At 43.1% G+C, this 144,179-nt stretch overlaps 3 protein-coding genes across 12 annotated transcripts; 2 read left to right on the top strand and 1 right to left on the bottom strand.

The window, feature by feature from the left end:
- The first annotated feature begins 24,075 nt into the window (after window positions 1-24,075).
- On the top strand, window positions 24,076-64,113 carry ZC3H12C (zinc finger CCCH-type containing 12C). 6 transcript variants are annotated; one of them, XM_015852202.3, is made up of 6 exons: window positions 24,076-24,306; window positions 43,264-44,030; window positions 54,177-54,316; window positions 56,716-56,950; window positions 57,573-57,679; window positions 58,867-64,113. In XM_015852202.3, exons 1-6 carry the CDS (start codon window positions 24,196-24,198, stop codon window positions 60,261-60,263), a joined length of 2,757 nt encoding a protein of 918 aa, XP_015707688.2. In that variant the 5' UTR covers window positions 24,076-24,195; the 3' UTR covers window positions 60,264-64,113. The 6 variants fall into 6 exon arrangements, with proteins under 6 accessions (XP_015707688.2, XP_085411901.1, XP_085411886.1 ...); XM_085555775.1 differs by lacking the exon at window positions 24,076-24,306 and adding an exon at window positions 24,609-24,748; XM_085555760.1 differs by lacking the exon at window positions 24,076-24,306 and adding an exon at window positions 24,822-25,185.
- Window positions 64,114-72,243: 8,130 nt separating this feature from the next.
- Window positions 72,244-103,290, bottom strand: RDX (radixin). 4 transcript variants are annotated; one of them, XM_085536419.1, is made up of 15 exons: window positions 103,056-103,290; window positions 102,011-102,126; window positions 96,190-96,254; window positions 90,128-90,211; window positions 86,494-86,589; window positions 84,940-85,214; window positions 83,089-83,172; window positions 82,457-82,603; window positions 80,981-81,077; window positions 80,198-80,361; window positions 79,420-79,550; window positions 77,185-77,345; window positions 76,395-76,487; window positions 75,556-75,798; window positions 72,244-74,618 (listed from the first exon to the last, which is right to left on the bottom strand). In XM_085536419.1, the coding sequence occupies exons 3-15, from the start codon at window positions 96,199-96,201 to the stop codon at window positions 74,454-74,456; spliced, it is 1,752 nt and encodes a 583-aa protein (XP_085392545.1). In that variant the 5' UTR covers window positions 96,202-96,254; window positions 102,011-102,126; window positions 103,056-103,290; the 3' UTR covers window positions 72,244-74,453. The 4 variants fall into 4 exon arrangements, with proteins under 4 accessions (XP_085392545.1, XP_085392546.1, XP_015707684.3 ...); XM_085536420.1 differs by lacking the exon at window positions 102,011-102,126 and adding an exon at window positions 99,407-99,460; XM_015852198.3 differs by lacking the exon at window positions 102,011-102,126.
- Window positions 103,291-117,800: 14,510 nt separating this feature from the next.
- On the top strand, window positions 117,801-139,366 carry FDX1 (ferredoxin 1). Of its 2 annotated transcripts, none has more exons than XM_015852196.3 (4): window positions 117,801-118,049; window positions 127,400-127,524; window positions 131,097-131,226; window positions 137,209-139,366. In XM_015852196.3, exons 1-4 carry the CDS (start codon window positions 117,886-117,888, stop codon window positions 137,321-137,323), a joined length of 534 nt encoding a protein of 177 aa, XP_015707682.2. In that variant the 5' UTR covers window positions 117,801-117,885; the 3' UTR covers window positions 137,324-139,366. The 2 variants fall into 2 exon arrangements, with proteins under 2 accessions (XP_015707682.2, XP_015707683.1); XM_015852197.3 differs by having other exon boundaries at window positions 117,801-118,438.
- Window positions 139,367-144,179: the final 4,813 nt, after the last annotated feature.

Below are 144,179 nucleotides of genomic sequence, written 5' to 3'. Positions count from 1 at the left end.
TATCTATTCACTCTCCTCCTAATTGTAGGTCCCTCCAGCTGGCTGAGAGTGGCCCACAGAATTCTGAATCCACCTGGAAAAAATTAGATCCGTGATGGTCACCGTCTGTTCCTCTGTTATGAGGGCAGATTTATTCAGCAGGACATTCCTAGCACTGTATTATTTAGCAGCTCCAAATGCTGTTTAAATTCATTCACTAGAGCTAAACTGCTTTCACTGATTGAAGCAACATGTTGCAAAACTTCTGTACTAAATTAATGAAATGGTGGATGAAGCCTGGGCTACCTGCAGGAAGCAGGAGCTGGATCAGAGACCTGCATAGCTTCTTCCCAATACAAGCTCTTCTGCGATCCTGTGGTGCTCTGACTTGAGAGCAGTCCAACTTTTGGCTTTCCTACAAAATGCTATTGAGAGAACCAATGTGTTTAAGAGCTGTTTGGGCTGCCCAGTGAGGTTGTGGATGCCCCGTCCTTGGAGGTGTTCAAGGCCAGGTTGGACGGGGCCCTGGGCAACCTGATCTAGTAAAGGTGTATGTTTGGTGGCCCTGCCAGGCAGGGGGGTTGGAACTACATGATCCTTGAGGTCCCTTCCAACCCGGGTAATTCTGTGATTCTGTGATTCTGTGATTCTGTGATTCTGTTTGGATGTGGTGCTCAGAGATACGATTTAGCAGAGGGTTGTTAGAGTTAGGGTACTATGGTTAGGCTGCGGTTGGACTTGATCATCTTTGAGGTCTTTTCCAACCTGAGTAATTCTATGATTCTATGATGCATTTGCTCACTTCACTGATATCTTCAAAGAAATAATACACGGACACTTTACTCTTTTATTCCTGTTTCTTTACAAATATCATCTTTATATTGCTGATTAGGGTCTTGTTTGTTGTTGCTCGCTTATTTTTCATGGGTTTTGTTTGGTTGGTTTTTAAATTGAATGCCACCACTGTGGCCTTACAGTCATATTCTAAAAGCAGGTGTATATGCAGCTCTGGATGCAGAGGAGAGCTGCTGTTCCACCTGTCATTCCCCTGAGGTGCTGCTCTTCCTCTGTGATGCAGTCTAGAAATACATTCCCATCACTGTGTTGCAGTCACACTGCATGCACTTCATTTATATAAAGCAACAAATGTATCTCATTCTTACTGTTTTTGCCATCTCCTTAAAATCTCTTAGTTTGGTAAGGTCATTCTCTCCACTCTTCCTCAAGATCAAGTAGTCTTAATACCACATTTTTCTATCCAGCTCTGGAGTTTTAATTCACAGTGACTTTGTGTTTTGAGTCACACACACAATTTATGTATCTGATTTGACTTCACAACTTCTTTAACACACAGCACCACTGTCAGAGCCGGGCAACCCACCCTTTTTTTTTGTGATATTTTTTTCCTCGATGTTACAGAAAAACAGTCTCAGTGATGACCTTTTCCATTTCTGACATGTCTACTAATCAACTTCCAAATTTAAAAGCAAACATACCTGTTCCCTGATCCCAGCTTTGGAATAGAAGCACATACCCTCTGACACTTTCACTTTTAGTCTACACACACGAACACACTTGGTGTATATAGGGCTTTTTTTCTTCAGACTGATCCTCCCTGTTTGTCTCCTGAGTTCTCACTACAACATCAGTCATCTGAAGATTCAGCTTTTCATGCCTTTCCAGACACTACACCTTTTTGATGTCTCATAGTTAATCTCCCAACCAACCTTTTCAGTTTTGAATGCCACCTTCTGTTTCTAAATGTAGAACCCACATCGCCTCTTCAGGAATTTTCCTGCCATTCCAATGAGTGCAAACTCTGCATCACTTCTTCTCCTCTTTTTCCAACTCACAACCTGAGACTCATTTTCAGTCTTTCTGTTCCACCACGTGCTGCCAGCAGCATTTCAGCAAAGATGGACATGGGGTTATGATGGTTGCCCTCCCACTTCCATCTCACCTCCAGCACTTCTACCGCTCCCCCATACCTGGCTTTGTGATGCTTGGGGGGTGCAGCAGTGGCAGATTTCATGGGTCTCCTGGGAGGCTCTCAGAGCATTCCGGGACAAAGACCCTCCTCCCAGGTGCTCCCCAGAGGCCCATGAGATCTTGCACTGCTGCACTCACAAGCATCACACACCCAGCTACACACATGCTTAACAATCAAAGTATCTTCCATTTTAGCTTGTCTCTTATGATCTAAAGGGAGAAATACCCCTAAGGGGAATACCTTCAAGGAAAATGGGTTCAAGGTCCTCATGGAGTAGGAGGGATCCAGTTACAGAATGATTTCCCCATCTGACAGCTGATGCCTGTCTGTAATTTAACAGGCTTCTCCTTGAGTAGTCTGGGTCTACTGGCCTAGAATTGAGATTTGTCTATTATTTACCTCAAAGTCTTGATGATGAACATATTTCTTTATTCCTAGTCCTTCACTAAAATGCTTTTCTTTTTCTTCCTTTGATCTCACTAGAGAAAGGAGTTTTTACTAAACTGTGTCCCTTTTTCCCCATATACAAGTCTGCTCACCTCTGATAAACCAGGAACCTCCACAGGGATTTAAACTGCAGTACAATGAAAGTCAAACTGCATCACTTACATGCTATCCTACAGAAGACTGCTCATGTCCTGTAACAAAGAGTGGATGACAAAACGTTCATCAGATTTGAGAGACTGTATAGCAGTGCATGATAATGAGCAACGGGAAGCATTCTTCTACGCCCTGTGAATCAGCAGCTTCTTCATACTGGGGTTTAACACTGGAAGGTTATGCTAAATGCACTTCACTTTTAGAGGGAACCTCAGTCCAGAGCAGACAGTGCCTATGGACAGCTAGGTCAAATCCTTTCTATGCTGTCCAATTTGTTAGAGGTTCATAAAGCTTACAGGATGAAACGTATCTCAATGCATACTGTAATGGCACCTTTTTAAAAGATGTTGACTGTATCTGCACAGAGAATAGGCATCTCTCTTAATTGTGTAGCAGCTGTCAGTTTAATGCTTAGAATGGCATTTAATTCAGTGAGTCAATGCATTGATTTCTGCACATTCTTCCAAAGGATTTACTCATTGCTTTGTCTGGCAAACCATTTCTGTGACCTCTTCCTTCACACTGCAATGCAAGTTTTACAACTGACTTGAAACTTTGGGCCCATTTAAATGGCACACTCTGAATAACACAGACAAAAGCCACAAAATCCTCTCTTAATCTCTTAATTTTTGTGTGTCTTTGATTGAGTCCCACTTTTGCATTGTTGGATCTGAATGTGAAGACCTTGGGATAAATATTCATATTTTAGAAAACAGTCACTGATTCTAGTGACCTCAGTGCCCAAGAGCCAACTTGAGAAACTGGATCTGAAAGTGGATGCAGAACCTGATCTGCAGACTGCACAGACTCCTACTTTAAATACCAAATAAATTATTCTTCATTTTTTTGACGGGAAACTAATCCAATAGCTGCTTTTTCTGGCCAGCTGTTTCTGCATTGTCATCTTTGTTCTTTGACAGGCTGCAGGGATAGAGGGCTTTGGAAAAGATCTTCAAAATGTGCCTGGACATACCTGCTGTATTCCTACTTGAGCAGGGGTCGGACCTGATGGACTTCAGAGATCCCTTCCAGCCTCAGTCATTCTATGATGCAGTGATTAAAGAGGACAGTAACCTTCCTAAGTGGAAAATGAAGGTTCTTGGTGCCATCAAAAAGAAGCTGTAGGCTTGTATGCCTGCAAAACAAGCTCCTTTCAAGATTCAAACCTAACTCTAAAATCTCTAAAATCAGAGGCTATGAGTGAAAGTATAATCTATTCCGTGATTCATTCGATTGAAAAATAGATGCTAAAATCTCACATAGAGAAAAGTTAATATCATATGGGGGAAAAAAATGATAAGCTTTTTGCATTTGGCAATATATTTTCACCATTAAGCTGTGTCCAGAACTTTCAAAGTCCAAACTAGCCTGTCCTATAATGGCTTTAAAATCAATTACAATTAAAACTAACCACAGTCACAGCAACTGCATACAGAGTGGCAGTGACTGATAATGATAGGTGAAGTGGTACTTGTCATTCTTGGGTTCTGCTCCAGAAGAAATGGGCAAGATAATAGATGTGAGAACCTCGCTAACCTACGCAGAAATTAGTAACCAGGCCAGCAGCAGCTACTCAGTGTACAGACAGAAAGTGCCATAATTTTAAATGGCCTTTCCAGGTCTCTCTATTCATTAAGAATTTTAAATGTCAGGCTTAGTGCTAAGCTCTCAATTTTACTTACAATAGACCTTCACCTAATATCATAGCACTTGCAGCAATTTTCTAAGGAAAGAGCAAAAGGTAATTCCCAGAGCTGTTGCAAATGTTCTTACAGATTAGGACTTTTTACAGTTTTCATGTCAGCCAACAGCTGTCTGAAAGTTAGACATCCAGCTAAGTTAATAATTACATTCTCACTCCAGTCAATAGGGGAAGTGGATCGCCCTTTGAAATGTCTTTCTCCACCTCTCTCTGGATGCTATTTGCTAAGCTTAACCTCCACTTTTGGAGGACTGACATTAGGTGAAATGAAATCTACCCACCCTGATTTCTGTGTCCCACAGACACGAATTCCATATAGGATCTGGGGGTGGGGGATTGGTGGCGGTAGAGGAGAAAATGTCCAAGGTGACATCATGCCCTTGTGGCATGTATTTCTCAGGCATGCCTGCAATAGGCAAGGGGGTCTGACACTAATCAGTTGACACGCTTAAGTACCTTATTCTTCTACATTCAATTCAGTGCATCAAATTATACATACCATGTTGCAAACATGACTTTTTGGCTGTAGCTGGTACATGTGCAAAAAACAGATGGAATTAACTGCGTAATGGAAATGCTGAGTTTAGAAATATCTTTTTGAAAGAAGCCAAGTTTCAGAGTTAATAATACAGGGGGAAATCAACTCAGTTAGATAGATGAGATATATAATCAGTGAAGTCATGTTGATCAAAACAGTGCTTTAATAACTTCTATTTTTTGAATACTGTCACAAACAAATTAATGGATATCTGTCAGTTTATCATCCTCTATGGTGATATATTAATTCCTGGGAAATGACTGCAATATCTTAACATGATTACGCCATTTTAAATGATTATTCAATGTAAAGTAATGCTCTTCACCAGCACTTCCAGTCACCCTGAGCAGAGTTTTGCCTAAGACTAAAAGTCCTGTCCTGTAAATCTATTGATCTTACTTCTTTAGTCCAAATGTAAGAACGTACTCTGACATCATGACAAGGTTCATTTAGTAAAAGCCTTTGGGTTTCCTAGCTGATGTCCCTATATCAATGTAAAGAGATATGAATAGCTAAGAGTATCTGACCCAGAGTAGCAGGAAATCATGTGGTACAAACATGAGTTTAGAAATGTACCTAAAGGTGTCTACCAGTGACATAGGCAGCCAGGAACTGCTGTGGTTAGTAAAGATACAGGGCTCAGTTCAAGGAGGTGATGAGTTCCATCTGACATGTCTGCTCCCAAGCTACTATAAAGGGTATTGGGCTCATACAGATCTTGTGCTATATGCACCTGCCCACGTGAATGTCTTCAGTAATCAAGGACATCTCAGTTGGCAGACAATGATCTGCGTCCTGAGGACCTACAGTCAGCAGACCCCAGGGAATAATGCAGTTCACCTTCACATGTTTACCTACTGCTTGATTCAGTTTTCCATACACAGGGACTTAGCACCATTTGGAAACCATAGCACACAGCTAAGTCTTGTGCACAGAGAGCCACCTGTCTCTTAGCATGATGAAAAACTGGGGTGCAGAGGAGGAACCCTGAAATAAAAGGAGGGAAGGAACAGCATCTCGAGAGCACATGAAAGGAGTTGTACAAGAGGCTGATGAATTTTAAAGTCATTCATGCTATAACACCACTGCATGTAATGAACTAACTGCAAATAAAAGCTCTCCTTTGTGCCCATGGACTCCCAGGGGCTAAGAAAACCAACACATCTCTTTCCCGTGACTTCAGTGACCTTGAGATTACCTTGGCATCTTTTCTTCTGTTTCCCATCTTCTCTTCTATATTTTCTCTCTGCTGTAAATTTTTAATGCATTAAATATGCTGTGAATTATGAACCAGCTACAAAAATCTGACTCCTTCAGGAGCATGTATTACTTCCTGCCAGATAACTCATCTGTGCAAATCAGTCTGAAAACAGGAGTTTAGCCCTACTAAAATTAAGCTGGGAAAAATCAGGAGAAAACTACCATTTGAAACATAGATCTGCTACTGGTGTCTCCTCTCCTGTAAGTAATACAGTTTTCTATGGGCTTGTTTATGGCATCTTTTTTTACATCTACTGCAGATAGTGCCCTGTTATTCTTTACAGCTGCATAGGAAGCTGGCACAAGAAAAGAGGGCAGTGTACCCAATGTCACCTTTAGTTCCCACCTAGTAGTCAAGAGTACAGCACGTCCTCTTTGACACTGCTAGGAAAAACATCCGTTTGAATGTGGACTTTATTTCCACTTAAGACAGACTGCATTTGGTTTCCTACGCTCTTTGGTGTAATGTTTAAGCAGTTCACTCAATAAAAGCCTGAAAGATTTCTTTGGTTGAAAGTTATAAAACATTACAGCCAATTTACAGTGAAAGCCATGAGCAGAAAGCAAGCTCTTGTACTGATTTCTAAATATACAGCAAGGAGCATCTCTAGTGACCAGGCAAAGAGTGTGCAGACATCAAAACAAAGGGAAGCTGCTGAAAAAACCTGCTGGATTTCCTGTTCCATGCACAGGTAAATATTCAGCAATGTCACTGACTTCAACAGAGGTTGAAGTTGGTTTAACTAATCAGTATGTCAGCCTTACTCATATTACAAGCATGTCCGTTAGAGTCATTTCCTTGTTTTTGAAGGGATGGGATCAGGGGTTTGTATGGCTCCTGAGCCAGAATCCAACTCACAGAGCTCAGGTTTTACACTGAGGATGTTGCATATAGCACAGGTACTGCATACTGGACATCTGGGATACAAGTCTCATCCTCTCAGCAGAGAACTGACCTTTTACTGCCAGGTGGAGAAGTACTGATACATTTATTAAATTACCGTTATTAGAACTGTCAGATAGCAGTAAATGACTAAGATTTTTATCTTTTCTTTACCATCCTCTTCCGTTTCATTTCTGCCACAAAACACACGCCCTTGCAGCAACACAAACCCTGAAACAGAATGAGGAAACACTGCATGGTGTAACAGCAATGAACTATGACTTTGTTCAAGGGACACTACTTGGGGGGCGGGAGGAGCAGGATTTTTTATACTGATTAAAGACCTTCCTTTACTTTCAGTCCTTGGCTTTACCTGTGAGTGGTGGTGGTAGCAAATAGGGCAGTAGATGTTTCTCTGCTGCACCTCACCGTAAACCTAAGTGGGTTCACTGGATGGCTGAGTGAATGGGCTGATGACTTCTTATCCTCAATTTATATTGTCTTGGCTTTGTGAGTGAACAGCAGACATCAAGCAATAAATTGTCATTTTGCATCAGCTCTGAAGAAGCCACTGCTTTACAGATTGGCCCTCGATATGATATGATGCTGTTCATTAAGTTTGGTGGGAAATGACACTACATTTTTCACTGTGCTCAAATGTGATTTATGCACAGCACAAGTACACAGTGAACACTGCAACTGACATTTCTTGCTAATTATGTAGAAAAATCCACTAAGGGCTTCTCAACTAACAACAACACTAAAAAATATAAAATAAATAATAAAAAAGGAAAAGAACGTGAGAAAAATGACATCTCTGTAAAGAAATAGAATATTTTTTTACATCCTTAAAAGAAAGCAGAGCCAGTAAGAGTAAATTGTTCTTTGCCCTTGAGGGCTTTGAAGCAAGAAAGGAGAAGGTTGGGCTGGCAGGGCGCTGAGTCAGTGCACAGAGATGAGGAGTCAAGCCCCACAGCATCACTACTGAGGAGAAGCTGCTGGTATTTCAGGTGACTGAGCAGGACATCGAGCACAATGTGTTCAGCTGCACTGCTTCCTACAGCAGGGCGCGTAGGCCTTTGTGGGGCTGCATTCAGATTACACAACAGATGTCAATACAATCATAGAATCGGGCAGGTTGGAAAAGACCACTAAAAACTTCCAGTCTCCACCATGCCCACTGACCACATCCCTCAGTGCCACATCTCCACATCTCTTGAACACCTCCATGGACAGTGACTCTACCACCTCCCTGGGCAGCCTGTGCCACTGCCTCACTGCTGTTTTGGAGAATAAAAGCAAGGCAGCCTCAGGTAGCAGGGGCAGCCCTGCCCATGGCAGGAAGTTGAAACTGGGTGAGCTTTAAGGTCCCCTCCAACCCAAACCATTCCATGGTTCTCCATGATCATATGGCATGGACAAAGAGTAGAAACAGGGCCAGAAGATAAAATGAAATCAGTGTTTAAAAGAAAACAGCATTGCTAGGTGCTGTGTTGATGCTATCATCAAAAGCTTTATCCGGACATAGAAACAGATGCAATTTTAATAAAGCCTGGTATAGAACCACCCAGCAGAGGGGAAGAACAAATAACCTTCCATTGAAGTAATCCCTGATGAAGCTATGTACATCAAAGGGGGAAAAATCTGGCAGGACAAATTAATCTGTTGTTAAGTGCTGTACTGAGTTCCTGAGAAATAAAAGCAAGAAATAGCACAAGTAACAGGTGCAGAATGTTGCACAGTTTGGGTAATTAATGCCACCCTCTCTGATGAATGCTGGGAGTCCAGTAAAAAGCAAAAAAAACCTAACATTTAAAAACATCACTCATTTGACTTGATTGCCATTCACTAAATAAAATAAGGATCACACGGATTAATATGCAGAAAGTAGTTATTTTTACATGATACAGATTATTTATATGATTATACATACATATATATGTGTGTTATATATATGTATGTAATAAATTTATATATATATATGTAATAAATTTCCCCAGCATTAGCTGGAGCTCTTAATAATACATGAACACATAAGATATCCTTACTCCAGCACCAGCTGGGGTCACTGTAGCTTGCTATAACAGAATTAAAATAAAACCTCCCAAAAGGCTCTTATGCATCCCCCACAATAGAGCAATGAAGCAAGAGGGCCACAGGGCTGAGCAGTGAGAGGCAAACATGGCATGAAACCCCCCGCCCAGATTTGCAGAAAGGGAAAAAAGCTGTATATCAAAGTTGTTCTTTTGCAGTCAAACCAGGCACCTCCAAAGTCAAGTTTTTGCAAATACTCAGTGTAAAACATAATTTCACATGCAGTGGATTGCCAGCAGCACTGAAGTTGTTGAGTTTTTATCAGCTTTCTGGCATGTCATCCCAGAAAGACAGACCCAAGGATCATAACAAAATAGAGGAGACCTTGACCATGGTAGCTCCCAGATTCATTTGTTACCTTCGTAACTATTGTCTGAGAAACACAAGTAATCACATTTTTCATTCTTTATATTACTCAGGAATATGATTTAGTGGAGGATTTTTAGAGTTACGGTACTGGTTAGGCTGCGGTTGGATTTGATGATCTTCAAGGTCTTTTTCAACCTGGGTAGTTCTATAATTCTATGACTCTATGATAAACGTTCGTATCCTGTCTCTGAAGTGATACTGAAATGTTTATACAAAATGTCATTTTAATGAGCTCTGAAATATAGTAATATGTACCAAACTTTGAAGTGTAGTCCAAGAGACCATACAGCACTGTGTGGGGGTTCCCTCAAGGGCTTCTTTGAAACCTTCTTTGAAGGAGAGAAATGGGGACATCAAACTAAGTTTGATCCTAAACCAGCATCTGCTTGAAGAAAGGCAAATTCCAGAGTATCCTAATAAACAAGACAGAACCTTACATATTTAACCATAAGCAGAATGACAACTTCCTCACATCTGCTTTCATGTAATATGTTCTTTTTTAATTTATTTTTATTTGAAATAAAGAAAAACGTAGCAGCAATGCTCACAATACTATAAGTAATTTTAGGGTAGCTGGAAAAGTAGAGACAAAAGTGTATGAGAATTAGTATTGATTCTGAAGAAGAGCAATTCCTCTCAAACTCCTTGGAGCTCTAGTAAATAGTGCAGGTGTCCACAAGTGTTCACGTATGTCAGAAGCATGCAGCAGAACAGCAGGGAAACTCTGAATCACTAGAGCTTGCCCAAATCCATTAGGTTTCACCCCTCCTACAGGGCACCCTGTGCATGGAAACTGCTAGTGGTAATTAAGAGATCTAGTTTTAAAGCATTTAAATACTAAGACACATTAAAGAAAGAAACATTAAACTACTCTTAGATGAAAAGATGGTCAGCCCCAGAGTATGACATCATCTCTAACAAATTGGATCTAATCCATAAAACAAGAACTGATTTAGGGAGAAGTGCCACAGCATCTATGGCAAAGACCTGGTGTTTTCCTAATATAGAAGCTTGCTGCCTGTGTAAAAATAGCAGATTAATCACACTGATTAAGCGTGATGCAAATATACATGTGGTAATGCTAGTGGATGATCTTGAAAATGTATTGACAGAAAACGTGATGCTCAGGGACATAATCACGGTGCTCAGGGGCATGATTTAGTGGTGGGTTGTTAGAGTTAGGGTAGTGTTGTATTAGGCGGTTTGAACTCTCAGGTTGTAACACGATAGGCCTTCCCCTGCTCGGTAATATATATGTGTGAGACTGAAATACGAGCCCTATATAAGGGGCTCATGCGGTTGAATAAACGCCATTTTACAGCTCACCATATTGGTGTAATCAGCGTGTAACTTGGTCAGGGGGCCGTCAGAAGCACATTCTCAATGAGGGACGTAGTTCTTAAGGTTACCTTGCACAAGGCAACAGGGTAGTATGGGTTAGGTTAGAGTATGGTAGTATGTGAGTAGGTTGAGGTTGGAATTGATGATCTTGAAGGTCTTTTCCAACCCAAGCAATTCTGTGAGGCAAGAACAGCAAGTTTCATTTAAGCTTGTTCTGTTCAGATAACAGGACAAAACAACCTTCTGCAAACCACCTCTTGAGCATTGTCCTCCTGCAAGCACATCCTTCAGCATCGCTTTCAGGAGATCACACAAAGAGTTGTGGTCCATGCAGCAATGGACCATGCATAGGGCTGGTCCTGGTACGCATTATGCTAATATTTTGGCAAGATGATTATGAACTGTTAATAAGACCAATAAATCAAGCCCAAACTGCAAGGTTCTCATTTTTGGGGTTTAAATTCATGGCCAGCATGGTCATGACAAAATAGCAAATGGTCTCTTAAGTGAAAGTCTCACAACTACCTGTTGAAAAACAGTAGATACAGAAATAAACAATTCTTTTTTGAGTGAGATCTAGAGAAGACAGTGATGGAAGCCCTGCGATTTCATCCCAGAACTCCTGCAGTTCCCTCTAATAAGATATGAGACTGCCCCAGGAACGCACTGCTCTGTCTCTAACAGGTCATAGCACTGAGGAGCAGTCTAAAGAATTGGTTTTTCCTCAGCAGAGAACTATTCTTTTGCTCAGTATGCCAGCACAGGTCAGTTATTTGCCAACCAAAATGCCATTGGAGTGAGACTACCCACAGATAGAAAGCACCAGAACGTGAACACCAATCTCATGCAGAATCTCTCAACACTAGAACTCTGAAAATGGAACACTTAGCAGAGACATACTGCACCCATGGACATGAGATGAAATAAAGCTGTGTGAAAGTGCTGTGCTCCTCCCATCCGCAAGAACAAGAAACCTGCAGAGCTCCATGGATCTATGACACAGAGCTCACTGCCTCTCCCACCTCTCTCAGGGCAGTAGCTCTGTACTCATCCTCTTTACAAACATAATCATGATAGATTTGTCTCTAGTCAGACAAATCCATCAAAACCCATACATCCAGCAATGGAAACTGTACTCTAAGATAAAGGATTCTGTGCTTACTTGCATACTGTCATAGGCTAAGGTGTTCATAGTATGGCTCTCTGAATCATAGAATCATTAAGGTTGGAAAAGACCACTAGGATCATCTGTCCAACCATCAACCCGTCCCCACCATAACCACTAACCATGTCCCTCAGTGCCACATCTCCACATTTTTTAACCCCTCCAGGGATGGTAACTCCACCACCTCCCTGGGCAGCCTGTGCTGGTGCCATTTTAAAAGAAGCAGAAGAATCCAGAGTCCCAGGTTAAATGTGAGCTATGGTTAATACATATAAGTACATATATATAAGTATATTATAGTACAATATATGGTTAATATAGTATCATACTGGTCATAAAATCAAAGACCAAAGTGGTATGGATTTACCACAGACACTGTTTGCAGACACTCATGCATTCTCTCCCAGTCCTAATATCAATTTGGTCACTTGCATTTCATCGTGTTACAGTCGGCCTCGGACGGCTCTCTCCACTTGAAGTTTGCTCATTTCTTTTCTCACAGAACTGTTCTGAGTTTCTTACAGATTGACACACGAACAATTGGAAGATTCAAAAACAATTATCCCCTGCCTTAAGATGTACAATAGTAACAAGGAATTTTTTAAGAAACTATAATAAACCATTTAAGCTGTTGATAAAAATAGAACTGAAAAGGGTAGTATTTCTGATCACTGAGCTACAATGGAGTATATTTTTAGATCAACTTGCTTTTTAGATACATGTAAAAAATCCCTTCAGTGTTCCTCCTACACTTGTGAACTTGAAAGTTTACTCTGCAATATCAAGAACGAAGGCAGACCTCCTTAAACTAGCAATCAAGATAATTATCTTAAGAGCTCTTTTGGCATCCTACTTTTCAGAGCATCTTTTTTAAAGCATTGTGTCTATCACCAAGAAACAACCAGCACACTCCTGCTGGCGTGATGCTTGCAGATGTTAATGCTCTCCCTGCAGGCACTGTGGCTCAGTGACACCCAGCATCAGACTTGCAGCAGGTGTAGGCTGAAACCAAAACCACACAGTTGCGTGGAGTGTGACGTAAAGGTTTGTTCCTGTTGTGATGTAATGGAAGAGGGCTTTTCCTCTGATTAAGTTCCTAACTTTGTATCCTGAAAGTTAAGTTGGGTTTCCCATAGTGTATATTTAATGCCATACAGTCTCTCTTCCACCACGTGCTTAGTTTCAAGTTCCTTGTTATGAGAGCTACGTGAATTGATGGAAGGAGTCCAAAGAGGAACAAAAAGGGTGAAGTGAGAATACAGAATGTTTAAGGAAATAATTTGTTTTGCCTGTAGAAGATGAGAGGTAGAATGATAGCAAATATTAAACAATGGTAAAGAGTCTGACAAACAGGAAAGGAATAAATTGTTCACCATCCTTGTCCTGCGGGTGACACAAACAGCTTTACACAAAGGTTAGACATTAGGGGCAGTCTGTTCACCTCTGGCAGCAATAATCACCCATCTGTAGACAACTGACACTAGCTCCAGACCTCCAGTTCTTCCGACAGCATTTGTAGATACATACCATTAAGTCCTCTACACTTCAAGAATCAGTCCCATGCTGAATATCTGACAATTTCCCAGCTAAGTGATTCTAACAGTACAGACCAGCGAGTAAGGAGAATTCTGCCTGTAGAGCGTATGGAATGTCTCTCATGAGGTGTCCTCCAGAAGAGGTAGGGCAAAGTACTTTTAGTACTAATTTAGGTGGAGATGATCTTGCTGTGCAGTAAAAAGATCATAGAATCATAGAATCATTAAGTCTGGAAAAGATGACAAAGATTATTTAGTCCAGGAATGCCCAACCTGTGGCCCAAGGGTTGCAAGTGGCTCAGGACAGCCAGCAGAGCAGCCCACCTCCAGCTCCATACATAATGACAGCAGCTCTTCCCCACAGAGCAGCCCAGCCTGGCCCTGGGTACACACAGCAACTGAATATGGGTGTGTGATTGGCACTGCCTGCACTGAAACCAGGGGCTGGGAGGGTGCAGTGCAGTGCTAATTCAAGTTATGGCAAATAATGGTATGTGTCGTGATACACAGGCTAAACGCAGACCTGTGAACAGAGAAAAATATGCTTCCACGCTTTGTTTTGATAAAGGAAATAGGAAACAGGTATCAAGATAGCCAAAAGAATAATCAGTTTAAGTTTTCAAATCCATTCTCAGTCAATAAATAAATGCATTACCTGCAAATTCTCAAATAGAATGCATAGAGTTGCAATCAGATACTCAACTCAAAAATCTGATCATGTCTCCTTACCAGACTTTCATAAGCTCTCTCTTACCATAGCAAAATATCTCTCACTTCACAATCACACCTTGTTCATGTCACAGCTTTTTGGCAGTACACAAATCCATGAATGACAGTTTTCAAGAACAAAGCACAGGATGAGTAAAACTTCATCAAAAATCCCTGATGAACACCTGGAGAACTACTGAGAATTGCAACCACATCCATCAAACCAGACATCGATACATTAGTTCCACTAAAAAGAAGGTCTAATATCCCACTAGTTTTATTTTCCTGTTGCTCCCTTTTATTAATGTTTTAATTAATAAAATAATAATAAAATGTTTTGTTACTTATATACATTAACAATACTATATATTTTATATGTGGTCCAAGACAATTTCTTCCCAACCAGTGTGGTCCAGGCAGGCCAAAAGTTTAGACATCCATGATTTAAGTCCAACCAACAACCCATCCCCACCATGCCCACTAACCACATCCCTCAGTGCCACATCTCCATGTTTCTTGAACATCTCCAGGGAAGATGATGTTCTACCCCTTCCCTGGGCAGCCTGGGCCATTGCTCTCATTTCTCTGGTGCAACTTGAAGCCATTCTCTCTAATCTTATTGTGTTATGTGGGAGAAGAGGCTGACCCCTCCCTCAGTACAACGAGGAAGGAAGGAAGGAAGGAAGGAAGGAAGGAAGGAAGGAAGGAAGGAAGGAAGGAAGGAAGGAAGGAAGGAAGGAAGGAAGGAAGGAAGGAAGGAAGGAAGGAAGGAAGGAAGGAAGGAAGGAAGGAAGGAAGGAAGGAAGGAAGGAAGGAAGGAAGGAAGGAAGGAAGGAAGGAAGGAAGGAAGGAAGGAAGGAAGGAAGGAAGGAAGGAAGGAAGGAAGGAAGGAAGGAAGGAAGGAAGGAAGGAAGGAAGGAAGGAAGGAAGGAAGGAAGGAAGGAAGGAAGGAAGGAAGGAAGGAAGGAAGGAAGGAAGGAAGGAAGGAAGGAAGGAAGGAAGGAAGGAAGGAAGGAAGGAAGGAAGGAAGGAAGGAAGGAAGGAAGGAAGGAAGGAGGGAAGGAAGGAAGGAGGGAAGGAGGGAAGGAGGGAAGGAGGGAAGGAGGGAAGGAGGGAAGGAGGGAAGGAGGGAAGGAGGGAAGGAAGGAAGGAAGGAAGGAAGGAAGGAAGGAAGGAAGGAAGGAAGGAAGGAAGGAAGGAAGGAAGGAAGGAAGGAAGGAAGGAAGGAAGGAAGGAAGGAAGGAAGGAAGGAAGGAAGGAAGGAAGGAAGGAAGGAAGGAAGGAAGGAAGGAAGGAAGGAAGGAAGGAAGGAAGGAAGGAAGGAAGGAAGGAAGGAAGGAAGGAAGGAAGGAAGGAAGGAAGGAAGGAAGGAAGGAAGGAAGGAAGGAAGGAAGGAAGGAAGGAAGGAAGGAAGGAAGGAAGGAAGGAAGGAAGGAAGGAAGGAAGGAAGGAAGGAAGGAAGGAAGGAAGGAAGGAAGGAAGGAAGGAAGGAAGGAAGGAAGGAAGGGAAGGAAGGAGGGAAGGAAGGAGGGAAGGAAGGAGGGAAGGAAGGAGGGAGGGAAGGAAGGAGGGAAGGAAGGAAGGAGGGAAGGAAGGAAGGAGGGAAGGAAGGAAGGAAGGAAGGAAGGAAGGAAGGAAGGAAGGAAGGAAGGAAGGAAGGAAGGAAGGAAGGAAGGAAGGAAGGAAGGAAGGAAGGAAGGAAGGAAGGAAGGAAGGAAGGAAGGAAGGAAGGAAGGAAGGAAGGAAGGAAGGAAGGAAGGAAGGAAGGAAGGAAGGAAGGAAGGAAGGAAGGAAGGAAGGAAGGAAGGAAGGAAGGAAGGAAGGAAGGAAGGAAGGAAGGAAGGAAGGAAGGAAGGAAGGAAGGAAGGAAGGAAGGAAGGAAGGAAGGAAGGAAGGAAGGAAGGAAGGAAGGAAGGAAGGTATAAAAACAGCAACTATTAGGAGAGATGCTATTACAACAGGCATTAACAGTAGGCAAAACCACTAAGAAAATGGTAATGTCAAACACTTAACTGGTTTTGGTTGCACTGAACTGTTCCTGAAAAAATGAATTCTCACTGCAACTGAAAGCCATTTAGTTCATTTGTGGTAGCTGCTCAGTTGTATTCAGTGTTGAGCCATGGTGATGCAGAAATACACATGAAATAATCACTTAGGAAAGAAAGTGCAACACCGACTCTTGGTTTGCATCAGACAATCAGAATTTACCACAGTGAAGAAAACAGAATGGTATCACTTCACCATGCAATAGCACCAACCAGCCCCAGCAATGAGCTATAAAGCTTGCAATAAAAACACTGCCAGGTGAAACCTCAGAACATGGCTAAGAGGAAGCATATTAGCTGCAGGACAGAGTTTGTTAATTATATCAGCTTTCACATTTACTACACGCATTTCTGAAAACATTCCTAGTCTTGTGACTCTTTTCCCTACCTCTCTGAGGTAATGCTTACCCCCAAAGCAAAGCCATGGCTGCAATATGCCCCAAAATACTAAAGTCATAATTAGATGAGCCAGAGGACCAGCTGCTGGAGCTGTGAGATGTGGAGTCTTCAGTACAGGAGAGGTATGGAGCTGCTGGAGCATATCCAGAGGAGGGCCACAAAAATGATCCAAGGAATGTCCCCTATGAGGACAGGCTGAGAAAGCTGGAAAAGGCTCCAGGGAGACCTGAAAGCAGCCTTCAAGTATTTAAAGGTAGGTTGTAAGGATGGGGACAGACACTGTAGCAGGGTCTGTTGCAATAGGACAAGGAGAAATGGTTTCAAACTGAAAAAAAACTAAAGGCAGATTTAGACTAGATATATGGTAAAAGCTTTTTACAGTAAGGGTGTGAGGCACCCGAACAGGATGCCCAGAGAGGTGGTAGATGCCCTGTATGTGGAGACACTGAAGGTCAGGATGGATGGAGCTCTGACCAACGTGATCGAGCTGTAGGTGTACTTGTTCATGGCTGGGGAGTTGGACCGCATGATTCCATGACTCTGTGAATATCTGGTGTAATAAAGACCTTCCTAAAAGGAACCTCTCGCACAAGAACTCCCATCAATACTTTCCTCTGGTTTGCAGTGTCTCAGCTTTCCTACAAGTTTCTATTAGCCCCTGCAACCCTCCTGTTCTTCTGGGCCTCAGAAGCCAACACACACACATCCAGCTGAGCAAAAGCCTCTTTAATATTCCCATCAGCCAGCCTTTTGAAAACACCAGGTTTCTGCTTTCCCATTCTCTGCTGGGAAGAAGATTCCCAGGCTAGTTTCCAGTTATGCCACTGGATTTGCTGACAGTGAGTAATCCTGCTTCCTGTGGAGCTCTGGAATGCCTCTGAGAAGCTCATGGTGCACCCCAGCCCATCTCAGAGGCCCCTGGAAATGGCTCTGGGCTGCAAAATGGAGACTGCTTTGCTCTGTTCGCACAGACACAGCCAAAGAGCTCTCCCCTGGCTATCTCATCCCAGCAATACCATTTTGTGGCCTCAGAGTGCCTGAGGACTTTGGCTTTCATGACTGAGAGGAAGGTGAAAATGGAGCCTGCGTTTGTCTGTGTTCACAGATGTATGTGGCAATCTTTTTTTTAACACCCCCCCTCCCCAAAATGCTGACTCTTCAAAGACAACTTACTGCCTCCTGTTTATCCCTTTGATTACTTCCCAGCCTTGCTGTCTCCCACAGTGCTGTGAGGCTGCAGGAACACAGTCCAGGAGAAGTTAAAGGCATTCAGAGCTCTCTCTGCAAACAAACAACATAGTACAAACAGCCACAGGGATGGAGGTCTCGGCCATGCCCTGCACTCTCCTCTGGCAGGAACCAGCTGAAAGAGTCCTCTGCCAAGCACTGAAACCAAACAAGCCCATAGATGCCAGCAGGGAGCTGACAGCTCATGGCTGCCTTAGGAACTTGCTAGAGGGATTCTTATTCCGTGAATACACGTTCGCCTTTCGAAAGCATTGGTAGATTCAGGGAGTCACTCCTTTTGTTGCTCTGAAACCTGACATCTGACAACTTCATCTGCTGCTCTTTAAATCCTATGTCAAAGACACCAAATAGTTACAAAAGAAAAAGGAAAATAAAATAAAATAAAATAAAATAAAATAATAAAATAAAAAAGGAAAAAGCTAACAATATAGTTATGATATTTTGCTGCTTTATTCTCTGCTTCTTTTTCCACAGAAGTATGAATACAATGATCAGCACAAGCGCAAGCATACGGGCTTGTGCAGGTAAATGGCAATACATGCCATGGGTGCAAAAACACGCTTCTAATCCTTAATGGGCATTGAGTACAGGAAGAAAATCCTCATTCTTTAAAGGATAAAATGTCTATCCAATTAGCAAAGTTATCTTTAAGAGGGAAAAAGGCAAGTTTAAACTCCTGATGTACACTGTCTTTAAAAGCTCTACATGCAATGTATTAAGCACCAGCAATTGCTGCAATAGCCTTTTTATTTCAGGGTGCCCCAAATATATGTGAGTCCACTTCCAGTGATGTGCTGATTTAAGCCTGTAACAGCAACCATTTGTAGAAAGAAGCAATGTCTAATTAGACTAGATAATATGGAGAAGAGAGAAGCAGAAAACCTATCAGGCATGCTGTCTGTTGATTGTATCTAACAAGTAAACAAATGCCCACTGTTCACTGTATAAGGTGTTTATGTTAAATTGAAATGTAAATGTAGGTATTAAACTACATTTTTTAAACATACGTCACTGCAAAAACACAAAAGGTCTTGCCGAGAAAATAAAGAACATAGCACTGTTCACTGAAGCCTCTATGGGTTCCTGGTAGTGAAAACAGAGGAAATTAAGGTAGTTTGCATGAGATGGGTTTTGGGTTACAAATACATTTTACAAATGGAGTAATTTTACCTAGTATTTGTCTAAAGAGCCTAAATATATGTTAATATCATGTGGGGTTTGAATAGACTGAAACAGCCATCTAACTAATTTTTTGTATGTTTGACTCACAGTCAATTATCATCGTTACCTCAGCAACTCGCTGCAGTACAAGTCACCAACCTGGGTCTGTTACAGGCTGCCAGGAAAAGAAATGCTCAAATCTTTGACTATACCTGAGGAAAATGGGACAAAATATTTTTTGCACGGGACATAGGAATGACTTGAGGGGATATTACTTAGAAAAAAGATGTAAAACAGGACCGGGTAAAGGAATGGTAATTGATGAGGATCCTCAGAGTACGTGTAATCACAGAAAGATAGGCCTGGGATGGATCTTGATTGGTCATCTCATCCATCCTCCAATTCCAACGTCAGATCAATAGTACTTATTACTTGTCCAGTACATACTTAAAGACATCCAGTAATGGAGACGAGATTATACTCTCAGCAACATAACGCTGTGCCTCACTAATGTTACTATTAAAAAAGCTTTTCTTCCATGATGAAATTTAAGTCCATTACAGCTTACTTTATCTACCAAGAATAGATCATTCCCTTCTTCTCTCAATAGCTTTTTAAGCGCATGAAGACTCTTAGCGTGTTCCTCTGCCCTCTTTACCCAGCAGCTCCAGCCCCTTTGGTCTCCTCAGCCCTCTGCTCACTGTTACTGCTACCTGCTCTGTCTCCTGTTGGTTCACAGCCTTCTGGGCTTTGGTGCACAAACCCAGCTCTGATACTGATCTCCTACAACACTACACTGAGCGTGGATCTCTTTCTGTATGTATATCTGCCTGGGATCTTTACTATTTTCCTGACAAACACATGCTGCTGATTCACGTTCAGCTTGCGGCTTACAGTCAACTCCACTCTTCTTACTGACAGTCACTTTTTCATCAGTTGCTCCTATCCGTGAGTTTGTCTGATTTTTAACACCTGCCTATTTTGACAGCCTGCTTTTGTCCCCCCAGGCTGTGCCTTGTTTCCTGGATCAGATTTCTGTTTGTCAAGACCTAAGACCCCTCCTCCAGCACGTCTGCATTTCCTCCCAGTACAGAGCAGAACCAGGTTTGGATTGCTGAAGGATCCTACAGGGTGCATCGATTCCACCACAACCCCCAACACCCACACTACAGAAATGATACCCAACCGGTTCAGCCCTGGTTTCACAGCAGCTCTACACAGAGCCTGTTTCCCTGAGCACACTGAGGTACAGCATCAAACAACGTGACATTACATTTTCGCATGACTCAGTTGCTGTGGTAACATAAATTAACAAAATGTACATTGTCGTAGCAGCTTTGTCACAAAGTATGTAGGCTTTTCTACGCAAATCACAGCAGAAGCGGCACAAGGTGCCGAGATGGAAAAGTAACTGGACAAAATGTGATGGCTGAAAAGAGAAAATGTCAGTGGGAGGTTAAAGCGGGAGCTGATGAAACATCTCCACGTGTTAATGACGTCAGTATGGAAACAGGGACTGTAACTGGGTGAGGGGCTGCTTGCAAAAGGTACTCAGAAGATTGAAATAGGCTGCCAGTAGGTAGCAAGCTTAATAATAGGGTCTTAGAGGAAACCTGAAGGTAAAGGCAACAAGCAGCCAGTCATTCTGCTGAAATCCATTATCTTCTGCAGCACACCTGATGCAAACAAGTCAGATCAAAGGAGCGCTGAGCAGGGGCTACCTGAGAGAAGTGGGTTCTGCAGAGGAATGCATGACACACAGCTTTCCCAAGCCAAGGTGCTTCAGTGTCCTGGGCTGCCAAGCAGGGCAGCTTGTGGGAAAACTACAGGAAAAGAAGAGGCATTCTCCATGCAGAAACAACAAGCAGAAAATAACACAAGTGGAAAACATCTGTAGTTAGTAAGAGGAAGGCAGAAAGAGCAGCCAAAACATCCAGCATAACTGAGAAGGTAAAGAAACTTTGAAATGCGCATTTCTTTAATTTAAAGAGGAATAAAACACCAGAAGAGGCAGTCGTGAGGCAAAGTTGCAAGAGCAAGTCTGTTTTACCAGCTTCATAAAGAAGAGTGAAGGGAAATCAGAGTTCATATGTACAGGAGGATGGACGGTTGTAAGAGAAAAAGTACTGTTTACAAACTTATCTGATTCTGTATTATTACATCGTACTGACATAAACACTTACTACATTCCTGAGTGCACTGTCAGTTATAAATTACAATTTTTTCCTCCATTTCCTTACCAGGAAAAGGTTGTGCAACATATGAAAGTCCCAGACAAGCCACTGAAATCCTGAATTTCTGCAGAATCTGAAGAACAGAGATGGGGGAAAGCTGTGAACACGCAACGGTGAACAAAATGGGAGGGCAAAGAGAGGTGCGCGGAGTTCTCGACACAGACAATGTTCGGACCTGACTGTACTATGAGAGAAGACCAGCAGGTCCAGTGGCTCTCCCTTGCAGGTACCGCTGCTGCAGTAAGGGTTTGTGATCACAAGACTGAAAAATCTTTGATTCTGACTCCCACGCTTCTATTTTAATTTGGAAGCAATTTGCTACTAAAGTCAATTGAGAGGAAATAGGGTTTTGCCAATGAGCAACGCAGTGACATCAAGCAGCTCATTTCATTTCATCTCACGTTTGAGCAAACTTAACCCATGCTTATAATCAGTTTTAATCAATTACAAAGGTGCTGTGGGTTACATAACTCGAACCAGGAGATGGGGGCCAAAAGATCCCTTAGACAAACTCACTGTGAACTACAGTTTACAAAGGAAAAAGACTAACGTGAAACTCTCCTGTGACTGTAACTACTGTGGAAATCAATTCCACTCTCTCTCTTATTCTTATAATTGCAAACCATTTTCTGCAGCATTGTGGTGCTTTTAACTGACTCATACACTCCTCAGTTACTGGGAAGGGCTCCCATAATAAGCAGCAAAGTAGCACTGCAAGTGTCTTAATTCTTTACTCCTTTCTCTGGTTTCCTCTTCCAAATTAATACTCTTTGTTACATTTGGACAACACTCCGATATTTCTGAAGTGGCATCCACATGTCTGGGACTAAGGGTACAAACATTCTCATTTTTATTAGCAGTGGTCTCAAAACCTCTCTGCACAGTAACGGAGCAGAGAAAGCTACCACCATGCACTGAACCCTGTGAAATCATGCTTATGCAAACTCAGGATGAGATACACTCAGAAACTGAACAGATCCTATATTAAATAATAGAATCATATAATGGCTTGGGTTGGAAGGGACATTAAAGATCATTTGGTTCCAAGCTCTCTGCCATGAGCTGGATGCCACTCACCAGATCAGGCTGCCCAGGGCCCCATCCGACCTGGCCTTGAACACCTCCAGGAATGGAGCATCCACAGCTTCTCTGGGCAATCTGTCCCAGCACCTCACGGTCCTCTGAGTGAGGAATTTCTTCTTAATATCATTTCCCCTTTTTTTAGTTTAAAGGCATTCCCCTCTGTCCTATCACTATTAGACTGTGTAAAGTTGGTCTCCCCACTGCTTACAGGCTCCCTTCAAGTTCTGGAAGGCCACGATGAGGTCTCCTTAGGGCCTTTTTCAAGCCAAACAAGTTCAACTCCCTCAAACTTTCTTCATAGAAGAGGTGCTCCAGCCTGTGACTATATTTATGGCCCTCCCCTGGACCCACTCAAACAGCCCCACATTCCTCCTGCATTGTGGGGCCCAGACCTGGGCACAGCACTCCAGGTGGGGTCTCCTGAGGGCAGAGTAGAGCAAGGACAATCCTTCCTCCTTCCTGCTGGCCACCCCTCTGTTGATGCAGCCCAGGATGCTGTGGCTGTTCTGGGCTGCAAGTGCACACTGCTGGCTCATGCCCAGCTTTCTGTCCATCAAGACCCCTATGTCCTTCTCTGCAGAGCTGCTCTCAATGAGTCCTCCCAGTCTGTACTTGTATCTGGGATAGCCCTGGTCCATATGCAATACCTTGTATTTGGCCTTGTTTGACATCCAGTTCTCATAGACCAGATCAAGCACGTCCAGGTTCCTCTGGACAACATCACTTCTTCCTGTTCTGTCAACTGCAGCACTCAATGTCATGGAACTTGTTGAGGGTACACTCAATCCCACCATTGATGCTGCTGATAAAAACATTGAAGTGCACCAGTCCCAAAATGGACCCCTGGGGAACACCAGTCATGACCAGTCTCTACTTTGGCACAGAGCCCTTCACCACAACCCTCTGCCTGCATCCATCCAACCAACTCTTTATCCACTTCAGCCTTCAAATCCATATTTCTCCAGTTTAGAGTTAAGGACTGTGGTGCAGGACCATGTCAAAGGCCTTGCACAAGCCCAAGTAGACGACATCATTTGCCCTTCTTTTGTCCATCACAGAAGGCCACCAGATGGGTCAGGCAAATTGAGAGAGATGATCAGACAAAACCACATCATCTCTCTTACAGGTCACGTCATGAGGGCGTACCAAAAGACATACAGGAAAGAGACACGGTCTGTTCCTCTAGAATCCTCTGTGCAAGTGAATTTATCATATTGTATGAGAAAAATCACAGAATCACAGAATGACCCGGGTTGGAAGGGACCTCAAGGATCATGTAGTTCCAACCCCCCTGCCTGGCAGGGCCACCAAACATACACCTTTACTAGATCAGGTTGCCAAGGGCCCCGTCCAACCTGGTCTTGAACACCTCCAAGGATGGGGCATCCACAACCTCCCTGGGCAGCCTGTTCCAGGGCCTAACCACTCTCCTAGTGAAGAACTTGCCCCTAACATAAAACCTAAATCTTCCCTCATACAAATACATCCCAAATACACCTGCAGAATGGTCTTTCAGGCTTGTATTTCTGTACAGGATTTATCACCTGTAAAATTCAGAAATTTAGCCCATTTTCTGCTGGGAACCTGAACAAAAATCTTTACAAACTGCAGTAGCAGAGCATGGGAGGCCAGCAGAGCCGTACACACGCGGATCTCCCGAGTAGCTTTGTGTCACACCCCGGCTACGCTCAGCCGGCAGAGCTCAGGCACAGCCCCGGATTTCATTCATGTCTCCAAGCAGCTCCTGGCGCTCAGCCACGGCCGCACTCACACAGGCGGCTCCGTAGGATGGCGCGAGGGAGATTACTTCATCTCCACAAAAGTAACAGCGAGGTGGGAGGAAACCTCCCATAATTAGAGCATGGGACGGAAATTAAGGTTTCTACTAAGTCTGTGGCTGAGTCGGGTTGCGATCCGTGGCAAGGAGCTCTCCGCTCTCCGTTTCTTCATCTGTAAAGACAAAGACAGTAAGGTACGAGGAGACTTCAACGGCAAACGTTTGTAAGCACAGAGATTCCCTCTGAGGGCGGCAGGGCGGACACCCAGGCCGCAGCCGACCCGTTTGGACGCGGCGCAGCCCCTCCAGCACAAAGCGGAGCCGGGGAGCGCCGCAGCTCTCCACCAGCGTCACCGCAGCCCCGCAGAGGGCGGGCAGCGGGGCGGGCAGCGGGGCAGGCCGCAGCGCGGGCCCAACGGGCACAGCGTGCAGCCCGGAGCCGCCTCGGGTCGCCCCGGCGGCAGGTGCGGCCTCGGCCCGGCCTCCCTGGCGGAGGAGGAGGAGGGGACGAGGAGGATCCGGGCGAGCCGAGCGCCGCGGGCATGAAGCGGGCGGCGGCCGCGCTCTTGGGCGGCGGGCGAGGTGACGGCGACCTTGCCGCCGTTCCTCCCGGCCGCAGCGCCGGAGCGGCCCGCAGGTGGGTGTCGGGGTAGGGTTGGGGTTGGAGGGGGGGCGATGGCGGCGGCGGCCCGCCTCGGTGACGCCCATTGCCGGGGCCGGGCCGCCGCGCGGGTAAACACGGCCCGCGGCGGGGCTGTGCCGGCCCTGCCCGTCGGGACCCCGCCTCCACGAGGTCGCCTGGCGGAGTGTGCCCCGGCGGCGGAGGCCGGTACGAGGAGCTGCCGGCGGTACGAGGCGCCGCCGCCGCTCGGTGCTTGGAGCGGAGGTAGGAGCCGGCCCTGCCCGCCGGGACCGCGCACTGCGGGAACTTTCCTCTTCTCGTCGGTACCGGGAGGCGGCCCGACAGCACAGCGCACCGCCCGGCGCTGCTCTGCCCAGCTCCGCGGCCGTGGCACGAGGCGGCCGAACCGCCGAGTACCGGGAACTTGGGAGGGAATCGGAAAGTTATCTCAGGTACCGCGCCCGTCCTGCCGGGAGCTGCCGCTTACGGGTTGTCATCGTTTTGTGGGGACGGCGGGGTTCTGCTCCGCTGTGTGCGGGGAGACCGCCGAGCTCCGCCCCAGTCCGGTGCTGCGGGCAGGTGGGACTGAGCAGCCCTGGCACGGACACTGCCTGGCGCTGCCCTCTGGGGAGCGAAGCGCTTTGCTTTGACGGGAGGCGTGTTACCGTGTGTTACCGTGTGTTACCGTGTGTTGTGCCGTGCCCCGTCCTCTCGCTCTGTGAGGAGCGGAGCTGTCATTCGTAACTGGGGGATCCTGGAGTTACACGGTTAACTGTGTGCTTCAGAAAGCGCTGGGTGTATGGCTTGGTCTCCTTAGCTGGAGGGAGAGTAAACCATCCATGTATGTGTGGGTTCATGAAGTGGGAGGACGCGACCTCTGCCACCCAGCATGGAGCAGTCCACTGAGTTCACACCATCTAGGACGACCTTAGGTCTGGATGAACACTCTTGGTTTGTCTGGTAATGCTCTGAGGTGAGCTTCCACCCCAGCAAAGTGTCATGCAGCAAACAGACTGAAGTTCTTGCATGCTGTTAAGACAATTTGTTCTCTCAGCCCAGAGTTTGCTGTTGTTTCAGTATGCTTATGTTACTTCCATGGGTAGGTGGCTTTGTATTTTCTCTTTCTCACCTCTCCATCTTTTTTGTTTATTAGAACAGTGATAGGAAACCCAAAACTTATTCTTTTCTAATTGAGGTGGTTGGACCAATCCCAGATATCCCAGCCCTCCACAGACTTTGCTGTGTCCCTGTTTTTTTTCAGTGTGGCTGCTCTGGTCTCACAAAATATCTATAGGGCAGTGCTCACTCAGTGGTCTTATAATAAACATTCCCGTTCTTGATCCTTTAGTTAGTATTTATGAGGTCCTGATAGATAAAGATCCGCAGAAACTATTTTTAGGCATTGTCCAACTCAATAAGCTTCGAAGAAATGCGGTCTTAGGATGTAAATGCAAAGAGAAGTGGAGTTTATTTAAGGTATGCAATTTCAAAACAAACCCTCTACACTCAACCAGACGGAGCATGAAGGATTACCCAGACCTGACTCATCTGTGTAGATTGTGCACTTTAGGCTGAATGTTGAGCTGAGCAGCGATCCGCTGGAGTGATTTCATTGCTCGCTTTGCTGGGTCGTACCAGCTTTTCAACTTGTTATTGGTATTCCAGAGCTGTTTTTCTTGGAGGGAAACTAGGCGAGCAGTGGATGAGACTTGAAAAGATTGAAGACTTAGTTTGATAGTTGATGAAACCGTCTGCTGTTCAGTTTTAAATAGGTAGGTCAAAAGCATTACCGAGTTTTCTCTACTGACATCTCGCATATCCTACATGCAGCTGAAAATATTCTTGAAGTGAACTGGAACAAGACAAGTAAAAGTCACCCTGAGCTGAAATGAGGAACTTGTTCGACCCAGGTGTTTTTTGTTGTGCTCAGAAATAGCTGCAGACAAGCAGCTCCATGTTTAGGAGCAGGGATATGTGCCACTTTAGGGTGACTTCTTACTACTGTCATCATTGAGCAAAAGGCCACTAAAATGGTGAAGGGCCTGGAGCATCTCCCCTATGAGGAGAGACTTAGGGAACTGGGTCTGTTTAGCCTTGAGAAAAGAAGGCTGAGAGGGGACTTGATCCAGGTTTATAAATAACTGAGGTGTGGGAGCCATAGTGGTGAGGCTGGTCTCTTTTCAGTAGTGCGTGGGGACAGGACTAGGGGTAATGGGATGAAAGTACAGCATAGGAAGTTCTGCACGAAGTGACGTGGTGTAGGGAACCTGCTTTGGCAGGGGGCTTGAACTCAATGATCTCTAGAGGTCCCTTCCAACCCCTACAATTCTGTGATTCTGTGTTTTCTGCATCAGATCCCCAGCTTCTGGCTTGAGCAAGTATGAAGAAATAATAATAATTAAAACCAAATCTACCCTTCCGTACTTCCCATCTATGGAGATTTTTTTTCACTGGTTCCACTTTCTTTTTTAATTACAACAGATCCTAATCTGATTATTATTTTTTTTCCAGCCCTTGGATCTCCTCTTGTCCTTTGATTTATTCTTAAAAGCTGAGATAATTGAGAAAGAACAACAATAGTCAGAAGAAGGGTGGGGGGTTACAGTAATTAAAGCGATGGCTGGAAAACAAGTGAGGTTATGATGTTAAACGGAACCTTTTTCCTGTTCTGTAAATATTATTCTGCTGCTTTTGCTGTTCTGTGAAGCAGTGTCCCATGTGCAGTTAGGAAGTAGTGCAAAGGGGCTTTTGTGATTGGGGCTTTTTTTTTCTTCAAGTTATTCAAGATATTTCCTCGTTCACTCATTTCCGTCGTGTTTGTTGCTATGGCAGCTGGCCAGTGTCCTTATTAGCCGTGAGGTGGTTACACTTCTTGTTTGTGGGGTACTGGAAACTACACTGGAGGTACCAGAAGAAGCAGATGTTGCACGCTGACCTTAGCGAGTGGATTCTGCAAGAAGAATGAAACGTCTCTGTCCTTGGACTGAATTGTTATGTAGTTATGCATTATATCGCTTATTATGTGCTGCATAGCTATGTTTAAAATGCCTCCTGTCTTCCAGCACACTAAATATTTACAGTTGGACGTACCACCAGTGCCATATGTTTGGAGTGAGTAACCCATTAATTGAACCAGCCCCATTTTTATGCTCAGAATTGTCACTTATTTCATTTTAGTTACTAAATTGCACGTTAAAAGCAGTGTATGACAACAGCAGAGATAGGATGGTGCAACAAGAAGTGGAGTCATTTTTCATACCTCCTGGTCATTTCCAGTTAGCACACAGATAGAAAATCAATTGTAATCTGCTCATAATTGCCTTCCTGGTAGAATTATGAGGCATTTCTCTCTTGAATTTTTACTTCTTTTTCTCCCCTTCCTTCTGCTTTAATTTTTTTCCCCTCCCTGTTTTTCCTCTATATGTCATGTGGAATAGGAGTTTGAGGGGGGAGGTTTGGGTGGATGTTTTCCAGTGTAAAGCTCTGTGCGGAGCAGCTTGAGGCTCTGTCAAAAAGCATGTTCCATGCCATGGTGTTTATTGATGAGCAGAAGTTGGGGAAGGTTTTCCTAACCTTGGGACTTTGTGCTCAGATGAATTAGGCATTGCTCTCTTTACCTGTTTCCATATTGATTACTTCACGCCAGATCACATTTCTTGTATGAGGCTGAGCTCACGCTACCAGAAATTCAGATTGCATTTTGCTTACTGAAATGCTGGACTCGGCACTTGACACTTTCCCACCCTGCAAGGATGCTGTGCCCCCAAGTTCAGGAACAGCATTTTGATAAACTCCAGCTCCTTTTGTTCTTGAATGCTGCAGAATTCAAGTGTTCTGAAAGAGCAGTTGGGTTTTCAGCCCTTTACTGGTGTAGTCCCATCTGGAAAGGTGTAGATGACCTTTCTGAAGCTTGAGGGAGGAGAACAGCATCTCTCCCTCTGCAGCTGCTTTCTGTGTTCTACCAGGCTCCCCTCGCGCTCTGCCTGGCTGTTGTAAGGCTGTTTTCTCTTGATTTATGACACCAGTGTAGCGCTCTGGGTTTCACATACATCAGCCTCCTCCATGTAGGGGAGATGCCTGTTCAAGTGTACCTGTGTGTGTGTGTACACATAGATGCAGAAAAGAATGCTACACCATTCCCAGGGTCTCCTGACCTTTAAATGTAGAAAGGTCATATGGTGAAACTCAGGAAATATCTTTGTTTGAGCCTGGAGTATTTTGGGGCTAAAACAGAAATTGGAGTCTGAATTCTTTTAGGATAAAACTTTTGCAGGATGATACAAACTCGTGTTCTTATAAAATGTGGTTTCCTTGAGGGTGGGCAGAGAGAAAACAAAAGCTGTGTTCAGGAGGAGAGGTTTTGTTTAAATGGAAGTTGGTATTTTGAGAGGAGTGAGGAAGAGACAGCGCAGCGCTCAGTGGTTGGGAGCGAAGGAGAGTTTAAAGGTCATTAGTAATCCTCCCAGTGGAAGCAATACAGTAATTTCTGTTGGTATGAAAGGAATGTCTTAGGAGGAGGTTGGAAGTTACAGAGTAGTGCCCAGGACTGGGGAAATGGGTGAAGCTGGAGGTGCTGAGCAGGAAGCACATCCCTGTTGCTACTGCAAGTACTTGGCAAGCAGTCCTTGAGTGCTTCAGTAATTGACAAAAACTGTCGTGACAGTTCCTAAAAGACCGTTTGTGTGAGCCATCCTCCCATCCGAGCTATTAAAAGTGATGAGTTAAGTTGAGAAATCAGTGAGTCAGTTCTTGAAGAAAATTGCCATAAAACTTGGAAAAGTTGTGATGAAAATTTCTGTTCTGCTGTGACTTAAAGCTTTTATCCGAAAGCTCATGAAATGTGGCACTTGGGCTGAGACTGGTTGGGGGGGAGGCTCCAATTCTGTTACTAGAAACTACTGTCCTCACTTACTTTTGCTCTGCAAACTGGTGTTAGTAGTGTCATTGGCTGCTATCTGCAACCCCTTGTCACTGGGCTTTCCAGTTGCATTATAATTGGTGCCCAGATTTGGTAGCTCTCTCAAATCCGTCATCTGTAAAGCTGTTGTTTGAAGCGCTCAGTTACCTCATCTTCCCTGCACAAAGTAGTAAATCCTCATCCTTGATGATGAGACACTTCCCCTGTGAAGTGCTGTCAGTGCTTTCTTTCATGGAGCTCTCCACTCTATCAAAGTGGAGGCTCTGAGAGCCTCACAGATTGCAGCAGCAGCATCCCCTAAGGCCTTCCCAGCTTAAAACATTCAACGCATTTGAAAACCTCAGATAATCTCTCCAGTCGGCAGCATTAGTCCCAGTACCTATTGTTCATCGTGCTGAATGCACCTCTGGAAGTGGTTTCTCCTGGCCAGGGAAGGGCTGTGATTGCAGATGCCCAGGGCAGTGCACCTGGGCTCACAAGGCTCCAGCAGCTGCTCTCAGGTTGTTGCTGCTGTCCTTGCTGGCTGCCAGCTGAGCTGTGAGTTGGATTCATTGCTGTTTCCGTGCTGTCACAGTTGGATTACAGTCTGGGCTTCCTGAAGTTGTTGCTGTGCTACAGCCCATACTTAAAGCAGAAGGATGGAAATCAGAGCTTTCTGCTTTAGCTCTAGTTTCCTCCAGACACTTGCTCATCTGTGTGTTGGTAGCTTTCTGTGGTAGCTGTTACACAGAGGATAATAACAGCCAATATCACACATACATTGGCCAAAGCCTTCAGCTGGTTCCAGCAAAAAGGTTGTGTGGCTCACGAATGCATTCAGTGGTGCCTGCTGGCTGGAGTTTGACCTCATCACCAAAGCTCATTCAAAGTTCAGACATTTTCTCTGCACTCTCTGCCTTCTTCCCTGAATCAGAGAATTACCCAGGTTGGAAAAGACCTTGAAGATCATCAAGTCCAACCGCAGCCTAACCAGTACCCTAACTCTAAAAACCCTACACTAAATCATATCCCTGAGCACCACATCCAAACGGCTCTTAAACATAACCAGGGATGGCGATTCAACCACCTCCCTGGGCAGCCTATTCCAGTACCTAACTACCCTTTCTGTAAAGAAGTTCTTCCTAATATCCAACCTAAACTTGCCCTGGTGCAACTTGAGGCCATTTCCCCTTGTCCTGTCACTTGTCACTAGTGATAGACCATTCCTTGTGCTATGGGCAGCACTTGATAACCTCCCCTTGCCTAATGAGTTATGAGAGAAACTGCAGTTCCTCCCAGCAGTTTCGCATGTCCTTGTGTTGTGGGATGACACAGCCAGCATTTTTCCAAGACTCAGAATAACCGTGCTTGAACTTTACTAAAGTTTAGCTCTTAGTTCCACGCGTGGTTTCCCCGTGAGGTTTCGTTCAGTGTTTGGTGGTGGTTCTGCATCTGATTTGTTCCATAAAACCGGCAGCTTTCATGAGAGCAGCGAGCAGTGTAGCTCACGTGGAGCTACACCAAAACCCATTATTCTTTGAATTCCACCAAGACGGGACAGATACATAGAAGTGACTTTGGCTCTTTCTCTGCTGATGAGAACACTTTGCTAAGTTTCAGACAGCAGATTTTTACAAATGATGTATGGAACCTCAGAGAAGGAAACCCTTCACTGTGAGAACAAGCGTCGTCATCTCGGTGCTGATCTTTCTGTTCTCTGTGTACAGAAAGCTATTTGAATTGTTCATCTGCATCTTGGATCCTCGTAAGTGTGCCTGTGGGAGCACTAGGAAGAAGATGTAGCAGGGGGCTGAAAGCAGATGCCTCCAGTGGGCATTGCAAGTAGAGGTTAGTTCATCTGCTGATGCAGAGAGTGCTTTTGTGGAAAGGAAAGCCTCGTTGCCTGGTAAGTGCAAGATGATGTTGCAAAAAGAGGTAATAAGGCCAAATGTACTGCATTAGCAAGCATGAAGTTTGTAGATCATATAGCGATTGTTTGCCTCTTTTTAGCACTTTGGGGCTTGCCTTTGGAGAGCCATGTCCAGTTCTGGTCTCTGAAGGACAGCAGAAGATGTGGCCTTACTGGAAGGAGTGCTGAGAGCAGCTGCCAGGGTGGGTGAGGGCTGAGGTACTTGCCTGCAGAGAGGCTGGGACACCTAAATGTGTTCAGCCATGGTAAGGGAAAGTTGAGGGAGTTCTTATTGCTCTCCTCAGCCACATAGTGAGAGGGTGTGAAGAAGACAGAAATACTCCCTTCAAAGGCATGCACCAAAGGAATAACAGCCAGTAGTTGCAACTCACAGAATGAGAGCTGTGAGGGCCAAAAAGGCTTGCAGTATATTATCCTTAATGAAAGAATCTGTACCAGGTATTCACTCACAGGACAAAAATCTGGTCTGCCTTCCAACTTTAGAAATAAAACCACAACCTGGGTACTAAACGTAGAGGAAATTTTGTCTGCAGGATTCATTTCTAATTTAAAAGTTGCAACGTTCTGAGCTTAGAATGAAGTGCATCTGGGACTCCAAAGACCTACAAAGATTATGTAAAATCACTAGCAGATGGTTTGTCTCTTTTTGATATATTAGATAATTAGAAGAAAGGGGGCAAGCTGTTTTGTTAATATATGAAATACTAGGATTTCAAAGGCACGGTGTGTGTAGCTCAGCTACAAACTTCCTGGTGGGCTCTCCTGATTTCAGGAATACAGCAAACCTCAAGAAAATCCCATGCCCAAGTGACAGGTAGTCTGATAGGCTGCTGTGTAGCTATTTTCTCTTAATTTATTTTTGAACTTGGATTTGCAACTACAGTAACCTACTTACTATACAGGCTGCCTATTGTTGCTGCTTGTCAGTTCTATTAAAAGCTTCCCCAGAAAGTAAGAAAGAATTATCTACTAAGCATGTCTCAGCAAACCATATTTGCCAGCTCTGTCTTTTCTTGCTTCTTAACTTTAAAATCTGGGTGAAGATTTGGACCTTAACGTGCTTTTCTGTCTTTTTTATCCCAATAAATTATAAGGTTGAAAGTCATGCAGAAAATCTGCTGCTGGCAGCTCCCTCGGAGAAGGCTCCAGTCCAAAATGACAACTGCAGCAGTGTGCTACAGGCACAGGAATTGTCTCTCAAACAGGCATAGCCCTGTGAAGCCATTTAGGGCTACACAGAATCCAACCAACACCTTGAACTCCGTCCAGGAACCCTGGAGATTAAGGAGCTCTGTTGCCAGCAGCCTGACCTGGAACACAACCTGTCCGTGTCGCTAGATGGTTTGAGAAGCCTATTTTCCTCTGACACTCCTTTCAAACTCTTAATAATAGCGTGGCACAGATAAAAGATGTGAGGTTGACTAGTGAAGTCTCTTAAATTTGTATTTAAATGAAGAGAATACTTCTTTTTTTCTTTCTTTTTTTTCTTTTTTTTCACTTAACCACGTTAGTTTTGTTAGAGGATTTTCTTCTGACAGAACAAATTTGAATAGAAGTACTTAGCTAGGCATGACGGCGTACACTCTGTACAGTTGTAGGCATTGTCTGGACGCCCAATATTGTCACAAGGAAAGTTAATTAGGCAGTTCAGATTTTCATGTTCAGAAAACACCCAGACAGCGTGACTCATTCTGCAAGTGGGAAGAGATCAAATCCAACATGTATCACCGGAAACTAATTTTTTTTGTCTCTAGAGTGATTTGTATCTCAGTGTCTCTGCTTCAATTCATAAGTAATAATAATTTTGAAGAAGTTAAGAACTTTAACGGCGTGGTTATTGGCAGTGATCCTAAACTAACTGTCCAATGGTTTGTGGCGGAGATGTGCAGTGTTGCCTTGCTGACAATGGTGGAAGGTGCTCAGCTGCCATCTTGGGACATGCAGTGGCTTTGGGCATCTTCTGACCGGCAGCCACCTGGAGAGTTTCCCGATAGAGCTGGAAGGCCCAGATTGAAAGTGGCTTTTCTTGGTTTTCTTTAGCAGGCTGGGTAAAAATGGGAGAGGACCTGCAGTCTGGGATTTGGTAACTACTGGCGGGTGATTTTTCTCTTTCTTTTTTTCTTTTTTAGGGATTTTTAATCTGGGTTGTTTTCTTAATAATTTGAGATAGTTTAGGCTCTTGCACCACCTGAAAAGGCAGACTGAAATATAAGATATTGAGTAATGTGGCAGTTCTAAAGAAAACAAACATAACTATTGGACTTGCACTCAGCACTGCTGGTGGCTGTTGTGTTTTTCCATATGTGCATTTTTTAAAGGAAAAAGAGACATAGTATTTTTTTCTGTCAGGATCTGTATCAGGGAACACTGCAAAAGGAAGTTTCACAGCACTGTGTAGGCCTTATGGTCTTTTATTTCAGCAAGACATGGACATACTGGAGAGAATCCAGCAAAGGGCCACCAAGATGATTTGGGGATTGGAGCATCTCTCCTGTAAGGCTGAGAGCTGGGACTGCTCAGCCTGGCAGAGGGGAGGCTCAGGAGGATCCAATCAATATCTATAAATCCCTGAAGGCAGTGTGCAATGAGAACGGAGCCAGGCTCTGTGCAGTGGTGCCCAGTGCCAGGGTAAAAGGTAGTGGGGGCACACTGGAGCACAGGAGGTTTCCTCTGAACACCAGGAGCACTGCTGTGCTGTGCAGGTGATGGAGCACAGGCTGCACAGAGGCTGTGAGGTCTCCTTTGGGATCTTCCTTAGCTGCCTGGATGTGGCCCTGGGCACCCTGCTCTGGGTGTCCCTTCTGAAGCAGGGCTTGAGCCAGAGAGACCCAGAGGTCCCTTCAAACCTCAGCGATTCTGTGGTGCTGTGGTTCCGTGGAGAGACATTGCTCTGGTTTTGTGCTCAGTCCATACTGATTGTCTGGAAGGCTTATATCTGAACCTGCAGGCCGCCTGGGACCCTTTGAAGGTGAGGGCCTGGTGGGGAATGCCTCTCTGCTTTGTTAAATGTTAAGTATAAATACAGACAGCTGAGTCTTCTTTCTGCAATTGCAACAACTCCTTGCTACTTGCTTCAGTGTATCTGGAAGTTGTTTTATATGTTGTTCTATAGAGAAATTGCACTACATTTTAAAATATGCTTGATACTTGCAATTATTTTTTTTTTAAGGCTAGTCATTTTTTTTTCCCTAGGCAAAGCATTACTCATCTTTATCACAACACCAGTTGTTTTTCTGAATTCCAGGGAGTTTTTTGCTGGTCGTTGGATTCACTCCCCTGCCTGCAGTGGTGGTGGGTTTTTGTTTGGTTTAGAGACCGTGTAGCTGCTGCCGTGAGCACCATTTGCCATTCCTCAAAGCTGAGCAGCCGTCTTTCCAAGTGTTATACTTGAGATAGTTGGTACCGCTCCAGTTGCTAACTGATAAAGAGGAATTTTTGTTTTATTTCCACTTCATGATCTGAAATACAAGTCTTTCCCTTGCAGGAAACAATAGTAAATGTAGGATATTTTGCCATGACACAGCAGCGGGCTTTGTCTCAGTCTATGACCTTTGTCTCTATTTCATACATGCAGTGGTATGTGATTGATTTAAACTTGTGCAGTCTGTTCTTGCAAATGCATCATTTATTACTGGACACTTAGCATAAAGTTCTACAATAAAAGATAATGAAATGCTGTAATAGGACAAGTCTTCTTTCTGGTTTCTGCAACAATACCACTTGAGTTACAGAATGACCATTTTGTATGCTTGCATAAAAACATTTCTTAAAAAACGGCTTTGTTTTCATGCTTGAAATGAGAAGGGTTGGCTGCAAGTAGCAGCTATTTTTGTTCTGATTTTCGTTTATGGTAGCACTTCCCCAATGACTTCAGCCCACACCATCTGAATATCCCAGGTACTGCAGCTCTCTCCTCTGGCCCATGGGACCCCTCAGCCATGTGGTTCAGCACAGTCACTGACTGTCCTGCCATGTCACAGAATCATAGAATTACCCAAGTTGGAAAAGACCTTGAAGATCATCAAGTCCAACCGCAGCCTAACCAGTACCCTAACTCTAAAAACCCTACACTAAATCATATCCCTAAGTACCACATCCAAACGGCTCTTAAACACAACCAGGGATGGTGATTCAACCACCTCCCTGGGGAGCCTATTCCAGTACCTAAGTACCCTTTCTGTAAAGAAGTCCAGCCAGTTCACAGCTTTGTGTTTCCTTACTCTTCAATCAGATGGCATAAGGGACCCAATGAGCACTGTTTGTGACATCTGATCTTTGGGAACCTCAAAAAATAGGTGGTTGGAGCTTCCTGATCTTGAAGGACCAGAAATTGGAAGAGCTGCCAAATGATTTACTTTGGTGACTGGATTTAATTTACTGTTTGTGTTTGAAAGGTGGCAACAGGAGGTTGCACAACTAGTCGAGTTATTGGCTTTGCAGGTTTTAGCCAGGCAGAGCTTTCTTCATTCATTTGCACCACGTACTTCCTAATGATGCTGTTGTAGCCTATCACAGATGTGATGGGAGATCCACATTGTTTCTGACTAACGTTTCTTTGTTGACCACCTCATTCCCAGTTGGAAGGCTTTTCTGTCATTGCAGACATGATTTAATAGGATGATGTGATGTCTTGTAAGCCTTGGGCAGCACAACATGTAGGGATGAGCTGAGAAAATTCTTCAGGTACAGGCGGCTGCTTTAAGTAGCTGACGTCATACAAGAAGTGGAATTAGAAAACATATTCTTAATTCATGCAATTGCAGCCTGCTGGAATATTTAACATAAGGGAGTATAACACAAGTACTTGAGTTCAGTCATAGCCTGAGAGTAAGGATTTATCAGCGGCTGACAGTCAGAGCTGATTCCATGAAGACATGAGGTTGAAGCGTGGGAAGTTGTTTGGTGGTGTGTGTGTGGTTTTGTGCATTGTTGTTTGTTATTATACTTGTTACCGTAGAACACATTAAGGCTTCTTTGCAAGTAAACTAGCAAAGCTCATACCCTTATTTTTAAGGCAGATTCTCACACTGGATCATGAATTTGCCCGAACTGTGTATGTGAAGCCCTGTGTACACCACTTCTGTGCTGTGTAGCTCTCAGCATGTTACATATGGACATAACTGGTACTTTACATACCAGAAATGCTTATTTTGGCTGAAGGTAGCACAAAAAGTGCTTGGCTCTGGGTAGGGAGATCCTGAACTAATGCCTGAGGCCAAATGATGCTGTGTGCAGCTCTTGGGCATAGGTGAGCGGGGCTGGCTTCTTATTTTGCCTACAGGAGTTTTAATATGCTTAACGTTATCCAATACCAGCAACTGAGGTAGTCTAAATACCGCAGCAGGGTCTGATTAGCTTTTTCAGATCACTGCTTTTATTTGCTGTTCGCAAAGAGGCTTAATCCAGTGCTGGAGATCAGGCTTCCCACTGGGCTCGTGGGTAGCTTTCCCTCGGCCTTTGTGCTGCAGTGGCAGAAATCAGCGAGGAGCTGCTCTGCCACCAGCTGAAGGGCTGTGAGGCAGCAGCTCTGCTACTGGCCATGGGCAGTGCAACCCAGGGAGATCAGAGCATGGGCTCCTTCTGGGCAGCGTGTTTGCTGAGTGTGTGATGTGGCCATCAGTGCAGTGGCACAATGATATGGGATTTCAGTCTTTTTAATTGAACTTCAGGCCTTGCTGCTGGTACGTGGCACAGTGTGTGTCTTGTGGGCAAGGCTGGGTTTGGGTTTCAGTGGGGCTTACCTCCATGGAAATAAAACAGAATGTACAAAGCGCTGGCTGAGGCCAAGCTCCTGATTTCCCTGCAAGCATCCCATCCCTGCAAAGCAGCAGGAAGATCTTGACATCCTGAGCAGAGCTATGAAATAACAGGGAAAGAAGCTCTGTTTCAAACAAATATGAGTGGCTCCCAGACAAAGGGTGGTTCTCAGTGCCTTTCTGTCGAGTGTCTTAATGCTTCAATGCCACTGCATCAAAATACTCTTTGTTCCATGTATTAATATTATTTGGGGTTGCTTTAATCAGTTTTGCCTTCCAGCAAAACTGAAATATACCCGCAAGTCCTGCTATAGCTCTGCATAAGTGCACATCTATTACACTTACTGGCCGATGTACAAAAGTGTCAGGAAATTCAGAAGGCAGTTTCTGAATACTTTTCATTGCTTGGTGTGGGCTTCTTTCATAGCTCTTCACACATTGTACCAATATGATTAATTTTGCTAACAAGAAAAGGGGAACACAAATAGCTAGTGATGGATTTGTTTCTCTTCAATACTGTCATACAAAGGAAGTTTCCTGAATAGCCTTTATATTTTTCAGGACTGCTTTTTTATATTATCATTATTATGATAGAACTCACAACTTTTACTACTCAAAAATAATTCCTTTCTTTGTTTCACGAATTAGAAACAATGAGGAGAAGCCGAAGTCTGCCCAAGCCAGGTGTTTCTTGTTGGCAGCCTGCTCCCTAATGACTCTGGCTCTCATACAGCAGCTGCCTGCTAGCCTCCTTTGTATGGCCCATTGTTGCTGCACACCCCTCGTTAATACACATGCTGCCCGGGGCAGCCCCTGTGAATGACATCAACTTGCTTATCTTAGAAACCCCAAACCTGATGCAGGGCGGGGAGGTTGCCTTGCATCTGCCCGGCCAACTAATTGTGAGCTCCGCGGGTTGTGATTGGCTCCCCTTCCTCTCAGTAATAGGTTAAGCAAAGACATTGCGGGTCCATCTGTTCGTCCATTCATTGTTCTGCTCGCTCGCCTCAAGTCTGCAGCTGAAATCGTGTTAAGGAGTTGCTTCTGGAACAGCTACAAGAAACCAATGCCTGTGTGCTTTCCAGCGAACGTAAGTATAGGGGCTTCTCTCAGCAGAAATGGGACATTTCGCCTTTCGGATGTTCCAGCAGGTCAGTGTGCCTTCTGACAACGTGAGCGTGTGCATCAGCAGAGATTGGCATGCTTTGGGCACCTGGAAAAAAGGAGGAGGAGAAAACACCTCAAGACTTACCTTAAAGCGTATTCAGGAGCAGTCTTCTGTACATTCTGTCAGCAGTCTTCTAGCTCAGTACGTTCTGTCAAGGAACTTCTAAAAGCGTTAGAAATTGTAAGTTTCCATGAGTTTGGAAATGGCAGGTAGTATCCATCAGTGGAGCCAATTTTATTCTAGCCCCATGGAGGTAAAGGAAGGTTTTGACTTTGAGTGATGAGTCTTTTTTTCTTTTATTTTCTTCTTTTTCTGCAAGTAAGCTGTTGTTTATTATAATTTTTGAGTGGTAGAAAAGCCTTTTTAAAAAGCAAACCAAATTTCCTTGCAATACCATACAATGGATAAATTTTTCCGTTTGTGAAAATACGTGGAACTCTATTGAGAGACATGTGAAGGTGCTGTGCTGTTATACAGACCATTATGATATTCTCAGGTAGGAACATGTTCCACTGATAGCTTTTGTACTTGGAAAGCTATTCCTAAGTATGTTGGATCAAGCCCAGTTATTTTATAAGGCTTCTAATTAGTTTTGTTTTATGTTTTGAGTTCAAATGTTAGGCTGAAGAACTGTAACTCCATGAGCTGTGTCCCAAGGATCCTGGAAAAAAAAACCAAAAAAACCTAAAAACAAAGACCTTCATATATCTGTTGAGAGGGAAAGAGCGTATATAAAAGGGTTAAAAAGAGGTTTGCATTTCTACCACATGCCCTATTGTGTGAACATATGCATGAGTCTATTGAAAGTTTTCAGAAGATGGGCAGGCCACCAGTTGCTGGTCTCCTGCAGTTCCAGTAGACATCTGTTGCCCCAGAGCATTAACCAATCTGTTCAATGGGACATCCTTCCTTTGTTGGACAGAACGATGCAGACAACAGCACTCGCTGAAATACAATGGTAATTAAATACATAGAAACTACAGCAGTAGGTATTTATTACATATTCATTATTTTATTTGCATTGTTGCTGTAGCGTTACGGTTTGGGTAACAGATACGTTCATTTTTTTTCCCTTTCTGATCAACGCCGCACTTCTTTTTGTGACAAGTAATTACAGCATTTCAACAAACTGCCATTTCAATATTTCCCGTTTTCATTTTAGAAGACTTAGAAAAAAGACTTCCTGTGTGAAAACAAGACGAGCTGTTTCACTGTAGAATGTACCTTCGGGAACTTTTTGGAAGGTCTTTTGGGAATACACAATTTCTATTACTTTGCCACAAGACGCTCTTATTTTCCTCCTTGTTATTTTCCTCCATGAACAAAATTTGCATTAAAATGCTTTTCTTATGTTCAGTCATAAGTGGAAAATATTCAGAATAGGCATTAAAAGATTAAGATGAGTTATTTTCCCGCATTCCTGTGAGAAGCAGAAATGTTTTGTGTGAACTGAATTAATGAGTCGATTGTTGTTGATGGTTATGGAAAATAGCAATCACTTAGAAGTGGGAAAAGAATACGGCTCTGCCATGTGGTAGCGCAGTGCTCATCCCCAGTGCTGATCAATGCCTTTGACTCAGTAATACAGCATTTCAGGCCTTCAGCAGCGAACCCACTGCCAGATGCCATAGTTTCAATCAGGCTCTGGTTCGTTCTTAAAAGTTGTGTTGCTGTAAGTATATCCGCATTGGAAGTTGCTCATTTATTTATTTACATTTAATTAAACAAAGTTTCTTACTCCACTGTGAGCACAACCAAAAGTTGCAGGCTTTCCTTGACAAGAGTTTTTTGGCTGGCTTTGTTTGCTTGTTTGGCTCTCAGCTGAGTCAGAAATCATAGCAGGTATTTTTCTCATCTGTCCTGCACTGTATCAGTAAGCCTGCTTTAAAACCTGCACGAGTAATGAGAGTTTCTTGTCAATAAAGAATGAAAAGAGTTTTTCTTATCTGATGTTCCTCCTTGAATAAACATGACCTTTTTTGTTGTTTTTTTTTTTGGTTTTGTTTTGTTTTTGTGAGCTTGGGTGTCCTGTGTGAAGATACAAAGACGTTTAGTTGGAGTATAAGTTTGCTCAAATAGACTGCCTCTTTGCTAACCACATCAAGGTAAAATTATCAACTCCAGCGTCTAACAGAGCACCTGATTTTTGTGATTCTAATCCACGAGTCTCATACGGGGCATTGCATTGGGAGCTCCCAGGTATGGCATTTCAGGAGATGCTGCTGACCACAAATATCGTGTGAAAGTTCAGATGCTGTAAACGTTTCTCTGAAAAGTGTGCATGCAGAACATAGGCCAAACGCCAGGAACAGTGCACTGCTTATGCAGAATATCTTTAATTTTTTACTGTAGGTCAATCATTTAACTGCCCCTGAGAGAATAAGAAGAGACTTAGAAGAGGTACACACAACAGCCATGGTGGATGTGTTCCAACAAGGCACCAAGCTCAACTCTTGGCCGCTTTTGTATGCAGATGATGTGCAAATCAACTAAAGTATATTTCATATAAAGACTGATCTTTGAATACATTCATATGCCAATGAGGTTTTTAATCACACTGAAGGGTTTTATGATTGCAGTTGCTTTGAGGAACTTAAACTTCAGCAAAGAAGCAACTGAAAAATGACTTAAGTGTTATTTAACTGATTCTTGACAAACAAATGTCCTTGTGACTTGGTGGCTTCAAGATGTGTTTATTCCATGATGTTAATATCCAACCTCATCCTCCCCACTTCCAAAAAAGAAATCCCACTCTCTGCTTTTAGCTCAGTGCTAAAATGCCATTTCACAGTACACGGATTTAGGCAGCGCCCCATTATCTGCGCGCGCTCGGTGCCAGCAGTACATGAGCCAGCTCAACTTTTCAGGCCAGCTTAGGAGTGTTGCCCATTAACAGGACTTCCTCAAGTCCCAGCAGATTGCGGGCTTGGGAACAATGATGTCGGGCCTTCCAGATTGCTTTGGCAGCTGCATTGTTCTCGGAGGGGAAACCAGACGCACTTAAGTCCCGCTCTTTTTCATGGGCTTTTGTTCATACCAAATTATTCTTTTGCCGTGCTAGTATTCATGATGGTATGTTAAAGGAGTGCATCCTAGCAACTAAGGCTTGTTGCTAAGCAGCCTTGCTTCCAAGAGATTTTTCTTGTTAGAGGGTTGGGGTTTTTTTTTTGCCGTCAGTCCTGTAAAGGCTGTAGTGTTGGTTTTTTTAACTGTATCCTTTTATTGGGATATTGTTGTGATTTGCTGCTAGCACTGTGCTACCAAGTGCATTACGCTAGTTAATAAATCACTGTGTGAAAAGGTTCGTTTCCAAAATTCTTGTGTTTAGTGCATGGTGTTGTGGGAAGTCTCTTCAGTTAAGGGGATGTAATATTCCTTGATATGCTGTTTGAGAGAGGGTTATGGCCTTGCTCCCTTCTTATGAGGTCAGGTTAGAATAAAACTTGAAAGTAGAATATTAGCTTTCCTAGAAGTCAGTCTCAACTGGATGATGGGGTTAGACAAAAGATGCTTGTGTCAGATTTTTTTGAGCTAAAACTACTTGGGTAAACTAATTGTGCCTGAACTGCCTGACAAGTTCAAGTGAAAACCTTTGCATCTGTGTATTACTTCAATATTATGCTTTGCATGGTGAAAGTGTGGAATATCTCTTTGTTTTATAGTCTTCCTTTCATGGAAAGTTTGCTATTTTATGGTATTCCTGCAGTGCGATTGGTCTGTGTGGTCCATTTCCATCTGTGAGAAACTATCTTTTACTTTTTTGATTGAAGCATTTAGCAGAAAATTCCCACCTAAAAGAACAAAACAAGGGAGAAAGGTAGAAAATGTCCTTTGGAAATGTACGTTATGGAAGTAATGATTTGATGAAATGGATGCCTAATTTATGTACAGCTGCCATGATGCAAAATTCCCCAAGAAAAACTGCAATTTTTCTTCTTCCATTCTTTTTACATAACTTTTCCCTGTATGTATAGTGGGATCTAGCAGATGGCTTGCACAAGTCAAGTCCAAGTGTTGAAATTAACATTTAATTTTGTTGACTTACTGGCTTGACAGATAGCCTGTTGCAGTGGACGCAAAGACTTTCCTTGGCTTTACTGGCCATGACATCAGTCTATGCCTTATGTGCATTAGTGATGCTCTCTATTGAGAGCAGTTAGTCTTTCTTTGCTTAACTGTTGCTTTATAAGAAAATTCAGAAATTGGTTGAGTGTATTCAATTTAATTGATAGTATCTTTTAGGACCAGTAACGTTTTATTGAATTATGTTTTCTGTTACAATTGTTTATTTTAGCATCCTTTATTTGCTTAATAAGCCAGCTAATCTTGTATTATGCTAATTTCTATTGAACAGAGTCTCTAAGCTGCTTAGTTTGAAAGGTTTTCTGGTAGATGTATTTTATAGCTGCATTTTTCTTTTATTGTTGCAGTATTGTCTATGTTAGAAGAAATACCGCGTCACCTTTAGGTCTTGGTAAGAGTTCTGAGTTACAACAAACAATAAACCCACTTCTGTTCCTTAATGAACCCGTTTCTGGAAATGGCTAAGTAAAAGCATTTCATACATTAAGAAAACAAGTGATGAGCTGTTACTCAGCTTAGCTATGTATGCTCCTTTTGAATAGTTTTTTCCAGAAAAAGAAAAATTCCATGCTCAAAAAACCCACCGAGTTGCGTGTCTTTGCTGTGAGAGATTAAGTGCAGTTCTGAGGAGGCAACAACAAAATACAAAAGAAATAAGATGTGTAACCAGTTGCAACGTTTTTGTTCTCTCTTTAGGAATACGGAGCGCTCTATATTCCGGAATACAAGAAAAACAGCAAAGTGGAGTCAAGTACATGCAGCAGCTTCATGGGCTTGAAGGATCATCTAGGGCGTGACTTAGGCCATCTTCATGTGGCAAGCACTGGCACACAAATAAATGCAATTGTACCTTGGTCAATGGCGGAGAAGCCAACGATGGATAAGGTTAATTCTAGGAAAGAGGATGTAGACAAGGAGGCATCTGAGGAGACTTCAGGAAGCTCCAGCTGTGACTCTGAAGAAAGCACAAATTCCGATAATGATTCAGAGAGACTGAATAATTCTGCATCAGAATCACATTTATTGCCTAAGACTCACCGACAGCTGTGCCGATCTCCTTGTTTAGAGCCTCATATACTAAAAAGAAATGAAATTTTGCAAGACTTTCGGATAGAAGAGGCTCAGACAGTACCCAAGGAAGTCGAAAAGCCCCCTGATGTGGTGAAAGAATATCAAACCAAACTGGAGTTTGCACTTAAGTTGGGTTACTCTGAAGAGCAGGTTCAACTTGTACTAAATAAGCTTGGTACTGATGCTTTAATAAATGATATTTTGGGAGAACTTGTCAAACTTGGGAATAAAACTGAGACCGATCAGTCTGTAACTAATGCTAACACTAGTGTAATGCGTGAAGCGTCTTCCATAGAGTCTCAGAGGTCAGAATCTCCGCTGCAGGAGGATGTGACGGAGGATGGTGACAACCTGAGGCCAATAGTTATTGATGGCAGCAATGTTGCAATGAGGTACGTGACCGCGAAGCTTTTGCTTTTGTATATCAATGGAAACAGAATTACTCTGTCTGGTTCAAGCAGACAGTATGCTTGAACCAGTATATATGTAGTACAATATACTATATAATTGCATAAAACTGTATGCAGGTTCTCGTGCAAGCATCATCCTCAATTAAACAGTATGCCAATCTTGTAATCAGGTTAGAGGTCTGTAAGAGTTCAGTGTCCATCTCCCTGTGTAACCAGCTGTCAAATCGCTCCTTCCCACTGCCAGTCTAATACTTACTTAACTTTTGGTTTACTTAGCAAACCTTTATTAGGCACCATTGCTATGAGAAATTGTTGTATCCAGTTACTTGCAGGAGACCAAAGCAAATGTAAGATTACACAGGTTTATGAAACAGTGACTTAGAAGAAAGTGGCTTAAGGGATACTTTTCCTTGACAGGTTGTTCTGTAAGTGGTTTATCTGTAAAATTTGACTGTTGGTTATCAGATTTGGAGCTAGGTTTTGCTGCTGTTAATAGCTGTGATTGTGTCTTTGGACTTTTCACTTATATAAGTACGGATGACACAGCTATCTACAGCATTCAGCCACTCTGACCCCAGCAATATAGGTGCATAGCAATAAACTTGTCTGGGGAGAGGCAGTAGCTCCATGCTCCTCGGTGATGAAAGAGGAGATAACACCAAAGTGCTCAGAGATGGGGTTTTTTGTCTGTATAAAAGATCCGTTGATGAACTGATTAGTAACAAATTGGGTAACTTGTGAGGACTGTCCAGTTCCTAGCACTACTAGCACCACAGGTTAGAAGGACGTTTTTAGTCTCCTAATGAACTATTAGCATAGTAATAAAAGTTTGTGCAAGACAGTTCTGGGCTGAAGACTTTTTTTGTTATCATTATTTTCTATTCAATTGAGTTACCTTTAAATGAGGCTTCTTTCAAATGAAATTTCAGTACAGCTCTTTAGAGCAACACAGTAGTATTTATATATTTAAGTAAAAGTGACTAGCCCATAAATTACAGGTATTGCTTCTTTCTAAATGGGATATTCCAATTTCTTTTACCTGATGTATCATCCAACTTGAGTTGTAAGGGTCTTACATGCAGAACAAACACTATTTTGATGCTAAAATAGATTTGAATCGCATTTTACAGAAATAAAGAACTCCTGTTCAAACTTAGCTAGTTAGCACAGCTCAGACATGATGGATAGACAGTGATCAACACGAGAAAGCTGTAGGCTGCCACAAGGCCTTCCCTCACTCTTCTCTAGGCTGAACGAACCAGGGCACCTCAGCTGTTCCTCACGTCTTGCCTTCTAGACCTTTCACCATCTTCATAGCCCCCCTTTGGGTGCACTCTAATAGTTCTATGCCCTTATATTGTGGTGTCCAGAATTGCATGCAGCATTTGAGGAGAGGCCAACTAGCTTCTGCTCAGCTGCTTTTCCATAATGTTTATTCAGTTATTAGTGTAAGTAATTAGGTTATGAGTTCTATTCTCAGTTACTTCCTTGACCATATACATAAAACAGGCCAAGTGTGAATTTATGAAATGCACGGTACAGGGCCTTAATATATATGAAGTGATAACTAATTGATTTAATCTATATCCAAAAATCCAGTTGGCAGGTCTTTATTTCTCTGTCAGCAGCTAAAAATTATAGAATGCCTGAGTCAGGAAGGAATCTTTTAGTCCAGTCACCCTGTACAGAGCACTGTCAATTCAAAGCCATGCTCTGTTGGGTTTCAAACGCTGAACTTGCTGAGGCTCCCATTGGCCCATCTGCCTACACTGCCAATGCCCTTTGGAATGGCAATGTATCTATGTGGCATATCAGCCATTCCATCCAGTGTTGTGTCTTTTGTGAACTTGTTTCAGAGTGCATCCTGTCCCATCATCCAGGTCAGTAGTGAAGACATGAAGCACCGCTAGTGGCTGGCCTCCAAGTGGACTTCATGTCAATAATCATAACCCTTTGAGTGCAGCAGTTCAGCCGGGTTTCAGTCGACCTCTGTCTACTTATGCCAGTCATATTTCATTATGTTTATCAGTGAAGATGTTACCAGAGGCAGTGTTAAAAGCTTTATTTGTTAAACCTCAAGATAAATAGCATTCACAGCTCTCCTCATCCACTGAGACAAACATCTCATCATAGAGAGCTGTGAGATTGGTCAAGCAGTATTTGCTCTTCGTAGCTGCATTTTACTATCTCAATCACCTTGTTATACTAAATATGTTTGGAAAAGGCTTTCAGGAAGATTTGTTCCATCACCTTTACAGGGATCAAGGTGAGGCTGACCAGTGTGAAATTGCCTGAATTGTCCTTGTTTCTCCCCTTGATGATAGAAGTGACGTTTGCTCTCTTCCAGACCTCAGGAACATCCATGTTCACTATGACCTTCCAGAGGTTCTCAAGAATGGCCTTGTAATCAACAAGCTCTCTCAGCACTCCTGAGTGCATCCTGTCAGGGCCCAGTAGCTTAGGAATGTTCAGTTGAAGTGTTCCTTAACCTCTGCTGAGGAAAAGTCTTCTTTGTTCCAGACTGTTCCTTTGGTCTTGGGCCTGGGATTCCTGAAGGCAAATCTTACCAATAAAAACTGAGGTAAAGAAAGCATTGAACCTTCAGCTTTTTACACTGTCTTTTGTGACCTGGTACCCTGTCTCTTCTCTCTGGGGCCGTGTGCCATGGGATTCTTCTATACAGTATAAAGTCTGCTCTCCTCAAGTCTAAGGTTGTGATCCTCCTTTTTCCATTGAGCTTTCTTTGCAGAATCCTGAGCTCCACCACTGAGGTCACTGCAGCCAAGGCTGCCCCTGACCTTCACACTCCTGATCACTTCATCCTTATTTATAATTTTGGGGTACAACAGGGTTGTCGTGTTGGATCCTCAGTCACCAGCAGCAGGAAGTTGTCATCAGTGCTCTCTAGAAACTTCCTGGGCTGTTTGTGCATTGCAGTGTTGGCCAGCCAGATAGTAAAAAACAGTTTTGCTCTGTTTTCATTCAGCCAGATGACAAAGATATGTTTGCACTACTTTGTCAAGTGGATTCCATCGTTAGCTAAAGATTAGTCCTTTGTTACAAAGGTGGTTCAATCCTGTGTTAATAAAAGGTGCATCCCTGTTGCTCATGTCAGCTGTGCAACCAGTTGTTTACCTGCATGGTAGCTTCTTCCTTTCAAGAAAATAGGCAGAATTAAAAGAAGTTGAGCTTCAATATGCAAAAGAGCAATGTTTAAAGCAGTGTGGAAGACACAGGAATTCACCCAGAGTTCAGACAGTCTTATTCAAATGTTGATACCTAAATGTCTAGGATACTGTTAGAAGAACCTTACTTCTATGACTTGGCATGGTCTTTTCTTTTTCTTTCCTGTTTGCCTTCCCAAGGTGTTGCCAACTAGCCCACTTTGGAGCTGCTAACAGGAAAAGCAAGACCATAGCTAGTCTTTGAAAAGGGATTTCTGGGAGCTTTCCCATTTGCTTTCACTGGACTGGGTGTACTGAGCTGTTTTCTTACCTCATGTTGTCGTAAGGCAACAACTTGATGCTGCCTTACCATAATAATTGATGCCATTTACTGTAATTATTATTTTTTAAAATAATTGCATATTTTCTTTTAAAGGGATGAGACTGATTTGTGTGCACATGTATCTAAATCTAAAATTGGAACTGAACAGTAGATGAGATAATACCATAGAGCAGCTATAGAGCTCTTGATACGCACTTAGCACAACTGGGGTGAGATTGGACTGAGTGGTAAGGACCTGGGATTGTTTTATACTGTACCTGAGCAGTGACGTACACTGTCATTGTAGAACACTGGATATAATAATAATCCTACTACAGAAGTGTTCTTCTTGCATGTAGTTGATGATACTGTAATGAAAAATGGTGATTTAAAGCACTAGTCCAGAAGGGTGAGAAAAGTATTTGTCCATTGACATAAAAATGCGCTTGGTGCCTTATTTAGTGTGAGGTACTAGACAGGTAATAATACATTTCCATCCATAGTAATTCTATATCCCCATTTGAAATTTAAGCAAACCTAAACTTTCCATTTATATAAGTGAAGAATGCAAAAGGTGATCTTTGCCCATCTAGCAAACACCAGCCACCAGCTCTTCACCCCCATGTCTGTTCTCTGTTCTTTGTGCATCCCAGACCTGTTCTTTGTGCATCCCAGACTGCCTCTTCTGAGTCTCAGTAGTCAAGAATGAAGGGGAGAGGGTCCTGTTCTTCTGTGATACAACAGAGACAAGGCTTGGAGGTTCTATTTTGCCCCTTCTTTACTGATGAGATTCAGAAAGTTCCTTCTGAAAAGAGAAATATGTTGCAACACAGCCCTTTTTCCTTGCTTGTCTTTTTCAAGGTTAAAGTTGGGACTCTGAATATTGCCTGAAATTAGCTGCTCTGATACTTTTCTTTGCTGGAGTCAAAGTTGAGCTTTTGATAAGAAAAGTAAGGAATGGGGAACAGAGTTGTTAGCTACCAAAACAACTGGATATTTTTCTCTACAGTGTTCATGTGCTTCTATTCCATATCTGTTAGCTGCACCTGGCTGTTGTGCTTCACTTTCTTTGCTAACAAGAAGAAGAAGAAATTCAACGCTTTAAGTAGATCTACATAAAACTTTGTGATGAAAACATAGACAAGAAAGTTTGAACCTTGCTGTGCTCACAGTGACAGCAACATGAAGACAGTGTTGAATGGCACTTAATTGGAGGTTGTACTTACTACACTAGAATTTTTCTCCAAAGAATTTCAGAATTACATTGGAAAAATGACTGAAATGTTGATCAAATGCTGTCTGGGTTTGCTAGTGGAAATGCAGAATCTTGTTCTGAATAATCAGATTTGTCTTAAAAATTCGCCCTTAGAATTACAAGCTGATGGAGGAACTGAACTTCTGCTTACCGTTTTGGAATACTTTGACCTGCACTGAAGGTATATCCTTGCTAAAGGACAGTGCAACCTGAGAAATCTGTTGCACTTTTCTTTGGGAGAGGAAGATTCTGACTTAAGGGACTTTCACTTAAGAAAGGAACAGGTTTCCCAGAGAGGTGCTGGATGCCCCATCCCTGGTGACACTCCAGGTCAGGCTGGATGGGGCTCTGAGCAACTGATGGAGCTGTAGATGTCCCTGTTCATTGCAGGGGGGTTGCATTAGGTGACATTTAAGGGTCCCTTGCAAATCAAATGGTTCTGTGGTTGTATCAAAGGCATTTTACAGTTTTCTTACTGCTTTCATGCCCAGCTGGATGGTTTGGGAGCCCAGCAGGGGCAGAAGCGCACATCGGTGTCTGGCAGCTGTGACGGTGGTAGTGTTGCTCAGAGTGACGTGTGAGATGCGCATAAGTGGGTATCAAGCATTAGGCACCTCCATTTAGGAATCTGAGCCTTGTCCATGTGTGTTAATCATGATGCAGGTCATTTGACCATAGTAAAAGTTTTGCTGATATCCAGCCTACTTAGTTTTTCCACAGCTGGAAATGACTCTTTGCGTTGCTAACCAAAAGATGATTCGAGTTGTCTCCTCCATGCCAGATGTAGTTTCCATCTAGCAATTAAACTGCAGACTTATTAAAATAATTGCACTGACAGTTTAGCTATGTTACCCTCTTCTCAGACTGTTGCTGAGCTCAGTAGGCACAAGAACACGGACGGATTCAGGCACCCATCTCACTGGTAGCCTAAAGCAGCATTTTCTCCGTAGTCTGTCTTGTTTCTGAGATTATTTTGAGAAACTGCTCCAAGCAATAGATAAAAATATTTTTCCAGCAAGTAATGATCATGTGGCTGGGAGCTTGGGGCTGGCAGCTCTGAGTGCAACTTCTCTTTGTGTGTTTTGAAGTCTGGCTGCAGTGTGCATGACTCTGGTTCAGTCAGACACCCTTGTTGGGGGCTGGTGGCAGCGCTTCCATACCCCTGAAATGGCATTTTGTGTGGTGTTACAGCCTCCAGAGCTCCTCCAAAGACCTCAAAGCCCTGGGCAGCCTGCTCTAGTATTAGATATGGAGGTCGGTGGCCCTGCCTGCAGTGGGAGGGGGAGTTGGAGCTTCATGATCCTTGAAGTCCCTTCCGACTCAAGCCAATCTGTGAAATAAGGAGCAAGTGCAGAACAGATAGAAGATCCGTGTTGCTGAGAAGTGCTTTTGGGACAAATCACTGTGGGCAGGAAATTGGTGGGACTTTAAAGAGGTATTTTTTGAGAAAAGGTTTGAGATTAGATACAAAACCAGTCTGCCAGCATAATGAGTCACTGAGCCAGGGTGGAAATGCTCATCTCCCTGTTGCAGACTGCTTTTCTGCTGTTACACGATGGAAGAAAATAGTTTGGTAGTCCTCTAAGTTTGCTGGACTGATCTACGTTTTGTTGTTCCTGTTTTTAGTCAATATGCTTTTATCTGCAAAGTATCTGGTGTCCAGCTTTCACTTAGATAAAAGCCTGTGGATGAATTGCAACAGACATTAGTGTTGCCTTCAGCTCTGATGTCAGCAGTGTGTGCGTATCCTGCAGCTTTCAATCTGAGAGCCAAATATTGGTTTGAATATAGCATGAGAACACACCACAAAGTCTTGCAACTGTTCTTAGCAGTCAGTGTTTCAGGAGCCTACTTCACTCTTTTCAGCAATTTAACCACTTGAAAATCGAATGTGGGGGTAAATAAGGAAATGAGGAAGATAAAAATGATTTCATCAGATATCTTACCACTGTTCTACTAACCGCTAGCCTAGAAAATGCTCAACTGGCTTTGTTCAGGAAGCATTCAGGGTTCTACTGCTACTTTATATCCTTTTAAAAGTGAAGCCACATCTGTTGAGAGACCAGATATAACAAAAACATCATTCACGAATGGTATGAAATAGTAATAGATGCTTAAGAAATATTTCTATGTTCCTTTAACACGAAGCAGTGATTTGCATGCAGTCAGCAGGCAGAGCCAAAGCAGAACACACTGATACGCAACCACTGTCAGCCTGACCGCCCCGAGCCTCCATATGCTTGTAATATTTGGGAAGAGACTGCAAAAAAATGCAAGAAGTACGAATATTTCTCCTCTTCTTTACAACTAACCAGAAGGAAGGAAAGCAGAGGAAGAAGCGTGATTTCAGACCTTTCATCATATCATGTACCATAAAGCTGACGAAGCACAACGATCATGAGAAGGAGAGCATTGAATTTGCATCACCACAGAACAGATTTTAACCACCACCTTTTTCAGAGTTTCTCACTAATAATTAAACTGGACTTTGTATCAGTTCCAATATGAGCACGGGCATGTATCAGAAAAATGGCAGGAAAAATGTGAAGATTTACATGAACTTCTAATCTTACGCAGCAGTGCCTAAAAGTTTGTATGCACTGTAATATACTTCTGTAGGGAGAGTTAAAGTATATTCTGGTTTTGAGTGATAGGATTGTCATGTTTTGTGTTAGGCTGAGCTGCCCTTCCCTTGCTGTGCCCTCAGCAGCGTGGCTTGAATTCCAGCCCAATGGGAAGCAACAGGAAAGAATTCTCATCTCTTTCAGGCCAGCATCTCATTCCAGAAATGATTTCTCACATTTATGGGAAGAAACGTACTGTTCATACTGTTACTAAAATGCGCTCTTACAAAACACTTGTTCTCTGTAAGGAGTGAAGGGTGGTTTTATCCACTGGAAACCAGAGAGATTGTTTAGAGTAACAACAGTACAGTGATTTCACTGGAATTTAGAAGCTGGAACAGATCCTTCCCGACTGTTTTAAAATGGATTGCAGTGTGTGTATGGCTGCACATGACCTGCTGATAGTGCGAGCGGTAACTTCTTGTATCAGCTCTGCAGGGGAGGCCATGCAGACAGGGAGGCTGAGGCGTGCAGAGAGGAAACCTCATGTTGTTCATCAGAACTAACTGTCCCTGTGCCAGCTGAAACCCACAGACTTACAGTCTGCAGCAACTGCAGTGTCTTAGTACAGAGTGTACGTTTCCAGGTCCTGTCTCCAGAACTGCTGGAAAAGGACATAATGCAATTGCTTGGCTAAGTCCACGTAGTGGTAATAGCGGTAGTGGTCTTTTGGTTTTGTTTGTCTCTCTCTCTCTTTTGGTCTTTTGTTTGGAGTCTGAGACATCCAGCACAGCCTCTGCTGGGGACAGTGCTTTGTGAGATGTGTTAGCCACAACTCCTCATCTTTCAATTCCTAGACTCATCAGAATGGTAGAATCACAGCATGGCTTGCATTGGATGGTCCTTAACGCTCATCTACTTCCACCCCCCAGCTGTGGGCAGGGCTGCCACCCACCAGATCAGGTTACCCAGGGCCCCATCCAATCTGGCCTTGTGTGCCTCCAAAGGTGCACAGCTCACCCTCTGCAGACATTTAAAATCTAAACAGCTTCTATTTCTTTCTCACTGCTACATTGCTGTCATCCATTGCGTCATTACTCAGGCTCCTTCAAACTGTCAAGGAACATGTGGCAGTGCAGCATCTTAGGGTGGTGGAAGCAGCAGGTACTTCAGGAAAGTTCTGCCAAACCAAAAGAAACAGAAGTTTTTACATCACTTTCTAGGGTTTGTATTTCCCTATAAACTTGCCTACTGGAAGATCTTTTAGGTGACTAGCTCTGTTCGTGTTGTCCCTTTGACAAATCGCTCCTTGGTGGTTGAATTCTCTTACCTTTCAAAAGCCAGATGAGGAGGTGTTCGTACAGGACGTGGCAAGCCAGTGAGGCAAAAGCTAGTGGTTTGCTGTCACTCCATGTGTCCCTTCTGCTATTAGCAGCTTGTTGCCATCCTCTGTATCCCTTCTGCTGTGCAGGGACCTTGGGGAAATTGCTGATGTCCTCCTTTGCATGGGGACAGAACATGGACCTGAGCCATCTCATCCGACTTGTACTTAAAAGCATCCACTGAAGAGATTCCAAATCATTTCTAGGCATGTTGTCCCATTAGTCCATTAAAAAGCCTTTTCTAGCATATTGTTTAACTTTTTTTTGTGCTGGCTTTGCCATCACTGCTCAGTGGGACTGCTGTGAGCTGACTGGGGCCAGGAGCCAAGCACCCGCCTGGCTGTTTGGTGAGCACCCTGGGGACCAGGGAAAAGCAGGAGGAACAAGAACAAGAAAACTCAAAATAAGGGCAGGGAAATTGCTTACCAAGTAGAACTGCAGGCAAAAAGGTCTGGAACCAGCTGTGTGCAGCATGGGGCGGCCCCAGCCTGTCCTCCCAAAGGCACCTCTGCAGCCCCCCCAGGCCCATGGGGGCCCAATATATAGGATAGCCGTCCTGTTTTAATTACATGCAGTGTATTGCAGTTTTGTTCCTCCATAGGCTTGTTTTTCCTAGATTAACTAAATGCACTTTCTTCAGTCTTTCCCCATAGGTCTCATTTGGCTTTCCTTTGGATTTTTTCCAGTTTTCCTGTGTATTTCATATTCTGTGGTGCTTGAAATTGGATGTGGAAGTCAGACGAGGCGTCACCTACCTTTAGAAAATGAAATAATTGCATCTCTCACTTTACTTCAGACAGTTATTGCACAATGGGTGCGCTGCTTTTGTTTTGCTTGTGTCTGATCATATTCTGCTGAACTTGCGCCTCTCCACAGCTTTTTAATACACAATTAATTTCACCTTCCTAAGTGCAGCGCTAAGCAAATCCTTCATTTTCTCTTGTTGTTTTTGGACCGTGTTTCCGGTTCGCCTGAGCTGTGTTATACAGTGCCTGCTGCTGGAATCCTTCTCTGTGTGAGTTTGAGGGGAGCTCTCTGGGCTCCTGCTGGGCTCTGCCATCGTGCCCTCGGGGCTCACTATTTGTTGCCAGCGTTTCCTAAGAAGTTTACTCTTTTTTGTGTCCCCTGTCCATTATGGCTCTTAAATACCAGATTTTTGGTTGGGCTGTGAGGATTTTTAACACTCTGCTTATGTTTTTTGCTTATTCACCAAGTCTGTAAAGAGATGCTAACAGTACTCCACAGATTCACTATTCCTCTCCCATGTCATGCAGTTGATGGCAGTGTTTGGTCAAGGCTCAGACTGACTCCTCCTTGCCTTTAGAAACCCGTGAGCACGTGAATATCGTGACATTGGGTGGGAGATGTGTAACTCACTGTGTTCATGTGCACTCAGAGTAAAGCAAAGTCATATAATAAGGACACTTGATGTGTGTTTCAGCCATGGGAACAAAGAAGTCTTTTCCTGTCGAGGAATCAAATTGGCAGTAGATTGGTTTTTGGAAAGAGGCCACAAAGATGTTACCGTGTTTGTGCCAGCGTGGAGGAAAGAACAGTCGAGACCTGATGCCCTTATCACAGGTAAGCTGTGCTCTGCTTTCACTGGCTTGTGGGATGTTTTGCTCAGTGTGAGTGCTACTGGGCAAGTGGGTGAACCGTTAAAAATGTACGACTGTAATAGAAGGTATCTTTGGTGCACCGACTTCATTGCCATCGTCAGGAAAGAAAAGGACAAAGTAATGTCCTCTCCAAATCTTTCTCTGCTCGCCTTCTGTATTTTCCTTTAATGCCACTCCTGATGTCTTCAGGAACGTAATTGCCATTTTTAAATCTGTTACGCCCGTGTAGCCTTGGCAGCAAAGAGGTTTGAAGGCTGTGATTCACGGAATGATCTTTCTTGTGGTGAGCAGAGTCTGCCAGCCTGCCCTGTCTGCAGTCACCTGCAGTGAGTCACCGCCCTGCGCTGGGAGCAAAGGGAACGATCCCGGCAGAGCGGAACGGTTCCCCTTTGGAACATTACTGTTAACGAGTCAGAAGGCTGCTGATTTATTTATTTCTTTTATTTTGCATGTGTTCAGCCTCCAAACAATTGGATGTAGAGGCAGTTATTTCTTTATTGAGCTTCTTGATTCCCCTATGAAGGCTGAAGGGTTGGCTTCCTGCTGCCGTGAAGTTGAAACAGAGGAGAATCACAGCTTTTATTATTATTGTTGTTGTTGTTATTTTTTAAGCTTTTAAAAATGTCTGCCTTGAAAGGAAGGGAAGCTTATGAGCATAGTAGCGATGACTACTAAAGAATATGGAAGCATGTTATGATTTCCACATGCATTTCTGAAGATCAAAGACCTTTACAGTGCTTCATTTTATTTGCTTGGTTGCTACCAGAACATACCATGCTAAGGCAGAAAGAGGGTTTGGAAAGCTATTATTGTTAGCCCTCATCACAGGCAGTGTGGGGCCTTCCCCTTCAAAGAGAACGTATATGTAGGTAAACATTTGATACAGCCTATTGCAAAGGCAATAAAGAAAATCATAACCTGAGGAAGAAGATGGATTAACCTGTCTCAAGTCTTGGGCTGGTCTTGGTCAAGTCATTACAATATATTAGTGTTTGAGGTATGAGAAGAGCGTTGGATAAGTAATAAGGATTTGGCTGCTTAGAGTTGCAGTGTAACATTTGATGAAGCTGTGGCCAGGACTAGAAACCCAAAAAGGAGTTGTGAGAAAGCGGGAATTCTTAGGGTCAACTATTTTCCTACCAATGGAAAATGAATTTGCTGTGTGTCGTCAGGGAGCTGGTAAATGGGAGGCACATCAAAGAAGAATCATGGCTTGTTCTTTGTGCCTGCTGTGAAGCAGGAGTTCTTCAGCTCCTGAGCAGGATGCGGGGTGCCTGCTTGCTGCCAGCCTGAGGAAGCACATTGTGCTGACTGTCCATTTCCAGACATACATCTGAAACATGTGACCACCTGGAATTGTGTGAAAATCTGAAATGACTGACGTGGGGATGGCTCCACACTGTCCTTATTCGTGAGGAACTTCTTGGAATAAACTACAGCTGCATCTTTCTTATTACTACCTGCCATTTATCTGGACATGACAGATTATTTCTTCTTTCTTAACGGGTTAAAAATCACCATCCTTCAGACTCTCACGTATTATTTGCTGCATGGGGGAAAAGTGACTGCAGAAAGGCTGTACAGTTAGTCTTGTGGCTTTTCTAGTAAGCAGATAATGTTGGCATGAAATATATCGCTTATTTGTCATATTTATGCTGTATTTCTTCCTATTAGAGTCCTTTTTTCTTTTTTCTTTTTCCTGTGGAACATTTTCCCTGTCAGGTTTCTTGCACTGCACAATAGTTATTGGAGATCTAAATCATTGTTAAGGGCTCTGACTCACATCCAGTGTACAAACGTCTACTGCAGTTTTAGGAGTTGCATTGCTTCCTGATTATTTCTCTTTCATAGCATTTTTCTTCCATAACTTATCTGCTGTGAGGAAAGTGGAAGTCAGTAGGAGTGACCTAAGGTGGGGATGCCCCAGTGATTAGCGTAGTGGTGCTACAGCCAGAGTCTTAGTCCTGGTTACCCTCTTTGGTAGTCTGAGCTCATCTTTCAGAGCTCCTCAGGATGTAATTTGATAACAAAATGCCATCTTAAGCCTTCCTAGGAGGTGTTTTAAGTTTGGGTAGAGCCCGAGTGTTTTTAAAGAATGTAGGCTGTCTAATCCCTGTGGGTGCTGTTAGTAGTCATTCATGCTTCCATTTGTTGTGGGTTGTGTTGTGTTTGTATTCCTCTCAGTACTGTCAGTTGGCTGCTGACTCCAAGTATCACACATCAGACCTTCTGCTGGAATATAACCTTTAAAGACATGGTTAGTCCTAAATGCTTGGGGTTGCTTCCTAAAACCTAATGTCTTTGGAGATCAAACAAATACTTTGTCATTTTATTTTAACTTTTGGTTCTTTTTCTTTGTAGATCAAGAAATCTTGCGTAAATTAGAGAAAGAGAAGATTCTTGTATTCACACCGTCCCGCCGAGTGCAGGGGAGAAGGGTGGTGTGCTATGATGACCGATTCATAGTGAAGTTGGCCTTTGAGTCAGATGGCATAATTGTTTCTAACGATAACTACAGGGATCTAGCAAACGAAAAGCCTGAGTGGAAGAAGTTCATAGATGAACGCTTGCTAATGTATTCGTTTGTTAATGACAAGTAAGTCATTTTATCCATACGTGTGCCACTAAAATAACCAAGGAAAGGGCAGTTTGAAGATTTGTATGAATTTGTTATCTTACACCCAAACCATTATGTACATGTAAGAAAACAGAAGGAACTGTTGGTCGTGTAATTGGTATTGTGATTAAAAGTACTTGAACTCTGCTTCTTTGCCAGAGCTGTTGCATAGCAATGTGTTTATATCTTTTCATTGTAAAATGTATGCCTTTTCTAGTTGTATACCAACATGTATGCCATGTTTTATGTGCGCTACAGTGTCGTACTTAAGTTCTCTTGATGTACTGAGCCAGCAGTTTTGAGAACCTGTGGCTCCTAAATCATAAAGTCACAGAACAGCCCAGGTTGTGATGGACCCACTTGCAGTTACTACTAGCGGCTTTTTGTTGTGGGATAGGTAGTGCTGCAGCAGAAAGTCAGTCTTGTGCAGCTGCAGTACAGTGACATCAAAGCCTGCGGCTGTTGTCAAGAAAACAGCTCTCAGAGTATCCAAATGTGAAGATGTTAGCATAGTAGGTTATAGCAACAGGAGGTTCTTGCTTATTGCAGTAGGAGTATGAAAAGGTGTTTGCTTCTGTAATACTTTTTTGTTGCTTTATAGGTTTATGCCTCCTGATGATCCTCTTGGCCGCCACGGCCCAAGTCTGGATAATTTTCTTAGGAAGAAGCCTATTGTGCCAGAACACAAGAAGCAGCCATGTCCATATGGTAATTTGATTTTCTACTCATCAGCTTTCTGTACTGCTGGAACTGGTGACTCAGCGCCTGCTTTGTTTCAATGCTGCCAAAATTAAAACTTTTAGATGGAGGTTTTTACATTATTATCTCAGCCTGAGAATGTTTAAAATGCTGAGGACTGGGGTTACTGCAGACTGAAAGTATTTTTAATGTGCTGGCTAAAGAACATTTCTATCTACCAGTGGAACTGAAGGAGCAACTTCATCAGTCTTCGGTAGAGAGATCTAAAACAACACCTGGGTTCTCTAGGCTCTAGAAAGCTGTTTTGTAATGGACTTTTGGCCAGAAAATGGATTGAGCTTCCTCAAGTTTAGCTGCTGGCCGTCCTCTACCAGCACTCGACCATCTTAAGTGAGCTGAATGTATACTGCTCTTATGGCTCCATGCCTTTCACATTAAGTTTCCCACTTGTATATCTTCTTAGCATGGTATAGCAAGTGTCTGCATACACACTGGTGACATGTTCAACTCAAACTGTCTGGTAGTGTTGGTCTGTGTACTAGAGCAGTTGCTGCAAAGCACTACCACTGCCTCTTTTAGCCACAGTACAAGAAAGGAGATCTTAAATCTCACCCTGCATCACACAAAACCATTCACAAGATCTTTATAGTGTCATAGAACCAGGGAATGGTTGGAAGGGACCATGAAGATCATCTAGTTCCAAGCTCCCGCTGTAGGTGGGGACACCTCCCACTGTGCATTATCCAAAGTCCTGTCTGGCCTGGCCTTGAACACCAGGGATAGAGCATACATAGCTTCGCTGGGCAACCTGCTCCAGCACCTCACTGCTCACGCAGTGAAGAATGTGTTCCTAACATCTAACCAGAATCTACCCTCTTTCAATTTAAAGCTGTTAACCCTTGTTCTGTCACTGCACGTCCTTGTAAAAAGTCCCTCCCCAGACTTCTTGTAGGCCCTTTTAGGTACTAGATGGCTGCTATAAGGTTCCCTGGAGTCTTCTCCAGGCTGAACAGCTCCAACTCTGTCAACACGTCTTCTTCATAGGAGAGGTGCCCTCTGATCAGTCTTTCAAGCTGTGAGTAAAACTTTAAATGATAAGCATTTCCATTTTTTAATTATTAAGACCTTTTGTTTCTTGTTTCTTGTTTGTTTGTTGTTGATGTTTTTGTTAAATCTCATTGTATTTGTCCTGACAGGGAAGAAATGTACCTACGGACACAAATGCAAATACTATCATCCAGAAAGGGGAAATCAGCCTCAGCGATCTGTAGCTGATGAACTTCGTGCCATGTCTAGAAGTACAGCTGCCAAAACTACAAGCGAAGGAGGGCTGGTAAAAAGCAATAGTGTTCCTTGTAGCACTAAGAATGATGGCACTTCTGAGCTTAAGCGTGCCACTCCGAAGAGGCAATCGGATCCTAGTATAAGGACTCAAGTCTATCAAGACTTGGAGGAAAAGCTTCCCACCAAAAACAAATTAGAAACCAGGTCTGTACCTTCGTTAGTTAGTATACCAAGTTCCTCTGCTGCAAAACCCCAAAGTACTGCACCTTTAACCAACGGCCTTCCATCTGGAGTTCATTTTCCACCTCAGGATCAAAGACCACAGGGACAGTATCCTACAGTGATGATGGCAACCAAAAATCACGGAACACCAATGCCTTACGACCAGTATCCAAAATGTGAGTCTCCGGTGGATGTAGGGTACTACTCCATGCTGAATGCGTATTCAAGTCTGACTATATCTGGCCCACGCAGCCCTGAAAGGCGCTTCTCCTTGGACACAGATTACAGGATTAGCTCGGTAGCTTCTGACTGCAGCAGTGAAGGGAGTGTTAGTTGTGGCAGCAGTGATTCCTATGTGGGTTACAGCGATCGCTCTTACATGAGCTCTCCTGACCCACAGCTGGAGGAGAACTTGAAGTGCCAACATATGCACCCGCATGGCCGCCTTAACTCTCAGCCATTCCTACAGAGCTACCACGAGCCTCTAACACGAGTGCAAAGTTATAGTCATGAAGAACCAAAGCATCACCACAAACCTCCAATTCCGTATATGGCTGTGCATCTCCAGCATCCAACCATCGGTGCTCGTTCTAGTTGTCCAAATGACTACTCTGCGTCTCAGAGCTCATCACACTCAAAGACTATGCACATGGGGAGAGCCCTTGTGTCCACAAGGATAGAGAGCATTTCAGACTCGCGTTTGTACGATAATTCTCCGTTGAGACACAGAAAGCCTTTTGCTGGCCAAGATGGGCTTGGAAGCTGGGACAGGCAGGGCTATGGGATGGATGCCTACGGCTACCGTCAGACCTACTCTCTGCCCAGTAACCCCACACAGCCGTGTTACGAGCAGTTTGCCTTCCAAAGCTTACCGGAGCAGCAGGACCAGACGTGGCGCGTACCGTACTGTGGAATCCCTCAAGACCCCCTGAGGCACCAAGACACCAGGGAGAAGGTGTACATCAACCTGTGCAACATCTTCCCCCCCGACCTTGTGAGGATTGTCATGAAAAAGAACCCTCACGTGACAGACGCTCAGCAGCTCGCCGCAGCCATCTTAGTGGAGAAATCTCAGCTAGGTTATTGAGATGATGCATCTTTGTGGTGTCCAGTAGTTTTCAGCTCAGCTCTAACGCTGAGGGAGGTTTGCTACAATAGCATTTGGGATCTCCTTCTCAGCAAGGAGGTTATATAGTAATCCATTTATGTGAAATACTGTAATACGGAGTCTGTATGTATAGCCCCATGCATCGGAGTACCTGATACGTTTTGTGTTCTAGTTTGAAAATTTTTAAAGGCTATTTTCACAGCTGGAGAAAGCTCCAGTTTAAATTAATATATAGAGGTATATATATACAAAGATCTGTGGTCTCTGGTTATAATCTTTGGTGCATCAGGGGTTTATATGCAGCACTTTCTATCCTTGTTACGTGTTGTTGCGATTTTGGGATTTGTTTTTTAACTTGCTGGCTGTTGGTCCTGCACGGTGTTAAAACAACCTGCAGAGGGAGGATTTTGCCACTTCCAGCACACAATTTTCAAGCCAAGTTTTTGAACTTTTTACAACACCGCGTTTGTTTGTTTGTGGGCTTTTTTTGTGTGTGTGCTATGATCTATTTATAGGAAACAAAGATTTACTACAGCACTGACTTTATTTTTTAAACAGATGATTGAGTTACCAGGAACGGTGAGATGGGTAACGGTATATCAGTAATTTATAGCATGGCACTTTTCATTGCTTCCTTTGTTATGTTTGAATAGTTACATGTTCTGGCGATGCAGTTGATTGGTAAAATCAAATGCAATCAGAGGAAAAATACTCCTTATTTTTCTTTTCATTTTTTTCTACTAATTTATGGCTAAGGTGAAAGCCTTATCGCTTGGTTTTCAAAGGTGCTGAGAATCCACAGCCCCCTTTGAGCCCAGCAGAAGCTGCCAACACTCGGTACCTCCAAGAAACAGGCCACCTTGCTTCCATCCCCACGTGCTGTTCCTGGTCAGTAGAGAGGGGCCTGACTTCTAGGGTTCTGTTTAGATGTTTCATGTGTTTTTCTTTGTACTGCTGCATAAGTGTACTGGATGAAATACTCTTTTCATAAAATATTTACCTGTTTTTAAATGAATTTAATTATCTCAATGCAAGTTTTGTATTTAATACACTGTTTGATTTTACTTGTTATTTATCAAGGCTGGCCTGGAAAGAGTTTGTGTGTTGAGGATATGCAACATTGATTAACTGCACTATGGTGACGATATTGTAGCTCAAAAGAATAACTTAAACTTTTTGTCTTTGTGTTGCAGATGGGGAGGGGGGTGGGAGCAGCAGGGGCTGTGTGTGTTCCTGGCCCGCTGCGTTGCGGGGCCGATTCTTGCCACAGGTAGCGTAGTTTTAGCAACAGACCAAGCGAGTCTGCTCTAGTACTAGTAAGGGATATTTCTGGTTTGAACTCACGGGTTTTACTAGCACCTCTGAGCTTTTATATATATATGAGCATATATATATAAAATAGACATAGATTTTGCAGTTGATGTCGGTGGTTCTTACATGACATAGTCAGTTGCCTACAGCTTTAGGTTTCCATCCATTGTAACATTTCTTCAGTGTTAACAAACCACTGGTTTACGCCATTACTGCTGACCATTTTGGTACATTGCCAGAATGTGAAGGCCCTGAAGAACCAGAAAGTACCTTTTACTGTTGATACAAATTGTATCTTTTTAACGGAGAACTATTTTGATTTGTAGATTTAGTAGAAACACAAACGTATGACTGACTATAGGCTTTTGGGCAACATTTTATCTCTTATTGAGGAATTAGAGATTTCAGATGTAGAATAGATTTAGGTGAGTAAAAATAGTTATTTGTTCAGGTGTCTGTCTCAATTTCACATATTTAAAACAAAAAATAAACTAAAGAAACTATTGGCATCTTCTTCTTCCTAAAATCTTCGTAGTGTGAACTCACTAAAATAAAGGTAAAATGCTGCCTGAAAACGATGTCCAAGCACTTTTGAATACAAAGACATTTTCACTACTTGTGCGACACCGTGTGTTGCAGCGAGTAGGATTTGGGTATACCGTAAATGCTTCTAAAGAGCATTGTGCTTATAGACATATCCAATAATCTGAACCGTGTTCAGCAAACTATTTCAGGAAGTAGTGCTCCAGACAGCTCTCACTGCTGATTTGGTGTGGGATCCGCATTCGCCTGCCCACGGGACGGCACAGAGCTGCCTGTCTGGCTGTAGCCTTCCCCTGGCCTTGGTTGGGGGTTGCTGCAGCATCAGGGCTGACGTAGTGCTAGTACTGAGGTTTGGAGCGGTCAGTGGGTCTCATCTGGGTTGTGCACCTAAGATTTGTTTTGAATGGAATTACGCTTCAGTACTACACCATAGTGTAGATGCAGCTGTTTTAATAATGCAGCTATTATACCTGTGTTTTTAATGAGTTTCTGCATTTATTTTTTATGTAGGAATTGGCTTCTGCCAAAAGCTGAATTCCTTGAACACGAACAGGAACGTGTGTTTGTAGTAGAGGCATTTCATCTCCCCTATCCCGTGAGCATCAGAACACCCTGTGCCGTGTGCCCGGGGCTCTCTGGCCTCCAGGCTTCATACCATATTGCTGCAGCCAACAGGAGACACGTGGTAGTGCCCGGATCTCGGTGACCAGTGTCGATGCCTCCACTGAAGTTAATGCAGCACTGAACCCCTGCGAGTGTGTTGGTTGGTAGAAAAATCCCATTGCACGTTCCATGCTTGGTGCCGAAGCACTAAAAACACTTTGAAAGTGTAAGAACAGGAGTTATGTGGTGATTGTTGATGTTGTGCAATGATGTGCTAGTTCCCTTTAGACGCCGTTGTGTTGGGTGAACAGAATGAGTGCTGGACAAACTATAGGGCTCGGTTCTTCTTTGTTGTAGTTGTGAGTGTTGGAGGAAGAGGAGGAGGAGACCCATCTGTATAGGGAGCAGAAGCAGCTGTATGTGAGGAGGGGTGGTACCGGGCAGGCGGTACTTCTGTCAGTGGATTTGCACTGACACAAGTAGCTGAACTTAAATGGTAAGGGGTATCTTGTCAATATTGTCTACACTGCAAGTGTTGCAGTTACGGAGGAGAACAAAGCACCTTCAGTTTATCCCCATCCCACTGCTTTCCTTCTCTTGGCATTGAGAGCCGTTGGGGTGCCTCGCAGAAGCTGTTTGTAAGCAAGCAGGACCTGAGCATGAGAGCTCCCTTGCTCCATGTTTGGGTGCACATCGTTGTCAGGCATCTGCCACTGCTGTTCTCTGTATGAGGGGTGTTGTCAGTATTTAGAGTACTTAAATGCATCCCGTGAGCACCTGACTAAGAGCTTGGGGTGCCTGGGATGTGACAGTATTAATTGCTACAATTTCTTTTTACAAACACCTTTATATGTCTTTTTTTTCAATACCCTACCCCCGCGTGCCAACTACTTTCTAATGCGCTGAGGTAAGACCCCATCTCCATGGGAGCCCTGTTTTCTCTGTTTATCTGAACTGTAACTCAGTCCTCTGCTGCAAAACTGCTGTGAGGAGAGCCAGAAGTGTGCAGTGTGCATGCAACACCCCGAGAAGGAGAGGCAGCCTGGTGACACCCGCGGCCTTTGGACTCTTGTTGAATTGTCCCATCTTCTGCTGGGAAAGTGGTGGCGAATGAGGAGCGCTTCTCCCAAAGTACCAAACCCGCCTGTGTACACAGAGTACCTCACATGGCCCAGACAGCACAGCAGGGTGGTGGGCGTGGGATGGGGCCAGGCTGGTGCTGCTGGGTGCAGCGTGGTACAATGCTTTCCTGCTGTCTGGAGCATTTAGAAAACACCCAACTAACTTTGCATTGCTACTGAAAATTTACAATACTGTGCAATTAAAGAGACCGTTTTTTAATAAAAAGTAATGTCGGAATTATTTATTTTGATTTACAGTGTGACTCTCGCTAATTTATTCCTTGCATTATAAGGCCACAGAGGAGTGTATCTGTTATTGAGTGGAGGAGTTTAAGCTGCTGAAATGAAGAGAACAATGGATTAAAGCTTAAAATGAAATCCCGTGGCCTTGTTTTGTTGGGGTTTTTTGTTTGTTTGTTTGTTTGCTTTTATAAAAGGGCTGAGGTTTTATAAGCATCAGGTCGTGCATTTTATACACTCTGTAACTTATCAGGAGGTACAATTTAAGAGTTTTCTTTGAATTTTAGTACGTATGTATGCGCACACTGTTTAGACTAACCATGTAACCAGTGCTAACATCGTCTGTGTGAGGTGGTGGTTCCAGCTGACCTTGCAGTGGGGAACAGGAGGTGCGTTCAGATTCTACATGTAGATGTTCTGTAACACATTGCCCACAGTCAGGGGTATCCTAAGGCTTCATCAGGAGCTGGTCATCTCATTGCCCAGTGCCATGTGCGGTGTCTCTGTGCACATGGATCGTACTGCTGTGTGTGTGTTACAAGGCAGTGAGATCCACGGGAGCTGTCTATAAAGGCTCTGCTGAATACATTGAGTTGTTGATAGTTATGAGCATGCTGTAAATCATTTTTCAACCTTCCAAGTCTTAAAGGTTTGGCCTAACTTATGCTTGAACTGATTGTTGTTCTGTCTGACCTCGCACCTCTAAAGGGGAAACGACAGCAATAGTTCTCTTCCCCCCTGAGATCTAATAGCTACACGAGGAGCTGGAAGCACACAGAAACCAGATCTATTCATTGGCATCTCAGCACATTCATCCTCACTGTTTCACAGGTGTTACAGTCTACGCCTTCTAAATGCAAACCTCTGTTTTTGTGGGACAAACTTTGTTGCTCTCCATTGAAGTCTGACTTAAAAGGTTAGGTTGGCTGGTTGGTTGCTTTCTATTTATACGAATGACACTCTTAATCATACTGGTATTTAAGAAATGTTGTGCCAGCACATTATGGAACATTGTGCAAGGAAACAGAAATGCAGCTACAGAAGCAATAATTGCATTCAGTAGTTCCTTTTCCCTCATTATCTCTGTGCTTGTATTGAGTAGGTGGGGTTTTCTATCCTCAAGGCAGTTCTGGCAGAGCCAGTAGTTAAGAGTCGTGTCAGGACTAATTGATAAAGCACTTGTCAAATGCTCCTTCGTTCCTTCACTGGTTGTTCTGTGTCATTTCTGTGATGTGACCACTCGCATCTTAAAGCCACCATCTAAACCATTCCAAAAACATGTACCTGGGCTCTGCTTTTAGAGAAAAGAAATAAAGGTTCGTTTTCCTCACCCGTGGGCTGTTTGTCTCATACATAAGAATTCTGAGAGCAGCATCGATGGCAGCAGAGCATACATAAGCTCTGTGTCCTGACCTGCACAGCACAGCGGCTCCCATTGAGTCAACTCACCCAACAGTGCCACAGCTGAGAGGTTGAAACATGTGCAATGGTTACAGAGCGTCAGTTCGTTTACAAGGCAGTAAGTAATATTTAATGGGCTCCTTCCAGTCCTTTTCCTTGGTGAGAGGGCTGTTAGCCTGAAAACCAATATAGCATTGCCCTTAAGCAATGCCCACTGATATTCACTTGATGCAAGCACTCTGCACAGCCACATGCATTGGCTGCACCCTGGATGAGCACATTGTGTGCGTTTGCCTCCTTTCAGGGCAATGGGAGACGCTGGAGTGAAGCTGGAATATCAAGGCCCAGCAGATGGGTCAGGCAGGATGGCAGGTGCTCACTCCCACGGGGATTTGCCTGTTTGCATCCTGCAAAGCAAGCTTGGGAAGCCTACCACAGAGAACACATGGTCAGGCTAAAAACATATCTCATGATGTCTTTAAAAAGAGCCTGTCAGGGATCTCAGCAGCTCTCAATGGCCACAGAGATGTTAAGCTGGAGCTGAAGGGCCACCATGTTGGAGCTGAAAGCCCAAAAGCAGACAAGGCTGCATCCCAGTAGCTCTTCTAATACCACACAGGTTCTCCTGTAAGGCCGTGCCCAAGCACGGGGCAGCAATGGCTGCATCTGCACCCACTGATGGATCACCCCCCACCCCTATGGCAGCCCCTGGCCCACAGCCAGCCCCAGGTGGGAGCCGTTGTCCCAGGGGCTGAGGGCTGTCAGAGCCAGGCGGTGCCGCCATCGGCCCTTCTTCCCCTCCCCTCACATACGGGTGTGCCAAGAGCAGCAGGTGGGTACAAAGGAAATTAAACGCCGCTATTAATTTACATGAACCAGTGAAGCGCGGGCAACAGGAGCAGGAGACAAGGAGATGGTGATCAGCGTTAGCAGCAGGTTTTTACGTCGACCGGGCTCACGTTACAGAGATCCCCCGATTGCGGGGCTGACCCAGGGCTGCTGCTGCCTGCTGGTGACCTGATATGCCCAGGAGGGAGAGCTGCCCTGGGTTGCAGCCAGGCCTGTGCGCGGCCACCCGGCCTTCCTGTGCCACACAAAGGCCATGGGATTCAATTCATATTTCTTCAGTACAAACCAGGTTCTACTTCCTGCTAATTTCAGAATGGCAGTTCAGTTTGTTAGAACAGAATGTCAGAATCGTTCAGGTTGAAAAAGACCACTAAGAACATCCAGTCCAACCCCAACCCACCCCCACCGTGCCCACTGACCACGTCCCTCAGTGCCACATCCACACGTTTCCTGAACCCCCCCAAGGACGGTGACTGCACCACCTCCCTGGGCAGCCTGTGCCGCTGCATCACCACTCTTTGTGAGAAATTTCCCCTCACACCCAACCTGAAGTCAGTCCTGCCCTCTCCAAGGTGAAAATCCTTCTCACTCACCCCTATGGCCAACCTCCCACGGTCGTCACCAGAGGCACTGACAACAAAACCAATAAAACCATTGTGGGCAGCAGGGATGAGCAAAGGCAACGCAGCAGTAAATAAAACCCTCAAGAGCGTTTTGCAGACATATTTGCATGGAAGTGCCTCCTTACCTCTCACGGTTAGAAATGAAGTAAACAAGCTCTCCGAGCAGGCTGCTTCTCCTTCAGGAACAATTTATTCTTTGCAAACCTCGGCTCCACGGCTTATCTGACCGCAGTGTTCATGGGCACTAACTCAGTCACAGGTGGACAGCACCAACAAAAGTCCTCCGAGAAATGGAATCTTTACCATCTGACCGTTAGCAAGACCGACCATCAAATGAATAGTGATTCTTCAGATTAACGTTAAAACCCATTTATTCAGGCTTTTGTGCAGGGTGCACAACTCATTGCAGTTACGTATACACAGTATGCACGTTCTAATAGCGTACAAAAGGCAGATAGCAACAGGTTCTTACACTGGAAACGTATGTACAGACATAGCAAATCGGTAGTTTTACATTAAAAAATACCTGACAGTATACCTGCATCATCGAGGCTATTAGAAATGTTGTAGAAAACCAATAAAACTTGGAAAGTATCTACCTTCATTCCGCTCTACCCAGGCTGGATATAGTCAGGCTTCCCACACAGTGGTCAAAGCCTTCAAGTTCCCCAACACTTGGCAGGGTCACATCGCCGCTCACTCTAACACGTTCCATCACATGTTAAAGATTAATACATCAGAATAAGCTCCTGTTTTACGGGGGAAAACAACTTCAGTAATTCTAAGAGCTCATTTTCTCCCAGGAAAAGACAACAAAGGAAAGATTTGGAGAGAGCATGAGAGAACCAAACATTAACGAGATGTTGGAATAGCGCTTCCTGGTCCGTCCCGAAAAGTCTTTGTGGACCAGGCAGCACCTAAGGTAAAGTGCTGAAAACTGTCCAGATTTAGAGGCGCGACAGCAGGCCTTGGCAGACCCCAGGTCTTCTGCTGATCTCTACCTCGTTCCTATCCTAAGGGCTGCAAGAGATCGTACTTTTGTAACCTGCACAGAAAGACACAGAGAAATCAAGCAGATTTAGCAAAGATAGAAGCAAAAGCAAGAAAAAGAAATATGCAGCAACATCAACAGAGCTACACTTCACTCCCTGTAGCTGCCCTGCATTAGCACATCCCCACATTTGGTGGCTGAATGGATTTTGTTTCAAAGATGTTAGCAGAATGAGGGAGCGACGGCAAAGAAAGGCTGAGGAAAGGCGTTGTTCCTGTAGCCAAGTCCTCGGCAGGAACATGGAGAACCTGACTATACCCAATTTCAGCATGAAAAGAAAGTCCAACTTTGTTCAACAACCACCTGTCAGAGACATTTCTTCGTATGCACCAGTAGAGTTTCAATAGCAAACGTTCCCATTACCGTTACGTACCCTAACACCCACCCGGGGCAGCTCCACAACATTAGTTCACTAACACAGACAGCACATCACAGCTGTGACAACTATAGGATAGAAAGTTAGAACTGCTTCCACAGGCGGCTTAAAAGGCGTGCTGTGCAGAAACACCCAACGCAAAGCACACATCTGCAGAAGGTTCAGTCACAGCCACAACTACTCCAGCAGTGCCACGCAGGTGCTGCTGGCTGTGTGAGCTCTGTGGAAAATGGCTTTGCAGGAGGACGAGAACAAACAGGGAGGTAAACCTCATTTTTACATCAAGGGCAAAACTGAACCGTACTCCCTCTGCACACAGTAATACTTCAAGCTGTGTTTTTAAGAGCTGTTAGCTTTGAAAAGCTTCATTTTTTGCACCTACTCAAGACCAAAATTCATACAAAAACTACAGAACTTGCATACTTGTATACTTCACTATAGTACAGCCATGAGAAGGCCTGATGCCACGTACCCTGTTAGAAACCTTTAGTTTCATCATTATATATGAACATATAAACACTTACAAATACACAAATTACCAAGTTCAGTCAGGTGCAAGTACTATTCCCTACAGCACTACCCCTTGCAAAAACAGCTCCTTCCATTAGTTGATAGCAAAGCAAGGGGCAGCATCTCAGGCAAAGCACAGCTTTGTGCCACCACTGAGGAGGGATGCGGCGATTTCAGCCTTCAGCCGATGCCTGGCTGCCCTGCTGTATGAACACTCACCCATCCTACCCAGGATGGATATCAGGGAGAGGGTCTGCCCCCGAGGACGGTGGGCATAGGATTCATTAGGGCATAGGACAGGCAGCCCAGCAGGGCACGGCCCTGAGCTGCTGGAGCTCAGGGAATGTTTGGACAGCACTTTCAGACACAATTTGATTTTTGGGTGGTGCTGTAAGGAGCAAGGGGTTAGACTTAATAATTCCTAAGGGTCCCTTCCAACTCCGGATATTCCATGATTCTATTACAGCCCTTTCCCTTGCATAGCCCAGCCACACAGATGAGCTATTCATCAGAACTAGATTTCCTCTCCCAGGTGCTGGATAGAAACATAGAATCACAAGGTTGGAAAGGACCTACAAGATCACCCAGTCCAACCATCCTCCCAGTACTGTAGCTACAGCAAACCACTAAACTAGATCTCAGAGCTCTTCATCCAGATGCCTCTTGAACGCTACCAGGGATGGTGACTCCACCACCTCCCTGGGCAGCCATTCCAGTGCCTGACCATTCTCTGAGAGAAAAAGCTCTTTCGTATGTCCAATTTAAACCTTCTCTGGCACAATTTGCAGCCATTTCCTCAGGTCCTGTTTGTTGTCTGGGAGAAGAGGCCAAACCCCTCTTCACCACAATCTCCCTTCAGGAGTGTAATGAGGTCTCCCCTGAGCCTCTTCTCTGGACTAAACAATCCCAGCTCCCTGAGCTGCTCCTCATCAGACTTGTGCTCCAGACCCCTCACCAGTTTCACTGCCCTTCTCTGGGCACATTCCAAGGCCTCAATGTCTTTCTTGTAGTGAGGAGACAAAAACTGAACACAATACTTGAGATGCAGCCTCACCAGGGCTCAGCACAGATCATAGAACAGCCTGAGTTGAAAAGGACCACAATGAGCATCTGGATTCAACCCTTCTGCTATGTGCAGGGCTGCCAACCATCAGACCAGGCTGCCCAGAGCCACATCCAGCCTGGCCTTGAATGACTCCATTGAAGGAGCATTTAAGGACTCTGGGCTACCGTGCTTTGCAAAAAACAATCATGTAAGATCCTAAAGGCAAAAGAAGAAAGAGCTGAGTTTATAATGATGCAGAGAAGTGTAACTGGCACTTGGAAGCACTGCTCACAAGAGATCCAGGAATTTAAAACGTGAATTAAACTGAAGAACTATCAATTATAGGAAGCAAAGGAGAGGTGCAGATTAACAACATATATGTTTCTATTTCAGAACTTCTCTATGTGTGAACAATCCTGCTTTCCCATCCCTAATCCAAATTAATTCATTCCCAGTAATGAAGAAGGCAGGACAGACCAGTCCGTGCTCTCTGGATGCTTTTTACCTACACATTCTAGACTCAGAATCATAGAATTACTCAGGTTGGAAAAGAACTTAAAGATCATCAGGTCCAACCACAACCCAACCATAGTTCTTCCTGCACCAAAGATCCGAGTGCACTCGGCAGAAAAGTTTTCAGCTTCAGTCCTGATGCAAATGAGCCTTGCTCTGGCAATAGGACTGCAATTACCATATTCATAGATTAATTAATTAGTAGTGTTGCTTAGATAAAGTAAACCTAAACTATTTCTACTCATCAAGATAACATGCTTTAAGGAAACTGACAGAAATCAGCCTTCTAGTGGAAGCTCAGTTTAGCAGGAAACTATTGATGTTATGTAAAAAGATGATAAAACTTGTACCAAATTTGGTGAATAAATGGGGGTGATTAGGAAGCATGAAAGCTGAGGCCACAGGGAGCTGCAGAGCTGAGAAAGAGAACTCTGTGTGATCTCATATGTGGTCTCAGAGCCTGTCAATGAGATCACTGCTCTGCACAGTGACAGATAGAGTCAAAAAGGTTATGTCCATTATTCCATTACTATTGACCACATCTTCCTAAAAAATCTTATCCAAATACATTACACTACCAGGCAATTTCTACAGTTAAAGTGAACTTTGTGTCAGACTCTTTTGAAAGGAAGATATTTTATTTTGTGTTGGTATTTCTGCACAGAAAGCACTTACGAATGCCAGCCATCAACCACCTCATCCCACAGCTCTCATCTCTGTTAAGGCCCCCAGTTCTTGAAACAAACTCAGTGGTTAGAGAGAACTGAGGGTATTTCCATATTTTCCACACATAAAGGCAGAAAATCATGCTTTGTATAGAAGCTCGCTTTCAAAAGGGAGAGATGTTATTAATGTGGCCCGTAAATAGTAGCTCTGCTCTACGTTTTCTCTCCCCCTCAAGAGCACACTTGAAGAAACGCTCTCAGAGCACACACCTCCCCTTCCAAGCACATTATCCTTAAGTTACGTCCCCATGCAGAAGCCAACAGATGAGAAACTCAAACCTAAGGATTCAGCAGAAGGGACTCCAAGAAGGAAGCATAAAAATACCAAGCACAATTAAATGCATCAAGCGCTTTAATTTATCATAACAGTTCTACTACATAGAGTAATAAAAAGGGTTACGTGCTTGCGTTTGAGCGTAAGGGCAAATACAAGATGGAATAAAATGTCACCTGAAAGGAGGTCTAATTCAGGTGAGAGCTGCTTAGCAGAGTAATCTGCACTCTTCATAATGAACTGTTTCTGCCTTTCTGTTAGTGCACCAAAGGGATGAGAAAACACAAACCTGACATTGCAAAGAATGCAGGCCCCGTGTATATTTGACAGCACTGTTTACTATAATGTGTAAAGTCATATAAAAAGAAGTTCCTTTGTGTTTAAGACAAGACATTGACCTATAATTACACTTAATTTACCCTGGGGCTAAGCAATGCGTAGGCAGTGACTGAAATTTCTTACATTACTCATATAGATCTTAAATGGCCAAATTACTCTTCAACAGAACCCGTTTGCTCCAATAATTCAGATCTTGTTTTGACTCAACAACCAGCAGCGCTCCCTCCCAGCTGTATGTGCCCATTTCACAGGCAGAACGCCATTCAATAGGGATACAATCCAACAGTCTTATTTTATGTTTCAATTTGACCAACCTGTGAGACAAAAAGCTGATGACCAACACTGCTATGCTGCTCTGGAAAAAGCTTAATACAGTTAGCAAAGCTGCTTGGGGGAGAAAAAGAAGTGCATTAAATAACAACAGTGGACCTCAGAGAAATTTACTGTATCTCTTTATTGTTAACCAACGAATGTTATCCAAAATAGTAGATGTAATTGTAGCTTAATTGTACAACACAAAACAGGATGCTAAAGGAAAAAGCATGTGGAAAATTACTTCACCAAATAGTCATTCAATGTACTCTTAGTATTCCTGCCCCAGTAAGCGCTCCCCAGCCGCTGGAGACAGCAGCTATTACCACTTTGTTCACTGTGAGAATCCGGATTACAAATGGTTGTTCCTGGTTGTTTTTAGGAAAAAAAAATATCATCACACAGCTTTATAAATGGATCTAATCCATTTAGCCCTACTCTATACACCGTAGGTTTATGAACAGCAAACTTTCCTGTTATTTTTCCCCCCGATGCTGAAACCGATGTATCAATGTTAGTGCACACTTCCCTGGGCAAAACGAGGGCTCAGTGGAAGCTCAGTATTTCACCTGCTATGGCAAATCACCCCAACACTGCAGGAATTCGCTCACATCAAACAGCGACTACCCTTACAATGCGCTGCAAGTAGAAACACCAGCCTCCACCAAGCAGCATTCTGAAGGTCGCGTGCACCACCTGCACGCCAGTCTTCCAGGTTAACGGGATATGTTTAGCCCCACAAACCAAAGATATATGCATGTTTTTTTATTGTAATCTCGTGGTGTCACCCCACATAGCCAACCTTTGACTCTGCAAAATAAAACAAACTTAGTCGGACTGTTCATAAGAAAATTAAACCTATTGTGCATGAAAAACAGTGTTTAATAAAATGGCAAATTTTAATAGATAAGTGTAAATTTATGAGTGCATAATATCAAACAGAAAAGAGCTGAACCATCCTCAGAGAAAGCAGGGTTCTTCCATTGTAGGTATTTACTAAGGTACTCTAACAGAAGGAACAACTGCACAATAACTGCAAAGATATTTCTCAAGTTCATTTCCTAGGATTTCTCAAATAAAATAAAAAAAAAAAAAGGAAAAAAGGAGCAAATCTCCTTTTCAAGAAGGAAAGGACTTCATGATCTGACATCAGATACGACAGTTACGACGCTAGCTTCACTCAAAACTGAAGCTATAAATACTTCTAACTCCAATTCTGGGAACTTTCATTTTGTATTTGGAAATCCAACACCGAATTAACTCATATGCACTTCCTACACCCCTCCCAGAAGATAATATACCAGTGACAGGTTACAGCTTTAAAAAAACCACAAGATGCTGATACAATTTAAACTCAACAAAAGGCAGTTAAACAGCATTTAGCACTATAAATCCATCTCCATGTCAAAGAAAACCCTAGGAGCAAGGGCTCCTAGCACTGATGATATTATTACACAGTGACAGAGCTTTTTCATGGTGTTTGAAGGACCAGTCATCATGTATGTAGTAGTGAGGTAGGATACTGTCCCCTCCCTGGGACTGATGTTTTCATATGCTCCCTTGCCAGAAAGGTCCAGGGTCTCCCTACTGCAAATAAAATAATTACAAGCAAATAGCATACAAAGCTTTTTGTTGTTGTTGTTTTTGCATTTGGTTGCATTTAAACACTTTGTGCATCTAAAAAAAAAAATCACCTAGGGAAAAGCAATACATATTCCAGCCTATCAGCAGCCGTGTGCTGCCTACAGGTAGCGTTCCATTTAGAAAAACATCTGGAACCACCACCTGCCATCCAGACCTTTGTGAACAGGTAGGCAAAGAAAACCATCAATGATGACAGGACATGAAACACCGAAGAATTTCATTCGGGAGGGAAAAAAAAAAAGAAACTGAAAGTCAGTGATATCAAACTCCTCATGGTGCAGCTATGTTGAAAAGTTTAATGTTAAACCTCATCATCCTGAAATAGTACCTATCCGGTTTCGGTTCAGCTCCTTTATTCTTTGTTAATGTTTCAGCAATCTGTACACTTGTCAATCATCGTACACTTCACATCAGTTTTCAAAGAGAAAAACTACAAAGCAACAAAACTGAAGACATGATAGGGAAAAAAAATTGCTATTATTCTCCACACCCTCCCCCTGCAAAGCTAGGGATGACAGACTGCCTTACTGTTGAATAGCTTCCCCCAGATTTGTCTTTAACCTCTGTAGTCAAACTGGTATTAAGTGCTTTGGCAAAGTGGGGTGCAATCCATCAAAACTGCAAAGGCCTGCTTTTTTCTCTGTTGGTGGTTCAGCTTTATGAGGAACATATATGCAAAATAACAGCTCTCACATTGCTTCAAACTCATCAATACGCTGCTTTGTATTGCCTTGTCGGATTTGTCGAAGAGTCTTGTACTTATCACGGCCTGCTTTAACATTCTCAGCATGAAGGACATCATTTTGTGTTTTCTTGGTTTCATCTCTGGCTTGGGCCAACTCAGAACTTAAAGCCTGTTGAATAAAATATTTGGATTTAAGTGCTTTAACTAATCTTTTTATGATAATACCTAACCTGCATCTTGGATAGGGACTCCTGTCAACCAACAAAATGCTGTCTGTACTGTTCAGTACCTAAATCTGTGAGGTCTATCAAAAAAGACTGTAGAACGAAGACAACGACAGCACAAGATTCCTTCCTTATAGATATGTGAGTATCAAACAAACAAAAAAACCCCAACCTTGCAACCTAACATCCAAGAACAGAGGGACCAGCAAGATAAAACAGGAAAATTACGTTATTTCTATTTCTGCTTGACCGAAGATAGCACACTCATCTCCCTGATTCTGTCAATGACTGGGCAAGCAGAGAAGATGCATTACAGAATCACGCTATTAAAACACTGCTGCCAGAAAAAGCAACAACTTTCCATTTCCTTCCCAAACAGATATTTCATAACATGGCAAACTGTTATTATACTTTGAGAGATAAGACAGATCTAAGAGGAAATGCTCTTTCAGGGAAATAAGATTCATCCTCACGGGGAATATTTCCGTCTCTACTTTTATGATGCCTCTGAGCAGCAGCAAATAAACCCAAATACTATTAAGCAAGCATCTGTTCATACTAATTAATAGATTTCAGGACTCAAAACAAAAGTATTACGTTCCAACATTCCACATCCCAGCCATTATACAATTACTTGAAAACTTCCCTGTCCAACGTGACAACATTGTTATACTTCTAAGCTACAAAGCATAGTCTTGCATCTCATCTTTCCATTTATTCTGCTCTGTAACACTATAAATGATACTGGCTGTTTAATAAACCCAGTAATTGATAGGAAGGGTACTTCCTTGGCACACCAACGCTTCAGTGAGACCTTTTAAAAAATAAAAAATGAAAACCCAAGGCCTGAATTATGTCAATACAACTATACGTCTTCATTACCTGGAGCTGTTTCTTAACACGTTCATTTTTCTGTGTTTCTGTTACCCGTTCCTCCTCACTCCTGTGATTCATGACACCATCAGAAGACAGTTCTGCACTGGCTTCAGCATTGTTTTCATCATGTTCATCGTGTTCATTCTCTGTTGGAGGAATAACTGGTGGGGGAGGAGGCGGAGGAGGAGCAGACATCACAGATTTCAGTTCTTCTTTGGTCTTTTCTAAGTCCTCCTGGGCTGCAAAAGCCTAAATACAGTAAACAAGACTTAGCATTATTTAAATTGATTTAAACTAGTTTAAAATTCACAAGAACCAATTGTGAAATCTCTCCTCCCAGGAGAGATGCCCCAGTTCCTTCATCAGCACAGAACTAAGTACAGTACCCCAAGTGTGGCCCCAGTAGAGCTGAGAATTTTGCTATAAATTGTAGACTAGTGACATTTCACGTGCCTTTGTTCTAATTCTGATCCATCTTTTCACCTCCAATCATGACTTTTTATTATTTTATTTACACCTCCCTTTCAATGTGTTTCTTTTCAAGCACAAAGCTTCAGTCTACCACCCCACATAAGAAAGCCATTTTAAATCTCTGATCATATATTTGTGATAAGAATTCCCCCTCTCCAGTCTATGAGTTAAATGTAAGTGCAAAGTGGTTTCATAAAAATAAAAAATTTAAAAAAAAAAGGAGAAAACCCTCTAAAAATAAATAAATAAACAAGGCTTCTCTGAAGCCTGAAGGGAGTAAGAGACCCAATGACATGGAATTCCACAGGTATTTCTGCACTTATCTCCCTTAGTTTCTCTTAAGGTCTGACTTCCCACAAACACGAGTTCATTACTTTGTGCTGCCATTCTGAGGCTTCCTCCTCTTTTTTTTTCTTGGCCTCCTCCAGAAGTGCAATCTTGGCAGTGAATTCAGCAAGTTCTGCTGCCTAAAACAAAAACAAACAAAACAGAAGTTTTAGTTCAACACCACTTCAGCTCTGCAGTGGAAGAGAGCAGAGCCTTTGAAGAGAGTCATTTATCATTCATCACTGCTCTGCTTATTAAAAATAGAAATTTTAAACATGTATCACAGATGGAGAGAATCAGTATTTCTGTCTGATAGGAGACTGTCTGGGATGGGGAATCATCTATCTTCTGCACTTCCAAACTTGCTGAGAAATAAAGACCTGCAGTTACAAATTACCATTTGGCACCGCTTCAGCTTAATACAGCTCTAACAGTCTCAACAAAATCTGATGACTTTAGATGATAATCTCAGTACTGTTAAGATAAATCTTGCCTCAAGCATTGCTGTTTAAAGAGTACCAAGAGCTGTTTTACAGTTGAGAAATATTTTCCTATAAAATTTTCATTCCCTTCTCATTTACCACGTGCAGTTCTTCAATAAGAAATCATCTAGCACAGATTGCAAGAAGATAATGCTCTAAACAGAGAAAAACCTAAGAAGTTTTTTTTTGTTTTGTTTTTTGTTTTTTTTTTTTTTTAAGTCCCACAACAACCTGTAACAAAGCACGGGGTATTTCACATACTTGCTCATCCTACAAAATAGGTGTAACCAAAACTCCAATGTAAATTTCAATAATGACTTTCCATTTGTTTCAATGCAAGATTAAAGGCTCTTACTAGCTGCTCCTGGTTCTTCATTTGATCAGCTGCCTGTTTGGCTAGAGCAGCTTTAGCTTCCTCAGCTGCTCGGCGCTCCTTTTCCAGGCGCTCTGCTTCTTCTTTCGCTCGTTTTCTCTCCTGATCCAGTTCTAGAGCTCTTCTGGTCTGTTCCTCCAGCTCTGCCAAAGGGATAGTTTGCAGCCAATATATCTTTATTTAATTCTTACTCATATGTAACACAGGTAACAGTTACAACAAAGCTTTACAAGACAGCCTAAAGTGAGCCTGACTTAAACCAAGAACTGCCATCACATCCCCTGATGATGCACTCCACATATAGCTTTTTTTTTTAAACACACACTTCGGATATATTTCACTTCACAGCTCGGAGTTGCAGAAAGTTATCAGCTTCCTGATAAAAAACAGATAGATTGATAAACACACACCAATCACTACAGACATGTTTTCACATACATGAAATCATCCTGTTCCAACAAAAAAGCCAAAGACTTTTACTCCATTGAAATGCTTTACAACAGTATTTTAAATGCAGCTGACATTTTAGACATGCACTTCCAGCAAAATGACCTGAGATCCATTGGAGAGGTCAGAAAACAGACTTCCAGAAAGTGCAAGCAGGAAAAACCGAAATCAAGGGGAAGGGATAACAGTCACCTAGCTGCCTGGTTAGGAAAATATTGCAAGCAAAAGGGCAGAACCCTGACATACGGAGCTAAGAGAAAACAATAATCTACCGGTATTGTAATTTCGAGGGCAGAACTGAACAGGAAATTGTTTTTAATGATCAAAATTGGAAGGCCAAAATCAGGGGCACTGCTACTTGGGCAAGTTGTACAACTGCAGCACCCACAAAACTAAATCAAATGCACCAATGTTTAAAAACACTATTTGAACGGACAAAACCTCCCAGTGAAGATGGAGAACACTAAGCTACCACATAATCTACAGAACAGAGGCACCATTTATGTAAACATGAATCCACATCTAAAAGAATGCTAAAAAGGCCAGTAACATGTATTACGTACTACATCAGATAGACTACATTCCCTATGAAAGCCAGAATACAAGAGACTTTGTTCAGAATTGAGAAATGATTTCCCCCTTCCCCTTTTACTTATTTTTAATAGCTTTATATTTATATACTTTCCTTTAGAACAATCTTCTTCAGAGTGCGATGTTAAATTAAAAGAACCATTTCTGTCCTAGTGACTTATGACTGAAGGTATTTCCAAATAAAATGCTTAACAACTTCAACATAGCAAGAGCCTTATTTTATTGGGCACTATTGGAGGCAGAGCTAGAGAAAATGTAGGCATATTTGCACAGCTACAGACTGTGATCATTTTTATCGTGCTTGAAGCCAATGGTTACAAACAGGAGAGAAAATGGAACTTCTATGAATACAAAACAAATCTGAAGTAAAAAAAATAAAGATAGCGACAGGACAAGGGGGAGTGGTTTTAAATTGAGATGGGAGGTTCTGGTTAGATATTAGGAGCAAGTTTTTCCACACAGAGAGTAGTGATGCACTGGAACAGGTTATAGATGCCCCATCCCTGGAGCCAGGCTGGATGTGGCTCTGGGCAGCCTGGCCTGGTGGTTGGCGACCCTGAACACAGCAGGGGGGTTGAAACTAGATGATCATTTTCAACCCAGGCCATTCTATAAGAGGAGAGGGGAAGCAGTGGAGTGACTGCACAGGGTAGCTCAAAATAAAAGCTGTTTACTGACCACACATGGTTTACTTACTAAAACCCATTAAGACTCAAATTTTTAAAGTTCTCAGCACCAACAAGGGAATAGGAAAACAAAGGGATAAGGAACTTCCAAATGAAAAGCTAAATTCAACAAAATCCTGGAGGAATTATTGTAGTCCCCCTACCTCCTCCAGCCTCAGATTTTCAGCACTTCAAACATGTAAAAAATCTGAATTAAACTGTATGCTGTATTATTTCCTTTCTATAAATGCAAATTAAGACTCCTGCTGTATTAGAAATCGTTTTTATATTATGAAAACCCTTACCCACGTACCTCAACTTTCAACTCTGAAAAGAACAGCTCTCCTGAAATTAAAGCATAAATGCCACTATCTTGTCTTGCTATTAAAAGTCAAAAAAGCAAACAACTAAAACACCACAAAGAAAACCAAACACAGACCGTGGAACTGCCATACCCAAATGAACTAAGCAGTGTTATCAGACAGAACAAATCCAGGAGCAGTGAGAGGCTCACCTTTCTGAGCTTTCATTGTTTGTTCCTCAATTTGTCTTAAGCGTTCCATTAATTCTTCCTTTTCACGTTCTATTCTTTCCTTTTCCTTTTCTGCAATCTCCCTTTTCTTCTTCTCATTTTCAAGCTGCGCCCTGAAAATAATAAAAGGCTTTTTTTTGTTGTTGTTCTTTTAAACATTAAGCAGACTAAATTCTACTCTGGATTCCGGTAGCACTTGTTTTCAGTTTACTCGAGTAATAAAGAAATACTTAATTTTCAATGTTTTAAACTCATACTCAAACATAGTAACTGAATTTCTCCATTTCAAAATATAGTGCTTAAGAGGAAATTATGAACAGAACCAATCAGCAACCTTGGTTATGGTCCAACCAGGTAAAGCTAAGATTATAGCTGCATTTCACACGACTGCTGTTCCAGGATAGTCACTGTGCTTTTTGAATACACAAAAGGTAAGTTGTTATATTATTTGCCAAACTTGCTTTCGCGGTTCACGTGTAGTATAAAAATCCCTAAGAATCACGCAACAGAAACTTTAAATGTTTCACAAAAAACTTAATGAGAAACAACGGTAGAGCTACTATTACTATGCAGAAAGTTCCAAAGGGATACGGCTTCCTATTAAAACAGGTGAACCATGCCAGTGAACAAACCGGCTCACCTATTACAGAAAGAAAAGCAAAAGCCCTACAGAATGCTAGGATGTTTGATATTCTATGACTTAGTATCCCGAAAAGGACAGAAGAATTTTCCTTCTGTTTCATGAAAGTTTGTTAATTACCTTTCCAATTGTTTCTGATGTTTCTCCTCTCTAGCTTGGGCCTTCATCTGTTGCACTTCAATTGTATCAGGTTTCCGCCTCCTCATGTACAATTCATGATTTCCCATACACAGTGCCAAAATACGCTTGTTAATTCTCAGACGAGGTGCATAAAAAACAAAATCCTAGAAAAATATGCACATCCATTAGTCGAAAAACTCAACTATGACGAGTCAAAGTATTACTGCACTTGCACATTTGTTACATTTAAATTTACAAGTGTCTTTATACTCTTCCTCCAAAATCCAGTTACCATAAGGAGCCTGTAAGATAAATGCAAAACCCCATCTGCACTCCTCTATGTAGAGGTTCGCTATTTTATTCAAAACTATTTAAACTTCTAAAAGTAGCGCTATTTTCTATGCTTCAATGCAAGTTAACTTTGTGTGTTGCCCCATAGAGCCTGATGGAAGTTGCTACTGCAATCCAAGCGAAAAATAGAAAGATGTAGGAGCGCAGGGAATTCAGCATGCTACAGAGCAGCTTTTCAATTCATCACAAGACATTAGCTGGCTTATAGGAAGAAAAAAACAAAAACACAGAAATCTTACATGCCACCAAGAAGGAAGAGAGTGAAAATAAAAGCACCACACTTCAAAACTTATATTTCTTTTTGATTACTGAATATTCTACCAATATAAAAAAAGGCATAAAAGTACTTGCTTATGTTATAGTACCACAGCAGGTTCCTTCAAGCTTGAAACCCTCCACATAAAAAGGCATACTATTCTACAGACAACTTACAGGGGCCTTTTTGTCAATTGGCTTTATGACAAACTTCTTGTCATTGAAAGAGATGTTTCTTATTTCACTCCAAGGAAAACCAATCTTGGGTGTCAGCCTTCAAAGAGAAAAAGTTCTCATTAAAAGAAGAAAAAGAAAGGCATTAGAAAGACATTAATGTCCACTGACACACAAGCCTTCTTCTCATCCTGTTTCTACTGCCCCAATTAAATTACTTTTACAAAATCTACCAAGACAACAGCTTAAGCATATTTTAGTTGATAATTTCACATACTCATTTGATGAGTTTGTAATAGTAAGTTTCATATTCCTATAGCACTGCAACAGAAGAAATTCAGAAATTTCAGCATTGACACATTCTACTACCATTAAATACATGCTGAATATATGCCAAATACCATCGTTCTTTATCAGCCACTGGTAATCCTCTCTTCAGAGAAATGGACAACTATTTCAATGGGGATATAATTTTAGAAAAGCTGGACATTCCAAAGACTGAAATTAGATCAGCCCTCAGTAACACTGTACTTCAGTTCAACTCAGCTGTAAGATACATCTTATTATATCTCCAAAGTTCACCCAGAATTTCATCCACCTGCATTTTAAGTAGAATTAAGTTGAGGAGCAGTTACAATGCTTTGGACCAACTGCAAACTTTTAACACTGAAAAGAAACACAGTTCTTAAATTGTTAAATATAAATATTTGACTTCATCAGCACAAAAAGTTCTCTGAGTTTATGTTAATTCAAAGGTTTAAAAGGTTTAAGTATTTGATTGCTATCTGAATTAAAATACCAAAAAAAGGTTGACTGTCAGTGTATTGCACTGAATATTTTCATCATCTTTCAGGAGTTATGTTGCCATCTAATGGCAATTAAGGCTCACAGAATTTTGTTAAAGAGTATATACATCCAAGCATGAAATTTCAGTTCAGATGACAGCTCTTATCTGGTGTTTGACACATTTTGTTTCAAATCACTGTGAAAGTACTGTTAAGACCAGATACCACTAACAGAAGTGTCTGAAAAGAAACAAAGGAATGAGTCCGTTCTTCAGTATTAAGTTCCATATATTTCAGCTCTACCCCATCCAAGAAGGCAGAATGTAATCTCTATCAGAACAGATCCATCTATTTTCCTTGATGTCTAGAAGGTTTCATTTTTAGATACCAAAGCTCTTCCTATTCTAAGAGCTCTATTCATAACTACAATTCATGCAAACTTCTCAAACACAATGTTCAGCTTCTCAATGTCTTTTTCACCCTGACTTGAGGGAGTGAAAAGCACAGGAAAAAAAAATATAAAAATGTTCTTGCTACAAATATCCACACTTAGCAAAGTCAATTTACGTTTACACAGATCAGAAGATCTTTGATACCCCATTTTGCTAAATGTTATTTAAAAAAGCCTGTTTTTGTATAATCTCAGGTAAGATCTCATAAGACAAAACTGTAAAAATGAGCATTAACCACTTACTTATCATCATGTTCATAAATATTCAGACCCAACGCATCAACTCCTAACCACAACTCAGTTCCTTTTTTATTCTTTATTTCAAAATAGTTGACTCCATACATTTCCAAATCTTGTGCTATCTTAAGGTATTCCATCATAGAATCTTCCCTGATAAAAAGAACAGAAAAAAAGTGTAAATGCATAGTACAGACAAGACAGAAAATATAAGAACAGGGGAAAGAACAGGGGATCTACAGAGTAACTTATTAGTGAGAAATTTAGTTAGGAATCAAACATCTTTTGGAAACTCACACGTACACTGATTTAAATACTTGTAGCATTTTACACCCTAACACTCAAACCCAGTTAAATCTCTGCACTTTGTCTTTTCAGTCTGAGGAGTAGAGAAATTTTTAGAGGCATGAAACCGCAACCAAAGGCAGTTGACGGCCTTACCAGAAATCACGTAGGCAGCCAACAATACAACAGTAAATTCAACTCTCATCCAAACTTCCATGGAAGTTTCTGATAAGTGCTTACACCAGCCAGAGCAGAAGAAAAGTTTCCAAGCAAAAATGCCACCACCCAAAACACACCTTGATAATAGTAAGAAATACCCCTTATAGGCCTCGGAACATTTTCTATGTAATTACCTTAACATTCCCCTGTGCTCTTCATGCCAGTTTTGTATTCGCTCTTCCCATTGTTCTTTTGTCAGTTTGTGCTGTTCTAACACACTGTGGATAGAAATTGTTATTAAATTACACTGGTTATCACATCATCTCTTAAACTTATTTTTAAACCTTGTGGCACAACACATGCTTGAAGAAATTTAAACATTACTTCCTATATACTGCTCATCTTTTCACCCAAACACACCAGTTCTGTATTTCAAAACATATATACACATTTAAAACAAATACTGTGGATTCACTTTTTTCGTAGTATTCTATAAAGTTTGTATTATAATACAAGTCACACCGTGGCATATGGCGACCTTCAGTAAGGCCATAAACACAACGTTCAGAACGCCCCAAAACACACAATAAATCCACAATATTCTGACCAGTAAATGCAGCTCTATATTAAGAAGAACTGCAAACCCTCTCACCTTTTTCCTTGAGTTTTAAAAAGCCAACCTGCTTCCTGCAGCAACTATTTTTGACATTACATTCTTTTGAAGTATTTTTATTAAGTACTTGATAGTTTTCTAGGAAATCTCTGGTTACAGGAGGCAAAATAGGAGTAACTGTGCTACAATGAAAACAAAAGGTACATGCCCACTCAGCACAAACTGACACAACTCATTGAAAATGTGCTGGGAAAGCATCTGACCATACATTTACTGAAAAGGAGCATCTGAAGTATTTGAATCTGTGTGTACACGAGCACTCCAGCGTTCCACAGGCTGTCAACAACTGAGCAAAGACAAAGATCTGTGCACTATTATATTCAGTTATGAGTTGTACTGATTCTTAGTCTCCTTGCCTTCTACATAGATCCAGAAGAATAATTCCTAAGAATTCACTGCAATAAGAAGGAAGTAAGCAGCCAACACTTACCTGAGGCTTTTTAAAACCTGAAACACTGACAGAAATATTTTTTAAAACATCTATCACAGTTTAAAATGCTTTTTTTTACTAGCCAGGAGATTCTCGCTCTTAGCTAATGAGCTAATTTCTACTTCTCGTTTTTGAATCAGAAAAGACAGTATATGAATTTCAAAAGAAAACTGAAATTATTCCACAGTTCTCATCTCTTTGAAGCTGCACTAAAGTTACATACTTAGTAAGCATCCATTTGTTGACAATACAGTGTCATAGATTTATTTACACTAACAAAACTATCTAGCTCCGCAAATTCCTGTTGTAACTCTTCCCTTATGCCAACGCATGTCAGGTACAGTTTCAGCTGTGAGGAGGAAAGAAAAACAATGCAGAACTATAATGCTGGTGCTTACCTTCCCTAGACACTTACATGAACAACTGACACAAAAACATTCACATAACAATAATGACAAGAATTCATTTTCCAAATTTTCTGTCCAGGTCAGCATTTGTAAGTTAAACACATGGCAGAAAATGTATTTTATAGCTATTTTTCATGAATTTACTACCATTTACTAAAACTTCTTACATAAAAACACCATGAAGAACAAGGGTAAACCTGAATAATTTAAAGAACAAGATTTTAACTCAGCAGAGGCAAACCTCCAGCAACAACAGGTAAGTATGTCTTCTGCAGTACTCTGAAAACGTCACGGGCTAAATCTGTGCAGTGGGTTGAGGATGGGACAAGAAATAGGTCTCTGGAAGCCTACAGTTATGATGCTTTCATATGTAGTCTAAACTGGGATGAGCTCTTGTAAGTTCTACTAGAAAAACGTGCACCATTTTAAAAAAGCTACCATTTTTCACTTACTACTTCCACTCTAAGAAGTCAAGCAATCAAGTTCAAAGAGAGCAAACAATGCAAAAAACACATTTATTTATGATCTGTCTCACCGCTGAGGGAGAAGCCTGTCATTCGCTAGGTAGCCCAGTTTATGTATCTCCTTATTGTAATCTCCGTACTTGGACTGTACAGCATAAGAAGCAAGAAGAACAGCCGTCTCTGGTGGACAATATATCTCATCATTTAAGATGGCTTCTTTGACTTGCAGGAAGAAAAGTCTTTGTGTTATTTCCTGAATTAACTCTTCAGATACATCCTCTGGAAAAAACTTGGCCCTGAATTTAAACTGCAAAGGATTTTCTTTCCTTACATCTTGCTGTGTTACCTAAGGAAAAAAAAAAAGTGAATAAAGAAAACGCAGGAAAAGCACTAAATAATATAATAAATACAATGAACTTGACACTAATGAATGACTTGAGGAAGAAACTAAATAAGTTTAATAAAGATTCTGTAGCAAGAATTACAGCATATTAACTTAGGGGTAAAGCTGAATTATTCTTTTAAAAGAAGTCTTTGAACTACTGAACTAAGCATATGTGCTTCGTTCCTCTGCAAAAATCATGGTTCCATTCATCACATTTTTGTAAAGCTTATGGACAAACCTTATCACAATTTCCCCGAAGAGATCAGATGTGATCAGCTTATAAGTATTAAACAGCTGTCTAGTCAATAATCTATACACAAACAGATCTTCTGTTCATTTTCTATTTCATTTGAGCTCAGCTTTCAGCACTTATAATGACAGGCAAAAATAAAAGAAAATATCATTTTAACATCAAATACTACAGTGATTGTTAAAAGGTAAACTCTAAATAAATTTCATACATCCCAATTCCACATGCACTTCATTTCATATTTAATTTCATTTGCACAAGTAGTCCTTTTACAGCTTTACTTCAAAGGAAATCATATTTCTGTTTGCTTGACTAGTAGAAAGTATCAAAAATAGTACGACTTCTGCTGCAACCATTCTCATGAATTTCTCACTTAGTTCAACAAGGCCAAACACAAGGTCCTGCACCTGGGTCGGGCAATGCCAAACACAGATACAGGTTGGTAAAGAATGGTTGAGAGCAGCCCCGAGGAGAAGGATTTGGGGGTGTCAGTTGATGAAAGACTCAAGTTAAGTCAGCAATGTGTGCTTGCAGCCCAGAAAACCAACCGTACCCTGGGTTGCATCACAAGAACTGTGACCAGCAGGTGAGGGAGATGATTCTGCCCCTCTGCTCTTATAAGACCTCACCTGGAGGTACTGTTTTGGGCCTCCACCACAAGGACATGGAGTTGATGGAGCTGGTCCAGAAGAGGGCCACAAGGATATTAATGACTTTCTATGATAAGTCATTCAGGAAGCTCAAGGTAAACAGAGTGTGAAAGGGAGTACGGGGACAACATGGATGTCAACTGTACCCTGGGCATCATCCAAAGCAGCATGGACAGCAGGGATGCGAGAGTCTTCTGAACACTGCATTTCATCATTTAAAGCAAACAAGAAGCTGCTACTTGACTAAATTTGATAAATCTCACCTACAACATCAAAGCAGCAAGTCTTATAAAAGTATATTTAAAACTATATATTTGCTTAAGTGTCGGGAAATTATTACCTTTTTATTTAGCTTCAGCCATGTTGAGTAGCCTTTGCTGTCCACGTACTGCAGCCCAAAAAACCAAACTTCACGAAGACCAACAGTTTTTACCACCTAATGAAAAATGATCCACAGTTAACAATGATTAATTAGTGCAACAGGAATTTTATGGTTGTTGCCTTGTATAAGCCGCTTTTTTCACATGGGCAACAGAAGTAAAATATGTTCAAAATAAATGCCTTGTAGCCAAGGAACGGCTCCAGTGTGCAACTTAATGCATGTATCAAACTCAGCCCCTGAGAAATACAAAGCTGCAAACAGGATGCTGATCTTTGAAATGGCGTTACCTGCAGATCAACCACCAAGCAAGTCTACTTCAACCAAAGACAAGCAATGAAACTATATCGCTGAATAATACCTCTGGACAAGTATGATGTACTGAGTATGAATCACCTCCATTAGGTATTTCCAAGATCTTTTAGAAGATGATGATAAAAGAGTAAGAACGATCTGGCTGATAAACCAAACAGGGATTGGCGATGCAGTTTCTGATTTAGGCAAAGGCTATTAAAGAAAGAAAACTGTCCTTGAATAAAGGAATTGCATTACATTCTCAGGCAGGACTAAGCTGGCAAGCTGGTTTACTGAAGGCTGTTTTATGGAAACATTCAGACACACGTGAAGTAAAAAGAATTTTACACATAGACCCTCCTCCACCTTGAAGAAGGTACTATCAGGTGGTTAAATTAAAACTTGGAAAATCAGAAAGTGTCACAAGACTTCTGTGTAAATTTTTTCTGATCCCTTGCACATGTGTACAGTTGTTTGCATCAATGTAAGTGTAGCTTTTAATTCTCTTTGTCTACCCTTCTACTTTCAGGATCCAACAAAGCACAGAATTGACAACATGGATCCAATATGACTCTTTAAATGTACAATTATTTTCTCTGAAGTCCCTACATTTCTATGCTTTATCTTCCTACTTTGGAACATCAGACAAGATGAGAACAAGTTTATATTAATGCTACTGTCTTGAGTTATATGTGGTGTCCCAACACAGAAAATTAAAGACCTGCTGCCCCCTCTGGCACAGGCTGCCTGTACAGTACTTATCAAACTTCTTCAGCAGACAACTCTGAAAATGCCCTTTGCTTTGTAGCTTCACAAATGAAGCCTTTGTAGCTGACCAGCACTGTGAGTTGCAACAGAAGTCACCAAGAACCTCAGATGCTCAATACTGCCCATAAAGCAAAAAGAGCCAAGTGCATACGCTCTCATAAAAACATGCCACTCTCACCTACTACGTACTGCCCTTCAGTAGAGAAGGGCCCTGCACCTCACTCAAATATATACTGTTTCTCTACTACAATACAAGGTTACACGTGCTCATAAATCAATACCGAACTCAGATTACATATTAGTTTGTTCTATTTTAGACAAAAATAATGAAAAAAATACAGTCTATCACTGCCATCTCAGCTCAAATAAACACTTCTGAAAGTTTGTATCAGGATAACGCAGGCACTTACACACTGTAGTAGAGTGATATATAAAAATAAGCACACAATAGGAAACTTCAGAATTTGATTTATAGTTCTGATTCAAAAGATGTACTGGATAGCCTAAGGCAACTTTTCATCACATCCATGAAACAGATTTATCCACCATTAAAGCACTAAGTTTTGGCAATTAACAGGTAATAAAAACCTGCTGGAGACAGATCTGTTCTTTGGCAAATCTAAACATGCACAAGAGGACAAACTAGCAGGAAATGCAGTTAGTCAACTTCTGAAAGACTGTAAGGGAAGCTTCTGAGATTCCTGAAAAGGAGATCTGGGGTTTAACTTGAGATGAAGGAAACAATACCCCCAACTCTTCCTGAACTGAAACTAGAGCAAAGCAGTTCTGATGCTTAGTGCCAATGCCTCATTGGAAAAGAACAAATACCAAACCATCACACTGTGGAAACACATCTACCACAGCACTCCTGTTCTAGGAAGGAATCACAGATAAACAATTGGTTGAGAGAAAGAGGATGGACCTTCTCTTGCTCATACTGACCACTGACAAGATGGACTAAAGGACTATGATTAAAAGTAGGAGTCTGAAAGAGTAGCAGTTATTATAAAACAGGCTTGTGCAATAAACAAGAACTTCAGTACGTTTCAAAGCAGAAAAGAAAAAGCCATCAGAACACCAAATTCTTGTCTGCTAGAAGATAAACACAAAACAGAACGGGAAACAACAACTCCAGGAAACAGTATCTACAAATTTGAAAGAACCACTGACTGCTGGTTTGACAACACAGTTCAGCTCATGACACCACTCTGTGTAATCCACGCTAAATTTAAGATCAGACTGAAAAGATTTCTCTCAACACAAAATGATTCTAGCTGGTTTTGTCTGACTTAAAGCTTTTCAACTTAAATTTGCACAAGTCAGCCATAAGAGGTATAAGCCACACAGAGAGGTAAGGAACAAAGTTGTAGAGAACATGAAATGCGTCTGAAAGGAAGAAGAATTCACAGCTGTATCTTTGTTTCCTGCTTGCAAAAACCCAATTTGGAAGAAACTGATTACCTGTGTATAAGATATTACACAGCAGAATGTCACCGCACCCAGCACTGCATGGCAGAAGATATAGTAAAGGCTGGCAAAAGAAAAGCAATAGCCTTGGGCTTTTGTGTCACAGGATATCATACTTCTTATTTGATGGTAGTATTGGCTAGACAAAAAGCAAAACAGCTGGCCATGCATCCGTTCCCCTCTCTTCAAGGCTTTCAGAGAGACAAGACTCGTCTGCTGAACCTGAAGATGTACTGCTACTGAAAGTAGTTAATGGGGGGAGAGTTGTGTTAAAGTGTGTCACATCTGCTTCTAACAGAAGTGACAAATTTATTTGATTATAAAGTAAAAGGCTGTGTTAAAAACAAAGAAATTCTCAACTTGCAAACTGAGACATTCAATTGGCACAGTGAAAACCTCTACAAATGTCACTTTCTCTAAAACCATACAATGACAAGGTTAGAAAGGACCTACAAGAGCATCCAGTCCAACCGTCCTCCTACCACTATTGCTACCACAAGCCACTAAACCATATCTTGGAGCTCCTTGTCCAGATGCCTCTTGAACACTGCCAGAGACAGAGACTCCACCACCTCCCTGGGCAGCCATTCCAGTGCCTGACCACTCTCTGAGAGAAAAAGCTCTTTCTTATGTCTAATCTAAACCTTCTCTGGTACAGCTTGTGGCCATTTCCTTGGGTCCTGTTTGTTGATCAGGAGAAGAGGCCAAGCCCCTCCTCATCACAACCTCCCTTCAGGCAGTTGTAGAGTGCAGTGAGATCTCCCCTGATCCTCCTCTTCTGCAGACTGAAAACGCTCAGCTCTACATGATCAAAGTATCTACAGTGAAGTGGACAGAAGCAACAGTCCTACTAAAACAATATTTTAATACAGTTGCACTGTTTTTGAAGAATACTTTGGAATGCTTCTTCATTTTTTTTTAACTGAACGCACGTTTACATTAAAACACACAACTTTATACAGGAGAACAGCACTGCTATATCAAACTCCGCTTTAATGTCCACAATGTCACATGTTTGTTTACATACACAGGCATATATATACACATAGAAACACAAATAAGTTACCTGATCAAAGAGCTGCTTGCCTGTTGTATTGGGTTGGATGGCAAATTCCAGCTCCGCATCCATCGTGGTTACTCTGACGTTGATCTACAGGAAACAATGAAAGTTTTAAATCACACTGTAGTGATGCAATACTTCCATATACAGAGATTACCTTGCAAGCCTACAGTAAGTAAATTCAACACTGTAAATAGTCTTGTACAGAACGCAATAGACAAAAATCTTTTCTTTTACATAAAAGCATACCATGCATAATATTCCATGCTAGGTTTGAAGATCAAACCATGGAACAAAGTTCATGTGCCACCTTAATGAGAAAGCTGACATGAGTACTAAACTCTTGAGCATTAAGCTATAGGGAACTATCTTCTGGTAGACTTCTCAGATACCTGCTACAGAAAAAGTTCAAGTCACCAATCATCACTTCACGGTATTGGTACTTGACAGGACAAAAATCCAAGCAACATCCTGTCCTGCCATTTCTAAGATTCAGAGACTCTGTGTTTTTATACAGAGCTAGAGCCCAAAGTGAACCAATAGACTTTTCATCATTGGAAAAAAGAATTGCACAAGTCAGCTCTATGTACACTGATCCCATTTAATTTACTACAGGACAGAAAACCCACTGGCACTCCACGAGCTTTTTCCTCATGACTCCCAACAGGTGTAGTTTCTATCTGCCCCAAAGGAAGCAGTCAAATGTTCCAGGTGGTATCCAGAAACCTACACACCTTACCAGGTCCTATTCAGGTGGTACACACAGGAGTGAGAATTTTCATGTAACAGAAATAAGTACCAAATACACAGTGCTGTCTTCTCACAGCTAGAAGAGTCCTCCACCCTACTGCTATTAGATTTTATTTATGCTCAGAGAAGAGTAAAAAGTATTAAAGCTCAAATTTACATTGCTATAAATGCAGGAAAAAAAAATGTAAAACTTATTTAAGGTACACAGATATATTCTTATTTCTCTCTCTTCTATAAAATATGGAACTGGAATAAATTAGGACCTGTATTACAGGTTCTGATGCTACTTGATCTATGTCTGTGTAAACCACTTCTATTCCCTATCTCCCTAATTTTGCCACCAGGTGGAATACTTTGAGAAGCAAGTCTGGAAGAGCCTCGGTCAGACAGAACACAGAGAACAGACCTATGATGGGAAACAGAAAAGTGGACAATAACTTGGCCCCTACATAACAGTTTAAGGTTGTTCACCCCTATCCCTAGTGTCAAGGTAAACAACCCTGGACATGAGCTAGAAGACAAGAGCAGCAGGAGTCAGAGGACCTCTAGGTTATAGACCTACAAACAAGGAAGATAGCAGGGGGTTACAAACTTTTTGTGCGCAAATACTGATAAAGAACAAGAGTTGAAGGCTTTGAAGAAAAGACGGTAAATTTTTATAGGAAAAAAAATAGAGGGAGGTGTTTGTGAGCAAAGAACAAGAGGTGTTTTTGTATGTCCTGATCCTCCTCACAAAAGGAAACTGCTTTAAGAAAAAGTGGTTTTATTCAACTTCAGGAAGCAAGCCTGCTTTAGCACAGCTAGCAGTAAGTTAAAGGGCTAAAATGTAACTTTATTAAATGCCAAAGCACTCTTATGTAACAACAGCACTGCCAAAACAAGAAGTGCTACAGAAGATTTAGAAAGCTCAGAATGTTAAACCAACTGCAGCATAATTTGTGAAGTTACAACAGGGACTTCTTACATAAATACCCTTATGTTTAAAAAGTCCTTCTAGAAATAGAAAAGCTACGGCCTGAGAGTCTGCATCCCTTACAGATGCTGAAATAAACAGTAAAGTAATAGATGCCATATTAACACTCCTTTGGGCAAACTTAGATTTTGGCATACAACTATGGACCCTCTGTAGTTTTATATACTTTGTGAGGATGCCACTCTGTAACCTAACCCAGAAACTCCCCAGGTGCTTTTTGCAGTCCATGCAAGTTTGCCCAAGGAAGCTTTTTTTAATGTTTAACAAGTTGTGTTGTCTTAACGTATATTTGATGTCACAATTCAACAGTTTATTTCATTTACTACTGACCTACTAAAGTCCATGCGGTCATGGGTAGGAAATACTTAAAAATGCAACAGGAGGCTTCACAACTGGGTAGCCCTGACCAACGAGGATTTACAAAGTCTGCGTGTTGACAGACTGCTCCCTGTTTATAAACCAGGCCGAGGCACAACTGAGATACAGCCGGGCAATGACCGGCAGCACTGAGACCTGTAATGCAGCACGTGGACACAGGAAAACACTGACTGCAGTACACAGAGTACAGAGAGCCCTGATGATGCCAATGCTCAATCCATGCAGCTAGGCAGAGTTTTAATGCAAAGGGTTTAAGACATCTCTTCTGCTCCTGGTTCAGATATATAAATACACTAATCTTCATCCAGGGAGGTTATGGCAAGAAGTGTATTCCTGAGCTGTAAAGAGTGGTATTTGAAGATAAATAACTAAATCCATCCCCCAACACACAGGCAAGATAAGAACGTGGTTAGTTTGCCTCTTTCTGGCAGAGTATCACACTGAATATACTACCTCAATGTACTTCCAGGTTAATTTACATTAACCAAGCATCTAGACAAGCACTGTCTGTATTTAAATGACAGAGAAGATAAAAGGGGAGGTTAATGAGTTACTTGGAAGTACTTTAAAAAATTCCGAAGAGGAAATACTGATGGTGTAGTGTTTTCTTCAGCTGGATGCTTCTAGAAACAAAGATGCAGCAGGAATGTATAAAAAAAACCAGTTAAGATTATCATACCATAAAGTGCACTGCACATTTCTATTGCAAAGGTCCACCTAAGAGCATTAAATCAATGTTTAGACCACCAAGACTTATCTCACAGCTTCTCAAGCCACTAGCTTGGCTCATTTGCCCGCAGTTAGCAAAGGAAACAAATGGACAGGGAAAGAAGGAGAGCTGCTGCTGTCCTTCAGCCACTGTTTGCTGCAATGAGCTGCGAGTGCTTCAGGTATCATCAGGAAGCCTGAAGCCAAGCTGGCGCCAATATAGAGTAGGAAAACTGTTTGAAATCATGTGAAAAATGGTACAGTGGTTCTGTTGTTTTAATGAACACAATGCACGTTATTCTTGAGTAATAGCCATAGAAATAGCCCAATCCTCATCTATAATCAAAATGCATATAGCAGAAGTTGTTTCTTCAGACGAGTTCAGTCAGCTACTGTATCTTCTTTGCTTCAAATAGTATAGTTGTTATGGATGAGCAATACATCAGTCCCACTGCTTTATGCAATACATAAACACACAAAAAAATCAAAAAGGTCCTAAAAAATGACATAGATTGTCTATTTCTGCTGCAAAAATAAATCACGTGTCAAACCATAACTAATGTTCTGAATATCTAAAGATCGCTCTGCAAAATAAACCCACCTTTTATCAGTGTTATTACAATATAAACCATTCAATTCAACCACTTCACATAAATTAACTTCATCCTGCAAATACTGATTCTAATTTTAAATACCCATATTACTCCAAAATGCGATAGCTGCTGCTCCTAGATACACAACAGCATAAAATGCCACAGCCCCAAAGAACTGCTTTTAATCTTCTAACACGTAGCCCTGTGACAGCCTGGTATAATCTTTCCCTTTCATGCCTTGAAGTCTTGCACAGAAATGCTGCAAACTATCAGGAAAAAACAAAACCAACAGCCGATAATTTTAACTCCTCTTACACCTTATAAACGCAACTAAAATTTCAGTCAATTAAACCTAATCTTCTTAGCCTATGAAATGATTAACACTTACGTAACTAATGGTGTCTAATTTTAGACTCCACGTTCCTATTTTTGGTGAAGAGCTGAGAGAGCGGCACGGAGCTGAGAAACATTTTGTATCTGTTCCTTTAGGAATGAAACACTGCAAGTAAGATTCAACAGATGCTCTGTTCTTCCCTGGGCAGAGAAATGAGCACATTGCAAATAGCCCAACCAAGCAGAGCAGCCCCAATTTTGATTACAGTAACAAAGACCTAATTAAACACAAGTCAGCAATTTCTTTTTTTTTCCCAGAAGGATCACTACAACTAAATGCAACTTAATTGTGCACTGACAGGCAGAACTGAGAATATTAATGTCTCCAAAGTACTTATTTTAAAAGTAGAGATGCTGAGCAAGCTCCTTGAAAACCAGAGAGCTGCTTTGTTCCAAATACACACCAAGTACATAAACAGACGTTTCTACAGAAGCAACTGAACAAGAAAATGTTTTAACAGTGGCTATTTTTCACATACATGTTGCCTTGATATCTCACAACAATGCATTAAAGTCACTTATGCCCTTTTCAAAACACTACTTGGCACACCAGCCACTTAACCCAGTAGCCTCTGAGAGAAAATCCCACTCACATAAGAACAATGACCTTTATTACCACGTATAAGAAGATCATTCCCAGTGCCACGAACCTCACTACAGACAGAGGCTAAACTTCCAGGAAAAATAGCTGAGTTTTAAAGCAAAATTCTTCCATGGTAAAATACTTCACTGGTCCTCATTTGTTTAATTTTGTTTGGAATATTACATAAACTTTCTACATAAAAGCAAGAAAAAATCCTGCAATTATTTCCATTGATCTTCCTGTAATCAAGCGCTCAGTGATCTACACTGATCTTCAGCTTCATTATTTGTTACATGTAACATCAAAATAAAATTCATTCTAAAACACAGGGAGAATCTGCTTAGAGTTACATGCACAGATTCACTTACAAGCACACTGGATTTTCCCAACAACCATCATTGGGATCAATACCACAGTGCCTGAGGGGAAAAAGAATCTCAACAGGTCAACTTTCAGTGGCTGCTTCACAGTAGCCCATCATTTGCCCAGGGAGGTGGTGGAGTCTCCTTCTCTGGAGATATTCAAGGCCCAACTGGACGCCGACCTGTGTGACGTGGTGTAGGGAACCTGCTTTGGCAGGGGGGTTGGACTCGATGATCTCTAGAGGTCCCTTCCAACCACTACAATTCTGTGATTCTGTGATTTAGCAAGCTACTAGAGCAAAATCTGAGGTTTGACTTCTACAGGTCAAGATATTTCATCTGTGGCACGTGTGCTACTACTACACTATCTGATCACAAGGTACAACTGCTGCAAGATGAGGTTTTCAGGAAAAAATTTGTATGACATTTTTCCAGAAAAGTTATCAATTTCATTTCATTTCTTAATGATTCTTTTCACTTGGTGAGATCTCAGATGTGCCTACAAGATCAGTAGGAGAGGGCCGACATCTGAAAAGTCTTACATAAAGTCCTCCATAAACAAGTATATGTATGTGTTCTCTCACCTTTGGCCAATGAAACATCAGTAAAATCACTGAATCACAGATGTCAGAATGGATCTCTGCAGATCCTTCAGGCCAACCCCCTCTTAATGGAGGTTACCTACAGCAGTTGCACAGGAAAGAGTCCAGGTGGGTTTTGAGCATCTCCGGAGAAGGAAACTCCACAACCTCTCTGGGCAGCCTGTTCCAGCACCATCCTCAAAGCAAACAAGTTCTTCCGCATGTTCATATGGAGCTTCCTCTATTCCACTTTGTGCCCATTACTCCTTGATCTGACATCACTCACTGCTGGAAAGAGCCTAGCCCCATCCACCCAACCCCCACCTGTCAGACATTTAAAGCTCTAATAAAATCCCCTCTTCCCCAGACTGAACAGAACAAGGTCTCTCGGCCTTTCCTCATAAGGGAGATGCCCCTCTTTATCATCTTTGTGCCCCTCCACTGAACTCTCTCCAGAAGTTCCCTGTCTGTCATGAACTGAGGAGTCCAAAACCAAACACAGTATTTGAGATGTGGCCTCACCAGGGCAGAGCAGAGGAGAAGGATCACCTCCCTCAACCTGTTGGCCACGTTCTTTTCAATGCGCCCCAGGAAACCATTTGCCTTCTTGGCCACAAGGACACACTGCTGGCTCATGGCCAGTCTGTTGTCCACCAGGACACCCAGGTCCTTCTCCACAGAGAATTAACACTCCAAAAAACTGAAAATTTTGTTAAATTTTAGATGAATAAGAGAAAAGCAACTTACTGGTTTCGGCATTTTGCTTGTTTTCTGTCGTCCGCTTCAGTCTTCTATAATTTTTTTGCTCCTTTCTGTCAAAAACAAATGTAAAAAGGGCTGTTTTAAAACCACGGCAACATCAACATTACGAGAAGAAAAATTTGCTCAAGAAACTTCAAAGCTGCAATTTAAACTGCCAATGCCAGCCAGATTTGAAACTGCATGCAAACAAAGCAAAAGCCAACGTGTCCTTTAAGCATCACAACTGCTACTTGTGTATAAAAGCATCCACTTCTCTCAGGTAAGAAATGATACACTCATATTTCCCAAATGAAGATACACACAAGTAGACCATTATGGTATAAAATAACAATAAAAATTAAGCAAAGCAGGTTTTTATTTCATTTTTGTAAGGAGGCTGTAAGTAATGTCTAAATGGCTACGAAATTATTTACTGTTGTGCTCAACAAGTTCAAAATGGTCTTTGTGCCTTGCAAAAAAACCCCACAATTGCTTGTATAATGTGGTTGTCAGGTCACACTCTGTCTTGATTCTGTTCATCCCAACCTAGAAGGATTAAGTGGCAGTCACCTTCCTGCTCATTTCTAAAGTACTGACTCCTTTGAACCAGCCCTGCAGCCGCTCTGCAAAGAGAACCAAAGGTAGCACTGCCTTCAACTACACTATTTGAATGCACAGTTTGACACAATTTTAAAATACTTAAGCAAACTTCTCAGAATTACATCTTCCCTGCTTTTATTTCTTACTGAAAGAGCTTTGGGGGGAGGAGGAGCGTGGGAATGATGTAAGATAAGAAATGATGATTCTACGAGGTTTCCTGGGTCCATACAACGCTGTCCTCTGATAAAACGCAATAGAACACACTCATAACACAGAAGAGGTTGCTCTCTCTCCTCCCTGCTTTCTCCAAGCACCCCCCAGAACATAAGAAGTAGAACAAGCTTTAGCCGTAACTTCTGCTATCAGCAGGAAGGATTCCAAGCTGCAGCAACCCCCACGCTCACCTTCTTGCCAGCAAAAGCTCAGCCCTAGAGTTAAGCTCAGAAAACCGACCGTTTCAAAGCTACCTTAGAATCTCATCCACCATTTTAGAAGCGCACCGACTCAACAGCACTGAAACAAATGTTAAGTGGCACGACTGCTTTCATGTGCCTGTATTTGCATTGAAAAGAAGAGGTGTGGTAGGACTACTGCTATTATTCAAGTTCAGGCTCCAGAAAACAAATGAGCACACATGGCACAAGGCTGGGCCGTGTGACCAACTGATCTCTTTCTGAAGCCTTTCTAGAAGAAATGTGCCTACCAGATCCCAAAAGGATTGTGCCATACCATCGTACCATTGCAAAGGCTTCCAGGTATTCACTTTTTGCTTTGGGTGTTACCTCAACATTTTATTCAGCCGCTATAAACCAGCCCTACGTTACTATTTGAAACAGACTCTAAGACCTTGGGGCGACCATTTAAATAAGAAACGTCACTACAACGTTTCATTCTGTAGGATAATTTTAAGTCATCAAACCACAGCTGGTAGACATATAATTTAACTGAGTTTACACAATTAACACATACTATTTGCATGCAGTAAAACAAAGCCACCAGTGGAAAGTTAAGAATCTTCTTGTCCATAACTGAATACAAACGGTGCCACTGCCAGCCCCACAGGTGACTGTGGAGCATGGAGAACAGAAAAGACTAAACACATACAGAGCAAACAACATCTCAATTCTCACTGAAGCATCTGCTGTTGTATCTTAGATTAAATCCGTAATTTCATTTATTTAAAAGAAAATTATCCTAAGTTTCCTCAGCTGTGCTGAAGCCTGTTCTTACTGCAGATTGTACAAACCGTGCGCTGGATTATAAGGAGAACAGTCCCATGAATCCAACACTGATTTTAGTTGGAAATCTGTAACATGGACATAAATCTGCACATAGTGCAGGAACACTCTGTGTCTACATGTTCTCATGCTCAGTGCTACACAAAAGTATTGCAACTAATTATTATCACTACAGAAAAATCAAGTTCTTTCCAGAGCTCAAAACGGAGCAAAAAATAAAATAAAATAGATAGAAAAAACACCCCAACTTCCCAATTATTGGCATTTATTAGCATTAAAACAAATATAACAGAATCACAGAATGACCCGGGTTGGAAGGGACCTCAAGAATCATGTAGTTCCAACCCCCCTGCCTGGCAGGGCCACCAAACATACACATTTACTAGATCAGGTTGCCCAGGGCCCCGTCCAACCTGGTCTTGAACACCTCCAAGGACGGGGCATCCACAACCTCCCTGGGCAGCCTGTTCCAGAACCTAACCACTCTCCTAGTAAAGAACTTACCCCTAACATCCAACCTAAATCTTCCCTCTTTCAACTTAAAACCATTTCCCCGTGTCCTGCTATTGTCAGCCCTTTCGAAGAGTTTACTCCCCTCCTGGGAGTAAGTTCCCTTCAGGTATTGAAAGGCTGCAATGAGGTCACCCCGCAACCTTCTCTTCTCTAGGCTGAACAAGCCCAATATAATGAAATAATATAACAAAAATATTTGATGGAAAGAAAGCAAATATCACCACCAGGCAAAACACTGTCATCTCCACTATTATCACGGCAGCAGGAGCTCACTTCTGCCATTTACGTGTACCCAATTTACATTTAGTGGACACAATCATTTTGGCTCTCATTGAGCTTTTTGCTCTGACGCAGTTGATGACATGTTCAGTTTTATCATCACCCCTATTCCACACCAGCCCCGTGGTGCTGTGGGTGCAGAGCTGCTGCAGCTCCCCAGGCCTCGAGGCCTTCACGGCACGTGCTGCTGTGATCCATCTCCGCAGTGAGTCACCACAGGGTCAGCTGCCGCGCATCACAACCCAAACAGAGATTCTCTTCAAATGAACAACTGAGATTTCAATTCATTTAACAACATAGCAGCTCCATTTTTTGCAATCATTATCATCCATGTTCCCAGTTATGCCACGGAAGCCAACAAATAAAGCAATTGTTGAGAGACGACAAAGAAAGCTTTATCCAGAAAGCGATGGTGCAGAAAGTGCACGATGCCAAAATTCTGACAGATAATTTATGCAGCAGCTGTTTTCAAAAGGAACATTCATGCACACAGCGCGGGGCAGGGGGCAGGTGAGGAGGGGACAGGGGGCCTGAGATGATGGAAAACGGAGCCTCAGCATCAGCAGGGCCCTGTGTGACAGTGCAGGGCCTACCTCTAGAAGTCACTTCTCAGGGTGCTCCCCAGGCTTCGAGCTCTCAGCACCTGCCTGCACATACACAGAATCACAGAATGACCCGGGTTGGAAGGGACCTCAAGGATCATGTAGTTCCAACCCCTCTGCCAGGCAGGGCCACCAAACATACACCTTTACTAGATCAGGTTGCCCAGGGTCCCGTCCAACCTGGTCTTGAACACCTCCAAGGACGGGGCATCCACAACCTCCCTGGGCAGCCTTTTCCAGGGCCTAACCACTCTCCTAGTGAAGAACTTCCCCCTAACATCCAACCTAAATCTTCCCTCTTTTAGCTTAAAACCATTTCCCTCTGTCCTGCTATTATCAGCCCTTTTGAAGAGTTTACTCCCCTCCTGGGTGTAAGTTCCCTTCAGGTATTGAAAGGCTGCAATGAGGTCACCCCGCAACCTTCTCTTCTCCAGGCTGAACAAACCCAACTCCCTCAGCCTGTCCTCAGAGGGGAGGTGCTCCAGCCCCCTGATCATCTTTGTGGCCCTCCTCTGGACCCTTTCCAAAATCTCCATGTCTTTTTTGTACTGAGGGCTCCACACCTGGACACAGTACTCCAGATGGGGCCTCACAAGAGCAGAGAAGAGAGGGACATACAGATGGCAGGACCACAGAGTTTCAGCCACAAACAGCAGCTCACCCATTTATAGGAACTTGTTTATCATAAACACACTTTTTCTTTGCAGTCTTGAAGCACTGCAATTGTTGTGATCTCCAACAGCTTTACAGGCAGCAAAAGGAAACCTACAGGCCACTGTACTCACCCGCTTGGCCTCAGCTTTCTGCCAAGGCCTCTGTTCTAGTGTAGCCCTATGGGGCAACTACCCCTTCCACTGAGCTCAACAGCTCCTGACACACTTGGTGAGGTCCAATAAAGCTGTGCATTCACCACAGGCTGTACCTCTATGTGCACCTGTCAGTCAAGTAAGGAGACACCTACACAACTGTCTGAATTGCAGGCAGACCACGATGAAACCAGGACAAGCAGCGCGCCAGGAACAGGAATAAAATGAAAAATCTAAATTCTGTAAATAAAACATCATAACAATTTTAAAAAGAAGAGATGTGACTAGTGCCAGATACTACAGAGATCTACATAGCAATACTTGGAGTATCGTACCTTAACCTCCTCAAAAGAACACCATTTCCCTACTCCCACCATACCTGACTTGCTGATTGCCCGAATATAGTTACTATAATAACCAGGACAATTGTTCTGCTTTAAACATATTCACAGCCAGACCCATTTGGAAGATGCAGCTGCTTTCTTCTCAACTGGAGATCCCAAGAACTTCAGAAGTACTAATGAGAACTGGGCAGCAGCCAGCACAGTAGTTAAACAGACAGGAACACGGAACAGCCAAATGATGTTTATGCAACGCTTGAAGTTAGTGGCAGATGTGTTAAACAACTCGCGTATTAAGCTTAATAAATATAAACTGTCATCTTATCTTCAGTTTTTTGCTTAAGGCACCCAGTCAACATCTCGATGCGTTCTACAACACCACACAGACTTGCCATGCAGTCTTCCTATGTATGTCGGATACAGAAGTAAAAATGGAAATGAAGTGCGACTGACACAAGTACTCTATTGTTTTAAGGTGAGAAACTTGTCTAAAAATACGACTAGCAAGGAATTGTGGCATAACTGAAACCCTGGGTACGTCCCATTCAAGAACCAGAGGTTGTGTTTTATGAATAACATGGTGCAGGTCCCTTAGGACTAGTCCCATAAAGCACAGGAAAGCCCTCAGATCAACCTCCATACGCTTGAGTTCTTAAATCAAAGCACTCCTTGCTTGAGTCAGTGTAATAACTGTTTCTCCCTCAACTACGTGACTTGAAGGTTTCATTTCACAGAGTAATTAATAAACCGAAAGAGAAAGTTATTTAATTCAAAGCAGAGCCAAGAATAAGCCTCGCTGCTAGTTTTACCCAAAGATTCAGCTCTTCAATGCAGAAAAGAGTTTCCTGAGGTACCTCCAACTCTGGGAAAAGCTCATGAGACACAACCGGGTGCTGCTTTAATGCACAGTATCTTTGGACAATCAGGTCTTTCTTCACAACTTAGCATAAAGTTTTGGTTACATTTACAAACTTGAAAATCCTCCCTTTCCTCTACACCCACACGCTTTTAAGGCAATACAAAGCGATAGGACGGCTTTGATGTTTTTAACACATCCAATACAAAGCTGCAAATGCCTTGAACAACTTCCCTTTTAACCCCTGCCAACACAAGGGCTCCTTCTTAAAAGCTGAGCAGCAATTGAAGATCTCTGAAGAATAAAGCCGAATAAAGCCGCGTACCTATCCCCACAATGGCTGAAATCACTTCATCTGCTCTATTGACAACGAACTGCCTCCCCCAGAAACTTCACCTCTTTCATTCCTTAACCCCAACCTCAATCATTACCGCGTGGACAGATCCACATTCTCACCACAGATGCAGTGAGCTTTTCAGTCCACAGCTTCACCACATTTGCACACATCTGCAAGGCCGGCAACGCTCCCTACTGTGATGGCAGCAGCAAGAGACCAGAGCTCTTTCTGTTCTCCCTCCAGCCACCTCCATACCGTTTCTTTCAGTCAGTACCCAAGGAGAACTCTCTGGACAGCTCCTGACGTGTCACATCGCGTCCCTTTCCACGTGGGTGTTTTTTTTAACGCTGACTACGGTACTTCGGCCCAACCTGAGAGAAGAGCTGTGTCACTTCGGCACAAAGCTGGAAACGTGCCACCGCCTTGTGACTGCCGCCCGCCGGGAGGCCGCTTATCTGGGCACACCGCCGTTTATTTTTCTCACGCGGCCCCTCTCCTGCTGAATCGATAGCTCAATACAGACGAGACTTAGAACAGCGCCTATCGCTGCCCCGTTACCCACCGCAGCTCCACGCCCCCGCCCGACGCAGCGCTGCAGAGCGGAGCCCACGCACCCAGAGCTGCGGCACCGCGCGTGGGCAGCGCCGTGACACATGGCGAGGGGCCGAGCGCGGCGTGGGGACACCTCCGGCTCCTGACTCAGCGTCACACGCACGGAACGAAGCCGAGTTCAGACTCTTTAACTCCCACAACTCAAAAAGAAAACGCTGGCGGGAAGGCTGTGCCCTGAAAGGGAACGCCAAATATTTGGCTGATGGGAAGTGACAGCCCCGCTGCAGCCCACGGCCGGTTCGCTGCTTAGGGAGCCGAAGGAGTCATTTTCCACGCGGGGATTGAGAGAAGCGGCGCAGCGCTGCAGGCAGCTCGCTGCCCTCCCCGCTTAAAGCGAAAGGTGAACGGGAAGCGCCCACGGCCCGCGCAGAGCGTGAAGCCGGGCACCAACAAGGCACAAAGGCTCATTGAGAACCGCCGAGCCCGTGACGTCGGCCGGCACTCGAGGACTCTTCAAGTGTCCATTTGTTGGAAACAATAGACAGCAACAGATGCTCGCGGCGCTCCTTTATGAAGCCATCCCTTATCGCTCCCGCACGCAGCCGCCACATGGCCGCGCAGCCCATGAATAATGCAGCGGCAGCTCCCGCACCCCGCACCCGGCTCCCTCCGAGGGGCGGCGGGTCGGTGCCCTCGCGGCTCGCAATGCCCGGCCCGTCTCGAGGCCCGCCGCCCCCGCCGAGCTCACCTGGGGCTGCCGCTCCCCCCACGGCGTCGGGGAGGGGACGAGGCTCGGGAACGGCGTCCGAGATGCTCGATGACGGGCGTTTCCCCGCCCCGCCGCGCAGCTCCCCCTGGCAGCGGGGCAGGTTGCGCTGCGGGGCCGCCCCGCGCTGCTCGCGGCGGAACGAGTGTCGGAGCGCGGCGGGCGCTGACAGCTCCGCAATATGGCGGCCCAGGCCGCCGTTCAGATTTTCCCCCCTATCAGATTTTGCGGCTCGGGACGCGGCGCGCAGGCGTGGACAGGAACGCGCGTGCGCGCTGGGCGGAGCGAAGCCTGTGCCCGGAGCCCGGCGGAGCGGAGGGAGCTGAGCGGGTTGTGCGACTCCTCCCCGCAGCCTCAGGGCGCCGCTGGGGGAGGGATGAGTTTGTGAGGGGGGTCGGAAGGAGGCCGGGAAATCCCGGTATGGGATTATTGCTCTGAGGTCACGGCTTCGTGCTGGTAGAGTGTGATAAAGCTCTTTTTAAAGACATGGAGATTTTGGAAAGGGTCCAGAGGAGGGCCACGAAGATGATCAGGGGGCTGGAGCACCTCCCCTATGAGGACAGGCTGAGGGAGTTGGGTTTGTTCAGCCTGGAGAAGAGAAGGTTGCGGGGTGACCTCATTGCAGCCTTTCAGTACCTGAAGGGAACTTACTCCCAGGAGGGGAGTAAACTCTTCAAAAGGGCTGACAATAGCAGGACATGGGGAAATGGTTTTAAGTTAAAAGAGGGAAGATTTAGGTTGGATGTTAGGGGGAAGTTCTTCACTAGGAGAGTGGTTAGGCCCTGGAACAGGCTGCCCAGGGAGGTTGTGGATGCCCCGTCCTTGGAGGTGTTCAAGACCAGGTTGGACGGGGCCCTGGGCAACCTGATCTAGTAAAGGCGTATGTTTGGTGGCCCTGCCAGGCAGGAGGGTTGGAACTACGTGATCCTTGAGGTCCCTTCCAACCCGGGTCATTCTGTGATTCTGTGATTTCAAATCTGCATTATCACTTTAGGATATGCCTTATCTCTGGTCCTGTTGCACGAAGAATAATATCCTTAAAAAAAAAAAACTAAAAAAAAAAAACAGTCAAGTAAATAATAATCTTATCTTACCTCGTTAACAGTATAATGTGGTTTTCTTCTCACTTCGCTTCCTTAACAAGGTGTAAAGTTGCAGTTTGCCTGATAAAGCAGGGCAGTAAAAACAAAAGTGTAGTTAGTGTTTGAACTGTTTAGTCATGAAATTGAAACTACAGAAGGAGCTACGGTCAATAAAGAGCTTTCAGATATCCAGATCAACTTGAATTACAGTTCTTTAAGCGGTGGGTTATAAAGTTACTGATAAGAGCGCTGTAACTGTGAGATATAAAAGTTTATCTCCCAGCAGTAATGCCAACATACAGCGCTTCATTAAAAGTCATATTCTGAGCTTTCAGTGCCCTATCTGAGGAATCAATGCTACAATCAATTCTGACAGGAAAGGCTTCCAAAGCCAATGCATCTTATTTCTAGTCTACCTGCAAAGATAGAAAGCGTCAGTCAGTGAATACCCAACTGTGAGTAGTTAGATGTCACTTATGTTAATGCTAAATGTGCAATCCAAGGGATGTTTACTGGGCAGCACGTTTTGGAAAGGAGAACTGAAAAATAAGTAAATTTGAGGAATTATTATTTTTCCATGTTAAACGCAGTGCACTTTTATGTGTAATTCAATCAAGATTTGTGCCATCAGCTGCATAGAACTGTGGCTCTACCCATATCTCGCCACCAACACGAGAAGTTATACATGGATTTGTCTACAAGTCTGGAACTCAGCCACTCTTTCTGGGAAAGTGTGTGCCTATGACTCAGTACACACATACTTATCTATTAATATGTTTGCAGAAGCAAACCTCACATCATAAAAATATATTGCAGGGTAATTCAGCTGTTACTAATTGTATGGCCTAAAAGCAATTTGTTTAATGTTTTGTTAATATTTGAATATAACGGGGCTTTTTTATCTTAACATGTATCGATAACGTTTCTTTTTTTCAACAACTGTTGCCCCTTAGAGTTTCTGCTGGAAAGAAATGGAACTGAAGGAATTTTGTGGTCGTTAGATGAATCCAATTCATAGAGATTTAAAATACTTGGTTAAATTACAGTAAATGTCTGAAGTAATAGGTTGTACTTTTTATGTCTGATGTTAAGTTTATCTGTCATTTAAAGTTAAATGTATCCAATTCCAGAAAGTACCGAATTTCAGTAAAAATACAAGGATTCCAGTAACTGTGCTGGATATTCCACATTCCCTTTATTGAGTATATTGATGTAGTCTCAGCTTTGATCAAGTTCAAAATGCCAACTGTGGTTTGGTTATGGGAAGAATTTGTCCTTTTTCTAGTGCTAGGAGTCCTGCAGTTTGCAGCACCTCTGCAGACATTTAATATTGATGGCCTCAGCTCCAGGAGGCAAGATATTCCCCTTCAAAAGTGTTGTGATGAGGGAGGACAGCCCCGGCCTGCAATAAGTGGGGAAGGTGGAAGAGAGATTCAAGAGCACAGAAAACAGAAAGGACAAACCAGGACTCCAAAGCCTGGTCAGAACGCCTGTAAAACAGTACTCGGGATAATCTGCTAATGAACTCCTGTGTTGGCAGCTAGTTTGGTGTCAAGCAGTTCTGCCTTTTGTTTTAATAGCCTAGCTGAAGAGGCTTAACCTTTAACATTCACAGTGAGACTCTGCTGGCCAGCAGCCACCTTTACTGTTGAAAATCTGCAGAGTCGTTGGCAAAAGGTCTCTCCTGCAGACCAGTAAGTTCCTGCCAGTGAAAGACTTCAGGAAAGAACTGCTTCTCTTAATGGTTGTTGCTACTGCAAGCAGACAGGCTGTACTGTTTAGGACCAGGGTGAGTAAATAGCCTGAAAGCTTTACTAACACCTCACATATGATAACCTAATGACACATCTTTGTTTTCTCATAGGTATTTAGTCTCTGATACAGTGAAGATACTGCAGTGGAGGAAGCCTATCTCAAGGCCAAATTATATATATATATATATATATATTATATATATATATATCAGGGCCATGTATATAATATATATTATATATATTATATATACATATTATATATATATATAATGAATGTGTATATATATATAAAATATATATATATTCTGCTCAAGACTGAACGTAATAAATTCACTGTAGAGGAGTGTGCTCATTTAACTGTGTCGGTTATGGCCTTAACAGTTCATGTTAATCAGTACTTGTATCTCTGAGGTAGTAATTTGCTAACAAATTTTTCATACAAAATATGGATCACCCATTCATTATATTTCATCCATTATTCTAACCACCGTTATCACTGTATGGCTTTGTAACTGCTGATAACTGCACAAAGGGCACATTAACAAATTAAACTGCTTTGCAATTAAGGTCGGGGCAAGCTGTCTAATTTGTTGTACTCCAGCTGGGACAGATCTGTTTGTGTCACTGCTCTTGTGTCATGTCGTCCAAACATGCCTTCACTGATACATAAGGTTGTCATCTAACAGCTGACACTTAGCTGCAGTTCTTGCTGCTGGCCACTTCATGGTTTTATCTCATTCATAGTTGTAATTACTATGACAAGTTCAAGTTGTTTCGCAATGACAGCATTGTTTTTTTAGTGACAGTGTTTATTCTATCTGTAATGCAGCCAAGTCTGGGTCAGGTCCATAGCGCTGGAAATGAAAGTTGTTGGTAACCCTGGAGATATTAATTTCAGCTAAATAATGTTAAGAATTTGTAATGAAATAAAATAGGAGGAGGTAAGGTAATAGGCAGAGTTAAAAGCAGCAGTTCAAACAGCAGTGTTTTTGATGGAACTACTTCTATGGGCAAAGAAAAAAGAAGAGAAAGAATATGATTACCAGGGAATTGCATGCAAGCATTTGAAAGCTTGTGAAATACATACAACTGCTAAAGCCAAAGCAAATGCTTTTGATTCTAATTCAACACACTGCCTCCCCAGATTACACATTAACACTTTCCTAAGATGCAGCCATGCAATTTGTCTGAATAAACAATATGATATTAAAAAACAGAGGGTTTTCATAGGAATGCACCAGGGCAAGTTTAGGTTGGATATTAGGAAGAACTTCCTTACAGAAAGGGTAGTTAGGTACTGGAATAGGCTCCCCAGGGTGGTTGAATCGCCATCTCTGGTTGTGTTTAAGAGCCGTTTGGATGTGGTGCTGAGGGACATGATTTAGTGTAGGGTTGTTAGAGTTAGGGTCCTATGGTTAGGCTGCGGTTGGACTTGATGATCTTCAAGGTCTTTTCCAACCTGGGTAATTCTATGATTCTATGATTCTAATGAAGTATTTTTAAGTCCTGTACCATTCCAATTTTACTTCCTTATCTTCCTTTTTAAGAAACAGAAGTGTTGAAGGCTGTGAGAGTTAAGAGTTTTCAATTCCAAACGCTGCCTCTAGACTGTCATCAACCTGTTCTACCAAAATGGATGTGCCGAAACTTTGAAAAGGAAGTCTACCTTTCCCCTCAACCCTTTCCAAACAGATTGGCCAAGGCTCATTTTCTAACATGAGCATTTCCGTGAATGTTTACATATATTTAGGAAAGGGAAAACTGATGTGGACTGTTGAGTTTCCCTGGTGAGGCCTCATCTGGAATATTGTGTCTAGTTCTGGGCTCCCCAGTACAAAAAAGACAGGGATCTCTTGGAAAGAGTCCAGCGGAGGGCCACTAAGATGGTGAAGGGCCTGGAGCATCTCCCCTATGAGGAGAGACTTAGGAAACTGGATCTGTTTAGCCTTGAGAATAGAAGACTGAGAGGGGACTTCTTATTTGAAGTGCTATGCCTCTTTTGGAATCTGCTTTATTTCAGAATTGATCTGCTAGCACAGAGTAGAAAGTAGTGAGTCAGCAGATGTTCTGGGCTTCTAAAGGAATTGAAGAACAAAAAGGCTGAGCTGGTGCAAAGAAAAAGCATGTGTCATTACAAGCTACAGCTCTATTACTTCAGTGAGTACCCCTATGGAATTATTTTCTTCACCTCCCTATCACTGCAAGTGATGAATGTATCAAGTCTTCATTTGCAGAAGCTAGAATATCTCAACGCTTTATCATTAGCACACCTACAAAGATGCAATTTTGAGTCTGGAAGGTAATTTGGACTTATGAGGGCAAATGTTCTTGTACAGGTATTATGTTGCAATTTAATGTTATCAGAATAAATCAGCCTTGAGTAAAGTTCAGCAAGGAGAAATATAAGGAAGGAAAGGGAGAAAGGCAAGACAATTCTATGATTCTATAATGCTAAGAAATGCAGTGTGCTGCTACTCCAATAGCATCTTTAAAAGCTGCTCCTTTTCATTTCACCATGTGTGAAGAAGGGCTGAATGATTTAGCAGTATTTACTTCTAGAAAAATTATTAAAAGATAGTAATCTTTGGATATTCTTAAAGAATACTGGCAGTTGAAGAACCAAATGAGTTGGGATATTGTGAGTACTAATGCAATGAAATAAGATACAATTGAAATGAGTAATTAGTTTAATTTAGATCCCTTAAGGGTCTGACTTCTGTTAATGACTTTCTATGATAAGTCATTCATGAAGCTCAGGGGTGAACGGAGTGAAAGAGAGAATACAGAAGCCAACTGTATGCTGGGCTTCATCCCAAACAGCGTGGCCAGCAGGGTGTGGGTGTGATCCTGCCCCTGTGCTCTGTGCTGCTGAGGCCGTACCTGGAGAGCTGCATCCAGAATGTGGAGTCCCCTGTACAAGACAGATGTGCACCTGTTAGAAAGCATCTAGAGGTGGGCCACAAAAATGATGCAAGGGATGGAACACCTCTCCTATCTTCTTTATATGATATCCCGTCACCAAAGTATAGCTGAGCATTTTGTTCCTCATTGCTCCAGCTGAGCCCTCATGCAGGCCTCATTTCTATTGCCAGCCTGCATACGACTGGAGGAATTTCAGCAGCTCTGAAGAGGCGGCACAATGGCAAATGAAATGTACACAAGGTCAAGGAAGTACAGATGACTTACATCTTGCACGTGATGTGGTAACAATACTGCTTCCAGAAAAATGCTTCTAGGTCACCCTGCCTGAGTGGGGCATAGTACAAGATGGCCTCACAAGGTCCCTCCCAACTTCAGCTGTTCTGTGAAAAAAACACGGCTATTCATTTAGGCAGTGAAGTGTGTGGCTCTGATCAATGAGGTGTTTGACTGATACATGTAGAAATCAAACAACCTGAGCCAAAATGTGCACAAAACTGATCACCGGAGGTGGGCTGAGGACAGCTGCCAGCTGCCCACCAGGCCACTCTCACTCCCCACCCTTAACAGGACAGGAGCAGACAGCCGGTGACTGGAAGCAACTAACTAAAATTGAGTGGTGACATTTCAACATACAGCAACTTAAACTGCTGCTGGTCATTCAGTGGACTTGACAGAAAGTACTAGCAAAGAAAGCATTACTTAGGGAGGGGTAAGGATCTGCTGCCTGCCCTAACAAACCAGAGGACCGCTCTAAATTAATACTCTGGGAAGAGAGTAGTTGCTGTCCCACTGGCCTTCCTTTACTTTTCTCCTTTCAAAGTTCTGTCTTGTTACACCACGTGATTTCTTGTTTCTAAATAGCAAATATGGTATTACTTAGATCCCTTTTTTAGTAAATATTCCCTAGAAATTCTGGGTCAAGATATAGCATAGGGCTCACAGATATAAAAACAGAACAGAGGACATGGTTTGTGAGTTTTCTTGGTCTTGTCGTACAAGAGGAGGCAGACTATGAAGTTGAAAACTAGTCTATTTGGAGCCAAGTGTCATCTTTTCATTAAAGAACAAGATAGATTGTGAGCCCGGTATCACACAGTGAGGGTCTCAGAGAAAGTGCAATATTCTCCTGTCTTCAATTACTACTTCTGGATATTGATGTTAAAGGTACTGAAACACAGGTTGGAACACCAGGTGTAAATAAGCTAGGATAAATTCTCTGTCACCCCAGTTCTGCTGAAAATATGCTGGGGTTTGGGTGTCTTTTTTTGCTTCCTCTCAGAAGCACTGGGAATCAGCAACAGTTACATGTGCACAATTGGGCTGAATGAACATAATGCAGTACAGCGCATTACATGCTCCAATGAGCTCAGCATTTTCTTCGAAATAAAACTAGGTTTAGCCCACAGAGAGAGCATGTCAGTGATCAAACTGTACTTGCCTCGAGGAAAAACAGGAGGAAGAATCTCTAAGGTTTAATTCTATAAAACGAAGTTTCAAAGAGACTACTGAAGTGCATGTAATTGTTCCTAACTCTTTCTGAAAGGTCAATTCTTAGTTCCCTTCAGGAGAGTGTAAGAAATACAAGTTTCATAACTGGTGAGAAAGTCCTTCGTTTCTGTAGGAGGTCAGTTCTAGACAACACAGGCTGTTGGGAATTTCATTTATGCAGAGACCCATTTCAGGTGTTACTGTACAACTAATAGGGCTTCAAAAACCCTGTTCCCAACTGTAACAGCCCATGCAAATGTTGAATTAGATTCCTGCTTACAGCTCTTCTTAGCAATTACATTTTATAACTGAAAATGCAACCTTCAGCTGTTGAGGCTCTTAGAGAGGCACCAGTTCTCATGGAAGGCTCTGTCACAGTTCCACCCCAAATTCTTTAAAGTCCTTTTCATTTACAAAGGCTGTTTTTAATATTCTCTCTATTCTTCTGTTGCCACTACTCCCACTACTGTATATGGAAGAATAGAACCCGGCTTTTAAGGTAAGCTCATCTATCAATAGCAGCCAAGTCACACCACTTGTGCTAAAGTGGCAAGGCAGAAAATAACTTTTTTTACATAAGTGTTTTTTTCATTGGTAGATTTATGGTAATACTGAAAGATCATGTCCTGCTAGACATAGCACATACACTAAAGTATAGCAACAGAGTCTGTACTGTTACATATATCAAATAGAATCATAGAATCATTAAGGTTGGAAAAGGCTCCTAAGATCATCCAGTCCAATGATCAAGCCATCCCCACCATGCTCACTAACCACATCCACATTCTTTTAACAGCTCCAGGGATGGTGACTGCACCATCACCTTGGGCAGCCTGTGCTACTGCCTCTTTCCTATAAACCAATTTGAACCCCCTCCCCCACCAGCCCCCAGTGCAACTGGAGCCCATTCCATCTCATCCTTTCAGGAAGCTGCAGAAAGCAGTGAAGTCTCCCCTGAGCATCCACTTCTCCAGACTGAACAATCCCAGCTCCCTCAGCCACTCCCCATAAACCTTGTGCTCCAGACCCTTTGCAGTTCTGTTGCCCTTCTCTGGACACACTCCAGGGCTTCAGTGTCTTTCTTGTAGTGAGGAGCCCAAAACTGAACACAGTACTTGAGCTGCGGCCTCACCAGTGGCAAGTAGAGAGGGACAGTCACCTCCATAATCATTAAACACAAGCATCAAATAAAAGCACAGAGTTCTGTGTCCTTGTGTTTGAACCTACAACTTTTCGATTCAGTAAAATATGGTATTCATAATAGTACATGTAAAAACTTGATTTACTTAGGCTGTGCAGTAGGAACAAGTCTTTAGAACAAAACTGTTTGTATGTTTGCTGGAGGTTTTAGTGTTTAATACATACCCTCTGAACTATTAAACCAGCAACAAGAGAATCCTAGAATCCTAGAATCCTTATAGTTGGAAGTGACCTCTGAGGGCAATCTAGTCCAGCTCACCTGCAATGAACAGGGACATGCAAAGCATGAGCAGGTTTCCTAGGCCCTGATCCAGCCTTGCCTTGAAAGTCTCCAAGGATGGAGCATTCACCACATCTCTGGGCAACCTGTGCCTTACCACCCCCATAAAAGACTTTTTCCTTATATCTAACCCAAATCTCCCCTCTTTAAGCTCAAAACCATTTCCCCTTGTTCTATCATAACCAACTCTGCTAGAGTCTGTCCCGTTCTTCCCTGTATCTCCTCTTTAGATACTGAAAGGCCGATCTCAGGTCACCTCAGAGCCTTCTCTTCTCCAGGATGAACAGCCCCAGCTCTCAGCCTGTCCTTGTAGGGAGGTGTTCCATCCCTTGGATCATTTTTGTGGCCCTCCTTGGGACGTGCTCCAGCAGCTCCATGGCTCTCCTGCATTGATGACTCCACATTCTGGGCTTAGTACTGCAGCTGAGGCCTCAGCAGCACAGAGCTGAGGGACAAGAAGAGATGCAAAAGGAAACACATTCAGATTACATGATTGCCTGTCCCAGCTAACAAATTGTAAAGGTCCTATAGACAACCAGGTCTGCAACAGCTACAACAATGTCAGTTCAGGAGATTCCTCCCCTCTGCTTAACAGCCAGTAATTTTTGGAAAAACAATTGCTTATTTCATTATGTAGGTGAATGTTTCAAGCGTCCTCCATCTTAGTAAGACACCAGCCTACACATAACTCTATCAAGGGCAACAAGCACCAGTGCTGGAATATCAGCTGCAGTGAGACCAAGAACTTAGAGCAAGCCTTTAGAGACATTTGCTCTTTAGAGGGTTGCTAAAAGCATCACTCTTAATCACACAGAGCATAAACACCAAAGCTGGACAGTCCTTCAGTGGGCGATGCCCAGAGCCCCAGTGCAGCGCTGGTCAGCCAGGCTCTGTGCTGCTGTCCTGGCATGGATGCTGCTAACTTCACAGCTGGCAGCTTAAAACAAAGCGTTGGTACTGCGTGATTCTGTATATACAAAACCTAAGTGTGTTAAAAGGTAACAGGGCAGAGTGCTACCTCAGCAGCTTGGAACAGCAGTGGTACTGCTATGGGCTACCAACCACAACGTATTCCAAGAGTTTGGCTGAAAGCCCTAAAAGCAGCGCAAGAGAAACAAACCTTCTATACTCTCTCTATACACCTGCAATGCTTTGCCTTGAAATGAGAGAGGACTGGCAAAGCCGGTGAAGCACATTGGAAGCATTGTGTTACTGCTGCCTTCCTGCTGAGCTCGCTGAGCGACCACTAATGCCCGGCACTGCTGCGGAACCGCTCCAGCGGAACGTCAGCTGCCGCAGGAGACGGCTGCACGCTGCGTCTGTCTGCTCTACAGCGGCTCATGCAAATGCAAAATAATTGGAAAGATCAGATGAGCTCTCTCTAAACAACTGAGTTTCCAGCGGTTGGGTTACTGCCAGCTGAACCAGCGGGATTTAAAATAAACACGAGTTTCTGCGCCAGTTGCAGAGCGCCAGATGCGCTGAGCCCACCGAGGGGGCAGTGCTGGGGTGCAGCCCCCCACGGCACACGCAGCCAGCTGGGCTTGGGGTCACCGTGCTCATTTCCTCTGCTGAAGGGCTCTTCATTGCACACAGCAATCTTGGATTACGAAGGAGCATGGGCCGCAGCTCAACTGTTTTAAGTGCTGCCAAGAAAAAAAGGGGACTTGGGCAAAGGCCAAGCTAGCCAAGCACAGAATTGCCAAACCAAGGCTTTCAATAAATCAGTTCCCAGAAAGTCATGAGACTGGCAATTTAAAGAAAAAAAAAATACACTCGTGAGACTTTAATAATAGTTCGGGGTTCTCTTCATTTCCTTTCTGTGCTCTTATTTCCTTTCTTTGCAAGCCTGGGAAAGGAACTTGCTTGATTCTTTTCTGATTCTCAATTCCTCACTTACCATCTGATTTTGAAATGATGCAAGGAAGGCTTTGATTAAAGTATTATAGAAATGATAACACGTGGCAGCTTTGAGTGCCCCACTGTTCAGGTTCCAGATGCGCTCCAAGGCTGCCAGAAAAAGGGATCATTTTTCCTCATTCAGTTACACCATTGGAGACAAAACATAACTGATAAGCTTATTCCAAACCAGACTCTATGCAGTCCCTAACGTACAGTGCCTTTTGGTACGCCCATGTCTGCTTCGTGTGGCTTTTGTTTTTTCAGTCTTTTTTATATATGTATTGATAGATAACAGATATGATGAGTCACATGCATAAATATTTGCAGCATCAGAACCTGGTCCTTTTCCACATGTGCACAGAGGTATCTAATATGGAAAGTTCTCTTACACAGCTGCTTATGTGTACCTTAAGAAGAAGAGCCACTTTATTGCTTTATGCACTGATCAACATTTCTGTTTCCAGTCACATCAACTGTGACATCTAAAGAAAGTGACCAATAGCAACAAAATGTATTTCAATTCGCAGCCTTGGCCGGAGGGTAGTTTCAACCCACATGCATCTGATTACTCCAGTTTCTTGCCAGTTCTCCAAATTCCCATTTTTATTCTATATATTCATTAGAAATCTGTCCATTTCCTCCTTCTGGATGCAAAAAACCAGATGAAAACTTTCGCCTCCCTCCATTACCGCTCTGCTCAGCACTATGATCAAGTGCAGCCCGAGCTTGCTGTGCCTCCTGGCGGGCACACAAAGCTCCTGCAAGCCTTCCTATGCTACCTTTATACTTCACTTTCCCTAACAATCTCACACCAAACGCTTTCTCTTGGGGCATTGAGCTGCTTCTCAGCACAAACTAACAGACTGCCTTTAGAAGTAAGTGCGTTCCTTTCTAGGAGGCTTGTACTCTTCAAAGATAACAAAGACCAACATGCAGTACTCCTATATTACTCACTCCACCTGGAAATGACAGGACAGAATCAATACCCTTGCTTAATGGAGAGCTTTGCCTTACTCTTAGTTGCATGTATTTTTACAGAACAATTGTAAAGACTTCTGAAAAAGAGAGTGCAATGTGTTACAGGTAGTTCATAACAGCACTGTGCAGAGAAGAGAGGTGGGCTCCAACCGGGTTCTGCCTCATTCCCAGAGCTCCATCTCTTTGAATGACAAACTCCAAACATTTCTATCTGTTCCCCACTGCATTTCAGCTGCTGTAGTGAAACCAGCAAAGACAAAGCAACTGAAAACAAACCACTTTCTTGCCCTGTTGTACTGCACTTATCAGATCCTCAGCAACAAATGGGCAAAGTTCTCAAATCCAAATCACCCTTTAACTGCAGAACTTTTTGGCAGCCCCACATGGATTCTGATGGCACCCAGATAACCTGCCCTTACAGAAAGGCTTACGAACCACTTTAATTCTCAACATAAAAACAACCACGTCACAAACATGTCTTCATACCGTGTCCCCTGCAGATGAAAAACCAGAAGTCGCAGGGGTCATCTTCAGTAACTTGTGGAGATTATCTGATGATCATTTGGATACATGCAGAATGTTGTTGTCCTCCTGAACCCTGGAATTTCATGCTAGATAGGAGAAATTTGATTCCACTGCCAAGCAGCATAAAACAAACCAACATGAGACAGCTGCTCCCAGAATAAACTTTCTTGTTTTGTAAGCTGGTTGATGGAACTTAAAGGGCTGGAAACAGCCCTTTCACCTTCTTTTTGTTTTTTTGCTAGGTTATTTTTGCATAGGTAACCTCTAAGAACACTCTCCACACCTGGCTGCATGAACACCACACAGCAAAAGGGAGGGTGAGGCAAGCAGGAGCAGGACTGCGTCATCTTCACCCCAGGTTCCTATGAACTTCCATGGGACTACACCCCAAAGCCTCAGTTATAAAGCTGGGGGCAGAAGATTGTATAAATACATGGGTGTTATCTCATAGAAATCGTTTGCCATCTAGTGGTTTGTTGGTCTCCTGCAAATAGGAGCTTAAAAATAATGAATAGGAGTACATACTTGCAATATATATATATGTTTCCCAGTATACTAGAATCTACACAAATGCATAGGAAAGATGAAGCTTGTATAGCAAAATGTTTATCCTTACAATGAACACGTTTGGGGGTGGGAGATGTCAGGGAACAGCGAGAGATGGTAACTCTGCAAGGGAATGTGGCTGGGAGCCAAGTGGAGCAATGAGGCAAGGAAAACAGTCACCTCACCAAGGAGTCAGGGAGCATAGCAGCAAGCCAGGGTCAAAATTGGTTTCCAAGATAGCAGTCAGGGTCAGCAGCAGTTAGTTGTTCACTCAGCAAGGCCACGGTGACGAGGCACATCTAAGGCCATATCAGGATGCTAAGTCAGTGAGTCTGAGTCAAGGCCAAACAGACCCTTGGAGACGTCAGACAGTGCAAATACAGCTGCTGCATGGCAGCACTGCGCAGCAGGCAACGGCTAGCATAAAACATCTGCTTCAAAGAGGCCCCCAGGAGGAAGGACAGACAGCACCTCACTTCTAGCTTTTACTGCAACAGCTCTAATCAGTGAAGGCTCTGACTTTGGACTCTGCCAACTGAACATTTACAGAGGGGTGACGTGCTCAGGACCATGGTCATCTAAGGGCAATGACAGAGCCAGGGAATGGGCTGAACGTGGGGGGTAAAGCTGGTTAATGGAAACAGCCTTCGTCATGAAAGCACCATATGGATGTAGGTCCCACACGGAAGGAACTGAAACAAAAAAAAATGCTTCCTGGAGCACAGGAAGTTCTGCATGAATGTGTGCAAGATCTTCTTTATGGTGAGGGTGACAGCACTGGAACAGGCTGCCCAGGGGGGTTGTGGTTTCTCCTTCTCTGGAGATATTTAAGACCCGCCTGGACGCCGACCTGTGTGACGTGGTGTAGGGAGCCTGCTTTGGCAGGGGGGTTGGACTCGATGATCTCCAGAGGTCCCTTCCAACCCCTACAATTCTGTGATTCTGTGATTTGGGACTACTAGTTTGATGTGTACACAGAAATAACCAGATATAATCTTAGGATGTATGATGGCTGTAGAGTCCCTGTAAAAGTGAATGCAGCATTTAACTAGTTGCCCGGGTTTAACATGGATGAATTCAAAGTAGCTTATGGAGAAATTAGGGAATATGGGAAAAATAGGAGAATTACATAAGAGTTTCATGTCTTGTGAAATCAGCTGAATAAAAACAGAGTATAAAACAAAAGGGCTGGAAAGGATACAACAAACTGAGTGAACATCAGAAAGGTTAAGAATCATTTAAACTCATGGGCAGCACTGGGCAAGAAAAAAAAAATGATATCTATTATCCTAAACTAAAAATTACTTTAAAAAAATGAATTATTTGAAAGTTAACACATAATTAGGCTTTATGCTCTTCCAAGGAGTGAGAGTGATCTTTTTATTTATTTATTTTCAGTGGGGTTAATACCAGCCAAAAAATAAAAATGAAGCAGCAGATACTTTTTTGTTGAATTTCTTGAACTGTACATGACAGCAGAGGTTTAGACTGGAAGGTCCAGAGGATTTCTTTCAGATTTATTTCCTGTATTAACCATTAATTTACCAAAAGCAGCCTCTGGATAAAGTCTGATTATCTGATGCACTCTTTTGAGCTTACAACACTAGAAATCCGCACAAAGCTGAAGTTATCTATATGCTGCCTCATGTATGTGCATATATGATCCTATGATGTCTGAACGTTTACTTTTTCTGATGTTTCAAAAGAGAAATTCAGTGACACTGCGCTCACAAGTGTGAGGGAATAGCAGCATACCTGCCGAGGATCTGGCCTCGTGCTATTTTTTAGACACTACTTTTCTACATATTCATGAATATTGACTGCATTTATGCAAATATAGAATCATAGAGTCAGTTGAGATCGAAGGGACCTGTCAGCGCCTGAGGCGGAACTGAAGGAACGAGGCGGGAACGTCGGCCCGTCCAGCTACTCGGCGCTACGTTACGCAGTTTACGTACCGCCGTTCCTCCCACCCCGCGGTCTCCTCTCGATGCCGCCAAGAGGGGGCGGGTAGCGCGTTACGTAGATGGCGTAGACCGCTGCGAAAGTCGCCGCAGCTTGCGCCAGAGGCGTAAGAGCCGAGACTTTGCCCCCACCCCTCCCGGTGCCGAGGCCTCGCGCTGCCGCCCGACGCCATGGCCGCTCCGGCACCGCTCCGCCTGCTCTTCCGGGCCGCCGCAGCCCCCTCCCGTCTTTGGTTCCTCTCCGCCTTGCCGGCATCTGGAACGGGGCCGAGCTGCAGCGCCGCGGCCGTGAGGGCGTTGCGGCCGCTCAGCCTCTCGGCGCGGGCGGCGCGCAGGTAAGCGGGTCGGGGCGGCGGGCGGGCTCCTCGTGGGGCGGCCGGGGCCGAGGGACAGTGGTGCCGGGCCGCACTGCGTGACCTTCCCGCGGCGCCCTCTGTGCCCTGACCCGCTCCGACGCCTCCTCGGCTCCGTGTCGCCTCTCCCTCAGGCCGAGCTCCGCGTTGCTGGAGGTCCTGTAGTGTCTGGGGGGGCCCGGAGCTCGGCCTGGCCGGGCCTTGCGTTGTGAGCGGGCTGCGGGCGATGCGTATTGGTGGAGCCGAAGTGCGGAGTAGAGCTGCTGGGCTTCCTCGGGGAGGTCATCGTACGGCGCCATGCTCGCTGCTGGGCCGCTGGGAGCACAGAGGGGACCCGTCCTTGCTTATAGCATAGCTCTTCACCTGATCTAGTAAGTGTGTATGTTTGGTGGCCCTGCTAGGCAGGGGGTTGGAACTACATGATCCTTGAGGTCCCTTCCAACCCAGGTCATTCTATGATTCTATGATCTATGATTCTATGAAAAGTGCTTGTACTTAAGCTGTGTGGAGCCCCTGACCAGTCTTATAATGTCACACAGCCCTCACCTGTAGGTTTGCACTTTAGTAGGTATCATCAAAGCCTGCCTTCCCATCTGTACCTCGAGCATTCAAACAGCCTGCTTCCAGTATTGAAAATACAGATTTAAAGGCCAGATTATCTTGGCTGTCAGGCCCTTTGACTTAGAGCAGGGCCCCCAGCCAGCTGCCCGGCACTGTGGGTGAGCCTGGATTGCTCCCAGCTGCTCTCACCACTGTGGCTGGACTCATAGAATATCCCAAGTTGGAAGAGACCTATAAGAATCATCAAGTCCAACTCCTATAGATTCATAGAAGTCATTTCAGTAGTTTGCTTTTAATCTCTCCTGTAGGTGCTCTTTTAAAGCGTTGCCAAGGCTTCAAAAATTAAAGTTATTGAACTAGGTACAAATGGGAGGAAATAGATTACTGTAAAGGGAAAATGTTTTCTTACCTGATTGTAATTACTTCCTCAATTTACTGCTGTTTTTTTTTTCTTAAGACTTACTTTATCTGGATGTTGTATTAAGACCTGGTTCCTTAACTTTGTGCAATCAGCCAGTGTCAGTCCAATAAAAAGATTGATAATAGTAGATGCGTATAAACTCACCTATACTTTTGTCTAGAAACTGAAGGCCTAGCTATATAAAGTCATCAGCAGCAGGGATTCTTGTGAGCAGAGGTTTCCAAGGGTGTCAGTGAGCTATCAGGCATTGTTTTCATTCCCATCTTTATTTTTATTCAGCCTGTTTTTTCCTGTTATCCCCATTTTGCATTTAATGGGGAACAGCAGCTATCTAACAGCTCTCCTATAGTATAGAGACTATGAGTTGCAATATTTATGCTTTATGTAAATCACATGAAATATGTTTGGTTCTTTCCAGGAATCCTGAGGCTATTTATGCTTGCGCAAGACCTGGCATATATTTCATGTTAGTTTTCTGTGAGCAGTTCACAGAGCGGTGGGGGTTTTGTTGCTCTTGTTGTTTGTTTGTTGTTACTTTTTTTCTTTCCCCATGTAAATGATGTCTGGGTAGACAAAAGTTGCTTGAAACTTATAAACCCTAAATTTCTTTCTTGCAGTTTTGGGCCCCTCACTGCAAGAAAGACATTGAGGCCCTGGAACGTGTTCAGAGGAGGGATACGAAGTTGGTGAGGGGTCTGGAGCACAGGCCTTATGAGGAGCGGCTGGGAGAGCTGGGATTGTTCAGCCTGGAGAAGAGGAGGCTCAGGGGAGACCTTATAGCTCTCTATAACTTCCTGAAGGGAGGTTGTAGTGAGCTGGGGGTCGGCCTCTTCTCTCGTGTAATCAGTGATAGAACTAGAGGGAATGGTTTTAAGCTGTGCCAGGGGAGATTCAGGCTGAACATTAGGAAGTATTACTTCTCAGAAAGGGTAGTCAGGCTTTGGAATGGACTGCCCAGGGAGGTGGTGGAGTCACCGACCATGGGAGTGTTCAAGAAACGTTTGGGTGTGGTGTTGATGAATATGATTTAGCTTGGAAGTATTGGTAATGGTTGGACTAGATGATCTTCTACGTCTTTTCCAACCTTGATAATTCTGTGATTCTGTGATTCTGTAAATGTTGTTCCACACAGGTGGGATTTTTCTTCTGGTGGAATCTCTCCATTCTGACCCTGTGACGAGTGACGTGCTTACATTTCTGGAAGCATTTTCAGCAGTCAGGTTCACATATTGTAAAGCCTCAGTGATTTGGAAATTAAACCTTCTGTCTGTGCAAAGGATACTTAAGATGTCAGTCGCAGGAATCACAGGGTGGGACCTCAAGGATCATGGAGCTCTAACCCCCCTGCCACTTGCAGGGCCGCCAGCCTCCACATTTACAGAATCACAGAAGAGAGAAGAGGCCAACCCCCAGCTCACTACAACCTCCCTTCAGGAAGTTATAGAGAGCTATAGATCAGATTGCTCAGGGCCCCATCCAACCTGGACTTAAACACCTTCAGGGACAGGATATCCACAACATCTCTGGGCAGCCTGTTCAGCTCCAGGAAGACAGATACTACTTGAAGACCAAAGTGTCTTAAACTTTGTTACAAATAAATTTCAGTTTCAGTGATCAACCAGGTGGATCAATCCTCATAGGAGGGATTAATTTTGTAACGTTCTTTAACAAAAACTGATGGGTTAAAGATGGCACTTCAGTTGGGCATGCCCTGCCCTGTTGCTGCCCCACAGCTGGTAGAAGCCAGTGTAAGATGGTGGCTGCAGAAAGAGGGGTGTTGTTCCTGTGTTCTCATTTTAAACAGATGTGTCATGTAACAGGTAGATCTGACTGTACCAGTTCTGCTGTTCCTATGGCCTCAGGGCTGCCAAGATTGGTTTTTAGCCCATTCTCTTTCCAGCCCAGTTCACTGCAGGGCACTTGTGAGTGCTGGAGGTGAAGTGAACAAAGGAGGGATGGGAGATCTGTGGTTAATCTGGCACTGCTGTTATTCCAGTGTAATCACTGAGGAAGATAGTTCAAGTGCGTTGTGAAAACCTGCCTACCAAGGGCCACTTAAGGAGACACTTAGGAAGGTTCCAGTCATCTCAGAGGACTATAGTCAGACATCTTGCTATTTGGGCTGTGTTACTGGTGATTGCCTTATGCTGTAGTGGGAGAAAGTGTCTGTTGTAAATATTGAGTGCCTTTTTAAGCACTTGCATTGATAGACGCCTTAAGCCCATGTAACTGCATCCCTGTCTCCTGCTAGGATCACGTTTGTCATATTGACAGAAATGTTCTGGTGAATGTCACTCCAGTCTTCAAAAAGGGCAAGAAGGAAGACCGGGATAACTATAGGCCAGTCCTGGTGCACGACAGGTTGACCATGAGCCAGCAGTGTGCCCTTGTAGCCAAAAAAGCCAATGGCATACTGGGGTGTATTAAAAAGAGCGTGTCCAGCAGGTCAAAGGAGGTGATCCTCCCCCTCTACTCTGCCCTGGTGAGGCCTCATCTGGAATACTGTGTCCAATTCTGGGCTCCCCAGTACAAAAAAGACAGGGATCTCTTGGAAAGAGTCCAGTGGAGGGCCACTAAGATGGTGAAGGGCCTGGAGCATCTCCCCTATGAGGAAGGACTTAGGGAACTGGGTCTGTTTAGCCTTGAAAAAAGAAAGCTGAGAGGGGACTTGATCCAGGTTTATAAATACCTGAGGTGTGGGAGCCATAGTGGTGAGGCTGGTCTCTTTTCAGTAGTGCGTGAGGACAGGTCTAGGGGTAATGGGATGAAAGTACAGCATAGGAAGTTCTGCACGAATGTGCAGAAGAACTTCCGTACGGTGAGGGTGACGGAGCACTGGAACAGGCTGCCCAGGGAGGTGGTGGAGTCTCCTTATCTGGAGATACTTAAGACCCGCCTGGACGACGACCTGTGTGACGTGGTGTAGGGAGCCTGCTTTGGCAGGGGGGTTGGACTTGATGATCTCTAGAGGTCCCTTCCAACCCCTACAATTCTGTGATTTTGTGGCCGGTTATACGTGGCAGTAAAATGAATACAGCAACGTGCTGCAAAAGTAACCCCAGCTTGGAATGATCCTATTTAAAGGTGCGATACCTCTAGCTAAGAACATTTTAAACTGTTATGTTTTTGTATGTCCAACTTAGGAAGATACCCCTGTGTACAACAGTACAAGCCTTTAAAGCCAATACATTTATGTATTTTAAAAAATGCCATCACCTTCGATTACAGTGATGAGATTAATGCATCAGACACTGTTTGAGCATCACACAATAGACGTTAAATAGAATGTTGGCAGTCTGATTCATCTAGTGTTCAATACCGAAGCACACAGTTGGCCAGTGCTTCTGAAGGAGAACTGATGTTTGTCAGAGAAAACAGCCGAGGCGCTGACGTGCTCCCCGCCCTGACGCCTCGGCTGAAAACCATCCCGTTGTGCCCCTGGCAACGGCTGAGCCCACGCTGCGGGCTGTACGAGCAGCACGGGGTGCCCCGGCCTCATGGCCTCCCACATCACGGCGCTGGATGAGCACATGGCGGTTGGCTCACGGGCTGTCATAGGGCGCTGCGGTTCTGTGACCTCAGAGCTCATTGTGCTGTCAGTGCAGAGATTCTTGGATACGGGGAAGGGTGTCAAATAAGCAGAGGTTTGGTCTCTGCGTGTATCATGGGGACGCTTTGTCCGTGTCTACAAGCGCACACACCACACACAGGCACACACGTGTAAAGACGCTTCGATGTCATAAGAGGGACCGCACAAAGGAGAGGCACCAAGCAACGGATTCACGAATCAGGCTTTATTGGGAGGCAGACCCGGAGACTGTCACAGAGCAGCGAGGGTCGGAGGTGCAGCGCTCTCCTCACGCACTGACAGCTGCAGGGCTGACACCAGGAGCATGCCGTGTTCCAGCCGTGTCCGTGTCCCTGGCCTAGAAGACAACAAACCCTCCTCCACCACCCGCGCTCACGGGTGATGCGAATGGGAGCAGAAGCGCCTGGACTACACTCTCAGTGTTTCCACACCGTGCCCATCCACCCCTTCCTCTCCCTATCTCTTCTCACTTCAGCCCCTGCTTCTCCCCATCCCTTCTCACCTGGGCTCCTGCTTCCCCCTATCTCTTCTCCCCTCGGCCCCTGCTCCTCCCCACCCCTTCTCACTGCAGCCCCTGCGTTCCCCCTCCCTTCTCACTTCAGCTCCTGCTCTGCTGCTGCTCGCTCTGCCGCTGTCCGCTCTGCTCTGGGCTGCCGGCTCACTGGCACTGCCCTTTATATACCTGCAGGGGGGTTTCCACCGTTCTACCCTCTGTGACTCTGCCTCCACATCACCATGGCAGGTGGACGCTGGGAGCTCATGGAAGGCCCGCCCCTCAACTGCCAGCGTCTTCTTGATTGATTTAGTTTGCTTTTTGCAGTTCTAATGAAGAAGCAAAATAACCAATCGTAAAACACACTGTAACTCCAATTCAAAAGTGTTTAATATATGGTACCACAAGCACAACGTGTTTCAACAATTATTTCATTAAAACCTGGTACAAAACCATCTCAAAGAGGCATTTTCATGGCTAAAATTTTTAGAAGGAGAAAAGATTTTGAGTAGACCACGCATTATTCTGGAAGCAAATCCTCTCCCAGTTCTTTGTCAGCAAAGTCATCTTCCTCTGTTCTCTTCCTTGCTGCAGTTTTAGGTCTTTCTGCTTGTGGGCCAAGCGGGTCTTTGTAGGAAGCATCTGGGATTTAAACAAGTACATTTGAAACAGTTATCTGCACGTCCTTTTAGCCTTGGTTTTAAACACCTCTAATCAAACACCGGACTGCTTTCTAACATGACACATCTGGAAAGGTTTCTTCTTTGCAATGCAGACTAGAAAGATCACTGAAGGAGAAGAAGATACCACATTTGGATTCTCAAGATATTTTTTCCTGACCAAACCTTGCAGCAGACACACAGGAACATAAATAAATGTTTAGTTGGGCCTCATTCCTTAATATGTGCAGATCCTTTAAAGTGAGCTCTGAACTAAATGTGTAATTACTGCGCTTGCTCTTCCAATAACACAATTCCTCTACTTCCCCTCTCTTTGAGGGTCTGGGAAGTCACAAAGTGTAAGATGCCCACTTGCCTATTTCTTTACCGCTGCTGCTTTCATAGGGCTCACTTGTTCCAGGCAAAGCTTTTAGTTTGGCACTCAGTCTTTCCCCTTTGCTACCACCAGCATCTGGAAGGCAAAGGCCGGTCAGCCTCACCTCTGTCCCAGGGAAGGTGATGGAACAGCTTGTGCTGGATGCCATCTCCAGACAACTGGGAGATAAGGAGGTTATCAGGAGTACTCAGCATGTACTCCACCAAGGGGAGGTTGTGCTCGACCAGCCTGGTAGCCTTTTATGAAGATGTCACTAGCTTGGTGGACAGAGGGAGGGCAGTAGATGTAGTCTACCTTGATTTCAGTAAGGCTTTTGATACTGTCCCCCATGACATCCTTATAACAAAGCTGAGGAAGTATGGGATAGATGAGTGGACGGTGAAGTGGGTCGAGAATTGGCTGACTGGCAGAGTGCAGAGGGTTGTCGTTGGCGGTGCAGTGTCTGGCTGGAGGCCTGTAATTAGCGGCGTCCCCCAGGGGTCTGTACTGGGTCCGGTCTTGTTCAACATCTTCATCAACGACCTTGATGAGGGGATAGTGACCACCCTCAGCAAGTTTGCTGATGACACGAAGTTGGGAGGATTGGCTAATACACCTGAAGGCCGTGCTGCCATTCAGTGAGACCTGGACAGGCTGGAGAGCTGGGCAGTAAGAAACTGGATGAGGTTTGTCAAAAGCAAGTGTAGAGTCTTGCACCTGGGTAGAAATAATTGCATGCACCAGTACAGGCTGGGGGAAGAGCTTCTGGAGAGGAGCTCTGCTGAGAGGGACCTGGGCGTCCTGGTGGACGACAGACTGACCATGAGCCAGCAGTGTGCCCTTGTAGCCAAAAAAGCCAATGGCATTCTGGGGTGTATTAAAAAGAGCGTGTCCAGCAGGTCGAAGGAGGTGATCCTCCCCCTCTACTCTGCCCTGATGAGGCCTCATTTGGAATATTGTGTCCAGTTCTGGGCTCTCCAGTACAAAAAAGACAAGGATCCCTTGGAAAGAGTCCAGCAGAGGGCCACTAAGATGGTGAAGGGCCTGGAGCATCTCCCCTGTGAGGAGAGACTTAGGGAACTGGGTCTGTTTAGCCTTGAGAAAAGAAGGCTGAGAGGGGACTTGATCCAGGTTTATAAATACCTGAGGTGTGGGAGCCATAGTGGTGAGTCTGGTCTCTTTTCAGTAGTGCGTGGGGACAGGACTAGGGGTAATGGGATGAAACTACAGCATAGGAAGTTCTGCACGAATGTGCGCAAGAACTTCTTTACAGTGAGGGTGACTGAGCACTGGAACAGGCTGCCCAGGGAGGTGGTGGAGTCTCCTTCTCTGGAGATATTTAAGACCCGCCTGGACGCCGACCTGTGTGACGTGGTGTAGGGAGCCTGCTTTGGTAGGGGGCTGGACTCGATGATCTCTAGAGGTCCCTTCTAACCCCTACAATTCTGTGATTCTGTGAATGAGTGTTTCAGTGAGCTCTGAAAGGACTTCTTCAAGAACTTAAACAAACAAAAAACAGCAACATTGTTGCTGGTTTACTTTAGCTCTCCAAATTGGAATATCTACTTGCAGATGTAATTAAACCTATTAGCGAGGTTGTCTGTTGATGAAGGCAGTGGATTTTGCGCTGTGTATCTGGAAGGTGGGTCTGGTTTCTTCATCCTTGCTGTGGGAGGCAGGAATGCTGAGCAGAGGAGTGGAAAGAAGAGCGCAGTGGTAACTTAAACTTCTGTGGAAAGGCTTGCAGGAAGTGCTCCCTCAATACCGCAGGTGACTGCAGACACAGATTGTATCATGTGAAGATGCATCTTCTAGGATTTCAGGATTTTGTTATATTGTGAGCTTTGTTTGAATCATGCAGGTCCACAGTGGTGGCCCTTCGTTACTGATTATTATTTTGGAATTAATTTATGATTAATAGTCACCTGCAGTTGCCTTCCAAATAGTAGGCTGAGAGGTGATACGTCAGGAGTTGGTCACAGCATCACGATGTGATAGCAGGTACTGCTGCCACCTGAGCTTACAGCTGGCACAAGTGCATTAAGTGTAGAGCAGTGAATGTGTTTGTTTTTCAAAATGAGCTTCAACTTTAATTGCTAGAACTGCATTTGCTTTTGTAGCCAGTTCCAAAGGTGGTTGACTTGCTGATGTGACATTAAGGCCACTTTAAATTTTATTAATATTCAGCCCTACAAGTTAGAGTTTCCTAGGAGGTGGCTTGGTTTTTCAGGCTTGTATGTGTTCTGTGTTGTAGATCACTTAAAGCAAACAGTTATTACAAAGAGCATATGTAATATGAAGTGAGCTGTTCTCAGTTTGAAATCCACATTTGAGGTATAGATGTTGCATTAGCTTTCAGTCATTTTATGTGTATCTCTCACCTCTCAGCATGTTTCTTCCCTGTCTAGCGAGTTTTTCTTGTGTTGTTCACTTGCTCTGATGAAAAGCACAGTTTATTCTAATGAACTGTGTTTTATTTGCTATTAAATTAACGACTCTCCTTTAATTTGCATGTGAAAGGAACACCGGATTTGTTTCCATATCAAAAGCATTAGTCTTAAGAAAAATAATTCCCTTGCATTCTGCATGAAAACTTAAGTATACACAACTGTCTAAAAAGCAAAGCAGGATACTTTGCTGTGATGTCTGTGTTGAAATTTTGATGCACTTCACTAGAAATATTTACAAGGTGAAATTCTAAGAGAACCTGCAGTCAAAAAAGGTGGATACTTTTGGACCACTTCTGTTATTGGAAGGAGAACAGAATTCGATTGTAGAGGTAATGAAATACCTGAAGTTCTAACCATGCATGGGAAAATCGTAAACTCGGTAATTGTTTTTAGTGTTATCTGCCAGATCATTTTGTAAATGCAAAGTGTGAGTTCCCAGAGAAGTGTGAAGTACTTCAAGTCAGCTCTTTTAGTTGGTGAAAATACAAATAGTGTGTCTAAAAGAAAGCATTGAATCCCTTTCAAGCATCAGGGTTCTGTATGGCTTCTAGTGACAAAACATAAGCTGAAGGGGTTTTTGGTGTTGTTTTTCATGTCTTTGTGTTTAGTGTCACCAGTGAATGCCTGTACCCATTACAGCTTTGAAAAGTCAGTAACTCCATTAGAGTTCTGTGTTCCTGCTGTTGATAGAAGTTACTGTTGGAGCAGTATTCAATCAAATGTAAAGATCTAAAATATAATGGATTTGCTTCTTTAGTTCCATTATGTGCTTTTCTTTTTCAGCTCAGAAGATAAAATAACTGTTCATTTCATAAACCGTGATGGTGACAAGCTAACAGCCAAAGGAAAACCCGGAGATTCATTGCTGGATGTTGTTGTTGAAAATAATCTAGACATAGATGGTTTTGGTAAGTGGATTCCCTGAATGCTATATTCAGTTTATTCATAAATATTTATGAATGTATTTGTAAAACCTGGATGTGGAGGAGAGTCCAAATAAAATACTTACAGAATATTTTGGATCTAGTTCTTAAAGACATTTGGGGTGAGCCTTGCTTGAAGGAGGATAATGGTGACAGAATGGTGTCAAGGAGGAATCCTAAGAATAATAGAATGGTTTAGGTTGGAACAGGCCTTGAAGACCCTTCAGTTCCACCCTCTGCCATGGGCAAGGACATCTCCCAGTAGACCAGGTTGCCTAAAGCTCCAGCCAGCCTGACCTTGAACACTTCCAGGGATGGGGCAACCACCAGATCTCTGTGCAGCCTGCTCCAGTATCCTACTTCCATCTGAGTAAATAATTTTGTCATAATATCAAATCTAAATTTACCATTACTCTTTGTCCTATAACTTACACTCCCTGATAAAGAGTCCCTCTCCAGCTTTCCTGTAGGCACCTTTCTTTAGGTATTAGAAGGCTGCTATAAGTTCTCCCTGGAGTGTTCTCTTTGCCAGGCTGAACAACCCCGACCGTCTCAGCATGTCTTCACAAGAGAGGTGCTCCAGCCCTCTGATCATCCTTGTGGCCTCCTCTGGATCTGCTCCAACAGCTCTATGTCCTTACAACAGGGCCCCTAAAGCTGGATGCAGTACTGCAGGGTGCGATCTTACAAGAGTGGAGTACATGGGGACAGTCACCTCCCTTATCCTGCTGTCCAGGTTTCTTGTGATGCAGCTAAGGATACAGTTGGCTTCTTGGGCTACAATTGCATGTTGCCAGCTCATGCTGAGTTTTTCATTGACTTTCTTCCCCTATCCCCCTGCCCCTCCTGGTCCTCCCTTCTTAAGTCCTTCACCTCATGGCTGCTCTCAATTCATTTTCCTCCCAGCCTGTATTTGTGCTTGGAATTGCCCCAACCTGGGTGCAGGACCTTACACTTGCACAGGTCAACCTCTCCAGATTATCCAAGTCCTTCTGGATGGCATCCATTCCCTCTGCTGTATCTCGGTCTCACCAGTCAGCTGAGTGTTGTCTGCAGACTTTTTGAAGGTTCTGTCAGTTTCACTGTTTATGTCACTGACAAAGATGTTAAATTGTGCCAGTCCCCCGAGGGACAACTGCTTGTCACTAATCTCCACCTAGACATGACCACAACTCTGGGTGTGACCATCCAGCCCATTTTTTATCCACTTGGGTCCATCTGTCAGATCCATGCCTCTGGTGCAGAGACAAGAATGCTGTGTTGGGGTAGTATCAAATGCTTTGTACAAGTCCAAGTAGATGATGTTTCCTTTGTCCTCCAACACTGTAACCTTGTCACAGATAGTTACCAGACTTGCCAGGCACAATTTGCCCTTAATTAAGTCATAACTGGTAGTCACCAATCACCTTCCTATTTTCTATGTGCCTTAGCATAGTTTCCAGAAGGATTTGCTCTGTGACCTTGTCAGGCACAGAGGTGTGAGTGACTGGCCTGTAGTTCTAAAAAGAAAAAGATCTTCCTTTTTCTTTTTAAAAAATAAGGGTTCTATCTCTCCTTTTCCAGTCAGGGGGAACTTTACTGAACTGCTGCAACTTCAAGAATACAATGGATAGCAGCTTAGCAACTTTGTCTGCCAGATCTTTGGAATGCACTGATGCATCCCATCAGGTCCCATGGACTTGTGTGTATTCGGGTTCCTTAGATACCTTGAGTCTGATCTCTGCCTACAGCGGGCAGTTCTTCACCCTCCCAGTCCCTTTGCCTTCTGTGACTTAGGCCGTGTGTCTAGAGCAGTTGCTGATTAAGGCTGAAGCAAGTAAGTCTGAGAACTTCAACCTTCTGCATATCCCACATAACCAGCTCTTGTTTCCTTCCAGAGGGGGGATCACATTTTCCTTAGTCTTCGTTTTATTGCTGGCAGTGTTTAAAGAAGCTTTTCTTGATGCCCTCTGTGTCTCTGGCCTGATTCAATTCTATCAGTGCTTTAACTTTCCTAACCCGATCTCTGTCTGCTTGGACAATTTCTCTATGAAGATGAGAGATGCCACTTGTGAGATTTCTGAGCTAGAAGCTTCTGAAGGCCACACTCAAATGGTGTATTTCTAACAGTGCTGAGTTACTTCTCTATTGTTGTGTGATCTGAATTTGTTATTTGGCTTTTTGTAGCGCATATTGCTGTAGTATTTGAATGACCAATGAAAGAAACAAGCAGGTATATGTCAGTTTGTAAAGAAGAGCAGAAACTTCTTGTAAAAGAAGTGAGGTAAAGGAGACCAATGTGTTCAGGGTATTGTAACTCAGCACAAGTTCTGTTTAGAATCAAAACAGAAGGAAGTTAAGAAACCTCCCTTTTCCTCCGAACTTTGGACTTTCCAGTTAGTTCCATGGTAGTTACAGGCTTCTGACTATACAAAGCAAACTTTCAGAGCATTTGCTTAAATTAATGAGAGTCTAAGAAGGAATAATGCAAAGTAAAGCAGGAAGTGGGATTATGGTTTGCATGAATGAATATATAGCATGAAGAAATTGCAGAGTGGGGGGGGAAGTATATTAGCTCAGCACAGCTTAATGTGTGTTTTATTCAAGTATGAATACATGCCATTGCTAGTAGTAAAATCCCTAAGGTTCTAAAGAATAGTGTTAAGGGTTGTGTACATTCAAAGAATAAACCAAAAAATGCACAGTGCATTGACATAGCTACCTTTAGATGTCATTAAATAATTCCATTGTATAGGTGTATGGCTACTCTTTAGTCTGCAGTTAAGGTCCTCTCATTTCACATTAATTTCAGCCATGTTAAAACATATAGTAAAGTGGAGTAAAGAAGATAATGTTGTCAATAGACCGTAAATAATATCCAAAATATTTGAGATACTTTTACCAACCTTTAATTGTAACATATATAACATAATTTCGATAATAATTTGATAATGAAGCATCATACTAGAACAGAGAAATAGTGCAGTGGAAATAATGTAGAAGCATAATGCTCTTTTGAGAGGGAGTTGGACAATGAGGAGAAAATGTAAAATGCAGGTGTTACCTATTTACTTGTATCACTAGGGGGCATCCTATGTGCAGTAATAGTGGTAGAACTGTGTGTATCGAAACTAAACTGTTGCACAAGTCATCTGCCCTGGAGTAGTTTGCTGCTCCTTGGCAGTTGCAGTAAGACCTTCTGCTGTTTAAACAGTCTACTGTGTCTGATTTTTCTATTTAACTTATTTATTACAATTTTCCCTAATGTTAAAAGACACACATTATTGATGTGACCGCTTCTACATTCAGCACTTTAAAGTTTCCCACATCTATTTTTATGTACATGAAGATGTGATATATTTTCAAAATCGAATCATGCAGAACAGTATCGTGCCTGGTTTGAAGACGTGTTGCTAATACCTTTCTGAAGTGTAGCAGCAGAGTGCTTTCTGCGTGGTTCTTCCAGTCTGGTCATGAGTTACACTGTTTATTATGTTAGCATAAACATGTTCTATATTAAAGTATTGGTGTGAAATTCAGTTATCTGGAATTTTCTGTTAACTTGCTGTTCTTTTTAGGTGCGTGTGAAGGAACATTAGCCTGTTCAACGTGTCATTTAATCTTTGAAGACCACATATTTGAGAAACTAGATGCAATTACTGATGAAGAGATGGACATGCTAGACCTGGCATATGGTCTCACAGAAACGTAAGGCAATGTAATGCTTTGCTACATCAGTAAATGGAAAGGAGGGTTTGCAAGTGGAGCAGTCCAGTGTTCTTTGAAAGCACCTTAATCAGCTTTTAGTGAATAACTACATTTTGTTACATGGGTAGGACCGGGAAGTTGCAATATTATTTGAGTTCATACTAATGTTGGTACTGATCATAGAATCATAGAATTACCCAGGTTGGAAAAGACCTTGAAGACCTTGAAGATCATCAAGTCCAGTACCCTAACTTTAAAAACCCTCCGCTAAATCATATCCCTGAGCACCACATCCAAATGGCTCTTAAACAAGTCCAGGGATGGTGACTCAACCACCTCCCTGGGGAGCCTATTCCAGTACTTAACTAACCTTTCTGTAAAGAAGTTCTTCCTAATATCCAACCTAAACTTGCCCTAGTGCAACCTAAGGCTGTTTTACCTCATCCTGTCATTTGTCATTAGTGAGAACAGACTTGCCCCACTTTCACTGTAAGAACCTTTCAGGTACTAGAAGAGGGCGATAAGGTCTCCCCTCAGCCTCCTTTTCCCAAAGTGATGATGAAGTGTTGGTGAAAATGTTGTCCATTATTGTGATTCTGTTCAGTGACTCTTCTTAATTGTCTGATGTGGGAGTGTCAGATCCTGAAGTATGATCAAAATCCCCAGTTTCTGGTAGAAAAACTTTGCTACTGTGTTCCTGTGTGTGAACTTCCTTCTTGCTTCCCTTCTGTTTTCTGATCCTATCAATCAGCAGTTAGTTAATTTGTTTTTTGGATGTGTTTACATTAGTATCTTAGTTTGTATCAGACCCTCCTTTTGCAGAACAGTAGAATTATCAAAGTTGGAAGGCATCTTTGGGCTCCTCTGGTCCAGCCCCTGCTCAAGCAGAGCTACCCAGAACAAGGGTACCCAGGACCACGTCCAGGAAGCTTTTGAATATCTCCGAAGAGGAGACTCCACAGCTTCTCAAGCATTTGTATCTATTGATAAGATCTCTCTTGAGCCTTCTTTTCTCCAGGCTGAGATGTTCTACATGGCTTTGTCTCCACTCATGTCAGAGTGTTTTACTCCTCTATTCTTTATCCTCCCCACTGTCACATGCCTCATAACATTCTCATTTCAGAGCATTTCGTTTCACACACCTGTTCCTAGTGAGCTACCTGCTGCTGTACACATAGCTTGTCTCAGAGAATGTAGCCACGTGAGGTATAGGTAGTTGTACTGAGTGAGGTTTATTAGCTCTTTTCTTTAAGTTTCAAAGGAAGTGCTTCTTGAAGCTTCTGTGAGTCTTTCCAGTGATCTCAGAGGGCTTTATACCTGGCCTGTACAGTATTAATTTTTCACTGTGTCTGCAAGGAGGTATTTTGAATTAAGCTTTTTATCTCCTTTTGCCAGTAACACTGGAATCTTGTACAAATCTGTTCTGCATGACAGTGCACTTTTTTTTCCTCATTTCAGCCAAATCTTATCTTTTTAGGAGATTGAGAAGGCAAAGAAGTCAAGCTAAGAAGCCTGTTGCAGCTTCTATTTTTCTCTGTCCATCTTTTAATTAAAGGCTTAAAACAAGTTTTTTGTTTTGTTTTCTTAATTGAAGAACTGAAAAGCAGTAGGAAGCCAGAGTTCTCTGTTTAATCCAAGTATTAGTTTAATCCAAAGAATTTTGAGAGAAACTAAGTTTTAGACCTTCTGAAGACCTTTAGCCTTGAGAAAAGAAGGCTGAGAGGGGACTTGATCCAGGTTTATAAATCCCTGAGGTGTGGGAGCCATAGTGGTGAGGTTGGTCTCTTTTCAGTAGTGCATGGGGACAGGACTAAGGGTAATGGGATGAAAGTACAGCATAGGAAGTTCCGCACGAATGTGCGGAAGAACTTCTTTACAGTGAGGGTGACGGAGCACTGGAACAGGCTGCCCAGGGAGGTGGTGGAGTCTCCTTCTCTGGAGATATTTAAGACCCGCCTGGACGCCAACCTGTGTGACGTGGTGTAGGGAGCCTGCTTTGGCAGGGGGGTTGGACTTGATGATCTCTAGAGGTCCCTTCCAACCCCTACAATTCTGTGATTCTGTGAAGACTTCGGTGTTTTGTTGGTTTTTCCTGTCATCGAGTCATTTCTATGGCCAGAAATCTTTCATGTGTGAAAGAACAGCTTTCAGAACAAGTGAGTGCTGAAGTGATCCTCTGGTTTACTACAGGCTGGTGTTATGTTAGTACAAAGCTTTGTAATGGAGACAGGGCAGAGCATTGCAGTAAAAGTTTAAGGATAAAAGTTTTTTCTTGTCACTGACTCTGGAACTGGAGAAGTTTCAACTAGCAGCTGTTGTGAGTATTAATATGTCTTAAAATGAGAGGCTGATTAAAAAAGCTAAAGCAAACTTGTTTGTTTTCAGAATAATGCTTCAGAATAATAGGGGTTATTCAACATAATAAGATGAGAGGGAAGGAAAGCAAACCCTGGCAAATTAGATGTTTAAAAAATACTGAGATAAAAGCCAAACAAATACTTGTCTACTTTTCAGCAGGCTGTTTGTTCTTATCAGAAGCAAAAAGGTCATCTGCATGAGGAACTAATAGATGATGCAGATGCTGCACTTAAAATGCAAAGAGATAATGTAACAGCAGATGTTTTTTGCATTGTTTTCTCTGGAGCCTTTACAGGATCTCCTTGCGCTGAAAGCTTTCTTGAAAGATCTCTCTTATGTGTCTGTGGTATTAGTAGTATTACAAATAAATCAGTAGTAACAAATGGAAAGGGTAGGTGGTATTCATCCAGGAGTTCTAAAGGAACTCATATGACATTGCTTCATGAGATTTGATTAGTTAACTTAACCAGCTTCCAAACTATAGGAATGGAAGGTAGCAAGTTAACCATTAAAATGTCATTATTGACTATAGAGAACAGTTAGTTCCATACTGGGTTCATTAGGCTTGTGTCTATTGCCTGTTGGCTTTTTTAGCTTTTGCTAAATAGTAGTAAGGAAAGAATTCAACAGAGCTTAGTTAGACAGAAGTAACAGATATGGGAGTTCATAAATGGATCACAGAACATGAAGGTTACTTCATACTTCCAGAAGCTACTTGGCTTCCAAAGTCCTTTACTGAGTTCTGGATTGCTGCAGGGTAAGAGCAGAGAGCCGTTAATTGGTCAAAAATACTGTTTTTCAACAGGATAGAAGTACTTTTCTGTCTTGTAAATGTAGGTGGTCAAGTGGGATCTGAAATTCATGTGTGCTAGATTTTGTACATTGACCATATCTATGAAATACCTGGGGAAAAAAAAAAAGATGAAGACTAAGATGACAATGTTTGTATATAGTACTGTGTTTCTGGTAGGGGAAAAAACAACCTTGGGGGATCTTTTCCAATTGACTGACAGGAATAAAATTTGATGTTAATAGATCACAAAATCATAGGGCTGGAAGGGACCTCTGGAGATCACCTAGTCAAACCCCCATGCCAAAGCTCGTTTCTTACAGTAGATTACATAGGAAAGTGTCTGTGTGGGTCTTAAATATCTGCAGAGGAGACTCCGCAATGTCTCTGGGCAGCCTGTCCCAGTGCTCTGTCACCCTTACACTTTAGAAGTTCTTCCTCATGTTATACGGAACTTCCTGTGCTCCAGTTTGTACCTGTTGCCCCTTGTCCTGTTGTTGAGCACCACTGAAAATAGAACAGCCTGTCCACTTGGCACCTTCCCTGTAGATATTTATAAGCATTGATAAAATCCCTTCTATATTCTCTTCTCCAGGCTGAACAGTCCAGGTCTCAGCCTGTCCTTAGAGGGATGCTGTAGGCCCCTAGTCATCTTAGTGGTGCTCCACTGGTCTTTCTAGGAGTTCTCAGTCATTCCTGAACTGGGGAGCCCAGAACTGGGCATAATACTCCAGATGTGAAGGCTTGAATGGCTTCCATTGGAAGGAGTTGGCAAGTCATTCTTTGGGGGGCCCAACCTTCTTAGGCTGTCAGGGGAGGGAAGAATTGGGTTAGAGGTCCATGTCAAGCACTGCAGAAGAATTTGTATAGGAAAAGGTTCTTTCTTACTGAAGGTGTTAGTTAGCTTTATGTAGTTATTTGTACTGCCACATAGCACTTCTTTGTCCTGAGCCTGCTATTGCAGATGAGGTTAAATGTATTGTTATGCTACAGAGTACACGTGCAATTAGCACTGGCTGTTTTTGAGAAACAAATTTCAATCAATTTAAGCCTTGCAAACAAATCTCTATAGTAGAGATGTACTTTATGATTTAATTTTTAAAGCTACTGTTACGTTTGTGTATTCATTAGTTGAAATTTTCTGGTAAGATATTTTATGCATATGTTCTAATAATTAGAAGCTGATGTATACAGTCATTAACATCACTTTTGTATCTAGCACTGAGTTGGAAACTTCAGTAGTTGATCACTGTGTGCTTGAAAGTGTTATATGTTCGTATTTATGTAATGGTACTTTTAAAATGATTTCTATGTCTACATTCGTATACTGATGAAATTATTTTTCAACTGGTGACATGGGATATTGCCCATCCTTACTGAAGTTTATGGATTCAGTACTTAAATATCAGGGCGTATAGGTTGAATTAACTGAATTAACTGAATTCCTTTTGCAAGGAATGAGCTTTGAGCTCTAAATCAGTGGAGAAAGATGCTGCACCGTGCTGGACTGAAGAAGCAAAAATGGAAGAGAGGATTAATTCAGTGGTGACTATTGAGATTAAAAATTATTTTAAAAGAAGCTGTTTAAATCTGCTGCCTCATCCAATGCACAAGCTGTTTTCTTGTTTCTGTGAACATAAAGTTTTGGTTGGGTGGGTGAATTTTTAGGACCATAAAGATGCTTTTCAGAATATGTTCCTGTTTTTCATGGAGTATCATCATCCACTTTCTTGTAAAAAATCCAACGATCCTCAGCTGTAATTCTCTTTGTTTATGAACTGCTAAAAAGTTGGCAGGCTTCTTTCATGTGTGTAATTGCTGGCAAATGTGCTAAGCTCGCAGTGAGCGAGTTGTGAAAAGATGGAATTTGAGACGTTAGAAGTTGCTGAAGCTATAATTTGTGCATGTAATGAGGTAGTTAATGTGCCCCATGTGGCAGCTCATGCATGCTCTCCATTACCTTACCACAGAGGTGTTTCTTTTGTTAATTTCAGTCATAGGAAGATATTTCTTCTTAGATATCTGTTTAAGTGCTAATTAAGCACTAACTGTGTTAAGAGGAGATAAATAGGTATGGCAAGGGAGGTAGGTATGGTTAAGGGAGGATGGTTGGACTAGATGATCTTATAGGTCCTTTCTAACCTTGTAATTTTGTGATTCCATGGAATAGATACTTTGCCCTGTAAATATCTAAGGAAAAACACAGAACTCCAGGTAGAAATTCTGTAAAAATCCAAAATGTTTGACTTGGTTATGAGCTTTTAGAAAGATACAAGTGACCCAAAAGTTCCTAATCTCTTCTCACTCGGGTTGTACCTTGTTGGGAAGCTATAAAAGTTAAATCAACCAGAGCTGCCAGGTGAGTTGTACAAGTGTGTGCTCAGTTTTCATCAGCTGACTTAAGGCTGTGGGTAAGTCAGTCTTTGCTTTTACTGAAACTTTCCATCCAATTGCCTTGGTCTCTGCAGAGATGCTGAGTGTTCTGTGGCAGATCAAGTGTCTGTCCCTACCTTTGGCTGAACTATTAGTAAGTCACTGAAAATGGAAGGGTCACCATTTGTACGTTTCCTCAGCAAGTGGGAAGTACTCAGGTTAAACTTCCCAACATAAACACCCCAAATTAAGGATGTAAATCCATGACCATGATTGATATGACATATATTTGTGTTCACGCAGGCGGTTTGCTGCTTCTCTTGGTTATGACCATGCAGTAGTAGGAGGTCACTTTCTGGACCATAAAGTGTTTAGTTTGGCTGAATGTTGGGGAAGTGGGGCTGTAAATACTGGTAGGTGTATGGTTGGCTAGAACTAAAACCAATATTATTTCCTTACAGATCGCGTTTAGGCTGCCAGATCTGCTTGAAGAAGTCAATGGATAATATGACTGTTCGAGTACCAGAAGCTGTTGCTGATGCCAGACAATCAGTAGATTTGAGTAAAAACTCCTAAAAGAAAACATCGTAGGAGTTTCAAAGAAGCTTAATTATTTTTATAACTTATTTTTAAATGTGTAATTAAATATGGAAACTTACATAATTGTGAGTTATTTTATATGACTATCAGTACTAGATTAACGCTATTTTAATTTTTCTTTATAGAACCTCCTATATTTTTACGCTTCGGATGCAATAATACTTCTAAATGATCACTGGACTATAAATGTTAACAACTGTATTACAGGTTTCATATAATTTTACTCTGCCAAAACCTTTGTTGATGACTGAAAACTGAATCACTTGTGCAAGACTTGCAGACCCCCTGGGCATTGCGAGGTGTGAGGCCTAGATCTGATAGTTGGACTTGGGAGATTACAGAAGGGCTTTTTCATGTGTTGCTCTTAAAGATACATGCTCAGAGCTATCTTACTTTCTTAGTGAATATGATACTTCCTTTGCAAGTAGTGGATTTTCTGCTAGTTGTTTTCCAGTTTTTGAAATGAGAGATGTGGCAAATCCCATCTCATGAAAATACCATTAAAACCATAAAAACGAGGGGCCAGTACAGAACTGGGCACATGCAATTTGGTTGTTGCAGTATGTCGCAACTGTGGAGGTTGAAAAGGGCTTCGGGTAAAGGCTTGGAGCTGTATGAAACAGGAAGTAAATGCAGACTCTTACCATTCTCTGAAGTTGGATGGATGCACTGAGGTTGAAAAAGAGATTGATGTAGATTGATGGCTAAGAAAACTCAATTGGGTCTTATTTTAGTTGTTCTAAAGTAGGCTAAGATAAAGTAATGTCTAAGACTTGCATTGGTTTACCTGCTCATTGTTGCCAAGATAACTAAATGCAGTGGCTGTCACTAATACAGTACTTATTACTTTTATAACATTATTTTAAGATTTAGGGCTTATTATGCATGTAACATGTTTATTTACATTTGAATGCTTTAATGCATTCATTAATGCCTTATTTGAACTGGTGACAATGATGCCTGGGCATCTTTTCTTGCATTATTGTATTTATGGAGAGGAAAAAAACACAAACTACTATTTTTCCAGTGTCGAGTATTGGAATTATTTTGAACTTCATAAGGGGCGGGACAGGAAGTCCCTGTTAGAAAAAGAAATATTTTCTAGAGCTGTTTTGAGGGGATAAAAAGGTTTGCGGTCCTTGCTTTCCTCTCTGAGCAGACATTCCTTTGCTTTGTGGTGCTCACTTTGGACTTTCCCCTAAAGCAAGGTATGCTTCATGTGCGAGATCTGCTCAGAGAGCGTTAAGGAGCTGGAAATGAGCTTTGTATCTCATCAAATTAGAAGTACAACTTCAGAGTTGAAATTTCCTGACTTATTGAAAGCTGGAGAGATTGAGGTTGGTTGGAGAAGTGTTCTGAAGATGCTGCTGTCTTCCTTTGGAACTGCTGTGAGTAGCTGTAATTTAGAGGTTACCCTTCCACAATCACATAAGCTCGCTGTTATTGCCTTCATCCCAGGTTCATTTATACACTGCACTTCTTATTAAATACCAAACTTTTATCATTTTTACATGAGACACAGCTCAACTTCCAAGAGAGAGAACTCGGATCATAACCAGATGTGCTGCGTCTTACAGGAGAAAGGACCTGAAGTTTCAGTAGAGATGTGACGTTTCAGGGTGGGGCGTGTTTGATTGCGGGGCTCTCTGTGTTACTGCAGCACTGAGCTCTTCTCCTGCATGGAATCTTGAAGTGCTTAATGCTGCCCTGAACAAAAGTGAAAAGTCTGTTGTCCAAGTTTTCCTTAAAACACAACAGAACAAGCTTGGTTTATATGTGCTGCTTCTTACTATAAAGAGTTGGAGTCTCCTCTAAGTGTGCCAATGGGGGGAACAGCAGGACAAGACAAATGGGGGTAAAAAACACCTTCTAAATCCTTTTGAATTTTGGAAGAATTCCATGGTTCATATAAATATAAGTGTCAAAAGACAGAAGAACAGGTGTGGAATCCCCACCATCTCAGATATACTTGTGTCCTTTTTGTCAAAGTGATTTGCAAATAAATCTTATTTTATACCACCTTCTGACACACCTTGTTTGTATTGATCTGTGCTCCCTTGGGATGTGTTTCTGGGTATAAGGTGGAACTTCACCTCGTGGTGCATAGTCACATGTATGTATGAACTGTTGCTCAATCACACGCAAAGCATCAAAACTAAAGATATTTGTTTGAGAAACTATTGTTTGTCAGAGAAAACAGCCGAGGCGCTGACGTGCTCCCCGCCCTGACGGCCTCGGCTGAAAACCGTCCCGTTGTGCCCCTGGCAACGGCTGAGCCCACGCTGCGGGCTGTACGAGCAGCACAGGGTGCCCCGGCCTCATGGCCTCCCGCATCACGGCGCTGGATGAGCACATGGCGGTTGGCTCACGGGCTGTCATAGGGTGCTGCGGTTCTGTGACCTCAGAGCTCATTGATCTTTCAGAACTTTTAGCATAAGTTCTCTTCAGGACATCTTCGGTAATTAACAGATTTAGAAAACATTATGAACCAGCTTACCAGAATTAAGTAGTACCATGGGCTGCTCAACTTTGAGAAGAGGAGGCTCAGGAATATCCCATCAGTGTCCATAGAGAACTGAAGGGCGAGTGCAGAGAGGATGGAGCCAGGTTATGCTTGGTGGTGCCCAGTGCCAGGACAGGAGGCAGTGGGCATAAAGTGGCACCCGGGAGGGTCCCTCTGAACACCAGGAGCACTGCTGTGCTGTGCAGGTGACAGAGAACTGGCACTGGCTACATGAGGGCTGTGGAGTCTCCTTGGGGATCTTCCGAAGTCTCTGGAGGCCCCTTGTGTTGGGAGCAGCAGTGCTGGCTGTGCGGTGTGTTCTGGCAGTACTGCAGCTTGCACTTCTAAAATAGGGCTATGACTTGTATCAAATTGTAATTGTAATTGTAATTGAAATTGTAATTTATTTCAACGTTTTTGCTAAGCCAAAACATAGTGGTCTGTTTGTTTTGGAGGGACGGGGCGCAGGCCGTGAGGATGGGCTGAAGGCTTTTTCCTTCTGTCCCTGGATTTGGGTCAAGTGTTTGCAGCCTGAGGCCGATAGTCAGAGCAGCCGCCAGCAAAATGCTCTCCCAGGAATGAACTCAAATAACGCTCGTCTCCCTCCAGGCCTGAAGTGATGACAAATTCTCGGCACCCTCCTGTATATTCCTGTATCTAGAGGAGGAGGAGAAACCCCATCCTGTGGTTCTGGTAGGCACTGCCTCATTTGGGAGCTGCCAACCAAACCTGTGTGTTGGGCACTCGGGCAGCGCTGGGCTCAGAGCCAGCATTCATCTCACACTTGTGAAAGCTTTAAAGAAAAGATTTTGCTCGAGCACAGGCATTTCTGGTACCTGACCCTCGGGGGAAGGTTAACTTTACAAAACTCTGGGACCTGGAGGTCCAGCTGGGAGGAAGCAGAGATGTATTGAACCTATTATTTATGGTGAGCGTGGTGCTATATGGTGTGCTGGGACAGGCCCCAAGCTGCTCAGCTGACAGTGCCTGTTAACTGCTCATAGAGGCAGTGAAATATTGCAGCGAATGCCCCGTGATTACTTCACACTTTTATTCCAGTAATTAATTCCTCTTGCCAGGTAATTGGTTTTAACTCTTTACTGCTGTGCCCAGCCTCATCCATTTATCCTGCACCAGAGCACATTCCCATCCGGAGCATGGGCAGCATGGCAGGAACCCTGTGTTCTCCAGGAACTCATCAGACTTCAGTGTTTCACATCAGAATAACCTGGTTTATTTAAAATACATTAGCATTTTCTGCTTAAAAGCACTTTTTCTCCCTCCGTGCAACTCTCAGATGCAGGCTGCTGGAACTGTAATTGCTGGAATTGCAGAGGGACATCCCAGCCCCTGAGCCTTCTTCTCATTGAAGAATGCAATGACTGTGATCATCATAACTCAATTAAGCTGGAAGAAAGAGGAACACAAGTGCTGAAACCTGAATCAGGAATCCTGTGCCAGCCTTCCCCACTGACAGTCATTAATCCCCTGGAACTGAACCTGGACGAACTTCCCCTTCCCTCCCAGCTACCACATGCCTCATCTCTATGACACCACTTGTTTTCTCTCACAGCTCTTTTCCTCTGTTGTTGAACATTCCTCTGAGATGAGGCCTTCCACCTTCATCCCTGGCCAAGCCCCCTTGCCAGCTCCCTGGGAGGTTTGTGTCCATGTGCTCCTGCATCTTGGAGCTGCAGCTACACTGGGATCCTGCATCCTCTCTTTCCCTTCCTCCTCTGCAGTCTGGAGTTTTTTAGGAAGGAGAGTCCTTCCTCCTGCAGGCCTGGGGCCTCCAGTACAGGAAGGATTTGGAGCTGTTGGAGTGGGTCGAGAGGAGGGCCACTAAGATTATCAGAGGGCTGTAGCATCTCTCCTGTGGAAGACAAGATGAGGGAGTTGGGCTTGTTTAGCTTGGGGAAGAGAAGGCTCTGAGGAGACCCTCATTGTGGCCTTCCAGGACATGAAGCGAGCTTACAAGAAGGAAGGGAATGACTTTTCATGTGGTCTAATAATGACAAGACAAGGGGGAATGGATTTAAGCATTTGCTCTAAGGAAACAGCACATCAATAAATCTAAAAATTCCCCTATGTCAGTGATGAAAAAAAATAAAAATCTGAAGAAGCTTTCCAGAGATCAAGGCTGAGGAGGAGAAATAATAATTGTTAGCTGACCACCTAGTTGAAATGTGGCCATGTTTATTACAGAGAACCAGCCCTTCCCATTCTGAAACCCGATCAGAGCTGTGGCTTTACTCCAAACAAACAGCGCTATTCAGGTGGGGTGGTTTAGGCAGTAAGAGTAGTTGAAATCTCTCAGACCATGGAGAAGGTACAGATCACAGAATCATAGAACCACAGCATCGACTGAGTTGGAAGGGGCCCTTAAAGGCAACCTGGTCCAACTCCCTGCCATGAGCAGGGACACCTACAGCTCCAACAGGTGCTCAGAGCCCCATCCAGATTGACCTCGAGTATCTTCAGGGATGGGGCATCCATCACCTCTCTGTGCAAACACACTTACTATAAAAAATGTCTTCCTCATCTCCAATTGAAATGTCCACTCTTTTAGTTTGAACCCACTTCCCCTTGATCCTACTAAATAGTCTGTCCCCTTCCTTCTTACAGCCCCTTTAGATATTGAAAGACTGCTCTCAGTTGACCTTGGAATCTTCTCCAGGCCAAACAGCCCCAGCTCTCTCAGCCTGTCCTCATAGGAGGTGTTTTATCTTGTGTCATTTTTGTGGCCTTCCTCTGGATGCACCCCAACAGGTCCATGTCTCCCCTGTACTGAGCGCTCCACATCTGGATACAGTACACTTGGTTTTCCATGAAAACCTTTTTGGTTGAGCTCGACAATCACCCATGGCTTTTGGTATTTCTATCATGAAGCTGCACCTGGCTCTGAACTGGCTAATTCTTTAGTTGATCTGGCAAGGTCTGTCTCCATTTGGTGTCTGTTGGACATGAGGTATCTTGCTTTGATGGTGGGATTGTATGAGTGGGAGTGCCTGGAGGGCTAGAGAGGCTGTGGGTAAAGCTGGTAGTTCCAAGGAAAGTTATTTCAAGGTCTGATCTTTCAGCTACTTTGTAATTACCCAGCTTTCTTCAAGATGTTCTCAGAAGGAGAAAGAATCTTATGATCTTAGGTGGGAAGCTGTTGGCTTTTTCCCCCTGTCAGTCTGTACGAAGTACATAAATACTCAGATAGAATCATTTTTATCATATCAAATTAAGGAAATTAGAGTGGGAGGATTAGAGGAATTTTTAATTACCTCTGGCTCTGTATCTAAGGTGTTTTTTTCTGTGATGAAGGCAAATCTTTTCACCTCCACAGAGCAGCTCCAGGATCACAAGAATCGCTTCTGCTGGGCCCCGGATGGTGAGAACCCCACGGCTGTGGCCACTTCTGCTTGCTGCAGTGGAGAGATCGACTCTTAATCTCTTCATTTCAGGATGTTAGCTTGTTTTAGCTTGTTTACTTATAGAGAGATCTGTACTGTGCTCCTGTGCTTATGGAGCTGTATAATCCCTGCTGCCTGTGCTGCCCATGGAGGGATGCTGCACTTCTTGGGCCAAACATCAAACAGCGCATGGGATAAAAAAAGGTAACGCATTAATTGTGTTATTTAAATGCATTTAGTGGATATTCCCTATCAGTAGTAATGACATTATTGGGAAGCTTTTGTTACAGTGTAAGATAAGAATAGAATTAATGGCTCCTGAAAGCAATTACTCTTAAAATCATAGCTTGTCTCAGGAGCTGAAGGAGATGTGGGAGCTCCTGAGCAAGGCCAGAAAAGCTGAACATGAGGAGACATGACTCTTACTCCTGAGCCAGGTTTCTACCTGATAAATTCCACCAACACACCCACTCTTTGCTTTTTTCCCCTTTAAATGAGGAGAAGGTCACCCCTGGGCAGCCCGAGGGGTTGCCAGGGCACCTACACATGCAGTAGCCACCGCAGTAGTTCAAAGCAGAGCTTAAGTGGTCGGTTGTGGCTGCTGCTGCCAAGGGGTGGGTGCAGCCTGTTGCTGGCAAGGAGCCCTTGGGCAGCTTCTGGGGTGTGCAATGCACCAGAATTCTGCTGCTTCACTCTGTTCTGCATAGGCCACTTCTGGAGGGATTCTGACTGCTCTTCAATGCACTTTATAGATGGAACAGAGGTAACCATGGCTGGAGCCAGTCCTAAATCACACCTGAAGCAGGATTTTATCTAAATTCCAACTAAGGCCACCAGAATTCCACCTAAATCCTAAAGAATCTGTTAGCCATCTGCTTCCTTCCATTTCCTGTGATAGCACCAGCTCAGGTGATGTTGCCCTTTTACT

This window comes from Coturnix japonica, chromosome 1 (genome assembly GCF_054131305.1).
Source record: "Coturnix japonica strain WE chromosome 1, WE-NBRP24, whole genome shotgun sequence".
Taxonomy (NCBI): Eukaryota; Metazoa; Chordata; class Aves; order Galliformes; family Phasianidae; genus Coturnix; species Coturnix japonica.
Note: the sequence above shows the minus strand (reverse complement) of the source record. Positions and strands in the feature narration are given on the sequence as shown.

Coding starts and splice junctions, on each gene's coding strand:
- FDX1 (XM_015852196.3), top strand. CDS start 117,886: ATGGCCGCTCCGGCACCGCTCCGCCTGCTCTTCCGGGCCGCCGCAGCC. Junction 127,525..131,096: donor TCTAGACATAGATGGTTTTG/GTAAGTGGATTC, acceptor TGTTCTTTTTAG/GTGCGTGTGAAGGAACATTA. Junction 131,227..137,208: donor GCATATGGTCTCACAGAAAC/GTAAGGCAATGT, acceptor ATTTCCTTACAG/ATCGCGTTTAGGCTGCCAGA.
- ZC3H12C (XM_015852202.3), top strand. CDS start 24,196: ATGGGACGGAAATTAAGGTTTCTACTAAGTCTGTGGCTGAGTCGGGTT. Junction 44,031..54,176: donor GGCAGCAATGTTGCAATGAG/GTACGTGACCGC, acceptor TGTGTGTTTCAG/CCATGGGAACAAAGAAGTCT. Junction 56,951..57,572: donor TATTCGTTTGTTAATGACAA/GTAAGTCATTTT, acceptor GTTGCTTTATAG/GTTTATGCCTCCTGATGATC.
- RDX (XM_085536419.1), bottom strand. Junction 85,215..86,493: donor GGCTGAAGCTAAATAAAAAG/GTAATAATTTCC, acceptor TTTTTTCCTTAG/GTAACACAGCAAGATGTAAG. Junction 79,551..80,197: donor CATCAGAAACAATTGGAAAG/GTAATTAACAAA, acceptor TATTATTTTCAG/GGCGCAGCTTGAAAATGAGA.